Below are 130,042 nucleotides of genomic sequence, written 5' to 3' on the forward strand. Positions count from 1 at the left end.
AGGTCGCATTTTGCCTCCCCCCACTGCATGGCTACCCCCTCAACCCTCCCCCCTCCCCGTGGCTAACAGCGGGGAACATTTCTGTTCAGCCACAGGCAAACAGCCCAGAAGGAACGGGCACCTCTGAGTGTCCCCTGAAGAAAAGCACCCTATTTCAACCAGGTGACCATGAATGATATCTCACTCTCCTGAGGATAACACAGAGAGATAAAGAACGGATGTTGTTTGAACGCTAGCAAACATACACTGCAATGCTTTGTTGTGCAATGATTCCTGACTACGTGTTACTGACCTGGAGTGGTAAAGTGTCCTACCATGGAAGACGCAATAAGGCTGCCCTCCCCAGAAACCTTTTGCAAAGGCTTTGGGAGTACATCCAGGAGAGCTGCGAATGCCAGGGCAAATTAATCCTTTCATATGCTTGCTTTTAAACCATGTATAGTATTTTAAAAGGTACACTCACCAGAGGTCCCTTCTCCGCATGGCAGGTCCAGAAGGCAGCCTTGGGTGGGTTCAGGGGGTACTGGCTCCAGGTCCAGGGTGAGAAACAGTTCCTGGCTGTCGGGAAAACCGGTTTCTCCACTTGCTTGCTGTGAGCTATCTACAACCTCCTCCTCACCATCATCTTCTTTGTCCCCAAAACCTGCTTCTGTGTTGCCTCCATCTCCATTGAAGGAGTCAAACAACACGGCTGGGGTAGTGGTGGCTGAACCCCCTAAAATGGCATGCAGCTCATCATAGAAGCGGCATGTTTGGGGCTCTGACCCCGAGCGGCCATTCACCTCTCTGGTTTTCTGGTAGGCTTGCCTCAGCTCCTTAAGTTTCACGTGGCAGTGCTTTGGGTCCCTGTTATGGCCTCTGTCCTTCATGCCCTGGGAGATTTTGACAAAGGTTTTGGCATTTCGAAAACTGGAATGGAGTTCTGATAGCACGGATTCCTCTCCCCATACAGCGATCAGATCCCGTACCTCCCGTTCAGTCCATGCTGGAGCTCTTTTGCAATTCTGGGACTCCATCATGGTCACCTCTGCTGATGAGCTCTGCATGGTCACCTGCAGCTTGCCACACTGGCCAAACAGGAAATGAGATTCAAAAGTTCGCGGTTCTTTTCCTGTCTACCTGGCCAGTGCATCTGAGTTGAGAGTGCTGTCCAGAGCGGTCACAATGGAGCACTCTGGGATAGCTCCCGGAGGCCAATACCATTGAATTGTGTCCACAGTACCCCAGATTCGACCCGGCAAGGCCAATTTAAGCGCTAATCCACTTGTCATGGATGGAGTAAGGAAATCAATTTTAAGAGCCCTTTAAGTAAAAAAAAAGGGCTTCATCGTGTGGACGGGTGCAGGTTTACATCGATTTAACGCTGCTAAATTCGACCTAAAGTCATAGTGTAGACCAGGGCTCAGGCTCAACAGAGTTAAGTTGACATAAGGCAGCTTATGTCAAGCTAATAATGTGGCATCTACACTAGAGTGTCTTTCCCGCTGATGTCATTTGCTGACTACGTTGACTTAAAATGCCACCTCCATGAGAGGCGTCCTGCTTAAGTTGATGTAGTTATGTCGACACAGCACCACTGTAGACACTGCGTTGCTTATGTCAACTGAAGTGGCCTCCAGGAGGTATCCCACAATGCCCCACTGTGACTGCTCTGGTCACCAATTTGAACTCTGCTGCCCAGCAGCCAGGTACACAGGAATAAGCCCCTCCCCTGTTTGAAGGACTGCAATTTTTTTGAATTTCCATTTCCTGTTTGCTCAGCGTGGAGCGCTCACCTGGCAACTGCCCAGCTGAGCATGCCAGCTACAGGCTCCAAACATGTCCAGCCTGGAGTACAGAGGAGGTGGTGGATCTCCTGGGCCTGTGGGAGAAGAGGCACAGGTCTGATCAAGCTGTAGAACTGTGGACATCTAGAAGTAGATTGCTCGGGGCATGGGGGAGAAGGGCTACAAGAGGGACCCGCAGCAGTGCTGCATGAACATCAGGGAGTTGCGGCAGGGATACCAGAAGGCAAGGGAGGCAAGCAGTCACTGCAGACATGCTGCTTTTACAAGGAGCTGCATGCTATCCTCTGCAGTAACACCCCCTTCCCCAAGAGTCCCGGGGATCTATCAGAGGAGTTGGAATCAGAGGCCGCTGCAGGCAACCCTGGAGAGGAAGTTTTGGACAAGGAAGAGGAGGATGAGAATGGGGGACAGGTGAGTGGGGGAATCCATTGTTGTGGCAAGCCAGGAGCTGTTTGTAACCACAGAGCAGTCCATCCAGTTGCAGCACTCCAGCACGGGCGAGCGTGGTGTGGGGCAAGGAACCTCCGGTAAGTATGCAGTTTGCATTGGTATTGCAGGGACACATCTCATTTACTGTTTTTTTTTATTTGTGTTACAAGAGTTAGCCACTGTACCTCAGCTGATTATTTCACTATCTGCTTCTCATTCAGATGATCACATAATTAGTCTCTTACTCTTTAACCAATAACTTCAGCTATAACTTTAATTTTTATTGGTAACAATAACATATTCAAAGATCACAAATTCTTGTCATATATGTTAGTTTTGTTTTAATCTCCATTGCTAACGACTGAACCCTTGGGTCAAGTTGTGGTTTGTCCCAACGCAGGTGCCTCCCACTTCTGTGAGTTCATATATCTCTGGATCTTCTGCCATGTGTGCTGGTGGAAGGGGTCTCCTAGGTGGGAATGTTTGCATCATGAGGAAAAACACCTCTCTCTTCTTTCCACACTTTTTAATCTTTAAAAGTAGGAGGAGGTAGAGGAGAAGTGGTATTAATGCACAAAACACAAGAGAAAACTGACGTCTGGTCTACACTTAAGACATTTATCAGTATAACTACGTTACTCAGGGGTGTGAAAGATCCACACCGGTGAGCAACATACATACACCACCCTGTGTAGATGGCGCTACATCAGCGGGAGCGCTTCTCCTGCCAACGTAGCCACCGCCGCTTGCGGGGGCTGGACTAATCAAGTCCGACGGGAGAGATCTCTCTCCTTGGCAGAGTGCATCTGTAATAACAATGCTAGACCAGCACAGCTACATCAGTGCAGCTGCGCCAACATCAGCTTTATTGTGTAGCCGTTGCGTCAGACACAAAACCAGAGAATCAGGACTCAGCATGCGAGTATCCTGTGGTCTGAAATTGGAGCCCAACACATTCATTGCCTGACTGGTCACCATCATTTCTACAGCCTGAAAGTCCTTGTTACCCACTCAGGCAGCCAGTTTGGGCTCCATGGGGAAGGAATGTCCTATGAAGGACTCTCTGTCTTTGCCTCATGAAACTTTGGATTGAAATAGCAAAGGGCAATTCTTCCCAATCTAACCATGGCATCCTTTGGGATTGTAATCCGTGCTACTGAACTAGGGAGTGGTATTCCAAAAACAGTTTTACCTGGGCCATAGTTCACCACAGCTTCCTTTTCTGGGGTGAAAACCAACAACTATGTGCCTACTATTTCTACTCAAGTTCTTGCCAAATCCTTGGTCTTGGTTAGGGTAAATTTGCACTTCTCCAGTGGAGAATTCTTTACCAAACCTTGCAGAATGTCAGCAGTGTAAGTGAGGAACAGGTTCCCCAAACATGCCCAGTTTAGTTCTTTAATTTGATGGCACTAGTCTAAATTAGAAACTAGATATGGGTCTGGGTCAGACTCACTGTAAGCTACCAGAGATGGAGTTTCTATTTGAAAATAGTTATTCCCTGCAGTATCTCACATTCAATACTGAATTTATTTTAAACACATTTGATACACCTACAAAAAAGTCATATCTGTTTCTCCGCATCTGTATCATTAAGAGTAGCATTTCACAGATTATAGGATTAGCTAGGGGATATCTTCAGGAGTAATTTCCTGTAGGGCCAGGATCACAGATTCTTTGGGAAACAAAAACATGGACATTTTGCCTCATCACAAGTCACTTACTGTGGATCATCTGAGACAATATTGACCTAAACAACTGAACAACACTGTGATTGCAGGCAGTTACTTTGGTTTTTAGTAGCACAGTGTAGGGCATGCTGTTGGTCACCATTTCTGAGTGGAGGTTTAAAAACACTACTGTTTCTTTGTTAGCATGTCCAGTAGATTGGAGAGTCCTCTCCTGTTGACTGAACTGCATTTGAACTTTCTCCATGTCAAGAAGAAAGGCAAGGAGCAACTAAAATGCAATTAAGACATGATGACATTAGCAAATGATCATTTGTCTCAAAGTCCTCACAAAATCTGAGGTACATTCTGTGAACCAAAATTAATATCCAGTTCTATGACCAAACAGCCTTCAGGAAAGATGGAAAATCCAGATCAGAGAGAGGTACAAGATACTTTAATTTTCAGGTGAAGTGAAATTCCAAAGCAGGTTACTTCTGATGGCTGAGAATCAGGACAAGAGATTCTCCCATCCCATTCTCCACTGGTCCATTTAAACCTGATTCATTGAGCGCTGTCTCATTCTTAAATTGTGTTATTTACAAATGTTTTTAGCACCATCATAATGGAGTGGGGGTCGGGGTGACCCACAGCCAACCTTCCTATAAGTGGCTTTGTCAATAAATGGAAACTGGGATGAAAATGATCTGAATGATCACACTGTGTTTGGGACCCATTTGAATTCCCCTTCTGTATCTGTGATACTTTCATCTCCTGCCCCCCATGAGTCTGATTTAAATCAAAGGTTTCAGAGTAGCAGCTGTGTTTGTCTGTATTCGCAAAAAGAAAAGGAGGACTTGTGGCACCTTAGAGACTAACCAATTTATTTGAGCATAAGCTTCGTGAGCTACAGCTCACTTCATCTGATGCATAAAGTGGAAAGTACAGTGAGGAGATTTTATATACACACAGACCATGAAAAAAAATACATTTTAAGGAGAGTGATCACTTAAGATGAGCTATTACCAGCAGGAGAGTGGGGTGGGGGGAAAGAAAACCTTTTGAAGTGATAATCAAGGTGGGCCATTTCCAGCACATTTCCAGGAGTTAACAAGAATGTCTGAGGAACAGTCGGGGGGGGGGGGGGCGGAGGAATAAACAAGGGGAAATAGTTTCACTTAGTATAATGACTCAACCACTCCCAGTCTCTATTCAAGCCTAAGTTAATTGTATCCAATTTGCAAATTAATTCCAATTCAGCAGTCTCTTGTTGGAGTCTGTTTTTGAAGTTTTTTTGTTGAAGGATAGTCACTTTGAGGTCAGAAATCGAGTGACCAGAGAGATTGAAGTGTTCTCTGACTGGTTTATGAATGTTATAATTCTTGACATCTGATTTGTGTCCATTTATTCTTTTACGTAGAGACTGTCCAGTTTGACCAATGTACATGGCAGAGGGGCATTGCTGGCACATGATGGCATATATCACATTGGTAGATGTGCAGGTGAATGAGTCTCTGATCGTGTGGCTGATGTGATTAGGCCCTATGATGGTGTCTCCTGAATAGATATGTGGGCACAGTTGGCAACGGGCTTTGTTGCAAGGATAGGTTCCTGGGTTAGTGGTTCTGTTGTGTGGTGTGTGGTTGCTGGTGAGTATTTGCTTCAGGTTGGGGGGCTGTCTGTAGGCAAGGCCTGGCCTGTCTCCCAAGATTTGTGAGAGTGATGGGTCATCCTTCAGGATAGGTTGTAGATCCTTGATAATGCGTTGGAGAGGTTTTAGTTGGGGGCTGAAGGTGATGGTTAGGTGGGTTCTGTTATTTTCTTTGTTGGGCCTGTCCTGTAGTAGGTGACTTCTGGGTACTCTTCTGGCTCTATCAATCTGTTTCTTCACTTCAGCAGGTGGGTAATGTAGTTGTAAGAATGCTTGAAAGAGATCTTGTAGGTGTTTGTCTCTGTCTGAGGGGTTGGAGCAAATGTGGTTGTATCGCAGAGCTTGGCTGTAGACAATGGATCGTGTGGTGTGGTCAGGGTGAAAGCTGGAGGCATGTAGGTAGGAATAGTGGTCAGTAAGTTTCTGGTATAGGGTGGTGGTTATGTGACCATCTCTTATTAGCATTGTAGTGTCCAGGAAGTGGATCTCTTGTGTGGACTGGACCAGGCTGAGGTTGATGGTGGGATGGAAATTGTTGAAATCATGGTGGAATTCCTCAAGGGCTTCTTTTCCATGGGTCCAGATGATGAAGATGTCATCAATATAGCGCAAGTAGAGTAGGGGTGTTAGGGGACGAGAGCTGAGGAAGCGTTGTTCTAAGTCAGCCATAAAAATGTTGGCATACTGTGGGGCCATGCGGCTACCCATAGCAGTGCCGCTGATCTGAAGGTATACATTGTCCCCAAATGTAAAATAGTTATGGGTGAGGACAAAATCACAAAGTTCAGCCACCAGGTTTGCCGTGACATTATCGGGGATAGTGTTCTTGACGGCTTGTAGTCCATCTTTGTGTGGAATGTTGGCGTAGAGGGCTTCTACATCCATAGTGGCCAGGATGGTGTTTTCAGGAAGATCACCAAGGGATTGTAGTTTCCTCAGGAAGTCAGTGGTGTCTCGAAGATAGCTGGGAGTGCTGGTAGCGTAGGGCCTGAGGAGGGAGTCTACACAGCCAGACAATCCTGCTGTCAGGGTGCCAATGCCTGAGATGATGGGGTACTCAGGATTTCCAGGTTTATAGATCTTGGATAGTAGATAGAATACCCCAGGTTGGGGTTCCAGGGGTGTGTCTGTGCGGATTTGTTCTTGTGCTTTTTCAGGGAGTTTCTTGAGCAAATGCTGTAGTTTCTTTTGGTAACCCTCAGTGGGATCAGAGGGTAATGGCTTGTAGAAAGTGGTGTTGAAGAACTGCCGAGCAGCTTCTTGTTCATATTCTGACCTATTCAAGATGATGACAGCACCTCCTTTGTCAGCCTTTTTGATTATGATGTCAGAGCTGTTTCTGAGGCTGTGGATGGCGTTGTGTTCTGCATGACTGAGGTTATGGGGCAAGTGATGCTGCTTTTCCACAATTTCAGCCTGTGCACGTCAGCGGAAGCACTCTATGTAGAAGTCCAATCTGTTGTTTCGACCTTCAGGAGGAGTCCACCTAGAATCCTTCTTTTTGTAGTGTTGGTAGGAAGGTCTCTGTGGGTTAGTATGTTGTTCAGAGGTGTGTTGGAAATATTCCTTGAGTCGGAGATGTCGAAAATAGGATTCTAGGATACAGAACTGTATCATGTTCGTGGGGGTGGAGGGGCAGAAGGAGAGGCCCTGAGATAGGACAGCTTCTTCTGCTGGGTTAACAGTATAGTTGGATAGATTAACAATATTGCTGGGTGGGTTAAGGGAACCATTGCTGTGGCCCCTTGTGGCATGTAGTAGTTTAGATAATTTAATGTCCTTTTTCTTTTGTAGAGAAGCAAAGTGTGTGTTGTAAATGGCTTGTCTAGTTTTAGTAAAGTCCAGCCATGAGGAAGTTTTTGTTGAAGGTTGTTTTTTTATGAGAGTATCCATTTTTGAGAGCTCATTCTTAATCTTTCCCTGTTTGCTGTAGAGGATGTTGATCAGGTGATTCCGCAGTTTCTTTGAGAGTGTGTGGCACAAGCTGTCAGCATAGTCTGTGTGGTATGTAGATTGTAATGGATTTTTTACCTTCAGTCCTTTTGGTATGATGTCCATCTGTTTGCATTTGGAAAGGAAGATGATGTCTGTCTGTATCTGTACAAGTTTTTTCATGAAGTTGATAGATTTCCACTCCATACGGCTAAATGCAATGCCTTGCATAATGACAGGTTTCAGAGTAGCAGCCGTGTTAGTCTGTATTCACAAAAAGAAAAGGAGGACTTGTGGCACCTTAGAGACTAACCAATTTATTTGAGCATAAGCTTTCATGAGCTACAGCTCACTTCATTGGATGCATAAAGTGGAAAGTACAGTGAGGAGATTTTATATACACACAGACCATGAAAAAATATACATTGTAGGGAGAGTGATCACTTAAGATGAGCTATTACCAGCAGGAGAGTGGGGTGGGGGGAGAGAAAACCTTTTGAAGTGATAATCAAGGTGGGCCATTTCCAGCACATTTCCAGGAGTTAACAAGAACGTCTGAGGAACAGTCGGGGGGGGGGGGGGGAGGGAGGAATAAAGAAGGGGAAATAGTTTCACTTAGTATAATGACTCAACCACTCCCAGTCTCTATTCAAGCCTAAGTTAATTGTGTCCAATTTCCAAATTGTAAGTACTCCTTTTCTTTTTATTTAAATCAAACAAATCAAAGCAGCATTCCCAAGCACAGAGAGCTGAAAATACTGCATTACCTGATTTTTGGAGAGGTGGAGGGGTAGAATAAGAAGAAGATAAAATGTGCATGGCTCAGAGTGAAGGTAACAGTTCTGGGGCGATGGGGAAGCAGGGACTCCCTCTGAGTCACCCTTTATCCTTCCACTGTCATAGAGGTTGAAATGACACTTGTGTGTGTGTGTGCCCATGTTTCTGCTCTTCATTATATTCAAATATATTTTAAATGAGAATAACGGTACAAAGAATAACTGCTGTTTTGCGCAACACAAGGCCACTTGAGAACAACTGCAACTGAGACAATCTGTCCCCAGAAGGGAACTTGGTGACTCTAAGAGTAACTTTGCAGTGGGAGGAACAGTATAATTGAGATGCTCCAGGTCAGTTTAGACTAAGAAAAGTGATGGAGTTTAGGGCAGGTCATGAGGAAACATGCTAGATATCTCTGGCCACTATACATGGGCTACTTGTTTACTGAAAGAATTGTTGTGTATTTACATCATGATCGCTAAATCTTGCTAACTCCACAGTGATGAGGCCCAGGTAGATTCTATCCCAATGTAGCTACATAAGGTCACCCCTATCTCCTCCACCTGGGGCTGATACACATTTCTGGTAAAGGACACACACTTCCATGACTCATAGGACAATGGAGATGATATAAAGGACCACAGAATCCACCCCATAGAAGGATGAGTGGCAAAAGGCAAAAGTGGGCAACTCACCTGGGAGAGTTGAAAGATGATGGTGAAGCAAATCGTGCAAACAGCCTTAAAGGTCACAGTGGCAATTAGCAAAAGTATTAACTAAAAAAAAAAAAATCTTTCGACATCCCTAGACAAGGTTTTTATGGTGTTTGTCTCCCTTATGGATTCTCTGATGATAGATAAGGGCGGAGCTCCGAGTGAAGTTTTTCCCACACTCAGCACATACATAGGGTCTCTCTCCTGTGTGAAGTCTCTTATGTGTAATAAGGGCTGAGCTCTGAGTGAAGCTTTTCCCGCATTCAGAGCATTCATAGGGTCTCTCCCCGGTGTGGATTCTCTGATGTTTAAGAAGGGCTGAACAGTCAGTGAAGTTTTTCCCACACTCACAACATTCATAGGGTCGCTCTCCCGTGTGGATTCTCTGATGTGTAATAAGGGCTGAGCTCTGCGTGAAGCCTTTCCCACACTCACAGCATTCATAAGGGCTTTCCCCAGTGTGGATTCTCTGATGTGTAGTAAGGTCTGAGCTCTGAGTGAAGCTTTTCCCACACTCACAGCACTCATAGGGCCTCTCTCCTGTGTGGATTCTCTGATGGGTAGTAAGGTCTGAGCTCTGAGTAAAGCTTTTCCCGCACTCGCAGCACTCATAGGGTCTCTCCTTTGTGTGGATTCTCTGATGTTTAATAAGGGCTGAGCTGTCAGTGAAGTTTTTCCCACACTCACAACATTCATACGGTTTTTCCCCAGTGTGAAGTCTCTGATGTGTAATAAGGGCAGAGCTTTGAGTGAAACTTTTCCCACACTCACAGCATTTATAGTGTCTTTCCCCAGTGTGGATTCTCTTATGTGTAATAAGGGCTGAGCTCTGAGTGAAGCTTTTCCCACACTCATAGCATCCATAAGGTCTCTCCCCAGTGTGGATTCTCTGATGTTTAATAAGGGTTGAGCTGTCAGGGAAGTTTTTCCCACACTCATGGCATTTGTATGGTCTCTCTCCTCTGTGTATTCGCTGATGTCTAATAAGGGCTGAGGTCTGATTGAAGCTTTTCCCACACTCACAGCACTCATGGGGTCTCTCTTTTGTGTGGATTATCTCATGTCTAATAAGGCCTGAGCGGTAATTGAAGTTTTTCCCACACTCACTGCATGTATTTTTTCTCTTCCCCTTGAGGATTCTCTGCTGACTGGTGATTTCCTTGAGGTCCTTTTGAGTTCCCTGACAATTAATGGATTTACCAACTTTCTTCTGTGGTTTGTTTCCCTGCTGCCTCTCTGGCCTGTGCTGCCTGTCACAGGCTTTACCCTGCTCATGGCTCCTGGACACATTCCCTTTGGACCTTCGTGATGATGCTCCACGTGCTTCCACTTGCTCAGCATCTTTCTGCTGAGGACTCTGCTCCTCGTTCTTACCCATTATCCCATCACCTGCTGGCATAAAGAGAGAAACCTCAGGCAGAGGGATGGAGACGGGGACAGCAAACCAAAGTAAGTGTTGGAGAGATGGAAAATAAAAATCAGGAGCTGAATTTCCCCAAACACTTTCCCCAGAGTGGGGAGGAGGGGATCAATTCTGCCTCCACATTCCATCCAAACACTCAGTGGGATCAATTCTTCCTCCACATTCCACCCAGACACTCAGTGGGATGGGGGGGAAGCTACACCCTGGTGTCAGTCCGGGTGGGTAGGAAGCCATAAGTGAGATCTGCCCTGAGGTTCTGGCACCTGCTGGGGACAACCCTGAACTCAGAGAACTCCTAAGGTGTTTGTAGAGTATCACAGCTTTGGCCACTGACAGTGTTTGAATTAGTTTAATAATTCCTCACCTGTGAAGGCACTTCTCAGCATCTCTCTTTCCTCAGATCCCTGGAGATCTCGGACCCATGACTCTTTTCCTCGTTCCAGCTGGGACATCATGTCAGCTTTGGAAATTGCAAACCCTGCTGAAAAGAAATAAAACATAGCCTCTCTGGGACTGTCCCCTTTCATGTAGGCTCAGAGTCCTCCCAGGGCAAGCCCAACAGCTCCAGGCCTTTGGGTGGCAGCACCCGTTTTTCTCATCGTGGCTCTCCAGTGAGTCCAAATGATTTCAGACTCCTGGTGGTGACTTCACCTCTTTAGAAGGTGATGAAACCAGTAGGCATTTTCAGCAAAACCTGACAGTTTTTTTCAAAACGAGCTGGCATTTATTAGACAACTAGAATACAGGATTGAAGGGAGGGCCATCCTTAGGATTTATGGTGCCCTAGGTGGGATTATTAAACTGGTGCCCCATGCCCAATTTACTCTTAGCAACACAAACATAAGCTTACAGTATTGGAAAACTTGCCACATGCACTTCATTAAAAACAGTTTAACGTAATTAAGCACACTGTAATGCTGACGGACTATACTTGCACTCAAGAAGTAGTACTATAGAAAAAATTCTGATTTAATGACAGAATGATGCAAATAATATAATTTTTTTAAATTTGTCAACATCTTACTGGAAATTTCTATGAAGAGGTATTGAAACAAGGAATTGTTTTTAATTAAAAACAATCTTTCTGGCCTTTTTGGCTGCAAAATCAGTAATAATGCCATCATATGACAAAGACAAAGTGATGTCTCGTTCTATTGCAAGAATAGCAAGACCAGTCAAGCGTTCCTGACTCATTTAGAACTGAGATAGTTTTTAATGAGCTTTAGTTTTGAGAAAGTCAGTTCTCCTGATGCTACTGTTACAGGAATTGTCAGTAGAATGCGAGTGGCAATGTACACATTAGGATATATGTCAACAAGTTTGCTGGTATGAATAAACTGTACAATGTGGGTGGGAGGGATAGCTCAGTGGTTTGAGCATTGGCCTGCTAAACCCAGGGTTGTGAGTTCAATCCTTGAGGGGGCCATTTAGGGATCTGGGGCAAAAATTGGGGATTGGTCCTGCTTCGAGCAGGGGGTTGGACTAGATGACCTCCTGAGGTCCCTTCCAACCCTGATATTCTATGATTCTATGTCCACCGCTGATTTTGCATGTGGCAACATTGATGACAATGTACTCAATTCTTTGTACAGGTCAAGTCCATTTAAATCAAAACTATCACTGTGCTTCAGGAGGCTCTCTAGGTTCTTGCACTTTGTAATTTGCTGCTCTTATTTTCCTATTTCATTGAATTTAGTTATGTCATACAAAAATCCAAACTGTTCATGGTGTACTTGTAAGGTATTGAACCTTTCATCAACAGCAGATATTGCTTTATCCATCACAACATTAAAAACTTCAACCTCAAATTTCTTTTCTGGATCATCTATGGGCTCATCTGCTCCTTCATATTCCACTTGCCGTTTTTCCCTTGAAACTTGTGTCACATTCAGACATGGAAGTTTTGATTCTGCATCGAGGGAACTGTGCAAGCTCTCTTGCTGTAACCTGTGCTTCTTTGAGTCCATTTTATCTGTATTTCACTAAAAAGTCTTGTGTGTTGTTTAGTAAGGTAAGTGTTGAATCAAGCTGCATCATTGGACTCTACATTATTTTGCTTACACTTGCGATTTTAACAAGAATGTCATACCAGATTACAACAGATGTTAGAAACTTGAAGCTGGATATTTCAGAGGCCAATGACTGTGTTTCACTTTTAGCTTTTGGATCTCTGGCTTCTTCCGAAATAGCAACCAGTGCTTCGTAAACTTCCTCAGATTGATATCTCAACGTTTTTGCATTCTGCTTTCCCAGCATGTCTCAGATAGAGGGTTAATGGTAATACCATTGACATGTGCTTTGAATATTTGTCATCATTGAGTGGAAGTTGAAAAGAGCACATAAATGTGTTGCAGCAAACCAAAAAAAGAAATAGCTTCTACAGAAAACTTGGCCATATCACACAAAATCAAATTAAGGCTGTGGCGTGCACACAGAACAAAAAAGGCTTGTGGATTTTCTGCCAGCAATCTAGCTTGCATGCCAGAAATGCTTCCTCTCATATTGGCACCATTATCATAGCCTTGTCCTCTAATATTCATTACAGACAATCCCATTCATTTTAGTTCATCAAGGAGAGCTTGAAGAAGTCCAAAACCTGTCGTGTCCTCTACTTCTAAAAATTTGGTAAACGGTTCCTTAACTAAAAAGAAAAGGAGTCCTTGTGGCACCTTAGAGACTAGCAAATTTATATGAACATAAGCTTTCGTTAGCTACAGCTCACTTCATCGGATGCATTAACTGTAATCTGTGCTGAATCACTAATGTGACAAATCTCACTAGTAGACAAATCTCACTACTAACGACATCTGTTCTTGATGACTTATGTCCAGAGTGTAATCTAGAATTATGGCAAAATATTTTGCCAAAGTAATCAATGAAACAATTTTGTCTTTCACTTTATCACACATTAGCATGATCATAGAATCATAGAATATCAGGGTTGGAAGGGACCCCTGAAGGTCATCTAGTCCAACCCCCTGCTCGAAGCAGGACCAATTCCCAGTTAAATCATCCCAGACAGGGCTTTGTCAAGCCTGACCTTAAAAACCTCTAAGGAAGGAGATTCTACCACCTCCCTAGGTAACACATTCCAGTGTTTCACCACCCTCTTAGTGAAAAAGTTTTTCCTAATATCCAATCTAAACCTCCCCCACTGCAACTTGAGACCATTACTCCTCGTTCTGTCATCTGCTACCATTGAGAACAGTCTAGAGCCATCCTCTTTGGAACCCCCTTTCAGATAGTTGAAAGCAGCTATGAAATCCCCCCTCATTCTTCTCTTCTGCAGACTAAACAATCCCAGGTCCCTCAGCCTCTCCTCATAAGTCATGTGTTCCAGACCCCTAATCATTTTTGTTGCCCGTCGCTGGACTCTCTCCAATTTATCCACATCCTTCTTGTAGTGTGGGGCCCAAAACTGGACACAGTACTCCAGATGAGGCCTCACCAATGTTGAATAGAGGGGAACGATCACGTCCCTCGATCTGCTCGCTATGCCCCTACTTATACATCCCAAAATGCCATTGGCCTTCTTGGCAACAAGGGCACACTGCTGACTCATATCCAGCTTCTCATCCACTGTCACCCCTAGGTCCTTTTCCGCAGAACTGCTGCCTAGCCATTCGGTCCCTAGTCTGTAGCGGTGCATTGGATTCTTCCATCCTAAGTGCAGGACCCTGCACTTATCCTTATTGAACCTCATCAGATTTCTTTTGGCCCAATCCTCCAATTTGTCTAGGTCCTTCTGTATCCTATCCCTCCCCTCCAGTGTATCTACCACTCCTCCCAGTTTAGTATCATCCGCAAATTTGCTGAGAGTGCAATCCACACCATCCTCCAGGTCATTTATGAAGATATTGAAGAAAACCGGCCCCAGGACCGACCCTTGAGGCACTCCACTTGACACCGGCTGCCAACTAGACATGGAGCCATTGATCACTACCCGTTGAGCCCGACAATCTAGCCAGCTTTCTACCCACCTTATAGTGCATTCATCCAGCCCATACTTCTTTAACTTGCTGACAAGAATACTGTGGGAGACCGTGTCAAAAGCTTTGCTAAAGTCAAGAAACAATACATCCACTGCTTTCCCTTCATCCACAGAACCAGTAATCTCATCATAAAAGGCGATTAGATTAGTCAGGCATGACCTTCCCTTGGTGAATCCATGCTGGCTGTTCCTGATCACTTTCCTCTCATGCAAGTGCATCAGGATTGATTCTTTGAGGACCTGCTCCATGATTTTTCCAGGGACTGAGGTGAGGCTGACTGGCCTGTAGTTCCCAGGATCCTCCTTCTTCCCTTTTTTAAAGATTGGCACTACATTAGCCTTTTTCCAGTCATCCGGGATTTCCCCGGTTCGCCACGAGTTTTCAAAGATAATGGCCAATGGCTCTGCAATCACAGCCGCCAATTCCTTCAGCACTCTCAGATGCAACTTGTCCGGCCCCATGGACTTGTGCACGTCCAGCTTTTCTAAATAGTCCCTAACCACCTCTATCTCCACAGAGGGCTGGCCATCTCTTCCCCATTTTGTGATGCCCAGCGCAGCAGTCTGGGAGCTGACCTTGTTAGTGAAGACAGAGGCAAAAAAAGCATTGAGTACATTAGCTTTTTCCACATCCTCCGTCACTAGGTTGTCTCCTTCATTCAGTAAGGGGCCCACACTTTCCTTGGCTTTCTTCTTGTTGCCAACATACCTGAAGAAACCCTTCTTGTTACTCTTGACATCTCTCGCTAGCTGCAGCTCCAGGTGCGATCAGTTCATTTTGAATTCTTGGTCCCAAATAGTGGTCGTGTATTTCATTTTCAGTCACTTTTTGGAGATGTTCACTCATCACTGTGTCAAATTTTTCCAGCAGTTGTACAAGGTCCCCAAAATTGTCATTTTGGGGCTGGAATAATTTCTCAACGCTTCCTCTAAAAGTAAGATTGTTTGTTGATAGATATTCAACAATAAATCATAGACGTTCAAGAGCACGATGCCAATGCTATTTCTTGGACTCCAGCAATCTTTGATTTAGGGCATCAAGAGTTGTCTGATTTTTTAACCTTACACTCAGATCACACCACTTGTGCATACTTTCAATGTGGTGTTGTGCGTTTTCATGTTGCAGTAACGTGTGACTAAGATTTTTCCAATCATTAATACCCATGGTTGCGATCTTAAAATAGTAACTATTGAAAATCTTTCATGGGAAACAAAATGCAGCATCCTTGCATTTAGAGTACACAAGCCACCATCTGTTGACAATTTCACCATTAGAAAGTCTTTTGTAGTAATTGTTTTCTGTGAATTTCCTACCTCTAATGTCTTTAGGATATTCAAGACCTTTTATTCTCACAAGGCCTTTCTCAAGTATAATGGCATGTAATTCGTTGTTTAAAGATTGCGGCCATGCGCCAATGTCATCTATATCCCATGCTAATACAGTTTCAACTGTTGTAATTTCTTGTTTTGTGTCTTCATCTGTTTCAAATGCTTGTTCTGTGTGTTGTTGCATTTCTTGAGCTTCGTCTGCATAAAAATTTTCTTTGGCAGTTACCTGATGATCTTGATCAACTTCATTGTTTTCATGACATACAAACTTAAGTATAGAACCCTTCTGTGCTTGTACAGCTAATCCTATTTCATCTTTCCGTTTTCTTTTTTATGACCCCGAAAGTTGTTTTCGATACGACATAACTTTTTTAAAGAAATAACTGTTTAAATTATTGTCAGATTATCAGAAATATTATTTAAAATAACTAATATAGGATAGCGGTGAGCCTGTGACCTTGAGTTAGTGTGAAGACACTCACAAGGTGCTCCACCCTCACTGAGACACGGTAGAGTTGGAAACCCATGTCATTTTTACAAAGCCACTTTTTAGTTTTAAATGTACAGTGGGCGTCAGTCTGAATGTTAGTTACAACTCTGTATCCACCTTATACTGTAACTAGATCAATGGCATTATCCAGTTTAATAAGCTGGGTTTCCAAGCACTGAGAAAATATAACCCTAGTTTTATTCCTAGGTAAAGCACAAAGTGACCAAAATGAAGTCAGCACAGAACCATCGCATCTAGGTGAAGGCAGCACAGAAATGCTACCGGAGCCCCCTATTGTGCCTCGTCTTTGTTTGGAAAGACATTCGCAATAGCAGCACACTTGGGGCACCGGCCAGAAATACATGATCCATCCCCGCCTCTACAGTTCCATCGAAACTGGACATTTTCCCAGCTCTAGCATGATCTGCTGCGTGGGTTCTTCACAAGGACGTGTCCCCGGCCTTTTAAACTCACATTAACCGTGTATTTACTTTATGAAAGTTGAACAAACATTGCGAAAACGTAAGACATTGGCTGCCCAACCTCTGGGCTGGCAAAAGCTATCCTGACTCCCTGGGAAAAAATCAAGAGAATCTTGGTACAACATATGGTCACTCTATACACTAGTCAGGAGATGAGCATATTACTAAAAGAAAAGGAGGACTTGTGGCACCTTAGAGACTAACCAATTTATTTGAGCATAAACTTTCATGAGCTACAGCTCACTTCATTGGATGCATAAAGATTTCTCCTCACTGTATTTTCCACTGAATACATCCTCAAATAAATTGGTTAGTTTCTAAGGTGCCACAAGTCCTCCTTTTCTTTTTGCGAATACAGACTAACACGGCTGCTGCTCTGAAACCGAGCATATTCCAGTTGTTGGAGGGCTCTATTTAGCAGTAGCAGGGCTATAAGAAAGCCAGTCAGCATTGTTTGTTTCTCTGATGAAAACTGGCCCACTCCCTGCCCCAAACCAAACTTGTCACAAATGATTGTCAACAACTTAATTTTCTGTTTTTGGCTAAGATAGTGATTTAAAAAAAATATTGAAATTGGGTTCAGGATTGTTAGCAAGCATTTTTGGCAAAGTTGTTAAATGACAATCTAAATGGCAACACAGTACTGCTTTCATGCTTGGCTCCGACAGCTGCAGTAGAGGAGGAGATAGGTGGAAAGCTGCAGGACCCCATAATCCACCTCTTGGGGTGCAGAGTGGCCACAGCAGCAGCAAGCCCTCAGGTCTGATCACGTGCCAATTGGCGCCACCACCAGCCCAACGGACCATGGTGAAGTTAGCCCAGCTTCTGATCTCAGGAACGGGGCACCCATGGAGCCACAGCAGCTCATCCTGCCCTGCACAGCTCCCCCCGGATGAGCTGGATCGCTGCCAGCCTGGGGAGAGACGCACCCCCCAGCTAGGGTGACCAGATGTCCTGATTTTATAGGGCCAGTCCCGATATTTGGGGCTCTTTCTTGTATAGGCACCAATTACCCCCCACCTAGGGTGACCAGACAGCAAGTGTGAGAAATCAGGACTGGGGTGGGTGGGTAATAGGAGCCTATATAAGAAAAAGACCCCAAAATTGGGATTGTCCCTATAAAAGTGGGACATCTGGTCACCCTATCCCAACCCCCTGTCCTGATTGTTCACACATGCTATCTGGTCGCCCTCTCCCTAGCCCAGCCAGCTGTGTGTGACCATGTTCCAGTCCAGCCCTTGCTGGGTGGGCTGGCTGCTGAGAAAGGGAGAGAAAGTGAGTCACTTTCAGTTTCACTTCCTCCGCACGCAGCCAGCCAGCTCCCCCGAGAAGTTTTACCCAACGAAGCCCTGCCAGAGGGGAGAGGGGAGAGCGGGGTGCTCCGGGGGGAGGAGACGGGGGAGAGAGGGGTGCTCCGTGGGGGGGAGAATGCACGTTGGGGGGGCAACAAAGGATACGGCTGGAGCCACCCAGCTTGCCTCACCTCATGCCGGGGGAGAGAGTCACACTCACAGGTGAGTTCCTTCGCCCACCCCTTCCCAGAGACCCCAGGAGCCCGTCCCTTCCCTCAGACTGTGATGCAGGCAGCACATTCGGCTCTCTCCAGGACCCAACCCTGCTCTTCCATGCTCCACTGCTTCCCGTCTGTCCCAGCTCCTGGCTGAGTGGTGCCCCAGACATACAGGTGCCCTACGCAGCTGCCTGTGGCTAAGGATGGCCGTGATTGAAGGATCCTCAGGTTAGCCTGATAAAGCAAAACTTAACTTTAAGTTCATGTCGGCAAAGTCATCTGCCCAGCTTTTCCAAAAACTCCTCAATTGCATCTCTGTTTCTTTCTCCCTGGGCAGTAGCAAACTTAAAGCACAGCCTGTTTATAGCCCAGTCCCTCTGTCCCAAGTTGCAGTCCTGCTGTGTTCCCATGGTCTGTTTCCTTTGGCTCACAGTCATTACAGTGTCCAGTCTGTCTGTCTTCCATTGTTTCTCCAGGGCACTCTTGTCCTATGTGGACAATTCCTGACAGAGTACCCATGCCAAACGAGACGGACCTACCTTTCTCCAATAGCCATTACTTCCCCTGTCGCACGGAAGGAATTAACTTCTTCACACTCAGTGGGTAACAAAGCAAAATGTGAGGGGAAGCTGAGTCATACATATTTTTTAAGAAAGAAAGAATGAAAGAAAGAGGGCATAAATGATCAAAGCAAAGGGCTAGGATAATGGATCACAAAATCATAAAATATAGGACTGGAAAGGACCTCAAGAGGTTATCAAGTCCATCCCCCTGCCCTGAGACAGGATCAAACATAAGTATACCATTCATGACAGGTGTTTATCTAATGTGTTGTTAAAAACCTCCAATGAGGGGGATTCCACAACCTCTCTTGGTAACCTATTCCAGAACTTACCTATTCTGATAGTTAGAAACTGTCTCCTAATATCCAATCTAAATTTCCTTTGCTGCAGATCAAGCCAATCACTTCTTCTCTGACCATCAGTGAACATGGAAAACAATTGATCTCCACCCTCTTTGTAACAGCCCTCTTCTTATCTGAAGACTGTTCTCAGGTCCCCCCCCCTTCAGTCTTTTGTCAACACTAAACTTGCCCAATTCCTTCAACCTTTCCTCAAAGGTCATGACTGAGGATAAGGAGGTAGTTTTTTACTTCTGAATGTAGATGAGCAGAGCAAGGTTGCATTTGTCAAGGCCAGAGAAAAGGATTTTGCAGTAACTGAGGCTACGTCTACACTTGAAACTTCAAAGTGTAGGTGTGGTCACACGCAAAAGCTGGGAAAGAACTCTCCCAGAGCTCCTGGTAATCAATCTCCATGAAGGGAATAGATCCAAGCGCTCGGAGCCTGTCCACAGTAGTGCTTTAATGTGCTCAAATTTGCTGCAAGTTAGAGCGCTATAAAATGTAAGTGTAGACAAGCCCTTAGAAAGGAGATGATGAGAGCCCAAAGAAGAGTTTTAGCTCTGTGGATGCATAGGAAAGGCTGTTGTCAAGCTGTCTGGAGTGGCTCGCAGATGTGGTGTTACAAACCAGTGCACAAACCCCAAACAGGTTGTTTGCGGGATGACATGATAGAGGCAGCAGGTTTAAAAAAAAAAAAAAAGGAAGTATTTCTTCACACAATGCACAGTCAACCTGTGGAACTCCTTGCCAGAGGGTGGTGTGAAGGCCAGAACTATAACAGGGATCAAAAAAGAACTAGAGAACTTCATGGAGGTTAGGTCCATCAATGGCTATTAGCCAGGATGGGCAGGGATGGTGCCCCTAGCCTCTGTTTGCCAGAGACTGGGAGAGAGTGACAGGGAATGGATCACTTGATGATTACTTGTTCTGTTCAATCCCTCTTAAGCACCTGGCACTGGCCACTGTCGGAAGACAGTACACTGGGCTAGATGGACCTTTGGTCTGACCCAGTATGGCCGTTCTTATCTTCTTATGTTCTATAATTAGATGTCACCAACTGGCTATCAAGTGTGTACTCCTCAAGCACTGTGATAGATGGTCCTTTACACTAAAAATCACAACAATACTCTTGTGATGTTATCTGATTAAAATATGACCATATAGACCATTATTGCAACCACTATTATTTACAACAAATCTTGTACAAAATGTGGCATGTAAGAAGTCTATGGAAAGGTTATGATTTGCTGATTATGATCATGCTATCTGCATGCATGCATCATTTTTGTATTTTAAGTTATAAGTATTGGCTCTATACCTGGATTTCAAATGTTTGCTTCTCTGGTAACAGAATATCAGGGTTGGAAGGGACCTCAGGAGGTCATCTAGTCCAACCCCCTGCTCATAGGAGGACCAATCCCCAATTTTTGCCCCAGATCCCTAAGTGGCCCCCTCAAGGATTGAGCTCACAACTTTTGGTTTGACAGGCCAATACTCAAACCACCGAGCTATCCCTCCATGCTCCGACAAGGTAGTTAGCCAGCACATCTTGGAGGGACTCTTCAATTGAGTGGCCCATCTAAAGAACATTTAACTGACAATGAATCATGGGAGATGTCTATTACACTTAATGAAATTTCCTACTCTGACTAGGCAAAATGCATGGACATGGGATTTGTCCATGTGACTCTAATCACCATCTTGTTATTGTACTTTTCCACGGTAAGAACAGTGGGTTCTCTCTGCATGGCAGAATCATAGAATATCAGGGTTGGAAGGGACCTCAGGAGGTCATCTAGTCCAACCCCCTGCTCAAAGCAGGACCAACCCCCAATTTTTGCCCCAGATCCCTAAATGGCCCCCTCAAGGATTGAGCTCACAACCCTGGGTTTAGCAGGCCAATGCTCAAACCACTGAGCTATCCCTTCCCCCCCGCCCCCCCTAAGATATAAAAGGCCTTGGAAAGTCCTCTATTTTGCCTCTATCCTGCTCAAGCCTCTTTTCTGCTCTAGCTTCTGAACTATGGACTTATATGAATGGGAGCATTCTAACCAATGGACTGAGGACCTAATCTAACCAATGATTGGGATGCAATCAGAGATATATCAAGTCAGCAGTTTATTCCATCACTGCTACAAGCCTGAACCAATAACTTTGTAATTATTGTATGTATTTGATTCCTTTATAGAATTTTAACTCTCACTTTTCTTTTTCTTTCTTTCTTTCTTTCTTTCTTCTATGAATAAACCTTTAGATTTTAGATACTAAAGGATTGGCATCAGTGTGATTTTTGGGTAAGATTGGAGTTATATATTGACCTGGGTGTGTGGCTGGTCCTTTGGAATCAGAAGAACCTTTTATTTAAAGAGATTGGTTTTAAAGACCCACTCATCTCTAAGCCTAGTGTTTTCAGTGGTAATACAAGGACTGGAATGCCTAAGAAAACTGCTTTTATGACTTCTTGTTAGGTAGTGTGGTGAAACAGAAGTTTACTTTTGTTTCTGGTTTTATATATCCTATTGAGGGTTAGCCACCAGTCTTGGTGTGTATCTGCCTTATTTCTCAGCAGTTCGTCCTGTGTTTGGCATTCTCAGTTGTGGCCCACTGAGGCACGGTTACAATTCTGGTTACTCCCAGTCCCATAGGACCAGTCACTTTCCCTCTGTCGATTGTACCTTAGACCTCTCATCAATGACAATGATTGTAGCCAATCCTATATTAAACTAACTAAAGATGTATTAACTGATAAATAACTGGAAATAAGAAAGCTCTTTATAAGGTTAACGCAGGTAAATGTAACACACACAAATGAGTTACACAGTCTTAGTTTTCAAAAGGTAATAGATGCTGCTGAAGTATCCAAGCTCTGTATCTCATTTAGGGCTAACCCAAGCTAAGCAGTTTGGGGCCCCCTTGCTTAAGTTTAGAAATCTTGCCCTCTCCAAGTTGCATAGTGATTTTTATTCTTTTCCCCCTGAGTTCATACTGTGATGGGACTGAGGTTTTGTGAATGTCCCCTCTTCATTTGGTGGGAGGGGACAAGGAGCAATCAACAAAGTCTTTTCTTTGCTGATGTTCCACCATGGTTTGCCTCATGTCTCTAGGCCTTCTTTGCTGGGCAGGCAATGACATCTCTTGTGGTAAACCAGTAGTTCACATTTGGTAATGCTGCTTTCCTGACTGTGTGTGTTTCCAATTTCATAACAAACACTTTTATAGTTACAAAGCAAACACTTAGCTATCACCTTATAGCATGGGATACAGAGATAATAAGTGAGATTAATGCATGCAGCAACTCACAAGGATTTCGTAAAGTCTAAAAACTAAATGCATCTTTATAAATCTAACACCTATTTTAACAATGCTAACACACAGGTGAGCCCGACTGGTTTCCATCTATGCATTTGACAGTGTTCAGTGAGGCCTAGGAGACATATAGCCTGGATGGGAGGACCCAGAGAGATCTGTGTCAAAGAAGTAGTCCAATTCACGGGCCTGAGTGATGCTGTCTGCAGTGATAGAGAAAGAAGACGGGGGCGGGGGGGTGGTTTGGGGGAAATATTAAGAGCTGTTTTAGACAGTTTAGCTATTAAGCTTGAGTTGAAGGATAGACATCCTTGAGGAGATGTCAGAGAGCCAAGCTGAGATTTCAGTTTGGACAGGAGGCAGGTCTGGAGCAGAGACGTAGACCTGTGAGTCATGAGCATAGACCTGGTAGTTCAATTTGTGTTTGCAGATGAGATTGTGCAGAGGAAGAAGAGAGGGGGACCAAGGTCAGAGTCCTGTGGAACCCAAATGGAAACTTGGAGTGAGGAGGAGGAGAACTCTTCACACAACACACGAATGGAGTGATTACAGAAGGAAGAGAATATGTCCCATGGACCTCTTGATGACAGCTGACCCAGGCCAGAAGGATGCCTAATGTTTCACAGGAATCCAGGTACATAACATATTACCTCACCAAAGGTTGGCATGTAAGGTCTCTACTGAGACCAGTAGTCCACTGGTTCTCATAATCATTGAGAAATGTATGTAAAGAGGACATTTAAGTAGTTATGTATCTATACTGGAAATTATGTTCATAAGGCCTCATACAGGTTCCTTTCAAGCAGCAGGTAACAGACCTTTCTCTTTCTGTCTGGCCACGTGCATACCGGGCACTGTACATCATACAACGGAGGCCTGTTTGTACACGCCACCAAACGCTACTTGAAGAGATTATGAAATCTTCAAGAGAGGAAAATTTACAGGGAAAAACAAAGAGCAGGATCATGTTATGAGTGAAGACAATAACATGTCGGGGGACAATTGGGGGTGCAGAGATACACCCTGCATCTTCAGCCACGGAGGTAAACTGACAATGTGACTTGTCCCATGAATGGAAGATCACAATCAACCCTATAAACTGCTGGAAGACCTTCACAGAAGCATTGGTCTATGACATATGCAAGGATCTAGTTATGTAAGCCTCGGTTCTAGGATGACTGTTTTGATTTTACTTGATGTGTAACCATTTGTTTCCCATACTTCTGATTGCTATTACTTGAATTGATACATTGTTAAATAAACTTTTTTACTTATGTTCCCTATAAACACATCTGAGTGATGTGTGTTAAGCGGCGCGGCGATCGAAGGCGGAACTGGTAAACTGGGGTGCACTGCTTCTTTGGGGGCAGTGAATCTGTGAATGTCCAGTGGAACGGGGGCTGGATGCTCCAGGGAGACTCTTGGGGGGCTCAGAGGTTGGAGTGTGTTGATCGCTGGCCTGTTGAGAGAAAACAGGTCCTGCCCTGGCTAAGAGGGGGCCTGGGTTGCCTGTGGCTGGTGGAGTCATGCAGCTGACACTCACACTGAAGGTGAGGTCCCTCACCACTCTGGGTACCCCTCAGGCAACACCACGGAAGAGAACCAGGAGAGGACATCATTTCAAGACGAGGAGTCTGGTCGGGGCGTCACAAGGGCCTGACAGGCCGAGGAGGATGAAGGTGGAGTACTGAGTGTTGGCTCGAGACAAGTCATTAAAGACTTTAGTAGCAGTGAATCTCTGCCTCCCTGAAACCTTCCCTTCCCGCTCCCATGAGACCCTTCCTGCTCCCTAGAGGAACAGCTCTCCAATCCCTTCCCTTCCCGCCCCCCCTCCCACTACCCAATGTTTCCCAGTTCCACATAATCCGGCTCTTCCACCCAACCCTCCCCCTCCTACAGCAACAGTGCTGGGCCCTCCACACTATTTTCCCCGTTCCCGCTCTCCCACTCCCTCTGCCTACCCCAATACCTCTCCTCAGGAACTTCTGTCCTTGACTCCCTCCCTCCTCTTCCATCGACTGCATCCAGCCCTCCCTGATTCCCTCTAGTCCTAATCCTCCACGCTGCCCTCCCCCGTCTCCCACTGCTCTCAGCCCTCTGGAGTGCCATGTCAAGAACCAGGGCATGAGCAGGGCTGTCCAGTGTTTAGAGCCATAAGTGGTCAGGCTTGAGGGATGATGCCAAAGTTGGTAACCAGAGGCTAGAACCAGGCACCAGACAGCAGGATGAGGAGGCAGGGACCAGGAATAAGATGTGGTCTGTCTCAGCAACTGGTCACAGATCTGCCTTGTTGCACAGGTGATATCCCGGTACGATCCCCAGGCTTAAATAGTAGGTCTGGGTCATATCAGAGGTCATGGGAGGGGCTGCTGGTCATCTCTAGTGTGGGCAGCGCTTCCTGCAGTGATTGGGAATGGACCACAGGGGATGGATCACTTGGTGATTCCCTGTTCTGTTCATTCCGTCTGGAGCACCTGGCCTTGGCCACTGTCGGAAGACAGGACACTGGGCTAGACGGACCTTTGGTCTGACCCTATAGGACGGTTCTTTTGTTCATGTCTCCCAGGATGTGCATTGACAGGGGCTCTGCCAAGGCTATCTGGTGCTGGCACAGGAGTGCCACCCCCTGGGACTCCGCAGACCCACATTTGTATTCCAGTAATTTTCACGCATCACCTTTTCCCAAGGATTTCTGAATAGCACTCGTACTGTCTCCTATCAGATGGGCCCCCCGACTGTCACACCCTCCATGCAATTGGGAAGTTATTACAGCCGAGCACCATCTCTACCATTGTTAAGATTCAGCATTATTTTCTGTTTAAAGAGCAACTATTGTAATTACTCTAAAATCCACGTTTGCTCGGAATCTCTTGAAATTTGCTGCTCATCATAGGGGTGAAGAGCAGATCTAGTGGTCCAAATATGGGGTGATTTTATTCGATGGAGAGGTTCCTGAGATGCAGCCCTCCCTAAAAGCAGCTTTTGACACAATCACCTGGGTCTTATAACTATTTTTTCACACAGCTGGGGCTGAAACAGAGGTTCTAATTGTCCCCCATCTGATCTCAGTCACTTGGCATTTCTCAGCTACTGAAGGGCTGCCACTGCCTCTTTGGGGAAGCAACACTGAAAAAGTTAACTGCAGAGTTTGGAATTTCAGATTGGCATGAGCAAAAGTGAGGAGCCAAAAGAGATTGAAATGCGCATGATGTGCACATGAAATGCAGCCAGACTAAGGCTCCTGGTAACAGCCAGAGGGTTTCCAGTAATCTCCTTTCACAGTAATTGTTTGGCACAAGAGAACATGCTGTGGCCATTGGAGTTGAGCGACACCCATGCATTTCAGTTTGATCCCTACCACTGATACATTTGTACATAATGTGTTGTGCATTTTTCTTGCACTCAGCAGGAGTTCCTCTTGGAAGTTTTGCCCTCTGATACCAAAATTTCTGGGTTCAGAGCAATATTTTAAAGTGCTCTAAAATCCGTGTAGACCCGGACCTGGTGTGCTCTTAAATGCTTTGCCAGGATAACTCTGCTGGTTCGAGGTGTGAAAAATCACTCCCCCTTACTGACATAGTTATGCTAGCAAAAGCTCTAGTGTAGACAGAGCTAGAGTAGCAAAAAGTCTATTCAAGAAAATTAAATGCCCATGAACTACACTAATGCAGAGCTAACGTTGCCCAGGGCTGACTCATGTCCTACCAGCATCTGGTCCGTGGCTAAACTTATATTTCTGAAAACTCGGAAAAGAAGAGTTAAAGTATACTCCACCCATACAACGCACCGAGAACTCTGCCCCCTCCTGAACCCTGGAGCGGGCAATGGCTCCTGGTAACAATTCAATAAGGGTGGTCCAAGGGTTAACAAACTACTCCAGGAAGTGGAGGATTCTCCATCTCTTGAAGTCTTCAGGTCAAGACTGGATGCCTTTGTGGAAGATGATTTAGTCAAACACAAGGTATTCAACTCAATACAGCAGTAACTGGATGAAATTCTGTGGCCTGTGTTATACGGGAGGTGAGACTAGATGACCTAATAGTCCCTCCTGGCCTGAATCTATAATACATACAAGGAAGGGCTAAGAGAACATGCCATTGTTTGTGTTCCACAGACGGGAATCCCAGCATTTCTCTGCATGCCCTCCAGCTGTGTGCACTGGGTCAGCTGTAGCTGTAATTGGATGATAGAGGGATTAGTTGGAGCAGCTGGGCAGAGCTGTGGTATGCAAAGAGGTGCGTGTGAAACTTGAGGGACCAAGTCTGCCTCATTTCCGTGATGAGTGTTTTGGATTGTGTCAGTGACGTTGCACAAGGGTACATTATTATCATGGGGATTGTCAGCAGTCTGGTGGCGTACATGCTAGTGAACTGCAGGGCTCAGTGAGGGGAAAGTGAAGGCAATGCCTCAGAAGGAACCGTCAGGGTGAGGGTAAAGGGGTGGTAACCTTTTGCAATTCTGAGATGGTCTGTGTGGATAAGACTCAGTGTTTGAGTATCAGCCAGGTGTAGGTAGCTTCTGTTTGCTATGCCAGAGCTAAACCCAGATTTTACCTTATGAAAGAGAAGATATTAGACTTAATACACAGCCACCTCCTCGAAGGTCACCAGCCCCTGAAAGAGCAAGAGTCCAACACTCAGGACCTGCTGCCCCACTCACAGCCCCACTATTCGTGGGGGAGAGGAGACAATCAAATGGGAGCTCTGGGAGGCTCACAATCAGCAGAGTCCTATCCCCACACTGCTGAGAGCAGCCAGGAGGCATCAGGGTGAGGGGACAAAGATCCCAGCAGATCCATCACACTCCTACTAGCCACAGACTGATACAGGGACAGCCCCTTGGTAGGAATCCCAGCCCCTTCCCCATTGCCAGCAGCTGGATGTGATGGGATGAGTCATCTCCCTTAAGCTCCTCTGGTGGGTGCCCCCTTTCATATGTCATAACAGCCTCTGACTGGTAGGTCCATGCTCCAGCACTGGGGGTCTGGAAAGTTTTCACAAACCAGTCCAGAGGATTTGTTTCGTGTTAGACGCATTATGGAATTTCTATCCCCAGACCTTGTGAAATGTTGGGCAGTCTCCTGGATAAACCGTACTGAATTAAGTTGCACCCTAGCAAATTAAGTTTAATATCTTTGGGGTTTATTATAGTAAAAATGCAATTGTTTATGTGCTTTTGTAAGATGGCGAGTAACTTTTCTAGAAAAGTTTCAGAGTAGCAGCTGTGTTAGTCTGTATTCGCAAAAAGAAAAGTGGGTGCCACAAGTCCTCCTTTTCTTTTTTCTAGAAAAGGTGACTAATGTAATCCTTGGGGAAATTTTAGGAACTTCAAAGGACTTTTTGAAAGCATGTAAACTGTTAGGCCTGGTCTACACTAAAAAGTGAGGTCGACCCCCTTACGTCTCTTGAGGCTATGAAAAATCCACACCCTTGCGCGACAGTTAAGCTGACCCCCATCCCCAGTGTAGACAGTGTGAGATCAGTGAAAGAAATCTTCCCTCAATCTAGCTACTGCCCCTCAGGGAGTTGGATTACCACCACCACCGCTGCGAGAATCAGGACAGGTACCATAGTAGTGTCTGCACCGAAGTGCTACAGAGGTTCTGCTGTAGCATCTTGGATGTGGACAAGCCCCAGCTTGAGTAGGTTTCCCAGGAAATACTGGAGGCAATGGTCACAAATGACCCACTACTAAATGCATCCTTTTGAAGAGGTGCCTTGGGCAGAAACCCATTGTCTCACTGATTACCTCTTCATGGTCTCTTTAAAGGCCCAAACTGGATAAACAAGTGTCTCACAGATTCATGAATGTTCTTGTTCTCAGTATGAACTTGAAAACCCATGTGCGAGATCTGAAGGACTGTCACAGCCCATGCTGGAGTTGACGTATTCTCTAACGCGCTTATTATTAGCCATGTGCAGACTCTTTTAGTGTGTTTCTTACGATTTCTCTGTAATGCTTTCAACCTGAAGAATAAATATGCTTGCTTAGAAACTGACCATTCAAAATTAATCTCTGAAGAGAAAGCAAGTGTAACCCACACACCTCCAGGGTGTGGTGGTGTCTTATCTACTGGAACCGAGACCACTTAGAGAGAGAGTTAAATGAATCTGCTCACAGGCAGCTGGCTTTTAGCTCATGTCGTAGAGGCTCAAGCACTAAGCTCCAGAGGTTCCTAGTTCAACCCCGCCCAGCAAAGAGTGGGGAGGAAAGTCTCTCCTGTTTACGAGCAAGCAGCTGGATCTCACCCTCACACAGCTGCCAGTCACGGAGGCAGGCGCACTCAGCTTCAGCCAGCAGAGGAAACAAGGCCCGCTACAAGGGGGAGAGTGCAGAGAAAGAAAGGGAGGAAGACAGGTCTGGGATAACAAGGTGATGAAAGCCCTGCACCAGGCTGCCTCTAAGAAAACAGCCAAGACACTACAAGCCCAAAAATTCCTGGACCAGAGAGGAAATACAGGGGCGGTTGCCCTGAAGTGTGATAGGTCTGTTTCTAGAATCTAGGTCCCATGTTAAACACATCCCAGTAGATTTGTCACACCTTGTCCCCCTCCCTTTCTCTACCCTGGGTATTTCCTGCCCCCTCCCACCTCCTGAGCATCCTCTGCAGAAGCTATAACCTCCTATGGATTTATTCCCCCGCTCTCTCCAGCAGAAACCCATCAGCAATTCCCTGATAATTTCTACCTGAACTGGCTCCGCTGTTCCCACCAAACATGTCCATGATTCTGTGCTGAGAAAACACTTGGTTGCTTTGTTACAGCGCAGACCTGGCCTCTCCCACCAAGACATTTTAAACCCCTGCCCAGTAACAAAATCTCTGAACAAAATGCTACAAAAGAGCAGACCCAAAGGAGTCACTTTGGGGGATTCCCCCTGATGTCCCCAGGGCAGAATGTCCCCCTCCCCCTTCCCCTTCCCCCCAAGCAGCAGGAAGGGGGAGCCAGAAACTGGCTTTTCCTCACCTTGTCCATGGAAAAGTGATTCTGCCCAGGGATGCTGCAATAAGTGTGTCTGGGCAGGTTAGAGATCTGGGAAACTCCTTCCCTACTTATCTCTCCCACTGCCCCTTTCAAACTCTGTCCTCCTTCCCCGGTCCCCTCTCCCTCTCCTTCCTGTTGAGAGGGTCCCATTTCCAGGTCGTTTGCTCTCCCATGACTGGTACGCTCCTGCAATTGCTAATGGGAGGGGAGATTCTGTCTGTGCAGAGTCACTTTCATTCCCCTCTGCAGCACTTTCCCTAAGGCCTGTCTCAATTACCTGGAGTCTCTGGCTCAGGCGTTGACATTGGCAGAGTGTAGGGGTGTCTTAGGGGGCTAGCAACAGCTGGAGAAAGTCCTCACCTCAGCTAGGAACACAGGAAGCTGTAATGAAGGCATGACAAAGTGGGATTTTTTTGTAATATTTGTGTGAACCAAATGTGTGCCTCAGTTTCCCTTATGTCTTGCACTGCTACTTACTTGGGGGGAAAGGATGAAGTTTCCTTTTGGGGCAGATTAAGAGTAATAAGCGTCTGGATGGAATGAAGAGTCATTAAGGAACTGGTTGAAACTGACCCAAGTCAACAAGGCGGGGCAGAGAGACAATGCAAGCTCATGGATTTCCTCACCTCACAGCTGGGAAGATGAGCAAAGACCCCAGCTTGAGAACAGCAGATTGAGAGGTGGGGGGTGACTCTGTGACAGAAGGTCACTCTCCATTCCCACACAGATCCTGTTGGGGGAGAAGCAGCTGCTCAGCCCGGGGTCCGGTATAACAATGAAAGCACCTCCTCAAAGGGCCAGATGTGGATCTCATTCACTCCCATGCTAATCTGGAGTCACTCCTGGTCCTTCTGTGCAGTGATTCTGGATCAACACTGGTCTCAGTGAGACAAGAAACCTGGCTCAGGAAGGAGGAGACCAAAATCCCTTTAAACAGATGGAGGGTGGGGGTTAACCCCTCTTTCCCCTTTCCCTCCATCCCTCTTGATCCCCAGGATAAGGACTCGGGTTTCCCTCCAAAGTTCATGAAGTTTGTCATGCAGGAGAGAAGCAAAATCTGTGGTGATTTCATATCAGTGTTTGATAACTTTCTAGCCATTTATCGCCAACCTCTGCTGGCCATTCACACAGGCAGAGGGAGCCCTGGGTGATGCTTCTTTAACAGAATAGAGGGCATGGAAGGACAACACATTTTAGACATTTCCATGCCCTGGTCACTGACACATAATGGCCACCATGGCTCCACCCCAGAGACGGCTGCATCTTGGTGCTGGGGGAAGCAAACGCTGATGGAGAACATTTGTCATGGGGTTTGGGGATCCTTCTGGTGAAAATGGTGAGGGGTTAACACCATAGCAAGGAGATTCTCAGCCCCTCTGGGCACCGCCTGGGGCAGCAAGGAGCCAGTCACATGCAGAGCAGCCCCCGGAGGGGAATGAACCCCTTGTCCTGTGCCATCTGGGGACAGAGGCGGATTGGGGTTTGTGGGGCCCTGGGCTAGAACAAGTAGGGGCCCCTCCTCACCCCTTCCACCTGCAGTCCTCCCTGCCCCCCTACCCCAGCACTCCTGCTGGGGAAATGGGGTTGGGATGCCCATTTTTACAGGGGAGGGGGGCCTAATTGTCCAGGGCCCCTGGGCACAGGCCCCATTGGACCAGTGGCTAAACCGCCACTGTCTGGGGAAAAGGAAAGGGTCCAGCCAACTGTCCTGTTAGCAAGTGGGAGCCACTAATCACAGGTCTCTGGCTTTGATGTGTATTAAACATGAGGTAAGCCTCCTTCATCAGCAAACATTTTAAAGGAAACAAACAGGAAATCAGAAGATTCTCCCATGAAGGGAAAGTTGATCATTGCAGAATTTAACCCCCTGCAGCCTCAAGTAAGGGGAAAGACTCAGGGCTACAGGTTCCCTCCAAAAAAGCAGAAGTTGACACAATTAAAAAAGGAGAACCCCCGCAAATGCAAACGAATCAAACACGGATAATTACACAGAAAAATGAACAACCTGTGATCTGAGATCGATGTTCTGTAATGCAAGAGAGAAGGGTGGAAATCTGAGGGATTTTGGATCCATTTTCACAAATTAGAAAGGAAAATGGAAACGTGTGGAGGTTTCTATATCAGTAGTCTATGATCGAGAAAGAGGTAAAATCTGCGTGAATTTCTTATCAATATTTGATAAATAGAGAGAAAAGGGCAACATTTGCAAGGATTGTATATCACTGTCCAAGAATCTGAGAAAAGGGGAATAGCTGAGGAAATTGTAGCTGTGAAATAGTGTGGTAGCCAGGGAAAATTTTCAGGGCATATGAAATTAGTAATAGGTAGAGAAAAAGTGGGACAAAATTTTAAGGATTTTATAGGGCTGTCAATTAATCACAATTAACTCAAACCAAATTAGCTGGATTTAAAAAATTAATTGCGATTAATCGCAGTTGTAAGTGCACTGTTAAACAATAATAGAATACCAGTTTAAATTTGTTATAAATATTTGTGGATTTTTTCTACATTTTCAAATATATTGATTTCAGTTACAAAGTGGACAGTGCTCACTTTACATTATTATTTTGATTGCAAATATTTGCACTGTAATAAAGATAAACAAAAGAAATAGTATTTTTCAATTCACCTCATACATGTACTGTCCTGCAATCTATTTGTGATGAAAGTGCAGCTTACAAATGTAGAATGTTTTGTTTTAAGTAACTGCACTCAAAAATAAAACAATGTAAAACTTTAGAGCCTCCAAGTCCACTCAGTCCTACTTCTTGTTCAGCCAATCGCTAAGACATTTTACATTATTTTTTACATTTATGAGGTCCTACCTGTAATTCCCCACCCTGCAATGCACTTTCACCAGAAAGAAATTTCACTACAGTATCTGCATGAGACAAATTGAAAAATACTATTTATTTTGCTTCTTTATTACAGTACAAATATTTGTAATAAAAACAATAATATAAAGTGAGCCCTGTGCACTTTGTAGTCTGTGTAGTAATTGAAACCAATAGTTTTGAAAATATAAAAAACAGCCAAAAATATTTAAACAAAGGGTATTCTATTATTGTTAACAGCGCGACTAAAACAGTGATTAATCGTTATTTTTCAGTTGTACAATTAATCACAATTTTTTTAAATCATTCAACCACCCTATATTTTATATCAGTCTTTGGGAATTGGGGAGAAAATGGGTCAAAACTTAAATATTTGATTAAAAGAGAGGAAAAACACCAAGATCTGGGGGATTCTAGTCATTAGCTAGAGGGGAAAATTGGTAAGGTTTGAAGGGATCACATAGGCATGGTTAATAAACTACCATCACCCGACCACCTCCCACCATTCAGCAGAGCAACCTTTTTAAAGCTGCTTTAAGCTGGGAAGGAGCCAGCAGGGGATGGACAAGTAATTGGCAAGTAATAGCTGGGGAGGACTTGCGTGGGGCAGTTGTGGGTGGAGGCGGCGGCAGCTGGGCTGGCTAATAATTGGGGAGAAAACGAGGAAGAACTGGAGAGACTTTTATGGATGTTTGAGAGGAGAGGGTCCTGTTCTTCCCCCTGCAGGGATGCTCTGCCTGCACAGAGGTCGTCCAATCTCCAGCCTGTCACACTGTCTTTCCCCTCCCTGACACCTTCACCTCCAGACACACAAAGGGCAACCCCCCACTGGGGCCCGATTTCTTTCCCCACATTTTGCCTCTCTGGGGCAGATCCTGGCCGGAGCTTGGAGGCAGCCTGAGGGTGGGAGTTTCCTTTGCAGCTAAGATCCCTCCCCGCAAATTCATTAGCGCCAAGGGAGCAGATCTGCAGAAGCTGTGAGAGCTCAGGATCCCTCTGTGCTCAGAGTCACTTTCCTGCCCGTGCCCAGTTCCCCCCCCCCAAGGGTCTCTCTCAGTTACCTGGAGTCTCCGGCTCAGGCTTGGTGTCTGCAGAGCCCAGGGTTGCCCTATGGGCTGGCTCCAGCTGGAGAAACTTCCCCCCACTTCAGCTGGAGACACAAGAAGCTTGAATGCTGGTCTCTCCCCAGCTGGGGAATCAACAGCTGCTCCTGCTGGGCTTCCAGTCACAACGGAGGCAGAGCAGCAGCTTGTAACAATACCTGGTCTCGGTTCTTTGTTCTCCCCAGTTCCTCCTCGCTCCTCCCTGCTCCCAGCTGCTCCAGCCCCTTCCTGTGTGTGTCCTGCAAACACTAACCCGCGCTGCAGCAGCGATCACTGGGGCAAGGCAGGGCTTTCTCCGGCCGCAGCCAGCCCCCCTCTCTGCTCACTACCCATGTGTCTGTGACTCGCCAGAGCCGCTGTATTTACTGAAACACTCACACACACGCTCTGGCACCTGGCTAGCCCTTTCAGAAGCCGATCTAGCTGGGGGAGAGGGATCACCGCTGGCTGGGAAGAGGAAAGTGACCAAAGTCTCCCAGCCTGAGAGGGAGAGAGAGACTGAAAGGGGCAGAAGGAGAAATAAGTGGGCAGAGCAGTTCCCAACTTCCCCATCATTTCACCTGTGGGCAGATTCCTAATCAGCTGTGTGCAAATATCCCCAGTGTGGAGCAAAGCACAGATCCCCCAAGTTATGCCCAGGATGCCTCAGTTCAAGGATTCCCTGCTATCTTCCATCCCCAAAATGCAGCCAGGATCCCCAGACTTGAGAGGAAGGGGTAAGCAGCTGGGGGTGGACGGTGCCTGCAAACTTTAGTGCCCAGAGATGTAATGGTATTGCAGCTCAATTAAGCGTGAATAAGTGCAAAGAAATGCACATTGGAAAACATAATCCCAACTATACATATAAAACGATGGGGTCTAAATAAGCTGTGACCACTCAAGAGAGAAATCTTGGAGTCATTGTGGATAGTTCTCTGAAAACATCCACTCAATGTGCAGCGGCAGTCAAAAAAAAAAGGGGGAACAGAATGTGGGAAATCTTAAAGAAAGGGATAGATAAGACAGAAAATATCATACTGCCTCTATATAAATCCATGGAGCACCCACACCTTGAATATTCTGTGCAGATGTGATCGTCCCATCTCAAAAGAGATATATTGGAATTGGAAAAGGTACAGAAAAGGGCAGCAAAAATTATTAGGGGTATGGAACGGTTGCTGTATGAGGAGAGATTAATAAGATTGGGACTGTTCAGCTTGGAAAAGAGACAACTAAGGGGGGATATAATAGAGGTCTATAAAATCATGACGGGCTTGGAGAAAGTAAATAAGGAAGTGTTATTTGCCCCTTCTCATAACACAAGAACTAGGGGTCACCAAATGAAATGAATAGGCAGCAGGTTTAAAACAAACAAAGGGAAGTAATTCTTCACACAATGCACAGTCAACCTGTGGAACTCCTTGCCAGGGGATGTTGTTGTGAAGACCAAGACTAGAACAGGGTTCAAAAAAGAACTAGATAAGTTCATGGAGGACAGGTCCATGAATGGCTATTAGCCAGGATGGGCAAGGATGGTGTCCGTAGCCTCTGTTTGCCAGAAGCTGGGAGTGGGTGACAGGGGATCACCTGATGATTCCCTGTTCTGTTCATTCCCTCTGGGGCACCTGGCATTGGCCACTGTCGGAAGACAGGGTACTGGGCTTGATGAACCTTTGGTCGGACCGCTCTTATGTTCTCCGTCATGTGTCACTAGCCATAGACATGGATCATAGAGTATCAGGGTTGGAAGGGACCTCAGGAGATCATCTAGTCCAACCCCCTGCTCAAAGCAGGACCAATCCCCAATTTTTGCCCCAGATCCCTAAATGGCCCCCTCAAGGATTGAACTCACAATCCTGGGTTTAGCAGGCCAATGCTCAAACCCCTGAGCTATCCCTCTCCCACAAAACAACTGTTACACAGAATGGCCCCCTCAAGGATTGAACTCAAAACCCTGGGTTTAGCAGGCCAATGCTTAACCCAGTGCTCATCCCACTGAGCTCTCCCTCCCCCTCCTACAGGCTTCCTCTCTACCAGCTGAGCTATGGAACTAATGCAGCAAGTGTCTCTCAGTGCAGGTATGTTTTTGAACACAGGTCACTCAGTAGCATTGGTTATTGTCCCTAAACAAATTATTTCCCCATTATCCCTGCACTGGTTGCCGAATTGGCAGAGCCACTCTCAAGCCAGTCTGAGTGTGCGTGTGGATCTTAGCAGCAGTTTGGAAATGGGGATGTTAATTAGGAATCTCTGCCCAGTCTTAACGCTGGTGTCGTCCCTGCTGCTCCCTCACTCATGCAAGAATCTTCAGTGACTTTTCGAAAAGGGAAGGAAAACTGGCTCACCGACTGCGATGAGTTTTTCTTTACAATGGGACGTAGAAAGAAAGCAACTCAAGACATGGTTCTACAGAGATTTGAACTCAGATCACTGGATTCAAAGTCCAAAGTGCTGCCCGTTACACCACAGAACCAGGAATAATGGGAAAAATGTATCAGTGTCCTAATCTGAAGGTGCACAGTTTGGCCCTCAGAGAGGACAGGTTTTGTTCTGATCATGAATATAAAAACATAAGAATGGCCATACTGGGTCACACTAAAGGTCCATCTAGCCTGGTGTCCTGTCTTCTGACAGTGGCCAATGCCAGGTGCCCCAGAGGGTGTGAACAGAACCATGATCATCAAGTGATCCATCCCCTGTCGCCCATTCCCAGCTTCTGGCAAACAGAGGCTAGGGACAGCATCCCCGCCCATCCTGGCTAATAGCCATTGATAGACCTGTCCTCCATGAATTTATCATGTTCTTTTTTGAACCCTGTTCTAGTCTTGGCCTTCACAACGTCCTCTGGCAAAGAGTCCCACAGGTTGACCGTGTGTTGTGTGAAGAAACACTTCCCTTTGTTTGAATTAAAAAGATGTTTTGTCAAAACATGTTTTGAACACAACAATGACTAAAAAGTGCCCTTCCCCTCACCAGTCCCCAGCTTTTCTCTAACAAATGTATTGAGAGAGGTTTTTGAAATGAAGGTTAACAGTTAATTAGCACATTATGATTAAGGTTGGGAGTTTGTCACGGAGGTCAAAGTTTGGATTTGGGTGTGGGAGGGGGCAGGGGCAGGGAACAGGGTGAGGCAGGCTCTGGGTGGCGCTTACCTTGAGGGCGTGACATTCCCCTTGCTCAGCTGCTAGGCAGAGGAGTGGCCAGGCAGCTGTGCACCCTGCCTCCACCCAGAGCGCTGACTTTGCAGCTCCCATTGGCCAGGAACTGCGGCCAATGGGAGCTGCGGGAGCGGTGCCTGCAGGCAGAGGCAGTGTGCAGAGCTGCCTGGCCATGCGTCCGCCTAGCAGCTGAGCGAGGGGATGTTGCCCCTTCTGGGGAGCCCCCGAGGTAAGCAGCACCCAGAGCCTGCCTCACCCTGTTCCGTGCCCCAACTCCCTGTCCCCTCCCCCACCCAATCTTTCCTGCTGCTGGGGAAGAGGGGGAGGTGTGGAGCCAGGTAGGAAGCCTGCTGGCCCCACCAATCCCCCTCCCCTCCCCCAGCACCAGCGGGGGTCCCAGGCCATGTGTTGTCCCCCCCCAAGCAGCCGGGCCACCCTCCCCCAGCACCCATAGGGCCCCCGGGAAGCCCCCCCTCCAAGTTTTATTCTTTGGTATTTTTAGTAAAAGTCATGGACAGGTCAGGGGCCGTGAATTTTTTTTTTTACTGCCCATGACCTGTCCCTGATGTTTACTAAAAATACCCATGATGAAAATGTAGCCTTAATTATAATTAAAGGAAAGCAAATGACCTGGGGTTCTAAACTTCAGTATTTTTGTCCCCAGCGCTGTCATTTTTGTTACACCCTCCGTTTCTATTCCTCTCTCTTTCCCCTTCTCTGATAATGAGCAACCGTAAGAGAAGAAGAGGTTAAAACCTGTGCTAGGGGGCGGCTAGGTTTGGATGACGAATTTAAAACCATCACAGCACCCTCCAGTGTGACACTGACATGATCAGATTCTGACCTTCCATTGACACTTCACCAACAACCGTTTCCCTGAAGTACGTTGCTGATTATTTCAATGGCTCCGACACCGACACCTGCTGCCCCATCCGGCTGGTTCATTGCGCTGTTTGGAACCTGCACCTAAAATCACCCCCTTCTTGGGTGCAAGATTCAAAACTGCCCAAGGAAACCCCATTGGGTTTCAAGTGCAACATGGGCAGGGAGGCGAGGGGACAGCACAGGGGTATCTGAGCTCCTCCTTTGTCACAGGGAGTGGGGTCTCGTGGGCTAGAGCGGGGGGGCTGAGTCAGGACTCCTGGGTTTTAGTTCTCTGGGAGAAGAGTGGGGTTTAGCGCTCAGCACAGGGAGAAGGGGAGCCAAAGACAAAACACCTCCCCTTTCACATCAATACACATTCAATAATCACATGGCTTCTCAATCCTTAGGTTCTGGAGCCATGGTGTGGCTATTTCATGTCACTTCTTATTGTTAAAAGTTTTGGGTACTTTGCACAGAAACGTTATTTCCTTGGGAGTGTTTGAGGAGTGGAAGCTGCATTGATTTAATTTAAAAAAAAGAAAAAGAAAAAGAAAAAAAGAAAGATTAAAACATTTCCCAGACAGCTCGGTCCCAACCTTCCTCCCTCGCTGCTGCCAGTGAAGTTTAGTTCTGCCCCACAGCCCCGATAAGTGCTTGGTGCACGTCCGGGGTTTGATCTGAAGTGAATGTAGGGGTGACTCTGATCACCTGGACTAGAAAAATTCAGACACAATTCTAAGCTTCTTCGTTTTCAGTTTAAACCCATTTTAACTGAAAAATTCCTGGGTTCTACAAAAAGTGTGGTTCATTTTTTTCTGATTTTCACCCTGCTTTTGTATAATTTAATTATGTAAAAAATAACTTGTTTTATTAGGAAAATACAATACATTGTGTGAGATATATGTATTACGATAATACATGAGTCTGTGTGTATATGCAAAGCCTCCTGTTGAAGAAAGGCTCTGAATAAGTCTAGAACAGGGCCACATCTGGGTGAGGAAACTGTATGTAGGGCCATGAATGTAAGGCTGGGGAAGGGGGTTGGGGTGCGGGGTGTGGGAGGGAGTGCAGTGTGCAGGAAGGGGCTCAGAGCAAGGGGTTGGAGTGCAGGAGGGGTGCGGCAAGAGGCTCAGGGTGGGGGTTGGGTTGTAGGAGGGGATGCAGAGTGTAGGAAGGGGCTCAGGGCAGGGGGTTCGAGTGCAGGAGGGGGTGCAGAGTGTGGGAAAGTGCTCAGGGCAGGGAGTTGGGGCGCAGGATGGGGTGCAGGGCGCAGGAGGGGGTTCAGGGCAGGGCATTGGGGTGCAGGGAGGGCTGCAGAGTGCAAGAGGGGGCTCAGAGCAGGGGGTTGGGATGCGGAGTGCAGGAGGGTTCAGGGTGTGGGCTCTGCCCTGGAACTGCTCCGGGATGGCAGCGGTGCGCAGCAGGGCTAAGGCAGGCTCCCTGCCTGCCCTGGCCCCGCACCACTCCTGGAAATGGCCGGCACTATGTCCCTGTGGCCCCTGGGGGAGGGGGAGAAGAGGGCTTTGCGCACTGCCCTCACCTGCAGGTACCTTCCCCAAAGCTCCCATTGGCCGCGGTTCCCCATTCCCAGCCAATGGGAACTGCAGGGTAGGGGGGGGGAGGCGAGTGCATCTGCAGGCAAGAGCAGCTTGCGGCACCCTCTGCTCTCCCATCCCCCAGGGGCTGCAGGGACGTGGTGCTCTTGCCTGCAGGCACCGTCCCCCGCTTCCAGGAGCGGTGCAGGGCCAGGACAGGCAGGGAGCCTGCCTTAGCCCTGTTGCATCACTGGGCTGACAATCCTGCAGGCTGGATCCAAAGCCCTGATGGGCCGGATTTGGCCGGCGGGCTGTAGTTTGCCCACCCCAGTCTAGAAGATACACACAATAAACAAACAGGCATGCATGCCAGCTCTGAAGTGGTGCACCTCTGCACATTTCAAGCTGTTAGCAACAGGAGAAAAGGATGAAGCTGAGTGTATGCGCTGCAAATGGTGTGGCCCAGTTATTAAATGTCAATATGTATAGCCTAATAGTTGTAAGTCTGCAACAGTAACCTGTTCATTCAAACGAAAAGTTTTATTTGGGGATTAGAGAGAGATTGTTTTCTTAAACTCATTTTGTTTTGAGTTCTGTTTTAGTTCTGCAGCAAACCACATCAATGAATGGAATTCAAAGCATTCATCTACTAAATACTTTTTCCCCTGTCTTTCCATCCACCAAAATAAACCCCGATAATTACCCAGAAACATTATTAATAGTTGTTTGCACTGATTTTCACCTGTTTTTGTGGTGGTGGTAATAAACACTAATCAATTCCCAGGAAAAATTAAATAAAATAGAACCTGAAATGAAGGACCCTAACAACACTATGTGTGGTGAAGGAGATACAGATGTGTTGTTTGACTGTTTTTCTCATTTAAAATGTACTTGATCATTTCCATGGCAAAAATATTTGTACAAGACCATGAAAAAAGGAAGACACCATGAAAATACCCAAGGGAGAGAGGGGGTTTCTGAGGGGCGGGGTAGAGATGGAGATTTTCATGAAATGGGGAGAGGCCAAAGTAGGGCCTTTCCCTGAAGCAAAGCAGGAGTTTTTTGTGCAGTTTCATTTTAACCAGAGCCCCCATCCTGTAGCCCCTACTGACACCTGCCCCCCAACATGTGACCTAGAGCCACTGGTGAGTCCTGAGACAGCCCCACTAGTCTGGCCCTCCTCCCCAGTGTGAAAACTGCAGATCCCCCAGCGCTCCCTCTCCTAGGGGTCTGTTGAAAGGCAGCGACCTGCTTGATAAGATAGCGGTGAGTATCCCTGCTCCTGCTACAGAAGACCAGAGTTTGATTTCCCCGTCCCCCTGGAAGGCTGACTGTCTGACACACTTGGAAGTTTCATGCTAATTCAGACTCACCTGCTGATCAGCCTGGGGCTTGCTTTCAATGCTGCAAGTGATTTGAATCCTTGAGAGGAGAACTAGGGTGACCAGATGTCCTGATTTTATAGGGAAAGTTCTGATTTTGGGGTCTTTTTCTTGTATAGGCTCCTATTACCCCCCACTCCATCCCGGTTTTTCACACTTGCTGTCTGGTCACCTTAAGCAGAACCCAGAATTCCAGCTTCTTTGTCTCATTGCGACATGATGCAACCAAGTCTGTTGCTGTCCAGTTTGTGGTGAATCTCTTTCTGTTTTCTTCATTGTTCCTGGGGATGGGAGTTTTCCCATTCATCACGTATCTTGATGGGAGGGGAAAGGGAGAGAGAAGAGGTATTTTTTTTTTTTCGGTTTCTTTCTCTCTCGTCACTTTCTGTTCTTTCCTTCCCATCCAGGAGCACCCCTTTCATTTCAGATGGTGGAGTGACCCGCTCCCCCTTCCCCGTTCTCAGCATTCAGGAGCCTTTGGAGCAGAAAAATTTGAGGGGCGGGGGGAGCAGGAGGTGTGAATTGTTGGCAGGAAGGAGTCCTAGCAGCTTTTCTGAGAAATGACTCGCCCGTCTCTAGAGTCTCTCCTGTGGGCTCTGAGAAGCAGGATGGGGCCTGTATGGTAAAGTTCATGCAACATTCCCCTTTCATCTCAGCCCTGGGATGTCGCCAGTAGCTGCTGTCCCCTGGTGGCAGCAAAGGAAGTTTCCACCCACCCAGGAGACCCCAGCCTGGAACTAAAGTCAGCTTCAGGCTTCTCCTCTCTCCCTTCTTGGAATCAAGCTCATGTTTTTTACCAAGAGTTAAAGCAGCCCGAACCCCCAGAGTCTGGAGCAATGTCACAAGTTTGCATTCTCTCCATGGAAGACAATTTGTTAAATCCCAGATGAGTGGAGTGAAATCAGTTCTCAGCCTGAGTCCTTTGCTCTTAACCCTGAGGATATTGTCCCACCATGGGGCCATTTCCCGCCTCTCTTTCCTACAGAAGCACAATTTTCTTTGCACAGACACAGGAACAGCAAGATCTTTCTCTGTCCCTTGTGCAAAGCAGGGTGTCAAATTCCATGGAACCTTCCTCTTCTGCGATGGAAACAATGGACAAGCAGGGGGCCCTGGGCACCTCCAGCCCTGGCCGTGAGATGTTCCCTCCCCTCTTTCTTTATGCTGCTACAGGTATTTCATGGAATGTCTGGGATGGGGGAAAAGCTGAGTTCACTCCCTGCTGAGGGAAAAAAGGACCCTCAAAATCTCAGGCCCTCAGGGAAACCCCAACCCCTGCTCCCAGGATCACTGAGGTGCTGGGGATTTCAGTAGGAAAGCGACTGTCTGAATTGTCAAGGTGGGGAATGAATAACCATCTACAACTAGATCCACCTCATTAACCACTGACACAGGCTGATCATGCTGCAGATAGATGGGAATCCGGGAGTGAGTCTTTGCTGTAGAGCCATGGAAACAGCGACCCAATTGCACTGCAGTGAATGTGCTGGGGAAAGCTGGACTTTACAGGCAAGTGGAAATAGCAGATCCTGGAAACACCTGGAGCTCCCCACACCACTTCTGCCACCATGGTCAGGTGTTGAGCTGCTCACTGAGCCCCCCACCTCCATGACCTTCCAGCAGGGGATTGCAGCACCCTCCCCCCGCCAATGCAGGGGAGAGGGCTGAGTGTATCTCTGCCCCTGAGTCCAGGGCAGGCCCTCTCTCTCCCCCACACATTGAATCTGGCTGTGCTGCAAAGTGCCCCCTAAGAACCAGCAACCTCCAGGAGAGCAGATTTGGCCCTCAGAGCAGGGACTCAGGTTTCAGAGTAAGGGACTCAGGTTTCAGAGCAGGGACTGTGTCCCTCATGCTGCTTTTAGGCTCCCAGACGCTCTGGAAATGGGGCAGGGGGGCTCTGAGTGTAACCCATAGCAGCTGTACCCCATCTGGGGATGTAGCTCAGTGGTAGAGCGCATGCTTTGCATGTATGAGGCCCTGGGTTCAATCCCCAGCATCTCCAAGTTCTCTTTTCACCCGGCTGCTTTGCTCATGCCCAGCAGGGATGTGGCCCACCAGTCTGCTTGCACGAGTTTCAATCCTGCTCCGTGAGGGGCAAATGCCAATTGCATGGAAGGTCTGGGGGGGTTTCTGCTTCGAAGTCACCTTGGTACTTTTAAGATTCCCACCTGCTGTGCTGTTTGGGTCAATGGTGGATGAGAAGGGAGAATCCTCCAGCACTGGAGGGAAAGGTCCCATCTGCCCAGACTGAGGGGCAAGGAAACGGAGGGGCAGTCAGTGCTCAGAGAGGAGAGACGTCAGTGATTTACACCCACCAGGGGATGCTGTCCTTTTGAGGCGAGTGCAGCTGGCTTTGATGGTGCTGACGATGGATAGAAAAAAGTCTGGAGTCAATGACAGATGAGACCATAGAAGGGAAAGGGGAAGGGCAGCTCCATAGAATGTCCTGGGTGCTCAGATGCCCTGGCCTGTCCAAGAGAGAGAAAAGAGACAGAGGGACCCAGCCCCACTACAGTGATCCTATGGACAAGAACCTTTTTGGGAGTGGGGAGAAGGTTTCCTCTGGACAAAGGGAAGCTGAAATCCCCCAGTGTCCTGGAATTTAAGCAATGCAAGCTTCAAACCCTGCACTGGTGTGGGCTGAGGTGCATCAGCAGAAGGTTGGGTTGGACAGGGGCGGCAGGTTTGTATAATTTTTGGTGGTGCCCAGAATGAGATCAAGTCCTGCCCCCACCCCCCACACCTGCCTAAGGCTCTGGGAGAGAGTTTGGGTGTGGGGTCTGGGCTCATGCAGGGGGTTGGGGTGCAGGAGGAGGTGTGGGGGGCATGCTCTTGGAGAGAGTTTGGGTGTGAGGTCTGAACTGGGGCAGGGGATTGGGGGTGCGGGAGTGGGTGAAGGGTGCGGCGTTTACCTTGGGCATCTCCCAAAAGCAACCCACACCCCGCTCTGGCAGCAGCTCTCAAGCAGGAGGGCTGGTGGCATCTCTGCACACCGCTGCCCGCAGACTCCACCCCCGCAGCTCCCATTGCCACAGTTGGCAGAGTTGGCGCTCGGGGTGGGGGCAGTGTGTGGAGACCCCCCTGCCTCAGGGGCCACAGGGACGTGCCAGCTGCTTTCGAGAGTGGCACGCCACGCGGAGTGAGAGTGGGCAGGAAGCCGCCTTAGCCCCCTTGTACTGCCGGTGATGGTGGTGGGGGTCCCAGGGCCTTTAAATTGCCCGGGGAGGCAGGTGGGAGCAGGGGGGGGAGGACACTCCCAAGGGCCTAACATTTCTTTGCACAACGATAAATCTTGGAACAAGATAGAAATGAAATAGCGGCAGAACCTAAGAAATTAAGAGCCTCCTGATTCTTCTGTGTGCATTGACTCCAAACGGGAGCTGTAATTTGACTCACTTTGTGGCTGCAGCCGGTAAAATATCAGGACAAAGTCATCCCAGTGATTGTAACACTGGGTTTGAGGAGGCTTTGGTCTTATTAAAATGTAATTGGCATGTTATACTTGTGTTTTTAAAAGTGGCTTCCCCAAGCAATCCCAAGTTGTTCTTCCCACAGCTGGCTGATGGTGGGCAGCAGGGGATCTCTCCGATCTGCGGGGGAATCTCTCTGGGCCCCACTGTTAGTTCTCCATCCTTTCTCCCCCTAACCACGCACCCCTCCCTTCCCCATTATCAATGTTTTAGAGTGACCCCTCCCTCCCTTTATGGGATACAGACTCTCTGTGACAGAGACTGACTGGGGCTCCTCTCTGCAGGGCCCCAGTGGGGAAGGAAAGAGACAGGGGTTGGGAGAAGACCGGTAGAAGGAGTCAAATGGGGCTAAACCAGAATAGAGGAGATTTTCTTCCTGTTAAAATGTACTGGATTCTCATGGCTGAAAAGCCACGTCTTTAGTTAGGTTTGAAGCATCTGCCTTTCAATTACCAGGCAAAGGTGTGAACCACAGAGACTGGTAACGGCCTACTTCCCAACGCTGTCTAAGAAGCCCCCGCAATGGTGCAGCTGGTTAGTGCAAAGGGGACTGCTGCTGGGGTTATGAGTTAGAGCCTTACCTGGAACTCTGGTTTCTATTACACATATAACTTCCCCCCCCCACTTGCTTTGCACAATTCACATAGAAAGTGCCATCCTAGGGTAATGAGAGTAAGTTCTAAACTGTGGAAGAGGGTCCCTGGCTTGGGAACACCCCCTGTCCCATACTGCCATCATTTCTGGTAGATTGTTCGCTGGTAGGGAGAATTGATTTATTTGCTACTGAGAAAGCTGCCAGGACAGGCCTCTGGGCACCAGATCTCCTTGCTTCTTCCAGCACACCCCTTGGCTTCTTCTCTGCCCCAGTCACTGCTGTAGGAGGGTCCTATATGCACTGAACCTAAAGCTTTCCCAAGGCTTCTTAGTGCAGTTGGCAGCATGTCAGTCTCATAATCTGAAGGTCCTGAGTTCAAGCCTCAGAGAAGGCAACTCTTCCTGCTTCAGCTTCTCTAAAGGAAATCAGAGAAAAGAAACTATAGGAGAGTGGTTTCTAGACACACACACAGGCTTTTCCAAGGCATTAACTTTTCCTTCTCTATGGAGTTTGTATTCTCCATAGAGCAAAATAAAAAACACCAAACACGCAAGTCTAAGCCTAAAACAGTATGAAACTCAATACAGATAGAAAAGGAGGACTTGGGGCACCTTAGAGACTAACCAATTTATTTGAGCATAAGCTTTCATGAGCTACAGCTCACTTCATCGGATGCACTGTATGCATCCGATGAAGTGAGCTGTAGCTCACGAAAGCTTATGCTCAAATAAAGTGGTTAGTCGCTAAGGTGCCACAAGTACTCCTTTTCTTTTTGCGAATACAGACTAACACGGCTGTTACTCTGAAACCTGTCAATACAGATAAAATCTCACCCTCAGAGATCTTCCAATAAACTTCTTTCACAGACTAGACTTATTTCTTGTCTGGGCCCAATCTTTTCCCCTGGTATAGTCCTTGTTCCAGCTCAGGTGGTAGCTAGGGGATTTCTCATGACTGCAGCCACCTTTGTTCTGATCCACCCCCTTATATAGCTTTGGCACAAGGCAGGAATCTTTTGTCTCTCTCCTGGGGAAAAGCCCCAGGTTTAAGAGGGATTCCTGTACCAGGTGACATGGTCATATGTCCTGTGAGACCCCAAGCCTTCATTCTTCCAGGCCTGACTCACAGGAAGGCTTGCAAGTAGACAGAGCCATCTACAATAAATTGTCCTGGTTAATGGGAGCCATCAAGATTCCAAGCCACCATTAATGGCCCACACTTTGCATAATTACAACAGGACCTCAGAGTTATATTTCATATTTCTAGTTTCAGATACAAGAATGATACATTCATACAGATAGGATGAAAACACACAGTAGATTATAAGCTTTGTAATGATACCTTACAAGAGACCCTTTGCAGGAAGCATATTCCAATTACATAATATTCACACTCATTAGCATATTTTCATAAAATCATATGGAATGCAATGTCACAGCAGGGAAAGGGTTTCACTGTGGCACCTGGGAGCAGTTGAGTTTCATGTTCAGGTTTTGGTATGAATTCCTCCAGGTTTCTCGTAACCACACAGGGACCTTAGTGGGTGCTCTTGATACAGGAATGGCCCAGATACGATAAAGTGATGAGGATTGCATTTTCCTTTTATTTTTGTATTTCCAGTAACATTTCTGTTTGCAATTTCGTTTTGCTTTGTATAACTGTGTTTTCTCCTGGATCTGATATTTAACTAAAAAAAGAATAAGGCCTCAGGGCGCTGGATGGAGAAAGCAAGCAGCCTGGGGCTAGGACTGCTAAGAGAGCGAGAGTAACAGGTTTTCTGTATTGTTTCCAGCCCTCTTTCTCTTGACCCAAAGTTGCCTCTTTTGAGTGTGAGCCTGGCTAGCTCAGTTGGTAAAGCTGACTCAGATTTTTAATTTGAGGGTCCAGCATTCAAGTCCCTGGTCAGGCAGAGGACACTTTCCCCCTCTGATGTCCGCCAAGAACTTCAAAAGCCATCTCTTGAGGACCCTCCTTGACTTTACTTTTTCCTTTTCAGGACTTGGGCTTTCCTAGGAAGGACCCTTTACAGCCTGGGACTGAAGGTGCAACTTCCTCACATGCCCACTGGCCTCACAGTCTGGAGGAAGAAAGGCCTCTGGGCCTGCAGCAAAGCGCTGCATGCTGACTTGTTGAGGAAATGCAGGGCTGGCCAGTGAGGCATGTTCCCACAGGGTCCTCCCTGCCAGAAAAAACTGTCCCCATAGAAAGAAAAGGAGTACTTATGGCACCTTAGAGACTAACCAATTTATTTGAGCATGAGCTTTCGTGAGCTACAGCTCACTTCATCGGATGCGTACCGTGGAAACTGCAGCAGACTTTATATACACACAGAGAATATGAAACAATACCTCCTCCCACCCCACTGTCCTGCTGGTAATAGCTTATCTAAAGTGATCATCAAGTTGGGCCATTTCCAGCACAAATCCAGGTTTTCTCACCCTCCACCCCCCCGCACAAATTCACTCTCCTGCTGGTGATAGCCCATCCAAAGTGTAGAGAGTTGTCACTTTGGATGGGCTATCACCAGCAGGAGAGTGAATTTGTGGGGGGGGGGTGGAGGGTGAGAAAACCTGGATTTGTGCTGGAAATGGCCCAACTTGATGATCACTTTAGATAAGCTATTACCAGCAGGACAGTGGGGTGGGAGGAGGTATTGTTTCATATTCTCTGTGTGTATATAAAGTCTGCTGCAGTTTCCACGGTATGCATCCGATGAAGTGATCTGTAGCTCACGAAAGCTCATGCTCAAATAAATTGGTTAGTCTCTAAGGTGCCACAAGTACTCCTTTTCTTTTTGCGAATACAGACTAACACGGCTGTTACTCTGAAACCTGTCCCCATAGAGTCCTCCCTGTCAGAAGTCAACAGAGTTTGAGGGATCCCCTGCTGGTCCCATGTTGTAAGGGCCAGCACTCAGGGCTTTGAATCCTACAATCCAAGTTCAAATCTCAGTGGGACCTTGGGGCCCTTTGGTTACCAGCTAACCCTACCGGGGTTTCCAAAGCTTTATCTTGCTCTCTCAAATGACACGGGAGTCTGTCTTTTGCCTGCTCACTGTTGTGACTTGAACACAAGAGGGGATGTTTGAGCCAGAAGGCTGGAGGTACCTGGAGTCCTGTAGATAGGGATGCGAGTTGCATTTCCTCTCAGTCCTGAAGCTGGGCTGCAAGCCTGATCTAGGAGGCAGCCCTATTCGTTGACCTACTGTCAACCTAAGTCACCTGGGTGGCATTGGTGTTCCCCAGGAATGCTGAAGGGAGGGCCTAAGGGAGGGAGGCTTAATATTCCTCCCTGTCAGTCAGGGCAGAAGAGGAGGGCTGCAAGAGTGGGCAGGCTGATGAGCTGGGCCTTCCAGCATTTGATCAGGAATGAGATACGGCCGTATTTTTTTCAAACCCACTGGGTGCAGCACCGGGTATGGGGTGGCCAATGGTGGCGGAAGTGGGAGGCGATTAGGAGGGCCTCCCTCTCTCTCTAGTGTTCATCCACTCCCACCTTACCTCCTACGGGCTTTTCAGTGGATGGCTAGGTGGAAGGTGCTTGCAGGATGGCTTCATCCACAACAGTGGCTGCCCTCACAGCAGCGGCAGGCACAGTGAGGTCCCCCTTTGGCTTGGTCCGAATGAAGGTCAATGTACCACTGGGTGAAACAGGCTGATTTTAGGGAGCTTCCTCTGAAGGTGAGCAACTGTCCCCAGAACTTACTGACAGGAGCTTTAAAGTATTTGCAAATGTGCATGGCTGGCATGTGCAAAGCAAAGGCTGCCCAGGGGCGCTGTGTCAGGCTATGGCGCCACTTGAGACTATGGACCACTTTCTGGTGGCTTGTTTTTTACCCAGCAGGTCCTGGCTCCACGAGGGGCAACTTGCCCACTGGCCTTGCAACCTGGAGGCAAAAGATCTTGTGCTCTTATGAAAAGCACTGGGGGGTTGTTGTGTCTCTTAGATAACGGCAGACACTGTGCATGGAAGCGGGAGCCGGGTCTCTCTGCCTCCATCTTTAAGTGAATTTGCTGACTTGCGTTTCCTTTCTGAGGCATGATGTGTGGAGTGTTTGGCACTTTTGCCCCTCGAGTGCTCTCTCCTGCAGCAGTGCAAAGCGCGCTCTACCCAGAGCTGGAAAGAAATCCACCTTCGGTGTTTGCTGCTCACCCAGGGCCTGCTTTTCTCAGAGGGAGCAGATTGTAGGCCCAGGCTCAGATCCCCGCCCCCACCCCCAATCTGGTTACTGCTGCAGCTGTTGGGGCTAGTTCCTGTAGCGGGAGGCATGTGAGAGCTGTGGTACTGGAGTGGTGTTGAAGGAGCATGTATCTGCAGTGCCTGGGGGTACTCCATGCCTTTCCCAGACAGCAGGTGTTTGTGTGTAGCCAGTTTCTGGGAAGCTCGGGTGAAGCTCAGTGTTGGGGCCTGAATTTTCATTCCACTAAGGGGAGGATCTTTACCTTTAGATCCCTTCAAACAAGATCCACAACCTCAGCTGGCCCTTACCAGGGTGAGCCAGATGAGGGCCCTGGCTATGCCTGGATAGGACATTAAATGCCTAGCAAGTTCCACCTACTCATATATACCCCTCCCCCCCCCTTCAGTGATCCCTCCCCTGGCTACATGGCCCTCACACACACACACTCCCCAAAAGCCTGCCTGGGGCACAAGAACTTCATCAAGGGCTGACAACAGGGTTTTTTTTTCTTTACTAGTTTTTGCTAATTCCCTCTTAAAAGCTCTTTGAACTATTTGCATCACGTGGTCTCTCGGGTCCCCTAGGTAGGTTGCCCGTTTTTCTCTTTTGTAGCTCACCATTCTTTGGGATTAATCCTCTGCTCCATTCTATCAACAACTTTATTCTGCATGTTGTGGGAGCATCTGTCCCTCCTATCAGGAATGTCATTAGCTTCAGGGGACAGGCGTGACCTAAACTAGCTCCATTGAAATAAAATTACTTCGCCCTTATCTCCACTCGGATTTCCCATGGCCTTAGCTAGCTTGATGTAAAACCACAACTATTCCTGCAGAAGAGACATAGCATGTGTATAGTGGCGGGGGGGGGGCGGGGTCTAGAAGGTTTACTCAGAATCTCACCAGTGCTCCATCAGTTTTCCTTGTCTAAACAACCCTGGAGCATCTCATTTCTACTGTTGCTTCCACTGCAAAGTGATTGTTAGAATCACCAAGTCACCTTTGGGCACTGATTCCCTCATTCCCATTTGTTCTCACATTCATAGATTATCAGGGTTGGAAGGGACCTCAGGAGGTCATCTAGTCCAACCCCCTGCTCAAAGCAGGACCAATCCCCAATTTTTGCCCCAGATCCCTAAACGGCCCCCTCAGGGACTGAACTCACAACCCTGGGTTTAACAGGCCAATGCTCAAACCTCTGAGCTATCCCTCCCCATTTGCATTGCCATGGATTGTGCTGAATATCAGCTATTTTTTGCGCCATTTTCTTACTTACAATATATTTGATTATAGCAGATTCCTTGACACTCAAAGACAATTGGGTGTGTGGGAGGGATTCCCCCCTTTCCCATCATCCCAGCAGTGTTTCCTTCTGTCTCAGCTGTGCAGAGTTTATCTTCTTCACATTCTATACCTCCACTTCCCATAGTTTCCCAAGACACAGTGTTCTGAGCTCTCCATGCTTGGGAATCATGGTTTGATTTCTTTGATCCTACATCAGACTCATTAGGTTTGGAGGTGAGTCACAGACCTAGAAGGAGAATGTTTAATTGGATCTAAAACCATGTGATCATTCTTTGTTTAAACCCCATATTTCATCTATAGGCAAAGCCACCTCCTGTCTTTTTCCTTTTGAGTTGGGATTGTTTTTGGATGGGAAGGCTGTTTTGATGGATGTTTTTTCACATTATGATGATGCTAAAACTTCCTAAATCACATGACTCAGTAATTGTCAGATAGCGTGGAGTGAAGCAGGTTTCAAAGGATGAGAGGAGAAGATGATGGGAGAATCTGTTGTCCTGATTCTGAGTCATCAGGTGTATCCTGCTCTGGAATTTAACTTTCTGTGAAACCAAAAGGTTCTTACCCCTCGGTGAGAGGTGGGTTTTTCTCTCTCTCCTGAAGGCCGTTTTGTTACATAAATGGACATTAGTTTTGTTTGACAGAATGCAACAGATTTCCTGGGGAATTTGAGCCAAATGGTAAAATAGACTTTATTTTTTTTCTTTTTCCTTTTGCTATTTTCCCACCCTGCCATGATGACATGGAGAAAGTCCAAGTGCAGTTCAGTCAACAAGAGAGAATACTCCAAGTTATTGGACATGCTAACAAAGGAATAGTAGCGTGGTTAAATCTCTGCTCTGACATTGTGATCTCCAGCAGACTCCAAACTGTGCAACTAACTGAAGAAAGTTCAGATGATCACAGTGGTGTTCAATTGTTCAGGTCAATATTGTCTCAGACGATCCATGGAGAGAATTACAAAGTAAGAGGCATGGAAGGGTGCAAAATCCCCTTGTATTTGGTTCTCAAACTGGTTGTGTCCCAGGCCCTACTGGAGGTTACTCCTGAAGATCTCACCTGGCTAACCTTGTGAATTAGGAAATGTTGTCCCGAACTACGCAGATCTGGAGGAAAGAGAAGTGGTGCTTTGCTGAACTCACCCTTTCTAGTTGCTGCAATTGTGTATAAAACGAAATCAGTGTTGAATGTGAGACAGCTGCAGAAAAATAACTTTTTTCTCATAGAAACCCCATCTCTGGTAACTCAGTGAGACTCGGATACAGGGCTGTAATCTGGTTCCTAATTTAGATCAATGACACCATCTTGAAGAAATAAACTGGGCATGTTTGAGAGGCCATTCTTCACTACAATTACCCAGATTTTGGGTGGTCTGGTAAAGGATTCTACCACGGAGAAGTGTAAATTTACCCTGACCAAGGCAAAGGATTTGCAAGAACTCAGGTAGAAATAACAGGCACGCACTTGTTCATTTTCACCACAGAGAAGAAGCTGGGGTGCACTATGACCCAGGTCAAACTCTTTTTGGAACACCACGGCTGCTACTCTGAAAACTGCCTAGTACAGTGGCACTGATTACAGCCCCAAAGGACGCCAGGGTTAGATTGGGAACAATTGTCCTCTACCATTGAGATCCAAAGTTCCATGAGGCAAAGTGAGAAATGGTTGATGCCTTCAGAGGACGTTCCTTCCCCATGGATCCCAGTCTGGCTGCCTGGTCGGACAACAAGGACTTTTGTGCTGCGGAAGGGATGGTAACCAATGAAGGAATGAATGGGTCAGGCACAGAATTCAGACTGCAACATTTACAAATCTTGTGTCCTGATTCTATGCTTTTGTCTCTTAATTTTGCTCCTATGTCTTATCCATTTTGACCTCTTCCCCTCCACCTCCTGCTATTTTGGAAGATTACAAAGTGTGAAAAAAAGTACAGGCTGTAATTGCAAACCTGCCCTCCTAGGAGACCCTTTCTACCAACATTTATGGCAGAAGACCCAGAGATAAATGAACTATCAGAAGTGGAATGAATCTATATTGGGGTAAACTGTAAGGCTCACTTGGTCTCAACTGGGATTTCAAAGGAAACTAACACATATCATAGAATCATAGAAGATCAGGGTTGGAAGGTACCTCAGGAGGTCATCTAGTCCAACCCCTTGCTCAAAGCAGGACCAATCCCCAAGTAAATCATCCCAGCCAGGGCTTTGTCAAGCCTGACCTTAAAAACCTCTAAGGAAGGAGATTCCACCATCTCCCCAGGTAACCCATTCCAGTGCTTCACCACCCTCCTAGTGAAAAAGTTTTTCCTAATGTCTAACCTAAACCTCCCCCACTGCAACTTGAGACCATTGCTCCTTGTTCTGTCACCTGCCACCACTAAGAATAGCCTAGACCCATCCTCTTTGGAACCCCCTTTCAGGTAGTTCAAAGCAGCTATCAAATCCACCCTCACTCTTCTCTTCTGCAGACTAAATAAGCCCAGTTCCCTCAGCCTGTCCTTGTAAGTCATGTGCTCCAGCCCCCTAATAATTTTTGTTGCCCTCAGATGGATGTTTTCCAATTTTTCCACATCCTTCTTGTAGTGTGGGGCCCAAAACTGGAGACAGTACTCCAGATGACGCCTCACCAATACCGAATAGGGGGGAATGATCACGTCCCTCGATCTGCTGGCAATGTTCCTACTTATACAGATCAAAATGCCATGAGTCTTCTTGGCAACAAGGGCACACTGTTGACTCATCTCCAGCTTCTCATCCACTGTAACCCCTAGGTCCTTTTTGGCGGAACTGCTGCCGAGCCACTCAGTCCCTAGTCTGTAGCGGTGCATGGGATTCTTCCACCCTAAATTCAGGACTCTGCACTTGTCCTTGTTGAACCTCATCAGATTTCTTTTGGCCCAATCCTCTAATTTGTTTAGGTCCTCTGTATCCTATCCCTACCCTCCAGCGTATCTACCACTCCTCCCAGTTTAGTGTCCTCTGCAAACTTGCTGAGGGTGCAATCCACACCATCCTCCAGATCATTTATGAAGATATTGAACAAAACTGGCCCCAGTGCCGACCCTTGGGGCACTCCTCTTGATACCGGCTGTCAACTAGGTAGTGTCTGTGGGAGGGGAAATAAAAAAGCCCCTCTGCCCCCCCCATTGCAAACCCTGGGTCTCAGTCCCACTGGGGTAACTGTAACCCCCTGTGCCAGGTTTTGACCTCTGTCAGCGCCTCACCCCGAGCTTCTCTCCTGCTCCTCCCCACCAGCCCTGATTTTGCCTTTAGCCCCTCTCCTAATCCTGCCTCCAGCTGCTTGACCCCCCGACCAGTCAATTTCCGGCCCCTGCTCAGATCCTGGGCACCCCCCTGCTCCCATTCGCCCCTTGGCCCCTTAAGGGCAGGGGGAAGGGCAGTGGCTTCAGCACATGAACTGAGCATGCTCAGGACACCGTAAGTCGCACACTCCTATGGGGGGCAGTTTACTGCGCTACACCGGCCCCCGGCCCCGCCCCCGGGGCTCGCTCCGGTACCTGGAGGCTGCAGCTCCGCAGCGGGGCGGGCAGGGCCCGGGCGGAAACGGGGGCCGTGAATGAAGGTCTCCCCGACAGAGACCCTTCCGCGCAGCCGCGAGCGCTCTCTGTCTCTGCGCATGCCCGGCTCTCCCCCGCACGATTTGCGCATGCCCAGAGCCGGGACACACAAAACGCTCCAACGGCGCCGCAGGAGCCAGACAGAGCCGCAGCGCCCCGCAGCCCTTCTAGTCCTCGGCCCCCTCCAAACGTCACTTCCGCTCCTGGGAGAGTCAGGAACTACATCTCCCAGCCTGCCCCGGGGGGCGCTTCCTCCCTCTCCAGCCCAGGTAAGGGAGGGCCCCGGGGTCAGCCTGACTCTCCCCGAGTCTCTCATCCCCTCCCACCCCCGCAGACGCCCCCGACCCACGCCCCCCCCCCCCACCCGGCGCCTTTCAGACCCGCGCGCCCGGAGCCCCCCGGCGCCTTCCCGCTTCTCGGGCGACCTCTCCCGCCCCTCGGCCCGGCCGCTGCGCTGCGGGGGGAGCCGGGGAGCGCGGGCCGGGGCTGCTCGCTGGGCGGCCGGAGCCTCAGCCCCGGGGTCTCCGGCCCGGCTGCTCCCCGGCGCCCGGGCAGCGCCCCTAGGACCGGCCCCGCCCCGGGTCCCCCCGCCCCGCCCCCCTTGGCCAGCGCCGGGGCCCCCGAGGCGGCGACCGGCCCGGCGGCCGGGGAGACCCGCCCAGCGGCTGGCCCTGGGGCTGGGGGTCTCCTGCCTGAGGGGCGCGTCCCGGGGGTCGGGCAGCGGGTCACGGTCACTTGCGCCCCCGCGTGTCCCAGCGCCCGGGCTCCGCGCCTGGCCGGGGAGCGGCCCCGGAGCGTGACCCGCCCGTCCCCGGCCGCAGAGCCCTGCGAGCGAGCCCGGGCCGGGGCCGCGCTGGTGCTTCCCCCGGAGCCTGGTGCACCCCAGGCCGGGGGCTGGAGGAGCCGATGGCCCCGGGAGCCCAGCCCAGCCCCCCGGCCGCCCCGGCTTCCCGCCGCGCCCCGGGGGCCAGCTCGGCTTTGCTCCCCTCGCCTCAGACAGCCCGGCTCCGCCTCGCGGGGTCCCCCCTGCTGCCGGGGTCCCCCCTGCTGCCACGGCCCCGGGCAGGAGTCCGAGAGGGGCCGTCTCCTGCGGGGCCCAAGCAGCACGGGGCTGTGACGGGTCGGTGCGGAGGGAGCAGTTCCTGCCCCTTCCTCCCGTCTGCTTTTCAGAGTTTGCCCCATTTTCTCTCTCATTCTCCATTGTTCATGTAACAGTCTCAGATCTGGGAAGTTTGACCTGCAGCGAATTTTATTTCTGTGGGAAATTATCCTGAATCATTCCCCAAATGAGAAGGGGCTTAATGGGTGCAGCTTGCCGAGCCCTGAGACCCAGCTGCCTCTGGGGTGGGATGGGGTGGCCATTCTGTGCCAGCACCAAAGCAAGGAAGGGGGGACAGAAGGAGGGAAGAAAATCCACGGGAGACTGTCCAGTCCAGCCCAAGGTTACACAGTCCTGGCTACTGCTGCCCCCAACTGCCCAACATAGCTCCCCCCAAGCCGCCAGTCACCTGCCTGCCCCTGCTGCTGCCTCCTCCCCACTGCCAGGGAGTTTTCCTGCTCCATACTCCCCTCACCTACCCTCTTAAAGTACCTCCCCAAAGGGCTCCCTGCTGCCCATGTGAATGGTGTGTGTGTGGAGGGGAATTATTAATGTCTGTTTAATGAACTTCCATATACAATCCCCTCAAAGTGTCCAACTACTCTCACTTAACAGAAAATCTCTTCAGATCCGGGTGCTTTTCTCTCATTATCAAATATTTCTTTTTAGACCTATTTCTTCCCCAGTTCTCCAAGATAGATCTAAAATATCCTGTGTGCAGTGCTGTAGTAGCCATGGTGGTCCCACGATATTGGAGGCTGCCCCCTTGCTTTATATACAGATGTTCCGTGTTATTCTCCATCCCATTCCTTATGAATCTGCACGTGTTAGCTTTTTTGCTGGCAGCTGTGCATTGAGTGGAGCTTTTCATTGATCTGTATACAGCAACATGCAGATCCCTTTCTTGAGTTATGTAGCCGATAATATGTTCTGCTGATGCCACTAGGTGTAATGCATGTTCATAGGGGTTTCTCTCCTACTAATGTTGGGGTGCCCTTCTCCTGTAGGTTAGTGTATTAATGATCTCATCTTGGGGTCAAATGTGTCAATTCGTTGCTCCTGTGGTCAGACATCTGCGGCTGTTCTGTTGAAAAGCCGGTGTTAGCTCATGTTCCTCTGGTTGGCTGATGTCTTTACGGACGAAATTCCCGCTTAGATACTCTGTTTCCAGTTCTCCAAATCTTAGGGGTGACTGTTAGGCCATTTGTCTGTGTCAAAGTTCATAGGCCTCAAGCCTTATGCTAACTGTTCAAACCAATATCGTACAGGATACAGGCCTGTAGGTTCCTGGCATTACTGCTGCATAAAATAAATGCTAAAGCTGGATCTAGGGGCTACATTTGATAAATGATAGTTTGAAACATTTGAAAAATGATAGTTAATTTACCCCACAAAGTGTATAAGTAGCTGCAGTTTTTTCTCTCCAATGTGCATTGTTTTGCATTTAGAAAGAGAAGGTGGGTGAGGTAATATCTTTTATTGGACCCACTTCACTTGGTGAGAGAGACAAATCTTTGAGCTACACACAGATCTCTTCTTTAGGAGAGTGGCCTAAAAAATTGTCGTCCTTTCTCTCTAGCTATCTATTTCTAATTTAATATTCCCTGAGATTTTTTCCATGTCTTACTAATAATAAAATAGTAACATAAAATATCCTCAGATTTTGACGTTTTCTCCAATTTTTGAATATATTTAGAAAAGTTTTGCAGATATTTCCTATTTTCTCTCAATTGTCAAATAACAATATGAAATTCACTCTAATTGTACCTCTTTACCTACTATTGACGATCGATATAAAATCCCTCACATTTTTCTGCTTTCCTTTCTAGTTTGTGAAAATCAATCAAAAATTCTCCAGATTTCTACCCTTTTCTTTTTAATGACTTAACATGGATATCAGCTGCCAGATTTTTGTCTTTTTCCATGTAATTATCAAATATCTGTTAAAAGGGATCTTGCGTTTGGAGACGTTCCCATGTTTAGTTGCAGCAAGTTCTCCTGTTTTGGAGGAAATTTGTTGCCTTAGTCATTCTCCACCCTGCCGGTTGCAGGGAGTTAAAGGGTCAACTTTCTCCTCTCATTTGAGACTCATTTCTTTCCCCCTTTATCTTCATTAAAATTTTTGCTGATGAAAGTGACTTGCCCCATATTTAATACACATCGAAGCCAGAGTGTCTCCCAGCTGCTCACAGGACAGTTGGCTGGACCCTTTTCTTTTCCTCAGGGGGCACAGGATGAGGGCTCAGTTTGTGCCTATCTCCTTGCTGCCCAGGCTGTAGCCAGGGTGGCTGAGAACCTCCATGCTACTGTATTAGCCCCTCAATTTCCCCTCACCATGTTCATCGGCAGTATTCCAAACCCCCATGATGAACGGTCTCCATGGTGTAATAAAATGACCAAACATTTCCTCAGAATAGAATCATAGAACTGTAGAGCTGGAATGACCCATGAGAGGTCGTCTAGTCCAGCCCCCAACACTGAGGTGTTTGTCCAACCTGTCCTTAAATGATGGTGATTCCACAACCTCCCTTGGTAACCTATTCCAGTACTGAACTAGCCTTCGTCACAACTGAGTCACAAGGCTGGCTCAGATTCAATTTGTGATCTACTATAACCCCCAGATCCTTTTGAGTAGTACTGCCCCCTAGCCAGTTAGTCCCCCGTTTGTAGTTGTGTTTTGGATTTTCCTTCCCTAAAATGTAGTACTTTGCAGGGTGGATAAAAATCAATAATTTTTTTTAAATATTGGATTTTTTTATTTAAATCAGATTTTTTTTGATAAAATGCTTTTTGAGGAAAAAACCATCTAAAATAGATAAATTATAGCTCAAAGATATCTTGTCATGGAATAGGGATTATAAATTTTAATTCTATAGTATGAAACAATATATTCATGTAATGTTTAAGAAAAGTTTTGTAAATGAGTTCCAATAGTTTATGGATTAGGGACCCAATCTTATGGGGTTCCAGGGGCTTCTGTATCGGTTATTGAGGTTAATCTTTCTATCTACCCAATAGGGCTCGGTGCTCAGTTTAGAAGATGCCATCAGAGATAGTTAGTTTTGCAATTCTCAAACTCTGGATTTGTGTCTCCAGAGATAACATGCTTGTTAACAGCAAAAATGTTTTAAAATAAATAATATATAGAGGTGAGAAATAACAGACCTCAACCTTATTGTACCTCTGCAAATTTGTGTACACAGAGTCAATCCGTTACCTCTCTCTAAAAGTGCAAAGTTTCAAAAAGTTCAATGAATAGAAGATTGTTGGAGGCGGAATTGATCTGGACAAGGAGAAGAAGTCTGGAGATAAATGTGAGAAGGGAGGGACAGGCAGTAGAAACAAAAGTGAAACTGTTTGAGCAGCATATTCCAGAAGTCTTGAGGTCTTTCTGACTGTAGCCTTCATTGATTTGAGATCGACCATACCATTCTCTCACTAGAAGGGAAAACCTATAATGGCAACAGGCCGTAAAGGAGACCCAGTTTGGGAATATTTTAATGAAGTTCCTCTGTCTGTGGGTAAGACAGGCATGGGTGCAAAATGCAAACAGTGCAACAAAGAAATGCAAGGCCTAGTTGCCCGAATGAAACAACAACGCAGCTTCCTCCTGAGAAGGAACACTTCTCATGATGAAGATGTCATAGGATCTTGGCTATCTTGAGAACCCCTTCGTGCATGGGCAGGGTGGGCGTAGAGGTCAAGAAGACATTGAAGAGGGTGTCCCCTCCTGCTCTGCCATCTCCTGCACTTCCAGCCCCAAGGTCTCGGCCACGTGCTGAAGTAGGGCTTGATGCTCACTAAAGTTATCCAGTGGGCTAGCCCTCGAAGGTCCTGCGACCGCTTTGTCTGGGCTGGGGGAGGTCCCGGGGTGTTGACTGCCATGGGGATGGAGGCAAAAGGGTGGGCACAGATTGTGTCTGTGACCAACAAGAAGGACAAACAAGGTCACACCTCCTTTTCTCCCAAATAAGTCGAGCCTTTTGGCCTCTTTGTTCTTGGGAGTCAAGTTTATTCTACCACCAGCTACAATATTGGGTGGCAAACCCTCAGGCCCTGTTGGGCAGATATAACGTTAACCTCTGGGACGGTCTCAAAAAGTTCCAGGAATCTTTCCCACAAAGTGTAGCCCAAGAGTTTGGCACCCTGGTGGAGGAGGGTACCGCGGTGGCCAGATGCTCCCTGTAGATGGCATGGGATGCGGTGGACTCGGCAGCTCGAGTGGTCGCATCAGTGGTTGTTATGCAGCTCCTGGCTCCAAACAGCGGGCTTCTCCCAGGAGATGCAGGCTTCAATTCAAGACCCACCCCTTCGACAGGGTTGGTCTTTTCTCCTAGCAGATGGACATCAGGCTGCATGGGTTGAAGGACACTAGAGCTACCCTTTCCTTGTTGGGCATGCATACGCCACAGTCTGCTAGAAAGTACTTCCGGCTGCCCCAGCCGCCAAGACTCTGGCAGCCCCATCAGGGCTCTGCAATACAAAGGGATGCTAGTTTTAGTTGTTGAAGGCCTTCTTCCTCCTGCTTGCTTGTGCAACCTGAACCTGCCAAACATCTAGGGGGGCCAAAAATGCTCATTTTGAGGGTGCGCCTGAGAGCAACACCCCAGTCAGCCACCTGGATCCTTCCTGCCTTTTCCTCAACCGCCTCTCTCCCTACCGTTAGGCCTGGTTGCAGGTTACCTTGGACTGCTGGGTCCTGAACGTAATGGCTCAGGGCTATACCCTGCAATTTTTGGCTGCCCCTCCCTCCCACGTCCCTGTCCCTTTTCAGGGACCCTTCTCACTAGAAACTCCTCATTCAGGAGGTTGAAAAGCTTGGACTTGGGGGCTGTGGAGGAAGTTCCTTGGGAAATGTAAGGAAGAGGATTCTGCTCCTGCTACTTCCTAATCCTGAAGGTCAAAGGGGGCCTAAGACCCATCCTAGACCTGACTCGCCTCAACAAGTCTTTCAAGAAGTTGAAGTTTCACATGGTCTCTCTGGCCTCCATCATCCCTTCCCTGGATCCAGGAGACTGGTATGCAACTCTCGACTTAAAGGATGCTTACTTTGATGTCTACATATTCCTGGGACACAGGTGTTTCCTGTGTTTCATGGTGGCCGGGTGCCACTTCCAGTTCACAGCGCTGCCCTTTGTCCTGTCCTTGGCTCCCAGAGTGTTCACAAAATGTGTGACGCCAGTGGCAGCTTACCTGACAGTTCGAGGAGTCCAGATCTTCCTGTATCTCGACGACTAGCTCATCAAGGACAGGTATCTGGGGCAGGTGCGAAGGAGCCTCGATCTGGTATGCTCCACCTACAGTGACCTGGGTCTGCTAATAAACACAGAAAAGTTCACGTTGATGCCAGTCCAATGCATAGAAGTTATTGGAGCGGTTCTTGACGACTCACAAGCTAGGGCCTGCTTTCCAGAGGTGCATTTTTGGGCCATGTTGGACCTGATTTCCCACGTAAAGAGCCACCTGCTCATCACAGCCCACACATGCCTGCAACTGATGGGCCACATGGCCGCGTACATGTATATGGTCAGCCATGCTCGACTGCATCTGCAGCCTCTGCAAGCATGGCTGGCCTCGGTCTATAACCCCAGCAGGCACGCCCTGAATCGAGTGGTCACGGTGCCGAGCCATGACCTCTCATCCCTGGACTGGTGGGTGAATACGAAGTCAGTTCTGCAAGGAGTTCCCTTGATGATCCCATCCCTGTCGCTCACCCTGGTCTCGGACGTGCAGGTCCTGATGGACAATACCACCACAATGTATTACATCAACAAGCAGGGTGGTGCCAGGTCTTCGGCCCTTTGTTGGGAGGTGCTCAACCTCTGGGACTTTTGTGTGCAGCATGCCATTCATCTGGTAGCCACCCTCCTGCCTGGAACCAAGAACGACCTGGCAGATCACCTCAGCAGGACCTTCTCGTCTCACCACGAATGGTCAATCTATCTGGAGGTGAACAACCTAATCCCCCACAGGTGGACCTGTTTGCATTCAGGAAGAACAGAAAGTGCCGTGTGTTCTGTTCACAGCAGGGAAGGGACAAAAGTTCCCTGTGAGTCGCCTTCTTGATTCAGTGGTCAGGAGCGCTGATGTATGTCTTCACGCTTGTGCCTTAAATCCACAAGGTCCTGCTAAAGATGAGGCAAGACAAAGCAAATGTCATCCTCATACTCCCCGCATGGCCTCGTCAACACTGGTTTGGCATGCTGTTGAGTCTTTCAGTGGCCACCCTGCTGCAACTGCCTCTTTTTTGCTGGATCTGTAGTCCCAGAACCACACCAATCTGCTGCATCTGTACCTGGTGATGCTTCACCTGACAGCTTGGCTTCTGCGTGGCTAAGTAGGGACAAATGTCAGTGCTCCGAGGGTGTCCAGCAGGAAACCCTCCACTTTGCCACGTAGGTAGCCACAGTGAAAGCGGTTCATGTGTTGGGCCTCTGATTGACACATTTGTGCTGAAGAGGCCCTGCTGCAGCACATCCTGGACCTTTGCTGCACCTTAAGATCCAGGGCCTGTCGCTATCTTTCTTCAGGATACACCTGGTGGGCATTTCGTCATTCCACCCTCTGTTTCAAGGTAGGACCTGGGGATTACAGTGTCTGAGAAGCTGAATAAGAGTCAGAAGTGTGCCCTTGTTGCCAAGAAGGCTAATGGCATATTGGGCTGCTTTAGTAGGAGTATTGCCAGCAGATTGAGGGAAGTAATTATTCCCCTCTATTCGGCACTGGTGAAGCCACATCTGGAGTATTGCATCCAGTTCCCCCCCCCCCCCAACTACAGAAAGGATGTGGACAAATTGGAGAGAGTCCAGCGGAGGGCAACGAGAAAGATTGGGGGGCTGGGGCACATGACTTACAAGGAGAGGCTGAGGGAACTGGGATTGTTTAGTCTGCAGAAGACAGAGTGAGGGGGGATTTGATAGCAGCCTTCAACTACCTGGAGGGGGGTTCCAAAGAGGATGGAGCTCAGCTGTTCCTAGTGATGACAGAACAAGGAGCAATGGTCTCTAGTTGCAGTGAGGGAGGTCTAGGTTGGATATTTGGAAACACTATTTCACTAAAAGGGTGGTGAAGCACTGGAATGGGTTACCTTGGCAGGTGGTGGAATCTCCATCCTTAAAGGTTTTTAAGGCCTGGCTTGACAAAGCCCTGGCTGGGATGACTTAGTTGCTGTTGGACTAGATGACCTCCTGAAGTCTTTTCCAACCCTTTTTTTTAAAAAAAAAAAAAAAAAAAAAAAGGATGGTCTTCGCCCATTCCATGACAGCGTGCAGTTCTTGAAAGGTCTGGAGCGCCTCTACCCTCATGTCTGCGACCTGGTCTCCCCTTGGGACCTGAATCTTGTGCTGTCAAGGCTCATGGGTCCCCGCTTTGAACCCTTTGCTTCCTGCTCCCTCCTGTTTCTCTCCTTGAAGGTCTCCTTGGTCGCTATAACTTTGGCCCGTAGAGTGTCTGTCTGACATCAGGACGCTCACATTGGAGCTGCCTTATATGGTCTTCCATAAGGACAAGGTTCAGCTGCGTCTCCACCCATCTTTTCTACCCAAGCTTGTCTCCCAGTTTCATACTGGTCAAGACATATACTTACTGGCTTTTTGTTCAAAGCCTCATGCGATGGATGAGGAATGCAGGCTGCATACCCTGGACGTCAGATGGGTGCTGGCCTTCTATATAGCTAGAACGAAGCTGTTCTGAAAGTCAATGCAGTTGTTCATTGCTGTCGCAGACAGGATCGAGGGTTGCCCAGTGTCTGCCCAGAGAATCTTGTCTTCGATCATGGCCTGCATCCACTATCTTATGAACTGGCGAAAATGCCCCTGACGACTATCATGATGGCTCGTTCCACTAAGGTGCAGCCATCATCAGAAGCCTTCCTGGTGTAGGTGCTGATCCAAGAAATGTGTCTGGCTGCAACCTGGTGAGATAATGCAATGTTTATTGGGGATCGTTTCCAATCAAGCATATTCCAAAGCCCTTCACACCAGTCAGGTGTATCTCTATACGCCCATAGAGTCTGTTCCCCAGTGTCCCATTCCCAGCTCTGACGTGGCAGAGCCTTGCCTGCGTCTCTGTTCCCGTTTTCTCCCCCCTTTAACAAACATGATTCCAATTTCCCTTCCCCCCCCATTTAACACCAGTTTATATAGTAATGTTCTCAGCTATACCTTAACCAGTCATTTTACTGAAATTTAACTAACCAATCCTAACCTATTGTAACATAATTCACTAACCAATTATATCCCACTACCCTAATTAACTTACTCCTACCATAATTAATTGTACAGCAGCCAGAAACAATTAGAGAACCAGACAGATTAACAATAGAAAAGTGGGGGCCATAAAGATAAAACAGTAGAGAAATGAGGGTTTCACAACCATTGATAAGTGATTTCTTGCCAGATAGGATGCTATCAAATTAAGTTTTCTTTAACTATCTTAAGATCTGTTTTTTTAACTAGTGGTGATGGGCACTATTAGGACAGGATCGTCTTCCTAACAGCCCGATACCACCTTATTTCAGTGTGACTGGTTTCGGATGTGACAATGTGACCGTACGCTTCCCGGCTTATGGCTGCCCCTGCGGCTTAGCCAAAGGCCTCAGCCTAAGAACAAGGCCTCAGACCATCCTAGTGAGAAGGCCCATACACAGGCGGACTGTGATTTTGATTCTTTGTTTTTATACTCCTGTAACTAGCTGAGTGATAAAAATACAGTTAAGTTCTTAAAGTATAGGCTTTACAGGCAGTTTTGAATATCTATATTCTAATAGTGGGTTCTACCCCTTCCCCCCATTCTGTGTCTGTCTTGTCTATTTAGATTGTAAATTCTTCAGGGCACAGGCCATCTTCTATTCTGTGTTTGTACTCTGCTCAGCACAGTGGGGACCCCCTAGTTAGTTAGGTACTAAGATAATGAATATGATTTATAATAACAACTTTCCTGTCACTGTGAGCCAAGGAAGCAGGCATTGGGATGTTACTATTTAAAAATAAGCTGGGGTTAAAACCATGAAATATTCCTTGTGACAAGTATCCAACACTTTCGACTGACCTCCCTTGTTTTCTTTGCCTTGAGTAGGGTTTCCAGTTTCCAAACCTGATGTGAACTCGCAGCTGGAACGAGGGGGAGAGCCGTGGGTCCCAGACCTCCAGGGCTCTGACAAAGAAGTGCTCTCAAGAGCTGCCTGCACAGGTAGGGAATTGGTTAAACCAATTCAAAAACTGTTTGGGAATGCAGGAAATATTTGAGATGCGCTACAAAGACCTTGTGAGCTCTCCAAGTTCAGGATTGTTCCCTGCAGATGTGGAATCATTAGGCAGATGTCACTCATTGCTTCCCACCTATTCTGACTGACAACTGGCAGTAGGTCCCTCCCCGATCTCACTTTTCCCTGAGTGTTCTGGTGAGATGCGGAGCAAAACTGATCCCTTCCTCTCTCCTATGGGGAAGGGTTTGGGAAAAATCCTCCCCTGATAGGTTTGATCTCTCCCGCACATATTTTGGTTTGTTCATCCCTTCTACCATTCCTGTCTCTGAGATTTCCTTTCTTTCTGGCGCAGGGAGTGACCTATGTTTGGATTCTCTCTGTCTCCCATCAGGTGATGGGATGGTGAGTGAGAATGAGGAGGAGAAACTCCAGCAGGAATATCCTGAGCAAGTAGAACCACATGGGACGTTATCAGGAAGATCCAAAGGAAATGTTTCCGGGAGTTGTGCACGCCCAGAAAAAGCAAAAGCATGTGAGATGCAGCAGAGGCCAGAGGAAAACTTGAGTAGCCACTCAGACCTTATTACACGCGAGAGCATCAACTTGGAAGAGACAAGCTACATATGCCATGCGTGTGGGAAAATCTTCAATGGGAGCTCAGACCTTTTCACACATCAGAGAATCCACAGAGGAGAGAGACCCTACATGTGCTCTGAATGTGGGAAAAGCTTCAGTCGGAGCTCTGCCCTTATCACACACTGTAGAATCCACACAGGAGAAACGCCCTACATATGTACTGAGTGTGGGAAACACTTCAGTTGGAGCTCAAACCTTATCAAACATCAGAGAATCCACACAGGTGAGAAACCTTATGGATGCTCTGAGTGTGGAAAACGGTTCACTGATAGTTCAACCCTCATCTCACATCAGCGAATCCACACAGGAGAGACGCCCTATACGTGCTCTGAGTGTGGGAAAACCTTCAATCAGAGCTCAAACCTTAATAGACATCAGAAAATCCACACGGGAGAGACACCTTTCACGTGCTCTGAGTGCGGGAAAAGCTTCAGTTATAGCTCAAACCTTATCATACATCAGAGAATCCATACAGGAGAGATGCCCTACACATGCTCTGAATGTGGGAAAAGCTTCAATCGGAGCTCAAACCTTATCACACATTGTAGAATCCACACAGGAGAGACGCCCTACACATGCTCTGAGTGTGGGAAAAGCTTTAATCAGCACTCTCACCTTATCAGACATCGTAGAATCCACACAGGAGAGACACCCTACGTGTGCTCTGAGTGTGGGAAACGCTTCAGTCGGAGCTCACACCTTATCACGCATCGGAGAATCCATACAGGAGAGATGCCCTACACATGCTCTGAATGTGGGAAAAGCTTCAATCACAGCTCAAACCTTATTAGACATCAGAAAATCCATATGAGAGAGAACTGTAATAAATGCCTGGGCTAGGGCTGGCCAAAGTTTTTTTTTTTTTTTTTAAATCACATTTGCTAATTCGCACTTAGTGATCTTTGCACCATCTTCACTGTGGTCTCTCAGCTCCCCCCGAGGAGTTGCCTGCTTCTGCCTTTTGCACCTCACCCTTCTTTGTGATCTTTTCTATCAACTCCTTTCCTTTTGAGTCGTAGGAGTGTGTCTCCAGCCAGGAATGTTCGTCAGCTCCAGGTGGGAGAGAGAGTTTGGAGCCCAACATGCTACACTGAGGCAAAAATTACCTGTGCCCTACATCCCCTAGGACTGTACATGGCGTTGGCTGCTCAAGTTAGTGATCTTGGTGTAAAAAGACAATTATAGTTGTAGAGCAGATACAGCCCAGGTGCAGTGATTGGCATTAGCTTTCCCCTTGACGTGACCTAAACTTCATCACTTTTCCGCGTCTAAACAAACCCTGAGCATCCCAGTTATACTGTTCCCCCATTTCAAAGCAATTGTTAGTCATCAAGTTCTCCCTTCAGGAAGAAATTCTTTCATTCCCAGTTGCTCTGATGTTGCTTCAGGTTGTGTTGGAGAGCAGATATTTTTACCACCATTTTCCTCACTTAAAATATATTTTAACTATAACAAAGAGCAGGAACAGGGCAGGGATAAGGAAAAATGTAATTTCCCCTCTGTAACAACAGAAGAAGATAGGGTAAGTCAGAGGGATTCCCTTATTCACAATACCAATCCCCCTGTTGTTCAATTGGTTAGGTCAATATTTTTTCTAAAGGGCTGGGAGGAGGATTCCATAGTAAATGACTTGGGACTAAGCAAAATACCCATGCATTTGGCTCCCAAAGCAGTTGTGGCCCAGGCCCTGCAGGAGATGGCTCCTGAAGATAGCTCCTTCCTAATCAGGTGCATGTTGCCTATTATTTGGGAAATGCAATCCCTAGCTAGATAGAGATGGGGAAAAAATGGAAGTAATGTTTCTGTTCAGCTCACCCCTGGGAGATGCTGCAAATGTGTAGAAAATGAAATCCATGTTGAATGTGATAGAGCTGCAGAAAGATACCTATTTTTAATAGATTCCTGACTTTTGGTGTCTTACAGGATTCTAAGCCGCACCTGAATTTAATCCCTAATTTAAATCTGTGCCACCAGATTAAAGAAATAAAAGGGCATATTTGGGGGAGTTATACCTCACTACCACAACTGGTATGTTGTACGGTTGGTGAAGAATTCTACGCCAGAGAAGTGTAAAATTACTCCAAGTAAGGTCAAAGATTTGACAAGAACTCAAGTAGAAATGGCAGGTACGCGTGGTTGATTTTCACCCCAGAGATGGAAGCTGTGATGACCTTTGGCCCAGGTAAAGTATTTTTAGAAGGCTAGTTAAGTGCCATTGATCATGGTCCTAAAGGATGCCATGATTAAATTGGGAACAGCTGTCTTTTATCATTTGGATCCAAAGGTTCGCGAAGCACAGAGAGAAACAGCTGATTCCTTCAGAGCCGTTCCATGCCTTTGGGTCCCAATCTGACTGCCTTGTTGGACAAGAAGCATTTCCATGCTGGGCAAATGATGGTAGCCAATGGGGGAGTGTATCAGATTCCAAATTCAGACTGCAGGCTACATGAATGCTGAGTCCTGACTCTGGGGTTTGGTCTCTTAGTTTTGCTCTTAATCTAGTGCATTTGTATCATTTCACGTCCTGCTACTGTGAAAGATTAGAAAGTGTGAAAATAGAGCAAAGGTGGTTTTTCTCATGATGCAGCCTTCCCAAATAGTGTGAGACCCGGGGAGACATGAACTCACAAAAATGGAAGGCTCCTAGATTATTGTAGAATGTGACTTCACACAAAGCTCACTGGGTGGAAATGGGAATTAAGAGAAAACTGCCCTATAGGTTTATGTTTTGTAATCTTTGAATAAGTTGTTACCAGTGACAAATTAAACATGAAGTTAATTAGTGTAATGTAAGAGGCTGATTATGTGATAACTTTGTGTTACAATATAATTCAGCTTTTCTTCTAGTTCTCTCCCTGCACCCTCCTACTACATAGGAAATGGTAGCTAATCCTGGAATTAAAGCCTCACTCCAAAGGAATTAGAGTGGGGGAATATGTGAGTGAAATAGTATTTACGAGAATAGAGATCCAGGATAGACTGTAATTAATTCTATTTAAAATGGAATTTATTTTAATAAATTTTAAAATAAATCTTCCATTAAAAGAGGAAATTACTTGAGACAAGATGTGAACCTTTTATCCAGTGAGAGAGTAACAGCCACAGACTTCCCCAGGTCTCTTGTTTGCAAAGCAAAGATGTCACATCAGGCAGGAGATATCAAAATCTAAAATGGTGATGGTAGCTTTCCTGGTTTTTTGTTTTTGTTTGATTTTTAATTTAATTATTTTGTTTTAGCAACCAGGCCCCTTTTCCTTTAGAGCACAACGCTTTAACTCTCAGGCCTGGCTCTGGAAACCTCCTCAGAACTGGCCTTGTGTTTCTTTCATGTTTAATATCTTTGGGGTTCACACATCCACACTACATGCGGTTCACAGCAACAGATACTTTGAGAAACCTACTGCGTTAAGCGGACCTTTTCCAAACTGACATTGGACCAAAGTCTGCCTCAATTCAGCTGGATTGGGACACATCTGTATCAAAGGAATGGTTCACACCTGATTTGCCCAGGGACCTCGGGGGAGGTGTGGTAAAATAGGATAAGTAGGAGTCAACAACAATAAAGATAAGGGTGAAAGACCCTCACCTTGCAGGTCAACAAACCTGTTCTGTTCATTCCCTCTGATGCATCTGGCACTGGTCACTCTCCAGCAGCACACTGGGCTCCATGGACCATTGGTCTGACCCAGTATGACCAGTCTTGCGTTCTTATGTTAAGTAAGTCCTCTACGGCCTTGTCTACGCTGGCAAGTTTCTGCACAGGAAAGGAGCTTTCTGCAGTGTAACTTCGGAGTTCTACAAACTGCCAAGCCACTTAGTGCTCAGAAACTGTGCAGTTGCAGCACTGTAAAAAAAGCCACCCTGACGAGCGGCGTAGAGCTGTCTGCGCCAGGGCTACACCGCCGCGGGGCCAGTGTAGACACCCTGGTGGATTGCAGTGCTGCAATTGGCCTCCGGGAGGTGTCCCACAATCCCTGTTCTCGCCTCTCTGGTCATCAGTTTGAACTCTACTGCCCTGCCCTCAGGTGACCGACCATGAACCCCACCCTTAAATTCCTTGGGAATTTTGAAAGTCCCCTTCCTGTTTGCTCAGTGACTCATGCAATGGTGTCAGCACATCTTTCCAGGTGACCATGCCTGCTCCGTGCACCAGGTGATCCTCCGCTTGGAGCAACGCCGAGCTGCTGAACCTCATCACCGTTTGGGGAGTGGAGGCTGTCCAGTCCCAGCTGTGCTGCAGCCATAGGAATTATGATAACAGACAGATTTCATGATGCACGAGAGAAAGGGGCCATGTCTGGGACACACTGCATTGCAGGGTCAAAGTGAAGGAGCTGTGGAACGCCTACCACAAAGCACAGGAGACAACCCCCTCCCCCGGTGCTGCGCCCAAAAGCTCCCAGTTCTACAAAGAGCTGGATGCGATATGTGGTGGTGACCCCACCTCCACTGCGAAGGCCACTGTGGATACTTCGGTGGCTCACATGCTAATAGAGAGTGGACCGAGCCAGGAGGAGGAAATCTTGGACGAGGATGTGGAGGGGGAGGGGGACCCTGAGGCAGAGGATGACTCGGAGGTCAGAGATGCATGCAGTCAGGACTTCTTCTCTACCCCAGAGGAGGCTAGCAAGTCACAGCTGTCAGAGCTTGGTGAAGCACAAACAGGAGAGGAGGCCTCTGGTAAGTGGCTTTGATTTTGGGAATCGCTGAAGTGAGTTGTTGGGGGCAGGAGGGTTGCAGAAAGCAGGCTTGTGTCTGTATGATGTGCATACCACCACATGCCTAATCTGAGCAGTGGAATAGGGTGTTGATTGACTCTCTCGCTTCACAGGAATCTGCCCCAGATATCTCCATGAAACCCTAAGAGATAGGGGAAAGCCGATTGCTGCAGAGGAGCACTCGGATCGGACAGAGACTTCTCTTAGAGGAGAGTCTAGTGATAGAGATTTTCTAGGTTTTAGTCAGGAGGAGAGGATGGAAGAGGATAAAGTATGGGCCAGATCAGACTAGAAACATTCTTATAGAAAAGAATCTGACACATCAATAAAGGGCAGACAAATAAACAGTGACAAGTCTTTAAAGTGCTTGTACACAAATGCTAGAAGTCTAAATAATAAGATGAGTGAACTAGAGTGCCTCGTGTTAAAGGAGGATATTGATATAATAGGCATCACAGAAGCCTGGAAGAGTGAGGACAATCAATAGGACACAATCATTCCAGGGTACAAAATATATCGGAAGGACAGAACAGGTCATGGGGGGGGGAGGGGGGAGTGGCACTATATGTGAAAGAAAATGTAGAATCAAATGAAGTAAAAATCTTAAATGAATCCACACGTTCTATGGAATCTCTATGGATAGTAATTCCATGCTCTAATAAGAATATAACAGAAGGGATCTATTATCGACCACCTGACCAGGACAGTGATGGTGATTATGAAATGCTAAGGGTGATTAGAGAGGCTACTAAAATAAAGAACTCAATAATAGTGGGGGATTTCAATTATCCCATATTGACTGGGTACATGTCACCTCAGGACAAAACGCAGAGACAAAATTTCTTGATACTTTAAATGACTGCTTCTTGAACCAGCTGGTACAGGAACCCACAAGGGGAGAGGCAACTCTCAATTTAGTCCTGAGTGGAGTGCAGGATGTGGTCCAAGAGGTAACTATAACAGGACCGCTTGGAAATAGTGACCATAATATAATAACATTTAACATTCCTGTGGTGGGAAGAACACCTCAGCAGCCCAACACTGTGGCATTTAATTTCAGAAAGGGGAACTATGCAAAAATGAGGAGGTTAGTTAAACAGAAATTAAAAGGCACAGTGACTAGAGTGAAATCCCTGCAAGCTGCATGGACACTTTTCAAAGACACCATAATAGAGGCCCAACTTAAATGTATATCCCCAATTAAAAAACACAGTAAAAGAATTTAAAAAGAGCCACCTTGGCTTAACAACCATGTAAAAGAAACAGTGAGAGATAAAAAGCCATCTTTTAAAAAGTGGAAGTCAAATCCTAGTGATGTAAATAAAAAGGAGCATAAACACTGCCAAATTAAGTGGGATGTATAAGTAGGGGCATTGCCAGCAGATTGAGGGACGTGATCATTCCCCTCTATTCGACATTGGTGAGGCCTCATCTGGAGTACTGTGTCCAGTTTTGGGTCCCGCACTACAAGAAGGATGTGGAAAAATTGGAGAGAGTCCAGCAGAGGGCAACAAAAATCATAAAATCATAGAATATCAGGGTTGGAAGGGACCCCAGAAGGTCATCTAGTCCAACCCCCTGCTCAAAGCAGGACCAATTCCCAGTTAAATCATCACATGATGATTAAATGATTAGGGGACTGGAACACATGACTTATGAGGAGAGGCTGAGGGAATTAGGATTGTTTAGTCTACAGAAGAGAAAGATGAGGGGAGATTTGATAGCTGCTTTCAACTACCTGAAAGGTGGTTCCAAAGAGGATGGATCTAGACTATTCTCAGTGGTAGCAGATGACAGGACAAGGAGTAATGGTCTCAAGTTGCAGTGGGGGAGATTTAGGTTGGATATTAGGAAAAACTTTTTCACTAGGAGGGTGGTGAAACACTGGAATGCATTACCTAGGGAGGTGGTGGAATCTCCTTCCTTAGAAGTTTTTAAGGTCAGGCTTGACAAAGCCCTGGCTGGGATGATTTAATTGGGGATCGGTCCTGCTTTGAGCAGGGGGTTGGACTAGATGACCTCCTGAGGTCCCTTCCAGCCCTGATATTCTATGATTCTAAGTGTAAAAATGTAATAAAAAAAGCCAAAAAGGTAAGAACAAAATGTTTTTTTTTTTAGTACATCAGAAGCAGGAAGCCTGCTAAACAACCAGTGGGGCCCTTGGACGATCAAGGTACAAAAGGAGCACTTAAAGACGATAAAGTCATGGCGGAGAAACTAAATGAATTCTTTGCTTCAGTCTTCACGGCTGAGGATCTTAGGGAGATTCCCAAACCTGAACCGTCCTTTGTAGGTGACAAATCTGAGGCATTTTCACAGATTGAAGTGTCGTTAGAGGAGGTTTTGGAATTAATTGATCAACTTAACAGTATCAAGTCACCGGGACCAGATGATATTCACCCAAGAGTTCTGAAAGAACTCAATTGTGAAATTGCAAAACTATTAACAATTGTAACTTGTCTTTTAAATCAGCTTCTGTACCCAATTAGTGGAAGATAGCTAATGTAATGTCAATATTTAAAAGGGGTTCTAGAGGTGCTCCTGGAAATTACAGACCGGTAAGTCTAACATCAGTACCAGGAAAATTAGTTGAAACAATAGTAAAGAATAAAATTGTCAGACACATAGAAGAACATAAATTGTTGGGCAAAATTCAACATGGTTTCTGTAAAAGGAGATCATGTCTTACTAATCTATTAGAGTTCTTTGAAGGGAGCAACAAACATGTGGACAGGGGGGATCCAGTGGACATAGTGTATTTAGATTTCCAGAAAGCCTTTGAGAAGGTCCCTCACCAAAGGTTCTTATGTAAATTAAGTTGTCATGGGATAAGAGGGAAGATCCTTTCATGGATTGAGAACTGATTAAAAGACAGGGAGCAAAGGATAGGAATAAATGGTAAATTTTCAGAATGGAGAGGGGTAACTGGTGGTGTTCCCTAAGGGTCAGTCCAAGGACCAATCCTATTCAACTTATTCATAAATGATCTGGAGAAAGGGGTAAACAGTGAGGTGGCAAAGTTTGCAGATGATACTAAACTGCTCAGGATAGTTAAGACCAAAGCAGCCTGCGAAGAACTTCAAAAAGATCTCACAAAACTAGGTGACTGGGCAACAAAATGGCAAATGAAATTTAATGTGGATAAATGTAAAGTAATGCACTTTGGAAAAAATACCCCCAACTATACATACAGTATGATGGGGGCTAATTTAGCTACAACTAGTCAGGAAAGAGATCTTGGAGTCATCGTGGATAGTTCTCTGAAGATGTCCTTGCAGTGCGCAGCGGCAGTCAAAAAAGTGAACAGGATGTTAGGAATCATTAAAAAGGGGATTGAGAATAAGAAGGAGAATATCTTATTGCCCTTATATAAATCCATGGTATGCCCGCATCTTGAATACTGCTTACAGATGTGGTCTCCTCATCTCAAAAAAGATATACTGGCATTAGAAAAGGTTCAGAGAAGGGCAACTAAAATGATTAGGGGTTTGGAACAGGTCCCATATGAGGAGAAATTAAAGAGGCTAGGAGTTTTCAGCTTGGAAAAGAGGAGACTGGGGAGGATATGATAGAGGTCTATAAAATCATGAGTGGTGTGGAGAAAGTGAATAAGGAAAAGTTATTTACTTGTTCCCATAATATAAGAACTGGGGGCCACCGAGTGAAATTAATGGGCAGCAGTTTTAAAACAAATAAAAGGAAGTTCTTCAGACAGTCCACAGTTAACCTGTGGAATTCCTTGCCTGAGGAGGTTGTGAAGGCTAGGACTATAACAGGGTTTAAAAGAGAACTGGATAAATTCATGGAGGTTAAGTCCATTAATGGCTATTAGCCAGGATGGGTAAGAAATGGTGTCCCTAGCCTCTCTTTGTCAGAGGGTGGAGATGGATGGCAGGAGAGAGATCACTAGATCATTACCTGTTAGGTTCACTCCCTCTGGGACACCTGGCATTGGCCACTGTCAGTAGACAGGATCCTGGGCTGGATGGACCTTTGGTCTGACCCAGTATGGCTATTCTTATGTTCTTATGTACTGGGCAATCTGCTGCTGCAGGTTCTTTGGCAGAGCTGCTTTGTTTCTTGCCCCATTAAGGGTAACTTTCCCGCGCCACTCTGCCGTCACCGAGGGAGGGGTGGAGACCATTGCTGCACACAGGCGAGCCGCATAAGGGTCAGGGCGGATGCTGCAGTCTTGGAGAAGACCCTCCCTTGATTCCCTGCTCACCCTCAGCAGCAAGATATCTTCCATTATGAAAATAGCCTGTGGAAAATGTGAGCACATGAATGATTATAAGGCCCCTCCTACAGTGCGGTCTCTCCCCAAGAGCCACGTTCCCAGTGTACAGTATGGTCCTGGAACAGTGATTTCCCCTGCCCCTGCTGTTACCATTTTGGGGGTCTTGTGGTTCATGTGTGCTTGTCTGCGGACAGCCAGTTAGTGATAGGTATGTGCATAGTGGCTGTGTTTTAAATCATTCCATCAGTGGTCTGTGTGTTGCAGACAAGACTGCTTCTGTAAAATGTTGCATTTTGGCTTCACAGATATGACCTTAGGAGCCCAGCCTCCCTCTTTGTTATTGGCAGCTGAATGGCTGTGCAGAATTAGAAAGCGGCCATGAAGAACTTAAGAGAGCTTTCTGTGTGATGTCAAGATGCACTCCACGGCCGAAAAACAAGAATTGAAGGAGTGGCAGAACAGCGAGAAGGGGGACTGAAAGGAGAACGCTGTGCACCAGATCGAAGCCACAGGGTGGTTCTTAAACGTTATGGAGTGCCATTTGGACATGCTCCAGGTGCTACTTGCACTGCAATCCAAGTAGCTCTGCGCCTGCCCTCCCCTGCAGCCACTGTCGCAAAACTCTTTTCCATGCACCCCCTGACACTGTCAACACACTCTTATCAACCTCCTGGCTCCAGTCTGTACCCGCTGCATTCCACTCCTGCCCCATCACAGTCCAGCCCTGCAGACTCCCAGTACCCACTACACTCAACACCTGTCTCTCGGCAGTTTATTATTGCTGAAGTACAGTACCCACTGCAATGTACTCCAATGAGTAAGATTGCATGTGATACCTGGACATACACAAATCTTTAACTGTCCTAGGACCTCACCTCCTCATGGGACCCTCCCTTCCCCCATCCCCCACAGTGTTGATGTGGTTTTTGTTTGTTTGTCTCTCTCTTCCAGTGGTTGCTTTTTAATAAAAGAATAGTTTTGGTTTGAAAGCCATCTTCATTCCATTAATTGAAAGCAAACAGAGCCCTGCAAAGCAACAGGCAATTTTCTTAAAGCTTCATAGTGCATTGTCTGCACCAATCACCTCCTAGTATTACAAGCACTGCATTCCTGTGCATAGCAACAAATATTCATGGCTTTCGGCTTCAAATTGCTGCCTCAAGGCATCCACTGCTCCCCTCTAATAGTGCTGATCTCTGGCTGTTCATCTTCAGCCTCCAGGCACTGAGCTTCAGTGGTCCAGCCCTGAGTGAAGCTTTCACCCTTCCCTTCACAAATATTATGGAGAGTACAGTATGCAGCAATAAGCATAGGAATATTGTCATTGGCCAGGTCCAGCCTTCCATATAGGCAGCGCTAGTGGGCCTTTAATTGGGCAAAAGCAAACTCAACAATCATTCTGCACTTGCTCAACCTGTTGTTGAACTGCTCCTTGCTGCTGTCAAGGTGCCCTGTGTATGGCTTCATAAGCCACAGCATTAAAGGGTAGGCGGGGTCTCCCTGTGTTAATGTCTGTGAAATGCCCACAGTGATCCATAAGTTCCTGGAGAACCATAGATAAATACCCCTTGTGATTAATATACTTGGTAGTTAGGTGGTCTGGTGCCAGAATTGGAATATGTGTGCCATTTATCACCCTCCAGAGTTAGGGAACCCCATTTGTGCAAAGACATCCACAATGTCATGCACGTTGCCCAGAATCACCATCTTTCTGAGCAGGATGCAATTAATGCCCTGCACACTTTTCTGTCAACACACATCCAGCGGTCGACTTTCCTACTTCGAACTGGTTAACAACTGACTGGTAGCAATCTGGAGTAGCTAGCTTCCACTGTGCAATTGCTACGCACTTCCCCAACGACAGGGCAGCTCTCATTCTCGTGTCCTTATGCTGCAGGGCTGTGGTGAGCTCCTCACACAGTCCCATGAATGTGGCTTTCCTCATCTGAAAGCTCTGCAGCCACTGCTTGTCATCTCAGATGTGCATGATGATGTGATCCCACCACTTAGTGCTTGTTTCCTGAGCCCAAAAGTGGCATTCCACTGTGGTCAGCACCTCCATGAATGCCATAAGGAATCTCGTGTCATAGCTACTATGTGTGGCGAGATCAATATCGAACTCCTCTTGCCTTTGTAGTTTAAGGAATAACTCCACTGCCGTTCATGATGTGTAAGTAAGAGTGAGCAGCATATTGGTCAACAGCGCGGGATCCATTCCTGCTGCCCGAAGAGGCAGAGCGCACAGTACACCAACCATTGAAAGATAGCACCAAATGCGGACGGAAGCACAGGGATTTCTGGGATGCGAAGCAATGCATCACAGGGCATTGGGACAGGACCCAGGATGCCCCGTGACCCCCTCCACCTTCCCACAACTCTTAGTGACAGAAGAGGAAGAGATGCTCAGTGGGATTCTGGGTGCACCACTGCAAATACCGCAGCAAGTGCCGCAAGTGTGAACACACTATTGTGCAGGCAGCTGACAGTGTGAACACACAACAGTGGTTTCCCTTCAGCGCTCTCTGAGCAGCACTGTAACTCCTGGTGCTGTAACTCTGCCAGTGTAGACATAGCCTCAGAGAGACAGGCTGCCAGGATCCCAGGACTGATCCCCTCTGGGGAATGAAGCACAATGTTGACAGGCTATGCAGCCTTCACTCGTCTCCTGTACCTGTAAACCCTGCTAGCCCAACGTGCTGGACCATCTGTGTCATTACCTGGTTCCTAAACTGCAGCTACAGTTCCTGCTCCAGGTGAATCCAAAGACCGAGAGGTGCAGAGATCCAACCCCTTATAATCTTGTTCCTTTTTCTATTTTTTGTCTGTTTCTTTTTATGAACTTGGAGACACCCTATTAGATTGGAGTGTAACAGTGCCGCTCAGTGGGTGTGAGTGTGTGAACACATCTGAAATCTACAAAGGGAAGATACTAGGAAGAACAGTTCCCCAAATTTTAAAACTCTGCCTAGGAAATGACTGAATGCACGCTCCTCACCCTCCTACACCCCCAAACCCTGTCCCAGCCCGGAGCCTGCACCCAGCACCCAAACTCCATCCCAGAGCCTGCAGCCCCACCCCTTTACCACACACCCCCTGCTGCTCCCAAACTCCCTCCCAGAGCCTGCACCCCTCACCCTCTCCTGCACCCCTGCCCCAGCCTGGAGCCTGCACCCAGTTGTTAGGGGGCTTATTCCTTCACCCACTTACTTCCCTGGTCCTTCTCGCATGAACAGAGAGCAACAATACCCGAAGTCCAAAGGTGCAAACAATTTTATGTTTATTGGGGTGAACTTCCAGCAAGCATGATTCCAGTTTCCTTCCTTAGTGTCCCCCTTCCCGGCTCTGACCCCACAGAGGCTTACCTGTGTCCCTGTTCCCATTAGATTCTGTTTGTTTAAATGGCTGAGAAAATAAGCTGTGCTGAATGGAATGGATATCCCTGTCTGTGTGTCTTTTTGTAACTTAAGGTTTTGCCTAGAGGGATTCTCTATGTATTGAATCTAATTACCCTGTAAGGTATTTACCATCCTGATTTTACAGAGGTGATTCTTTTACTTTTTCTTCTATTAAAATTCTTCTTTTAAGAACCTGATTGCTTTTTCATTGTTCTTAAGATCCAAGGGTTTGGGTCTGTGGTCACCTATGCAAATTGGTGAGGATTTTTTAACAAACCTTCCCCAGGAAAGGGGGTATAGGGTTTGGGAGGATTTTGGGGGGAAAGACGTTTCCACGCGGGATCTTTCCCAGTTATATATCTGTTAGACACTTGGTGGTGGCAGCAATAAAGTCCAAGGGAAAAAGGAAAATAGTTTGTACCCTGGGGAAGTTTTAACTTAAGCTGGTAAAAATAAGCTTAGGAGGTTTTCATGCAGGTCCTCACATCTGTACCCTAGAGTTCAGAGCGGGGAAGGAACCTTGACAAACACAGATCGCTGTTCCTTGTAACTTTCAGATGCATTCAAATGACAGCTGTTTAAAGGGAATGTGCTTCTAGTTCATGATCAGCAGCAGAATCTCTGTAAGGTTACCAACCATAGAGCTGGTTGTGTCTGCATGTAAGTAATTGTAGAGTTAGTGTAGTACCAGATAGTTAATTGCACAGTCTTATGTCTCTAGCCTCCCTTTCTGGTCTCATTGATCACTTGGGTAGAAACAGCAAGGGTTTGGTGGTTTTGTTTTTTTTCTTTTCTCCCTTCATTTTTTCCTAAGGAATGTGTGATCTTGAGCATGTTATTTTAAGATCCCTGTGGGTCAGGATAATACCATCTCCTTGAAGTAGGTGAGGAAGTGGTCTGTTTGTATAACCTAAAATGAAGGAGCTTTTGTCAAGCAGTTTTGCCTTTAAATATATGGGGATTAAAAATAGTAAATTCCACAGCCAGACACCAGCATCATACAAACTTTTAAGTTACTGTGCATAAAATCAGCTATTCTTGATCAATTAATTACAGAAGAAACAAACTCTTAGGAAGTAGCTGTAATTTGTCCCCAAACCTTTTTTTGTTCTCATATGCTATCAGAGATTCTCTTCGAGGGCAGAGTTACCGTTATCTGGGCATGTACCATCGCTCTTTATTCCCTGTTTTTCCAAGTTTAAGGTTTACTGAGCTTGATGTCCTGGAAGGGTAAGAGATATTCACAGTCAAAGTTAACTCTGTGTGAACAAAGGTTTTTGTTAATGACAAATAATTTAACTAATCCCTCATTGCGGTAATTCCACTGACTTCAATGTACTCTCCCCATTTCTAGTTCCCAAAAAATAAGCAAATTAAAACAACCTTGAGAACTAAAAAGCTGTGAGAAAGTGGAACTTTTAGTAGCTCAAATAATTCACTTTCTTCTGTGTCTTGTGCATGTGTAAAAGGCACAGCACATTAATTTATAAGCGCATCTTTCTTAACTTCTTTAACTATCATAGAGTACATTAACTATATCAAGTGGGTTGTTCAATGCAGTGAGGTTTTCATATTATTTAAATAAACACAACTCACTGAATCATAGAATCATAGAATATCAGGGTTGGAAGGGACCTCAGGAGGTCATCTAGTCCAACCCCCTGCTCAAAAGCAGGACCCATCCCCAATTAAATCATCCCAGCCAGGGCTTTGTCAAGCCTGACCTTAAAAACTTCTAAGGAAGGAGATTCCACCACCTCCCTAGGCAACGCATTCCAGTGTTTCACCACCCTCCTAGTGAAAAAGTTTTTCCTAATATCCAACCTAAACCTCCCCCCACTGCAACTGGCCAGAAACTTGTTTATTTCATGCTCTGAAGTGTGTTGGTAGCTCAAATTAAATAGGTTTATTTTCTCTTTGTGTGTGTGAGGTACAACACATTAATTTAGTGGTGCTGAAAATGTTCCCTTCTCCCTCCAGAACTGCCTCGGAATCACCTTCCCTTTGTAGATTAATCTGCTCCTGCGTCTCTATGAGAAAAATATGATTTCTATGAAAAAACCCCAATTTTTTAATTAAAAAGGGACTGAGACAGAATGGCCACATGATGGTGACACGTCAGGAATGCAAAGCAACAGGCTCCTGGTTTGCACATTGATGGTGACAAGGGATTGAACTCGACTCCTCTCTTTTCACAGACACATTTGTTTAATTCTCTGAGGCCAAACATAAGTTTAAATGAATTTCCAGGGCGATGAAAGGGGACTTTGGGATTGATTTCACTTGTCCACCAATGCAGCATTTAGTGGTATAAATAGCACCATGGGCTGGATGGAGAATGGAGACACCCTGAGCTGCCTGGTAGCAAACCCTGGCTTCCCAGCTGCAATTGGACATGCTGCACATCTGCAGTGATGGTGTAAATAGCCCAGCATGGCCCCTGTGGGGTTTTGTGCATGGCACAGTGGTTCTGGTAGAAATGCTGATGCCATTAATGGCTGCACAGTGCTATGGCATGATACCCACATACACTAAGGCAACAGGGGGCTCATTCCACCCCCAGCTGTGATGCAGGGAGAACAGGAGTTAGTTTCACATGCCTCTTTTCAGGCTGTAATCTGGGGCACCCTGCTCTGTGGGGGGATCCTCGCAGCTTAGACTCAGGGCTGGAACAGTCCCCTGATTTCGGTGGTGGGCGCATGGTTCCCGACACTCAGATGTCTCAGACAATCTGTCTCCCCCAAAGCCTCAGGCCCAGGGAAGGCTCCTGCACTGCCTCAACTCCTTTCACACTCTCTAGAGAGGAGCAGCAGTCAGGGTTAGGGTTAAGTTGTGGGTCTCTAGGTGAGTGGCAGAAGCTTTGGGAGCTGAGAATTTGCCCGAGACCTCAGGGACACAGTGTGAGGTAGGCATCTAAATGGAACAGAACAGGGTTTACTTGGCTACCCGACAGAGGTCAATTCTGTTTTATAGAAAGACATTGGAAAATATGAGCAGAGGAGACAAAAGAATGCAGCGCAAAGCACCCCTGGGAGTTGGCCCCATGATTATGTGTTTTCAAGGTAGGTGTGTTAGTCAGCTCAGCCATGACACTTGCCTCAAGATGTACATTGCAACGGCACTACTTGAAGCTCCATGACAACAGTTACAAATTCCAGAGCGGAGATGTTCTCCGTTTCCTGCAAGACCTGCAGACATCGAGCTGTCTGGTTGTCTCTGCACAGAAAGCCAAGCTGAGCTGACAGAGAGCTTTTCGGGGGCTCATCTCCCACTGGCAGCTGTGATCATATAGTGATTAGTATTCTACATTATGGTCGCAGTAACCTTTTCATCAGCTCCAGATGTGTAGTTTGCTGCTTTCCAAGACTTAGCCACAAGTCTTAGCTTAGCTCTCTCTGTCTTGAATAAGCACTTACAAGGATTGCCCAGGAAGCTCTTTTCTGTTTATGAGAAAAAGATACAAAAAAGAGAGCCCAACAGACAAGCTAGGTTCAGCAAGGATGAACTGGCAGAGCAAGCGAGGATCTCCTGGGTAGCAGGAAGGCTCCTAAGTCAGCTTTTTCCAAGGGCCACTCTATAGAGGCCTTTCAATAGCCACTGCAGACGTTCACTGAGAAAGAGAGAGAGAGATTCCAAAACCAAGTTCTCCATTGTCAGCAGATATCAAACTGTTAGGAACTCTGTGCATAGAGTGTCCATGCTTGTAGAAAATGTCTTTGGAAGAGACCTTTCTGTCACCTGCCATCATCATAGAGTGTGTAGTACTCTGCATTGTGGCTTCAAGAGTTGCGGATGAAAGTTGAGTTATGGTGACCTTTTCCTTGTCTCCATGGTTGTCAGGTGCCTCCTTCTGACATTTATCAGAATAAATAACCAGGTGGCCAGGATTTTTATTCCTAAGCAAAGGCGATCTTCTTCAAAAGATCAACCAAAAGGTGGGAAGAGCAGACACATTCCAAAAGGAACCACTAGGTCTTGCGTCCCTAATCTCCTCTTTACTCGGCAGCTTTCTGGGACTTTTGTCCTAGCTGCTTCATTTTTCATCAATGCCAATCAGAAGGAAAGTGAAAGGACAGTAACTTTCCATTACCTGCAAGTTCTGCACTGATCATGCTATCACAATCTCCCGGTGCAGACATCCCCAGCAAATCACAAGGAAATACAGCACAGGCTTTCATGTCGTATCAATTGCGGTTGAAGCAAATGCCTTGCCAATGCTCTTCAGAGCAGCCTTTTCCTCAGCTCTAGGCTTGTGATTTGATTTCCAATGTTCCTCTGCAAATTAGACTTTTCTTTGATGAGCAATTGCTTGGATTACTGATGGAGGTCTCATGTTCCCCAAAAAGACATAGGAAAGGAGAACAAATGCATACAGCAAAACACCACTGGGAGTTGAACCCAGGATCACTTGTTTAGTAGGCAGGTGCTTTAGGCAGCTAAGCCGTGGTACCTACCTGAAGATGCTGTTTGCAACTGCTCCACTTAAGTGTCGAAGACAACAGCTGCACATTCCAAAGTACAGACGTTCCCCATTTCTCTGAAGACCAGCAGACCTTGAGGTGTCTGGGTCTCTGTGCACAGAAAGCCACAGCTGCACTAACAGAGGGCTTTTAAGATGCCTTAGAGGACTTATTCCTTCACTCTCTCACTTCCCTCGTCCTTCTCGCATGAATAGAGAGCAACAATACCCAAAGTCCGAAGGTGAAAATAATTCGATGTTTGTTGGGGTGAACTTCCAGCAAGCTTAAATACAAGTTTCTTTTTCCTTATTTTCGAATCCCAACTTACTTCCTGTTTTCCCCTAATTTATATAGTAATATTCTCAGCTATACTTTAACCAATCATTTTACTGAAATCTATTTATAACCAATCCTAACCTATTGTAACATAATTCTCTAACCAATTATATCCCACTACCCTAATTCACTTACCCCTACCAAAATTAATTAGACAGCAGACAGAAACAATTAGAGAACCAGACAGATTAACAATAGAAAAGTGGGGGCCATAAAGATAAAACAATAGAGAAACAAGGGTTTCACAACCACAACCATTGAGAAGTGATTTCTTGCCAGACAGAATGCTATCAAACTAAGTTTTCTATAACCATCTTTCTCAGGAGGCGATAGGCATTATCAGGACAGGACTGTATTCCTAACAGCCCAATAGCACCTGATTTCAATGTGACTAGTTTGGAATGGGAGGATGTGACCGGTCGCTTCTCAGCTTATGGCTGCCTCTGCTGCTTAGCCAAAGGCCTTAGCCTAAGAACAGGGCCTCAGACTGTCACAGTAAGAGAAGGCCCTTACACTGGCAGACAGTGATTTTGATTCTTTCTTTTATACCTCAATAACTAGCCAAGTGATAAACATGTTGGATCATATTAAAGAAGTTCTGTATTAAAATCAGAAATGAGTTTGATTCCCCATAGTTTAAATTCCAGGGTATTACTAATTAAGAGGTCTGTTGGTTTTTGGTACTGTTTCTCTCCCTCTATGTGTGAAACTTGCAAGCTGCTAATTGTGTTAGTACATTCTAAGACAGAGTCTGTTCTCAAAGCAATTCACACAGAGAGAGACTCAAAGCAATACTCTGTAACAACAGAAACAGCACCCAGAGACTCCCCGTCCTTTTGTTGTATTAACAATTGTGATTAAAATAGAGATAGAGGATGTATGTGGATGGATGCTTGGTGTGGATAATAACTCAATGATCAGGGAGGTGCCAGCCTAAGAATCCAGTGTCCATCGGCTGAAAAAGGCGTCAAGTGGAAATAACCAGAGGGCCCCCGGAGGGCAGACTGGAATCCGCCCAACAGCCTCAAGAATGGGAGAACCAAAGAGCAAGATAACATCTAGCAGCACGGAGCTGTCAGGAATATGCTATCTGCTGATTGATTCAGCAACAGCATGATGAAGCAATTCCCATAGGCTGGCATAAGAAGAAACTCCTATAAAAATGGACTCTAGAAAGTGAGAACTTTGGGATGTCTGATTCTGCAAACCAACTTCCAGGAACATCAGATGAGCATCTGACAAGGCCCTGCTCCCTCCTCACGTCCAGGCCACCTGGCCAATGGCTTGGCATGAGCAACTCTAAGGCTGGTAACGATGATAACAACCTTGCAGAACCTGTGTGTGTGTGTTTGTAGGAATGAATGTGTGAATAAATATGAGATTGAATGGAATGTTATAGCTATAACTAACTGCTTACTATGATTCTTTCTGTATTCACAATAAATGTGGTATTTTGCCTTTTCCTCTTTAATAAGATCCTGCTGGTTTTTAATTTATTGCTGGTTTTTAATTTATTGGTATAACAAACATATGCCTAAATTATTAAAGTACAGGCCTTTATAGACAGGCCTGAATATCTATATCCTAACACTCCACCCCCTTTTTTTTCCTTTTGGGATCCTCCTGCCCAGGTACCCCTGGAAAAGCATAGGACATATGGTGACACACTTCCTGATAGGGCCAGGCATCAAGATGTCGATATTCCATCTGTCCCACTGCCCCTTGTGTAGTTCCGTACTCTGCACCTTCTCTCGTACGGGCATACTACACCTATTCCAATTAGTGTTCCAGACTTTCCAGTATAGTAGGCCTGAGAAGGTTGGGTCCGGGTTGTCTAGTACTCTGAGGGGGAGGGCTTACTACACTACTTATAGGTTATCATTAGTGGCTGTTCTCTAGGGGATTATGCCCCCCTTGGTTGTTTCCATATGCAACATAACACAAATACTGTTAACAATACACCAGCTGCTATGATAATCCACAGGAACACAGAAAGTCCTGACCACTGCAGTATGGTCCAACATCCTGGCCACCACCAAAAACACTGCTTCTCCTCCCTTGAGAGGGTTAAAATTTTGTCAGCACCAGCCTGTAGTGTGTATTGTAAGTGTGTCCAACTGTTGGTGCTTGCAGGAAGTTGCTCTTGTAATCTTTGTGTACTTTTGTCCATATTGTGTGTCCATTGAATATCCACAGTGAAATTTGGTATTGTCCAAACCAATTCAACTACTTGGTACGACATGGGGTAGTAGGTGCTAGTTCGATTGTTTACAACGATTAAGTCCACTGATCCACTGGTGCACCATAGTCCAGGTGGCAGTGTATAGAAGTTCATAATTTGGTCATAGAGTGGAAGGATTTTGTCTCCTAGTGTTATATTGCAGGATTGCATCCATTCCCAACAGAATACACTGTACCCCATATACATTACCCCTAAATGCCCCCCTTTGCAATAGGCCATTGATCCTGCTCCTCCATAGTCATAGGAGAGGGGCACATCCATATTCCTCCTCTGGATATACAACTGCTTAATGTGATGACAGTCCAATTTACCCCATTCCACCCCCCCACACCTATTTCCTTGTGGCTCCCAACGCGCTCCCCCTTCCCTAGTTACTCCCATAGGGTACAAGGGGACCACCTTATTTGCATTTCCTTCCCAGGGTATCATAGTAACCATTACACAAGAACTGTTCCCACAGGTTGGGGATGTTATTTTCAATTATGGGCTAGCCTCCCAATTTAGTACTGAAGGCCATTGTTCTGACCAAGCATCTCTCATAATATCCATTAACATTATTAACTGAGCATTCTGAATACCTACACACACTTCTCCCCATGTTACTCTTCTGAAGCCAACCTCCACCCATATCACCAGGTCCCCTACCCAATGAGTTAACTGCAAGTCTTCCTCTAAGGTGGCACAAGTCCTTCTGTTCTTTTTGCGGATACAGACTAATACGGCTGCTACTCTGAAATCTACCTCTCTGCTATCCTCCACCCTGTGGCCGCTGCTGTGCCATTAATTCATTAATTTGTTGTTGAAATCTCACATGTTGGCTTACTAATTGCTTGGTTACCCATTCATCACATAGATTCCATGTGCCCAGCATAATGTTCCCAGCTGCCCACAATCCCCTTTTCCAACGACGATTCCAGGTGTGTCCCCTCACCCACCAATTGAATTGTTGTTTCAATCCTTTGATGTACATACTACAATTAGGATGAATTTGATCCACCCACCATGCCTTGGGGCATCCCACCCCTGGAATAGAGTGAAAGGACAAGTTAAACAGTGCTGGCTGCACCCACTCCCACAATGGCTCCCACACATTTGCTCGTCAGGAAATATTCTCGGCTCCAGGCTGTGGCCACTTTAAATTTGCATTCTTCCAACTTGGCATCCATATCAACTGTAGGGTTACAATATCTGTAAAATAGTTAACTCATCATACCCCCAGCATCACAAAGGGGATTTTATGCCCAATGTAATATTTAACAATCACACCCTCTGGATTATCTTCCATGGAAGTACCATTGGGGTTACATATGGTAACATCACACCCTAAATGTGGGGCCCTATTTTCCCAAGAGGGTTCATTTGCTCCAGGAGACCAGAGGGTTATATTCTTTGGACCCTCTGTAATAAACCACCATAGCTGGGTAACTGTGTTTTCCACTATCATTAATCATGGCAGCACCCAGGGAGTACCATGCAATATTTCCTGATTAATTTGATATTCTCCTCCGGGTTGGGATTCCCCCATCTAATCCATAAACCATATACTGACACTGCCAAATTCCTGTTGGAGTATTAGTGGTACATCTTTCTATGGGGAGATTCTCATAGTCTTCATTAGCTTTATTACCACAGGTTGCATGTGTAGCCATCCATGTGTTTCCTCCTTTTGACACTTCACATTGTGGGATCCGAATAGAATTTGTAAATGTGACAATTGTGATTAGCACTAGGAATTGTTCCATCCAGAGCCAGGGGATTTTTATCCTTTTCTCCTTTTTGAATTAACCTGTAATATACACATAACAAAATTTACACGTCCCCTTTCCCAATCCCCTGTTTGTACCTTTTTATTTGAGTGCAGTGAGCCCACTCTCACCCTCCATTCTCTGTACTCAATAGTAGCAGACTGGGGCTGAATTGGTCAAGGACAAGATAGGGGCCCTTCCATTTAGGAGCCGGGAATGGATGGTGTTGACCTGGAATCTTGTACATCACTAGATCTCTCACCGTGAGTAGATCACGCTCCTTGGGAAGGTCATACCATGTTTTGACTCTTGCTGCTCCTTGTTTGTCTCGCCAGGCCACTGCCTGCAGTACCTGTTTTACATGGTCAGTTAGAGTTAAAATCCATTCTTGTGTTAAGCCGTGTGTAGTGACTTCCCCAGGTGCTGGGGTAAGTAGATTTTCCCACCGTTCCATGAGCCTTCCCATGAGAGCCTCATATGGAGAAAATCCTATGCCCTTTGATTCTCAGGCCCTTATTCTCATTAAGACAAAGGGCAGTAACTGTGACCAGTTTTTTCCTCCCATTTCCACTCCCTTTCTTAGCTCACTTTTAATGGTGCAGTTCATGCGTTCCCCCTGCCCCGCAGCCTGTGCGTGTTAAGCAATATGGAACAAGTGTGTGATTCCAGTGAGGGCTGATAGCTCCCCTAACAGATCGGACTGGAAAGCAGCTCCTTGGTCTGAGTCAATCACCTTTGGGACCCCCCAGCAAGTGAATACCTCAGGGATTGGTCCTGCTTTGAGCAGGGGGTTGGACTAGATGACCTCCTGAGGTCCCTTCCAACCCTGGAATTCTATGATTCTATGAATACCTCTTTTATCACTATTTCAGCAGTTACCCAGGCAGTTTGATACTTTGTGGGGAAAGCTTCCACCCGGCTGCTGAAAGCATCCACTACCACCAACATGAATTGATTTTTCCTTTGATCTGGTGGTAGGGGTCCTGTGTAGTCACTTTGTATTCTTTCCCATGGTCCCCTTGGGGCTTGTCTCATTAATTCTCCCCTTAGCACCGTGTGAGGTGGTGGGTTGTGCCTGGCACAGTCCAAACAATGTTCCAGATGTGATTTTTAATCAGCTGCCTTTCCTGGCCTCCAGCACAACCTTTTTAAAGTTCCCAGTGCCTCCTCACACCCGGGGTGTCCCCCTGCCAAGCTCCCATGCACCCAGCTTAAGAAAGCCATCCAGCTTCCTTGAGGGCACAGCATGACTGGTCCATCAGACCAAATCCCTTCCATTAGTTCCACCTCTGGCACATGCCAGTCCCCAACTTTCATGCTGCCTTCCAGCCCTGGGTCAGATTCTTGCAACTCTTGAATTCGCCCTCCCCGATCTGTACCCACCCGACTTCCTGTTATCACTGCTACAGGCACTCTCTCTTCTGGCCCCCAGGGCCACGGGGGTGCCTCTGTTGCAGCCCGCTTGGCCTCTACATCGGCCAGATTATTGCCTTTGCTTAGGGGTCCTGTTTTCTTGGGTGCCTTTACCTTTACCACACTGATCCGCGTAAAACAATGACTGAGCACCTCCACTCACTTCCACCAGGTAGCATGCTTGATTGTGGAGCCGTCTGTTGCCCTGAAATGATTATCTGCCCACCATCTCAGCATTAATGTGACCCCACAAAATACTTAATATGAATCTACCACCACCCAACATTCTGCCTCAAATTTGGGATCCGCTTCTGTCAAGGTTCCTTCCCCACTCTGAACTCTAGGGTACAGATGTGGGGACCTGCATGAAAGACCCCCGAAGCTTATTCTTACCAGCTTAGGTTAAACGCTGCCACCACCAAAGTGTTACACAAAGAACAGGGAAAGAGCCCACTTGGAAACGTCTCCCCCCCAAAAAAATATCCCCCTGAGCACTACACCCCCTTTCCTGGGGAAGGCTTGATAAAAATCCTCACCACTTTGCATAGGTGACCACATATCCAAACCCTTGTGTCAAGGTTCCTTCCCCACTCTGAACTCTAGGGTACAGATGTGGGGACCTGCATGAAAACCTCCTAAGTTTACTTTTACCAGCTTAGGTTAAAACTTCCCCAAGGTACACATTATTTTACCCTTTGCCCTTGGATTTCCACTGCCATCACCAAACTTTATCTGGGTTCCTGAAAAAACAGAGTTTGGAAACGTCTTTCCCCCCAAAATCCTCCCAACCCTTGCATCCCACTTCCTGAGGAAGGTTTGGTAAAAATCCTCACCAATTTGCATAGGTGACCACAGACCCAAACCCTTGGATCTTAGGGCAATGAAAAAGCAATCAGGTTCTTAAAAGAGAATTTTAATTAAAGAAAAAGTGAAAGAATCACCTCTGTAAAATCAGGATGGTAAATACCTTACAGGGTAATTAGATTCAAAACATAGAGAATCCCTCTAGGCAAAACCTTAAGTTACAAAAAGACACAAAAACAGGAATATACATTCCATTCAGCACAGCTTATTTTATCAGCCATTTAAATAAAACAGAATCTAACGCATATCTCACTAGATTGCTTACTGACTCTTTACAGGAGTTCTGACCTGCATTCCTGCCCTGGTCCCGGCTAAAGCATCACACAGACAGAGAGAACCCTTTGTTTCCCCCCCACCCCCTCCAGCTTTGAAAGTATCTTGTCTCCTCATTGGTCATTTTAATCAGGTGCCAGCGAGGTTATCTTAGCTTCTTAACCCTTTACAGGTGAAAGGGTTTTTCCTCTGGCCAGGAGGGATTTAAAGGTGTTTACCCTTCCCTTTATATTTATGACGGCTTCATTTAAAGCTGTTAGCAAGGCTGCCTCCTGAGCTGACCTTGCTTCTAGTGAGAAACCAATGGTGCTGGCTGTCTCATTGCCTCTGATTCCCACAACAGCTAAGACTGCAGTTTTCCGTCCCCCCTGATACCTACAACTTCCATCCAAAAACCATACCAGTGTCCCCTCCTTTACCTGATTGGGGTTAGCTGCCCAAAACGCCAGAAGTTGGGTTTTATCTGGATTTGCTTCACAGTGGTGTGGGGTGCCAGCCAGATGTAATCTGGCTACCCAGAAAATGGGTTCCTTTAACACTTCTGCTTTAATGTTTTCTGTTTGTAGAGCCAGCAACCATTTGGCAATACACTGCCCACTCACTGGTCCCTGTAAGATAGTATGCATGTTTAATAGCCACAGGGGTCATGATGAGATCAGACTATTACTTTCTGCATTCCTGTAAGGTATTTGAATTTCCCTACCCCCCCAGTAGGTGCACAAGAACACCTTTTCACACCATCTATATTTCAGTTCCACAACACTCAAAAGTCGAGAGGCAAAGGCCACAGGTCGGCCCTTTGCTCCATACTCCTGTGTTAACGCACAACCAACGGTAGTGTCCGATACCAAAGGGTACAGATAAAAGAATTTCTCCCCATCTGGGGAGGCCAGCACTGGAGCACTGGCCAGGTTTTCCTTTAGCACTCTCACTGCCTCAGTGCACTCTTCTGACCACTCCCAAGTTGAGGCTCGGGTTAGGTCAAATAGATGCTGGGCTATTTCTGCATAACTGGCCACAAAATCCTTGCAAAATCCAGTTAGACCCAGAAAACTTTGCAAGCTTTTAACATCAGTAGGCAGTGGCAGGGACTGGATCAACTGCACTCATCCCTTATCAATTTCCCTTCCCATCTGGGACACTTCCACTCCTAAGTAGGTTACTCTTGTCTGTCCCATCTGAGCCTTTTCCCCATTGACCTTCAACCCTGCTCTTGCCAAAGCTTGCAGGACTTGCTTGGTTAGTTTCCTGTCTTCTTCCTCTGTCCCTGACATTAGCAACAGGTCGTCTACATATTGTATGCACCTTGCTGAATCCACCCCCTCCAGAGCCTGTCTCATGTATCTGTGAAAAATTGCAGGGGAGTCCCAATATCCCTGGGGTAGGACTGTCCAGCAGAATTGTCTGCCCTCCCATGTGAATGCAGTTTTATACTGACACGAGGTAGCTAGTGGCAGAGACCAAAACCCATTCGCTATGTCCAAAACTGAAAATTCAAAATTGGGGTCCCATACGGGCTACATTTCAGGGTATGCTGCCACACTGAGGCTGGTGAATTGGCCAGAGCATTTAGTGCCCTGTAAGCAACAGTGAGGCACCAGGTACCATTTGGCTTTCTCATGGGCCACACAGCAGCATTACAAGGGGATGCAACTGCTCTGATCAGTCCCCTCTGTTCCAATTCCTCAATCGTTGCCCCCACCTCTGCCAACATCTCTCGAGGAATAGGGTACTGTTTCTGTGGGGGAGGGTCCCCTCCCTCCAGCAGTACCTCCATGCGGCCCCTACCACAATCCAGGTTATCCTTTGCCCACACAGGGATGTGTTCCCGCCCTGCCGGGGATGGTGGGAAGGCATGTGAGGCTTTAATGGTCATAGTGGCTATCCCCATGGAAATGGTATAGCCCTGACCGTCCTGCATCTGCCCCAGTAAACACACCCAATTGGCTAAATCCAGTACAAGTCCCAGCTTGTGTAAATCTCCTGCCCCCAACAGATTAAGCACATCATTACAACCCCACATAATCTCCCCTTCCCTCCAGATTCCTTTATCTGTCCCTGCCTCAGGGTTAACTGTGTCTCCCCTCCCGTTGCCCCTACAATTGTCACAGTCCCTTCTGAGGGCCTCCCCTGCCCCCATGTGGTTAAACTGATGGCTGCTCCAGTGTCTATCAAAAAATCCCTCATGAGACTCCCTTCGATCACCCCCTGCAGCATGGGGCGACCAGATGCATCCCATCCTAAACTGAGAACATGGACAGGAGGCCTCCCAGGGCACCCCTAAGTCGCAGCTCCCACCTCTGTCTCTCCTACTGTTTCACAGGGGGGCCGGGGTCCTGGCACCGAAGACATTCCTGTCTTCAAGCAAAATTGTGTGTCTGGCATTTCCGGCAGTCCCTCCCCTGGCCTCCAGGGCCACTTTCCCCCTGATCTGGTAAGATCCTGGGTAGTCAGCTTAGCCTGCAGTCTCTGGATCTGTGGCTCTATAGCTGCCTGCTCATCCCCGATTACCACGCCCCCCAAAGCCACCACCTCTCCCTGTACATCCTCTCCTCTGGGCTGACCCACCGCTTTCCACCTTGTGCTGATCCCCTGCAGTAACACATGGACTGGCTCTGCCCCCAATACATCTGCCTGTTCCAAAAATTGGGGTAGCTGATTGGGAGCAAGTTCAGGGTGCTGCAACCTTAAATGCTCCACGAACTGTGGATCGCTCAGCTCCAAACATTTATCCAGCAATCTCACACCCCCACCAGGTCCCAGCGTCCCTGCCTGGGGCATCACCCATGGACTGTCCAGGGGATCCATGCAGCACTGTGCCCATGCCTGTATGTGATTCAGTGTATCCTGCCCTGTTTCCCCAGAGATTTGCTTCACCTTATTCATCCCCGCAGTACGAGAGTACACCCCAAACAACTGTTTTGTCACCTGTCTGAGGATTAGAAATGGGTGTGCCACTCCTGCCAGTCCTGGTCCTCACGAGTTAGACCCTTCTTCTCCCTGCCCACCTCCACTAGCCACAGCACAAACTGATCTCAATCATTCCAGGGTACCTTTCCCAAACGGCCCAGTACTGCCTCCCGGTCCTCCAGGGACCAGGTCCGGATTTCTGCCTGTTCTACTTGTGGGGCATGGTCCCCCACCCCGCAACCAGGGCCTCTATTCCTATCTCCTGCAGTTCCTCCTGTGTAGCCTCTCTTGTAGGGACTGTAACTGTGGATTGCTGGCTTACAATGTCCACTGGCAGTGGTGGATGCAGTGTTTTTTCAGGGTAGGATGGCAGAGGTGTCTCCTTCAGTTCCATTTGTGGGGTGGATGGTTTGGGGTCCCCAAGTCCATTGCCCCCATGTTTACATTGATACAATTCCTCCTGTAAGTCTCCTACTCTTCCCAGCAGTTCATCCCTCTCTCGCCGGATTGCCTCACAAGACTCCTCTGTCCGTGCAGCATCTCGTGCCTTCAAATCAGCTCTCTCTACCACTAACATGGATTTTTCTGTTAAAACCCATTGCTAATCCACAATAACCTCCAAATCCTTAATGTGTTGGAGGAGATCGGCTTCCCCTTTTACCCAGTATGCCATGCCAGCACACAAACCTTGTAATACCATTCCCTATTTCCTACACTCCTTTCCCTTGGGGTCTCCCAAAACCTCCCCTGTCATAAATATAAAGGGAAGGGTAAACCCCTTTGAAATCCCTCCTGGCCAGGGGAAAGCTCCTCTCACCTGTAAAGGGTTAAGAAGCTAAAGGTAACCTCGCTGGCACCTGACCAAAATGACCAATGAGGAGACAAGATACTTTCAAAAGCTGGGAGGAGGGAGAGAAACAAAGGGTCTGTGTCTGTCTGTATGCTGGGTCTTTGCCGGGGATAGACCAGGAATGGAGTCTTAGAACTTTTAGTAAGTAATCTAGCTAGGTATGTGTTAGATTATGATTTCTTTAAATGGCTGAGAAAAGAATTGTGCTGAATAGAATAACTATTTCTGTCTGTGTATCTTTTTTGTAACTTAAGGTTTTGCCTAGAGGGGTTCTCTATGTTTTTGAATCTAATTACCCTGTAAGATATCTACCATCCTGATTTTACAGGGGGGATTTCTTTATTTCTATTTACTTCTATTTTTTATTAAAAGTCTTCTTGTAAAAAACTGAATGCTTTTTCATTGTTCTCAGATCCAAGGGTTTGGGTCTGTGGTCACCTATGCAAATTGGTGAGGCTTTTTATCCAACATTTCCCAGGAAAGGGGGGGTGCAAGTGTTGGGAGGATTGTTCATTGTTCTTAAGATCCAAGGGTCTGGGTCTGTAGTCACCTAGGCAAATTGGTGAGGCTTTTTACCAAACCTTGTCCAGGAAGTGGGGTGCAAGGTTTTGGGAAGTATTTGGGGGGGAAGGACGCGTCCAAACAGCTCTTCCCCAGTAACCAGTATTAGTTTGGTGGTGGTAGCGGCCAGTCCAAGGACAACGGGTGGAATATTTTGTACCTTGGGGAAGTTTTGACCTAAGCTGGTAAAGATAAGCTTAGGAGGTTTTTCATGCAGGTCCCCACATCTGTACCCTAGAGTTCAGAGTGGGGGAGGAACCTTGACATCCCCTATCTCCTTTTCAAACTCATCCCAGCTCTACCCCTGCACCTGGTATGGGCCCTGATTGTTCCTTATCCATTTGTTCAAAAAATCCATTACCCCAGCTTGCCAGAACCAGCAACTACCAACACGAGAGTTCGACATACCCCCTCCAAGCAGCTGCATGGATTATTGGGGATGGGGACTTACAGGCTGCCACTCACCTATCCGATGCGATGCATCCGAGTCATGGCACCAAGATGTTAGAGGGCTTATTCCTTCACCCTCTCACTTTTCTGGTCCTTCTCGCATAAACAGAGAGCAACAATACCCAAAGTCTGAAGGTGCAAACAATTCAAAGTTTATTGGGGTGAACTTCCAGCAAGCTTAAATACAAGTTCCTTTTTCCTTATTTTCGAATCCCAACTTACTTCCTGTTTGCCCCTAATTTATAAAGTAATATTCTCAGCTATACCTTAACCAATCATTTTACTGAAATTTACCTAACAAATCCTAACATCTAACATAATTCTCAAACCATTTATAATCCGACTACCTTAATTAATTTATACCTACCAAAATTAATTAGACAGCAGACAGAAACAATTAGAGAACCAGACAGATTAACAATAGAAAACTGGGGGCCATAAAGATAAAACAATAGAGAAATGAGGGTTTCACAACCACAACCATTGAGAAGTGATTTCTTGCCAGACAGGATGCTATAAAACTAAGTTTTCGTTAACCATCTTTATCTGGTGGTGATCGGCATTATCAGGGACAGGACTGTATTCCTAACTGCCCAATACCACCTTATTTCAATGTGACTAGTTTGGAATGTGAGGATGTGACCATATGCTTCCCAGCTTATGGCTGCCTCTAGTGCTCAGCCAAAGGCCTTAGCTTAAGAACAGGGCCTCAGTCTGTTACAGTGAGAGAAGGCCCTTACACAGGCAGACAGTGATTTTGATTCTTTTATACCTCTATAACTAGCTAAATTATAAACATATACCTAAATTCTAAAAGTATAAGCCTTTACGGGGAGGCCTGCATACCTATATCCTAACAGTCAGGACTCAGCATTCATGTATCCTGCAGTCTGAACTTGGAATCTGATACATTCCCTCATTGGCTACCATCATTTGCGCAGCATGGAAGTGCTTCTTGTCCAACAAGGCAGCCAGACTGGGACCCATAGGCATGGAATGGCTCTGAAGGAATCAGCTGTTTCTCTATGTGCTTCATGAACCTTTGGATCCAAATGGTAAAGGACATTGTTACCAATTTAATCATGGCATCCTTTAGGACCATGATCAATAGTACTTAACTAGGGAGCAGCGTTCTAAAACTAGTTTACCTGGGCCACAGGTCACCATAGCTTCCATTTCTGGGGTGAAAATCAACCATGCGTACCTGCAATTTCTACCTGAGTTCTTGTCAAATCATTGACCTTACTTGGAATAATTTTACACTTCTCTGTTGTAGAATTCTTCACCAACCACACAACATATCAGTAGTGATAGTGAGTATAACTCCCCCAAATATGCCCTTTTATTTCTTTAATCTGGTGGCACAGGTTTAAATTAGGGACTAAATTCAGGTGTGGCTTAGAATCCCTGTAAGACACCAAACGTCAGGTATCTATTAAAAATAGGTCTCTTTCTGCAGCTCTATCACATTCTACATGGATTTCATTTTCTACACATTTGCAGCATTTCCCAGGGGAGAGCTGAACAGAAATGTCACTTCCATTTTCCCCATCTCTACCTAGCTAGGGATTGCATTTCCCAAATAGGCATCATGCATCTGATTAGAAAGGAGATATCTTCAGCAGCGACCTCCTCCAGGGCCTGGGTCACAACTGCTTTGGGAGCCAAATGCATGGGTATTTTGCTTATTTACAAGGGAATCCTCTACCCAGCCCTTTAGAAAAAATATTGACCGAACCAACTGAACAACAGGGGGATTGGGATGGTGAATAAGGGAATCCCTCTGCCTTATCCTATCTTCTTCTGTTGTTACAGAGGGTGAAATGACAGTTTTCCCTATCCCTGCCCTGTTCCTGCTCTTTGTTATAGTTCAATATATTTTAAGTGAGGAAAATGGTGGTAAAAATATCTGCTCTCCAACACAACCTGAAGCAACATCAGAGCAACTGGGAATGAAAGAATTTGTTCCTGAAGGGGAAACTTGATGTTTGCTTTGAAATGGGGGAACAGTAGAACCGTGATGCTCAGGGTTTGTTTAGACAAGGAAAAGAGATGGAGTTTAGGTCAGGTCAAGGGGAAAGCTAGTGCCAACCACTGCACAAGGGCTGCATCTGCACTACAACTATAATTGTCTTTTTACACCAAGATCACTCACTTGAGCTGCCAAAACGCCATGTACAGTCCTAGTGGATGTAGGGCACAGGTAGTTTTTTGCCTCAGTGTAGCTTGTTGGGATCAAACCTCTCTCCCCCATCTGGAGCTGATGAACATTGCTGGCTGGAGGGACACACACTCTTATGTCTCAAATGGAAAGGAGTTGATAGAAAAGATCACAGGACTGACCCCAAAGAAGGGTGAGCTGCAAAAGGCAGAAGCAGGCAACTCATCTGGGGGAGCTGAGAGACCACGGTGAAGATGGCAGAAAGATCACTATATGGGAATTAACAAATGTGAATTAAAAAAAAAAATTTGGCCGGCCTTAGTCAAGGCATTTATTACAGTTCTCTCCCATGTGGTGTTTCTGATGTTTAATAAGCCTTGAGCTCTGATTGAAGCTTTTCCCACACTCAGAGCATGTGTAGAGCCTCTCTCCTGAGTGGACTTGCCTATGTCTGATAAGGTGTGAGCTCCAATTGAAGCATTTCCCACACTCAGAGCACACATAAGGTTTCTCACCTGTGTGAATTGTCCTATGTGTGATAAGGTGTGAGCTCCGATTAAAGCGTTTCCCACACTCAGAGCATCCATAAGGTTTCTCACCCGTGTGGATTCTCTGATGTGTGATCAGGGCAGAGCTTCGATTGAAGCTTTTCCCGCACTCAGAGCATGTGTAGGGCATCTCTCCAGTGTGGATTCTCTGATGTGTGCTAAGGGTAGAGCTCTGACTGAAGCTTTTCCCGCACTCAGAACACGTGTAGGGTTTCTCTCCTGTGTGGATTCTACGATGTATGCTAAGGTGTGCATAACAACTAAAACTTTTCCCACACTCAGAGCACACGTAGGGTGTATCTCCTGTGTGGATTCTCTGATGTATGATAAGGTTTGAGCTCTGATTGAAGCTTTTCCCACACTCAAAGCATGTGTAAGGCCTCTCTCCACTGTGGATTCTCTGATGTGAGACAAGGTTTGAGCTCTGATTGAAGCTTTTCCCACACTCAGAGCATGTGTAGGGTCTCTCTCCACTGTGGATTCTCTGATGTGTGATAAGCCTTGAGCTCCGATTGAAGCTTTTCCCGCACTCAGAGCATGTATAGGGTCTCTCTCCACTGTGGATTCTCTGATGTGCGGTAAGCCTTGAGCTCTGATTGAAGCTTTTCCCACACTCAGAGCATGTGTAGGGCATCTCTCCAGTGTGGATTCTCTGATGTGCGATAAGCCTTGAGCTCTGATTGAAGCTTTTCCCGCACGCAGAGCACATGTAGGGTTTCTCTCCTGTGTGGATTCTACGATGTATGCTAAGGTGCGAGTGACAACTAAAGCTTTTCCCACACTGAGAGCACATGTAGGGTGTATCTCCTGTGTGCATTCTCTGATGTGTGAAAAGGTTCGAGCTCTGAGAGAAGCTTTTCCCGCACTCAGAGCACGTGTAGGGTTTCTCTCCTGTGTGGATTCTCTGATGTGTGATAAGGTGTGAGGGCCAACTAAAGCTTTTACCACACTCAGCGCAGGTGTAGGGTCTCTCTCCTGTGTGGATTCTCTGATGTTTCACAAGGGCAGAACTCCCATCAAAGCTTTTCCCGCACTCATGGCATGTGTAGCATGTCTCTTCCAAGTTGATTCTCTTGCGTGTAACAAGATCTGAGTGGCTACTGAAGTTTTCCTCTGGCCTTTGCTGACTCTCACAGGCTTTTGCTTTTTCTTGGTGTGCACAATTCCAGGAATCATTCCCTTTGGATCTTCCTGATAACATTCCATGGGATTCTACTTCCTCAGCATCTTCCTGCTGGGGTGTCTCCTCGTTCTCACTCACCATCCCAATGCCTGATGGGAGACAGAGAGAATCCAGACACAGATCACTCCCTGCACTGGACAGAAGGAAATCTCAGAGAGAAGAATGGGAAAAGGGATGAACAAACGAAAATATGTGTGGGACAGATCAAACCTATGAGGAGAGGATTTTCCCCAAACCCTTCCACATAGGAGAGAGAGGAAGGGATCAGTTCTGGGTCCGCATCTCACCAGAACTCTCATGGGAAAGCGAGACTGGGGAGGGACCTGCTGCCAGTTGTCAGTCAGGGTAGGTGGGAAGCCATGAGTGACATCTGCCTAATGATTCCACATCTGCAGGGAACAATCCTGAACTTGGAGAGCTCACAAGGTCTTTGTAGTGCATCCCAAATGTTTCCTGTATTCACAGACAGTTTTTGAGTTGATTTAACCAATTCCTCACCTGTGCACGCAGCTCTCAGGAGCACTTCTTTCTCAGAGCAGTGGAGGCCTGGGACCCATGGGTCTTTCCCTTCTTCCAGCTGCAAAATCTGATCAGGTTTGGAAACTGGAAAACCTGCTCAAAGCAAAGAAAACAAGGGAGGTTAGTGGAACTTGTGGGATACTTGTCACAAGGAATATTTCATGGTTTTAACCCGAGCTCATTTTTAAGTAAGGCCATCTTCCTTGGCCTCATTTTAAGGCCATCTTCCTTGGCTCAAAGTGTCAGGAGAATTATTGGTTTCAGAGCAGCAGCCGTGTTAGTATGTATCCGCAAAAAGAAAACGAGGACTTGTGGCACCTTAGAGACTCACAAATTTATTATTATTATAAATCATATTCATTACCTTAGTGCCTAAGGACCAACTTAACAGTCGGTTGTGCTTGGCACAGTACAAACCCAGAATAGTAGATGGCCCATTCCAGGAAGAATTTACCATCTAAATAGAAAAGGCAGACACAGAATGGGGGAAGGGGTAGAACCTACCAGCAGAGTGAACTATGTGAAGGCAGAGTGACAGATCTGATGAACACAAGCATACATCTTGAGACTATTGTACTTTATTTATGACTAGGGCCAGTGTTTTCTGGAAATTACTGCTATTACTGCATTTTTTTCCCAGACATTACTCTTCATTTCTGGAATCACCCTTCATCTCCAGAATTGCTGAACAGAGGGTGGGGGCATGCAAGGTCACAACCCCCCAGATTTCTGCCTGGAGACACCTGACTCCCACCCCCCGGGGCAGAGGGCAGAGGCTGCGGGCTGGCTGCTGTTGAGACTTGCTGCCAATTTCTTCCATCCTCATACAAGTCTAGGCTCAGCAAAACCACAGTGAAGTTTCCCCTGGGCAGGCGGGGCACTTCGCAGTGGGATGCCTGGCTCCCTAATCATACTGTGGAGTGGACGGCACTCGCACCTCCTCTTGGTTGTGTCCACAGCACTTCTCCCCTGCTCATCTCCCCTGCACATATCTGGTTCATGCCCCACCTCCCCAGCACACAGCTTGCTCTAGGCTCTCTATGCCCAGTGTCTGGGCCCCCCTTCCCCCATACAGCTGGCTCCTGCTGCCTCCCCCAAATGCACTTTCATGCTGTAAAGGATTATATATTGCTCATGTTTATCAATTACTCTGTTTTCATTGTCAGCAAACACTGGCCCTAGCTAAGACTGCTATCTCTATATTTGAGCTGGTCCTTGAAAGCATGAATACTTCACAGACTATGATGCTGAGATGGGTCAGATGATACTGGGATGGGCTCAGGGATGGGTTTCTGTTCAAGCTGGTGTCACTAAGGCGTGATGAATACCCCATCTCAAGGTTAGTTATGCAGATCTCCAGCTTTTGAAGCTTTGCCCTATGCAGAAAGGGGCAGTGACGGATTTAACCTCTTTCAGGAGACTGAAGAGACAGACTGACTTTTTGGGGAGAAACAGCTGTGTTTGAGCTGACTGAGGGGTGTCTTTTTGGGCTACAAACTGACATGACCTGATAACCAAGAGGTAACCCTTTAAGAAAGGTTTTAATACACTTTGGAACCGATCAGGGATTCCCAAGAGAACTGTTGAGGGGGTAATGGTAAATACGCATTTAGATGCTTTTCTTCTTTTATATCTTTTCCCCATAAAGCTTAACCTCTGGCCCACTGTCATGGATCCGTAGGATCTGTGCAATATCCTGGCCTTTAAACAGTCCTTGGGAGGTGCCCCTTGAGTGCACTAGACCCCCAAGGGGTCCCACTCTTCCATAAGGATAGACCATATAGCTTGAACACCTGAGACTGAGGGCATGTCTACACTTACCTCTGGAGCGACCAATCCAGCGGGGGTCGATTTATTGCATCTCGTGAAGACACAATAAATCAAACACCAAATGCTCTCCAGTTGACTCCGGTACTCCACCGGCATGAGAAGTGTAGGCAGAGTCGATGGGGGAGTGGCAGCAGTTGACTTACCGCAGCGAAGACACTGCGGTAAGTAGCTCTAAGTACATTGACTTCAGCTATGCTATTTTCATAGCTGAAGGTGTGTAACTCAGACTGATTTAGCTTCCCCCAGCATAGACCAGGCCTGAGCCTTTTTAAGGGGCTTATTCCTTCACTCACTTACTTCCCTGATCCTTCCTGCATGAACAGAGAGCAATAATACCCGAAGTCCAAAGGTGCAAACAATTCAATGTTGATTGGGGTGAACTTCCAGCAAGCATGATTCCAGTTTCCTTCCTTAGTGTCGCCCTTCCCAGCTCTGACACCACAAAGCCTTATAGCTGTGTCCCTGTTCCCATTCCTGCCCTTAGCCAAACATGGACTATAAGGTGGATAGAAAGTTGGCTAGATTGTCAGGCTCAATGGGTAGTGATCAACGGCTCCATGTCTAGTTGGCAGCCGGTGTCAAGCGGAGTGCCCCAACGGTCGCTCCTCGGGCCGGTTTTGTTCAATATCTTCATTAATGATCTGGAGGGGATTGGGCCAAAAGAAATCTGAGGAGGTTCAACAAGGACAAGTGCAGAGTCCTGCACTTAGGACGGAAGAATCCCATGCACCGCTACAGACTAGGGACCGAATGGCTAGGCAGCAGTTCTGCAGAAAAGGACCTAAGGGTTACAGTGGACAAGAAGCTGGATATGAGTCAACAGTGTGCCCTTGTTGCCAAGAAGGCCAATGGCATTTTGGGCTGTATAAGCAGGGGCATTGCCAGGAGATCGAGGGATGTGACCATTCCCCTCTATTCGACATTGGTGAGGCATCATCTGGAGTACTGTGTCCAGTTTTGGGCCCCACACTACAAGAAGGATGTGGAAAAATGGGAAAGAGTCCAGCGGAGGGCAACAAAAATGATTAGGGGACTGGAACACATGACTTATGAGGAGAGGCTGAGAGAACTAGGATTGTTTAGTCTGCGGAAGAGAAGAATCATAGAATCATAGAATATCAGGGTTGGAAGGGACCCCAGAAGGTCATCTAGTCCAACCCCCTGCTCGAAGCAGGACCAATTCCCAGTTAAATCATCCCAGCCAGGGCTTTGTCAAGCCTGACCTTAAAAACCTCTAAGGAAGGAGATTCTACCACCTCCCTAGGTAACACATTCCAGTGTTTCACCACCCTCCTAGTGAAAAAGTTTTTCCTAATATCCAATCTAAACCTCCCCCACTGCAACTTGAGACCATTACTCCTTGTCCTGTCATCTGCTACCATTGAGAACAGTCTAGAGCCATCCTCTTTGGAACCCCCTTTCAGGTAGTTGAAAGCAGCTATCAAATCCCCCCTCATTCTTCTCTTCTGCAGACTAAACAATCCCAGCTCCCTCAGCCTCTCCTCATAAGTCATGTGTTCTAGACCCCTAATCATTTTTGTTGCCCTTCGCTGGACTCTCTCCAATTTATCCACATCCTTCTTGTAGTGTGGGGTCCAAAACTGGACACAGTACTCCAGATGAGGCCTCACCAATGTCGAATAGAGGGGGACGATCACGTCCCTCGATCTGCTCGCTATGCCCCTACTTATACATCCCAAAATGCCATTGGCCTTCTTGGCAACAAGGGCACACTGCTGACTCATATCCAGCTTCTCATCCACTGTCACCCCTAGGTCCTTTTCCACAGAACTGCTGCCTAGCCATTCGGCCCCTAGTCTGTAGCGGTGCATTGGATTCTTCCGTCCTAAGTGCAGGACCCTGCACTTATCCTTATTGAACCTCATCAGATTTCTTTTGGCCCAATCCTCCAATTTGTCTAGGTCCTTCTGTATCCTATCCCTCCCCTCCAGCGTATCTACCACTCCTCCCAGTTTAGTAGAATGAGGGGGGATTTGATAGCTGTTTTGAACTACCTGAAAGGGGGTCCCAAAGAGGATGGATCTAGACTGTTCTCAGTGGTAGCAGATGACAGAACAAGGAGTAATGGTCTCAAGTTGAAGTGGGGGAGGTTTAGGTTGGATATTAGGAAAAACTATTTCACTAGGAGGGTGGTGAAGCACTGGAATGGGTTACCTCGGGAGGTGGTGAAATCTCCCTCCTTAGCGGTTTTTAAGGCCCAGCTTGACAAAACCCTGGCTGGGATGATTTAGTTAGGGATTGGTCCTGCTTTGAGCAGGGGGTTGGACTAGACACCTCCTGAGGTCCCTTCCAACCCTGATAGTCTATGATTCTATGATTCCAATTTCCCCCCCCACACACACACACTTCCTGATTGACTGCAGACTATACAGTAAAACTTGAATTCTGCTTAGCTATACCTTAACCAATCGTTTTCCTGAAATTTAACTAAGCAATCCTAAGATATTGTAACATGACTATTTAACCAATTATATCCCACCACCTTAATTAGTTTACACCCAGCAAAATTAATTATACAGCAGACAGAATCAATCACAGAACTAGACAGAGATGATACAGACAAACAATAGGGAAATGGGGACTACAGTGATAGAACAAACACAGAAATGAGGATTTCACATCCCAGCTATTGATAAGTGAGTTCTTGCCAGACAGGATGCTATCAAACCAAGTTTCCTTTTAAATCTTCTAGGCACTTCCCTTTCTCCGGAGGCGATAGGCATTATCAGGACAGGATTGTATTCCTAACAGCCCAATAGCACCTTATTTCAATGTGACTAGTTTGGAATGTGGGGATGTGACCGTTGGCTTCCCAGCTTATGGCTGCCTCTGCTGCTTAGCCAAAGGCCTTAGCCTAAGAACAGGGCCTCAGACTGTCACAGTAAGAGAAGGCCCTTACACCGGCAGACCATGATTTTGATTCTTTCTTTTATACCTCTATAACTAGCCAAGTGATAAGAATACACCTACATTCTTAGAGTACAGGCCTTTACAGACAGGCCTGAATATCTATATCCTAACAAGCCTCTGGGTTCAACACTCCTATTTCAACCTGTGAGCTCTGCCAGCAGCTCAAGCTGAACTACACTCCTCTTCAGAGACTGTTCCTCATTCATGCTTCAATGCACCTCAGCAAGTTTTTGCTGTGACACTGGGCAGACTTTTAAAACATAGCAGGGTTTATTTGTCAACTGAAACACAGCATTGGAAATTCCTTAGATTAGGACAGAGAAGCAAAGAAGACAATATAGTCCAGACTGGCCAATGCCCTTGAGCCATGCTGCTGTAGAAAACAGTTTAAGTTCCTTTCACTGTGCCTGTCGAGGCAGAGCACTGGCTTTGCCTCGGGGGGTCCTGCGCTTCCAGGCGGTTAGGGTTTGCCTCAGAGGTTTGCTGTGACCCTCAATGTAGCCTCTCTCCCGCCCAGAGGCACCCTTCATCATCAGCCAGTCAACGGGTTTGGTGTAAGAACCCTCTCTAGTCCCTGCCTTCCTTCTCAGGGAGCATTTGCGCAGAGAGGGATTGGGAGGAGGTTCAGTCACACTGTGAAGCACAGTGACCTTATTCCAATACAGACCTAGCCCTCTCCCACGGGGTGTAACCCTCTGAGACAGGGTGAAACCCTCCCAGTAACAGAGTCTCTCTGTTACACTTATCAAGTTTGTGGATGATACCAAGCTGGGAGGGGTTGCAAGGGCTTTGGAGGATAGGATTAAAATTTAAAATGATCTGGACAAACTGGAGAAATGGTCTGAAGTCAACAGGATGAAATTCAATATGGACAAATGCAAAGTACTCCACTTAGGAAGGAACAATCAGTTGCACACATACAAAACGGGAAATGACTGCCTAGGAAGGAGTACTGTGGAGGTCATAGTGCATCACAAGCTAAATATAAGTCAACAGTGTAACGCTGTTGCAAAAAAAGCAAACATCATTCTGGGATGTACTAGCAGGAGTATTGTAAGCAAGACATGAGAAGTAATTCTTCCACTCTACTCTGTGCTGATTAAGCCTCAACTGGAGTATTGTGTCCAGTTCTGGGTGCCACATTTCAGAAAAGATGTGGACAAATTGGCAAAAGTCCAGAGAAGAGCAACAAAAATAGTTAAAGGTCTAGAAAACATGACCTATGAGGGAAGACTGAGAAAACTGGGTTTCTTTAGTCTGGAGAAGAGAAAACCGAGAGGGGACATGATCACAGTTTTCAAGTACATAAAAGGTTGTTACAAAGAGGAGGGAGAAAAATTGTTCTTCTTAACCTCTGAGAACAGGACAAGAAGGAATGGGCTTAAATTACAGCAACGGCAGTTTAGGTTGGACTTTAGGAAAAACTTCCTGTCAGTGGTTAGGCACTGGAATAAATTTCCTAGGGAGGTTGTGGAATCTCCATCATTGGGTATTTTTAAGAGCAGGCGGGACAAACACCTCTCCCGGATGGTCTAGATAATACTTAGTCCTGCCTTGAGTGCAGGGCACTGGACTAGATAACATCTCGAGGTCCCTTCCAGTTCTGTGATTCTATGAACCAAAGGCCAGAGAAGAGCAGAATCAAAGTTGTCACTGTGGGATTCTCCTTGTCATTTTCCCCAAGGCAGCTGTCTTAGGTTTATAAAGTTGTTTGATGCTCCAGCCTTTATACAGTCTCTCCTGGGAGTGCCCCCTTTCATGGGCTGGGCCTAGTTTTAGCTTTTGTCAAGGGGGCTCTGAGACTGGGCCTTCTTGCCTCAGCACATCGTATCTCTTTCTGTGGCTCCCCAGTAAGTCCAAATGAGTAGATACTCCCGATACAGACAGGAATGCATCCGATGAAGTGAGCTGTAGCTCACGAAAGCTTATGCTCAAATAAATTGGTTAGTCTCTAAGGTGCCACTAATACTCCTTTTCTTTTTGCAAATACAGACTAACACGGCTGCTACTCTGAAACTGATACAGACTGTGAACATAAGAACGGCCCACTGCATCAGACCAATGGTCCATCTAGCTCAGTGGCCAATGCCAGGTGCTTCAGAGGGAATGAACAGAACAGATAATCGTCAAGTGATCCATTCCCTGTCGCCCATTCCCAGCTTCTGGCAAACAGAGGCACCATCCCTGCCCATCCTGCCTGTGACACTGGCAGATGGGGTGTTAGCTCTTGCAAACGCCCCCATGTCTTAATTGAACATGGACAAACACAGAGCTGGAATCAGTCTGGCTCACCTGTGTTAGTATTGTTAAAACTGGTTTGAGAATTATAAGAATGTTTTTAGACTTTATTGAATGTTTGTGAGTTGCTGCCTGGGTTAATATCTGACTCGCTGCATTGTGAGCCTCTGTGGCTCTGTAAATCACCAGACAGGAGAGAGACTTTACCTATGTGAAGTGCTGATTGGCAACAAAATGCATTACACCCTGCCTGGCAGGAAAGGTCCATCAACACCAGACAGACTATTCCGGGATGTTAAAGAAGGCAAAAGACTGTTGTTGTGCTCTTGACTTTCCATTAGCTGAGTTTGCAGCTCAGAGCACATGGCAGGAAGGGGATTAAAAAACCCCATACTGAAGGAACGGATTATCTGTTTGCTGCTTGGACTCTGGGGGGCAAAGTTTCGAGACATAAGCAAGAGATCCCCAGCTGCTTAGCCTGGGTTAGTCCTAAAGAATACATAGATCTTGCTTATTATAGAAGCTTCTATTACCTTTTGAAATTTAACTCATCTGCATCTTTTTGATTACCTGCTTTAACTTTGTAAACAACTCGTTTCCTTTTAAATAAATAATACAGGTTATTACAGGATTGGCTACTAATCTTGAGATCTAAGATTTAATTGACTTTAAGTGCCTCGTCCTTTGGGACTGGCAGTAACCTGAATGTTGCTGTGATTCAAGGTGTAAGGCACTGATTCTCAACCAGGGGACTGGGGACCTCTGTGGGGCCACAAGCAGGTTTCAGCAGGGTTGCCAAGGAAGGCCAGCATTAGACTCGCCGGGACCCAGGGCAGAAAGTTGAAGTCCCAGTGCATGGGGCTGAAGTCTGGGGCACTGAGCCCTATCACCCAGAGCTGAAGCCAAAGCCTAAGCAATGTATGGGGCCCCAGGCACTTGCCCTGCTTGCGGCCGCCTAACACCAGCTCTGGCTTTTATATGCAGAAAGCCAGTTATTGTGGCCCACGGGGGCTGTGGAGTTTTTATAGCATGTTGGGGGACCCTCAGAAACAAAAAGGGTGAGAACCCCTGGTGGAAGGGACCATCTGTCACAAAGGTGAGCTCACCTGCGTGGCGAGATCTATGGGATGACTCAAGGGGACCATCTGTGATTCCATGTTAATGCTGTTACAGTGCCCGAAGCGTTTACACTTCATATTTGGTTGGTGAAATCTACATGTAGATCTCACAACCAATTTGGGGTTTGGGCCCTGCTTCTTACCAGTCTGCCTGAGGCTGGAGCTCATGCTCTCGAGTCACTGAAGACAGAGTTACAGAGACTTACAGGCACAACGCCACCTGCAGAAATGTGCAGGAATGCAGAGCAGGCTTCACAGTGGCACAGTGTGGGCCAAATGGTCTCCTCGAGTGCACTTCGGCATCCCGACAACCTTCTAGGAGGGTCAAGGCTGCCACTCTTTCAGTGATGATGGATCTCCAGCATAGCATCACCCACACCCCATAACCTCCCTCATCTCCTGAGACAGAGGTGAGTGACAGAGGGTGCACAATGGATCCTGGGGGGGTAGGGAAAGGGATAACAAAACACACCTTCTGCGGGTCACTCCTCAGGAAGTGAAGGTGACAGGCATTGTGATTGTAGTAAAGGGGAGAGGAGGGAGTAGGAGCAGAAGGGAGCAGTACCCTCAAAGGCAATGCTGCCAATGGGTCGCCCCACCACATCAGGCATGGGGCTGATAGGGGGCCATTCCCTGGGCCTGGGTGCCTGTGAAGGGCTACATAAACCCCATGCTGGCATAGAGGAGGTTAAATTGCTGCTTTAGTCTGGACTGGCCCAGCCCCTCCACACCTGCAAAACATATGGGACAGAAGCTGAAAGAGCTGGGGATCCTAAAGAAAAGCACCACTGAGAACCACCTCTTCAAGGTACTTTAATTCTCTTCACCCTGGCATCCCCAAACCAGTTCTGGTCCTTATCTTCTTGCAGGAAAGACAATCTGTATGGCAATCCATGCACAAGCCCTGGCGACCTGGGTTCAGGGCTCACTTCAGTATATGGCTATCTCATGTTGTTACAGCCCCGACAGGAACATGTCCAGTAAAAATGTGAAGCAAGGGGAGGCAATGCCTGTTTCTCTCAGCAGGTAGCAGCACAGCCAGATCAGACTGCATCAGCAGTTCTCAAGAAATGTAAAGGGGATGGGGTGGGGAACAGGAGGGGGGATTAGATGCTTTCATTCCTTCTTACAATGAGATCCGTAGGTGGGGGAGGAGATTAGGGTGGTGTAGTGGTAGGGTGACCAGATGTCCTGTTTTTAAAGGGACAGTCCCGTATTTAAGTCTCCCTGCAGGTGTCCCGACTTTTCCTTAAAAATGGGCAAATAGTCCAGCATTTTCTGTCTTTCTTCCCCCCACCCCCCAGAGTACTGGTGGGTCCTGCTGCTGGCCAGATCTCTGCTCGCCGGCCACCAGCCGGCACTGGCTGCGCACTGCGGTGGCCGGTTTGTGCGGGCAGGTGCCAGGCGGCAGCCGGTTACATCTCACCTCTTCTGATCACCCATCAACCCTGTAAGTGCTCCCCTCTTGCTGTTCTCTCCCTGCTTTGCCCCTCTTCCTCGCCCCCCCCAGACCTGCTGCTCCTCCATATCCCCACTAGTGGGGCGCATACAGCTCCCAATGCTGTGCAGACAACCAGCCCCTGGTCAGAGTACTAAGCTCACCAACACCAGGCCCCTTCCTCTTCAGCCCGGGGCGCTGGCCAGGAGGAGCTGAGCCCTGCACTTGCCAAAGCCCTGCACAGTGTTGGCATGGGAAGCACCTCTGCCCCTCAGCTAAGCTCTGGAATGGGGGGCGGGGGAGAAGTGATTTCCAGCCTGTTCATGCCCTGAACCTGCAGGCTCCGCCGCAGCCCCTTAGGCAGGGGCTTAGCACCCTCTTCACTCGCCTCCTCCCACACTGCCCTGGCTCCTGACCCCAGGGAGCATGGGGCTGCTCTGTCCCCATGGCACCCTCCTCTGCTGAGCCACCTCTCTGGCCGGGTTCGCTGAACCCCCAGCAGTCAAGTTCCCAGGTGCACAAGGCATGCTTAGGGCTCAACCGCTTCCTGCCTGTGCTGGAGCTGGGGTGGGGAGGACAGGAGGCCGCTGGGTTATGTCAGTGCGGTGGCCAGCAGGAGCCTGGAGGCGTTAACTGCCTTTCCGCACTGTGTGGGCGAGAGGGGACAAGCTGCTTCCAGACACAGACAGGTGCGGGGAAGAGTTGAGCTCTGCAAAGGCACAGACCAGGTCATCCTCTGCGGCTGGGAGCAGCTCCTGTCCCTTCCCTCCCGCAGTGTGCCGAAAGGCTGCTGCTGGCCACATTCTGCTGTGAGCCTTGGCAGAAATCTGGGGAAGGTAGGGTATGTGACCCTGCGTGTCCCCTCACTTGTTGCCTCGGGAAGATGTGGTGCCGGGTACCAGGAGAGGCGGGTCAGTCCCAGGGGCCCAGCCAGGCATGGAGGGTGGAGAGCCCTGGTCAGGGAGGGTGGGGTTGGTCGGTCACCCCCCACATGAGGAAGTTATACAGGAGTGGGGGGGGGAAGAGTGTCACCCCTCCCTGTGTGAACCCTAAAGCCTCAAAGATAAGAAGGTAAATAAAAAGAATCCAATTACGCAGAATTTTTTTTAACGGGGGCTCAGTCAGCTTGATGTTAATTTGAACGTTTGTACTGCATAGTTCTGATTGATAGCCACTAAACTCGCTTGAATATGAGTAATTTTACTAGGTGTCCGGTATTCAGCATAGGTCAATATGGGCACCCAATGCAGTGGGGTTAAGCATTGTAGGGAGGGATGAAGTGAAACCTGTACAGCATTCTAAGCCCAGTTCTTAGAGAACATTTTATCCACATCACAAAAGCACTGCACTGTTTGCTGCAAATTGCTGGCCCTGTTGATGAGAGGGGTCCAGGCCTGGAGTATTCAAGGGTTGGAGGTCAGAGCAGAACTATATTGGCAGAGCTGTTTGAGGGGGCCTAAGACTGAAGTATGTGGTGTGTGCAGGCCAGGAGTGAAGAGATTTGGCTACTCTATTGATCCAGCTGGGAAGCTGTCTGCTGTAGGCTTGGCTCAAGCCAGCGATCATCATTTGTTTCCATGAGCACCCAGTTCCCCCGCAGGCTAACATGAAATGGAGGAAAGCCCCCAGTGATCCATTGGGCATGAGACTGATGAGCACAGTCCTTATGACACGCACAAGCCATCCTGTTCCTATACATCCCACCCTTCCTCTCTTTTCTTCATAACAACAGTCTTCAGATATGTAAAACGTTGTTATAAAGAAGAGGGTGATAAATTCTTCTTTAACCACTGAGGAGAGGACAGGACAGAAAGACCTTAAATTGAAGCAGGGGAGATTCAGGTTCGACATTAAAAAAACCTTCCTATCTGTAAGGATATCTAAGCACTGGAACAAATTATGAAGGGAGGTTGTGAAATCTCTGTCACTGGAGGTTTTTAAGAACAGGTTAGACCAGGGGTCGGCAACCTATGGCATGCATGCCAATTTTTGACGGCACGCTGCTGTCTGCCAGACTCCGGCGGACAGCAGCATGCCATTAAAAGCCCGGCCCGGCCCGCTCTTCCCCGCCCCCCCATGCACCGCTCTCTCCTTGCAGGGCAGGCAAGCTTCCCCCTCCCCCAGCCTTTCCCCCCAGCATGCTGGGTTCCTGCCCCTCCTCCTCTCCCTCCCTGCCGTGGCCCTTGGACGCGCTCTGCTCCAGGGAGCTTGCAGAAGGGGGTGGAATTGGCATATCCCCTCCAGTCCCCTGTCATGAGCTGCTCAGCGTAGGGGGCTCGGAGCACCCCCACAACCCCAGCCCACACCCCCTTCCCTGAACCCTCCTCCAGGGGCCGAATGGCTCAGCAGCAGTTCTGCGGAAAAGGACCTACGGGTGACAGCGGACGAGAAGCTGGATATGAGTCAGCAGTGTGCCCTTGTTGCCAAGAAGGCCAATGGCATTTTGGGATGTATAAGTAGGCGCATAGCGAGCAGATCGAGGGACGTGATCGTTCCCCTCTATTAGACATTGGTGAGGCCTCATCTGGAGTACTGTGTCCAGTTTTGGGCCCCACACTACAAGAAGGACGTGGATAAATTGGAGAGAGTCCAGCGAAGGGCAACAAAAATGATTAGGGGTCTGGAACACATGACTTATGAGGAGAGGCTGAGGGAGCTGGGATTGTTTAGTCTACGGAAGAGAAGAATGAGGGGGGATTTGATAGCTACTTTCAACTACCTGAAAGGGGGTTCCAAAGAGGATGGCTCTAGACTGTTCTCAATGGTAGCAGATGACAGAACGAGGAGTAATGGTCTCAAGTTGCAGTGGGGGAGGTTTAGATTGGATATTAGGAAAAACTTTTTCACAAAGAGGGTGGTGAAACACTGGAATGTGTTACCTAGGGAGGTGGTAGAATCTTCTTCTTTAGAGGTTTTTAAGGTCAGGCTTGACAAAGCCCTGGCTGGGATGATTTAACTGGGAATTGGTCCTGCTTCGAGCAGGGGGTTGGACTAGATGACACTTCTGGGGTCCCTTCCAACCCTGATATTCTATGATTCTATGATTCCTCACACATCCCCAGCCCCCTGCCCTGAACCCTCCACACCCCCCAGCACTCTGCTCTCACCCCAGCACCTCAACACACCCCCAGCCCTCTGCCCTGACCCCTGAACCCTCCTCACACACACCCAGCCCTCTGCCCTCACCCCAGCACCTCAACACACCCCCAGCCCTCTGCCCTGACTCCTGAGCCCTCCTCACACACCCCCAGCCCTCTGCCCTGAACCCTCCACACCCCCCAGCACTTTGCCCTGACCCCTGCACCCCCTCACACACTCCCAGCCCCGTGCCCTGACCCCTGTCCCGCTCCCCAAACCCCAGCCCTGACTTTGGCACCCCCCACACATACCCAGCCCCCTGCCCTGACTCCTGCACACTCCTCACACACCCCAGCCCCCTGCCCTGACTCCTGCACCCCCACACATACCCAGCCCCCCCACACACCATGCCCTGACTCTTGCACCCTCCACATCCCCACCCCACCCCTCGCACCAAATGGGAGCTCCTGCACAACCCCCCGCCCACACACACATTCCCACCTGCACCCCTCGCACCAAATGGGAGCTGTCCGGGTAAGCACTCCACACCCAAACCTCCTGCCCCAACCCTGAGCCCCCTCCCTCATTCTAACTCCTGGCCAGACCCTACACCCCAACCCCCAGCCTGATCCTTCACCCCCAGCCCTGTTCTCAGCATACTCCCACCCTCAGCTCAGTGCAGAGAGAGGAGAATGGCTAGAACCAGGGAGAAGGTAGGTACCCACTCTATGTGGACAGGGCCACGACCCCGGGCCGGCGGCGAGCTGGGAGGGGCTGACGGCCGGGGCCCTGGCCGGCAGGGGACGGAGGACGGAGCCCCGGACCGACAGCGGGCTGGGTGGGAGCAGGCTGGGCCTCTCGGCCCGCTGCTGGTCTGGGGTCCCGGCCTCTGACCCCGCTCAGCCCACTGCCGGTCTGGGGTTCTGGCTGCCAGCCCCTTGCCGGACGGGGTCCTGGCTGCGGGTCCCACTTAGCCCGCTGCCGGCCTGGGTGAACGGAACCCTGGGCCAGCAGCGGGCTGGCGGTGTAAGATGAGCATTTTAATTTAATTTTAAATGAAGCTTCTTAAACGTTTTGAAAACCCTTGTTACGTGTGACAATAGTTTAGTTATATAATATATAGACTTAGAGAGAGACAGTCTAAAAAACGTTAAAATGTATTTTTGGCACGCGAAATCTTAAATTAAAGTGAATAAACGAAGACTCGGCACACCACTTCTGAAAGGTTGCCAACCCCTGGGTTAGACAAACACCTGTCAGGGATGGCCTATAATAGAAAATACTTAGTCCTGCCTCAGTGCCGGGGACTGGACTAGATGACCTATTGAGGTCCCTTCCAGCCCTACATTTCTATGATTCTATGATTCTGTCAGGACTGGAGCAGGAGTTAACAGGAGAGACCTACTCTACTCCAAGGGGGGAAACACTGGGAAGGGAACAGTTTGTGGAGCATCTCCAGCCCCAAGGTGAGGGCTGGCAGCATTCAGGGCTCTGGCCTTCACTGAGGGAGGGTGGGGATCTCCGGAGCTCAAAGGGGGAGCAGGCTGAAACTTGCGCTGAGACCCAGTAAACTCAGAACGTGACTGAGATGCTCCCAGGGCTCCCAGAAGTAAGAGAGGCCCATATCCTGATGGGATCTGTCCACAGTTCCCCCATCCCCCCACACACACTTTCTTTTCTTTCATTCCTTTATTTACTCTTGTTTGCTGACAGTCAGTTCTTTTGCGGTTTCACCTGGTACCCAAGAGAGGAAGAAAGTGCCCTGAGGTCTCAGCCAGAGGATGGAGCCCTGATGCACTAGAAGGACATGCCCCTGTAGCACCCCTGGGGCAGGGGGCAATTGGACTCTCTGCACCCCAGAAGGCCTGAGGCCCAGCACTTTGGCATCAGTTTGATGGGCTGGATGGCCTCTCACTGGGGGCTGGCAGAAGCCTGGCACATGGAGTAGATACGGGGTGTCCTGGGGAGCAGGAAGCAGGACAGCATCCCAGACAGCACACCAAGAAGGGAAATGGAGAGGGACGAGGGGGCACTGCAGTGAACTCAGCCCCCGTCCTGAAGGCCATTGGCAGAAAGTTGTTCTCTCCCTGGCCTACGGGGGTCAGACAGTGACACAGAGATCCCTTGGCAAAGGGTCACTTGGTCTTTGCCAGCAGCTCTCACCTGAGACCTGACAAACCCATCACACCAAACATCTCTTGGGAGGGTATTTATCCATAGGGGAGAGCATGTGAGGCTGTAACAAAGGCTGGGTCACTGGAAGAGGGGGAGTCCAGGGCGTCTGTCCCAGGACTGCCAAGCTGGACTTGGCTGAAAGTCACTGATTTTTGTGATAGCAAGCTCTGTTCTACGCTGTGTTCCTGTCGCCTAATAAACCTTTTACCGGCTGGCTGAGAGTCAGGTCTGACTGCAGAGTTGGGGTGTAGGGCCCTCTGGCTTCCCCAGGAGCCCCGTCCGGGCGGACTCGCTGCAGGAAGCACACACTGTGGAAAGGGATGCTGAATGCTCTGAGGTCAGACCCAGGAAGGTCGAAGCTGTGGAAGCTTCTGCCCTGGAAACAGTATGCTCAGAGAGAGGAGGCTCCCCCAGAGTCCTGACTGGCTTCATACAGAGTAGTTCCAGAGGACTGACCCAGTGACTCCGTGACAGAGGCATCTACAAAAAGCTCGTAACTGGTCAAGACTCACAATGACTGAGAGATCAACGAATGGGGCGTATGTAAGGAACAAAGCATTTATATTGAAAATCAACTTTATGGACTTGGAATGGAAATCAATCACCAAGAGGTAATGGGCCCCAGAATTGGCCCATCCACCCAAGAGGGAGTCATCACCAATGTTCCCTCTAATTTGTTCCATCCATGTGCGGAATGAATTTTGTTATGTGCTCCACCAATATTGAGGTAATGTGTGGATGTGAGCCACCAGTTCAAACAAAAATCCTAGATATAAATATATTTTTAAACAGTTCATAGGTATGGAAGAAGAAGAAAGAATATTAAAACAAGGGACAAAATGTGGCCTACTGAAAACAGCTATAGAAATAAAACACAGTCATGGGCATTAAGCAAAAGCATAAAAAACATGCACCAGAGGCCCAATTTAATAACCTCCTCCTACCATAGACCACAAAATCTTCAGGGAAAGCTGCTCTCAAAAAATGAAGCATCTGCCAAAACACTAGCATGCTACCGACTTTTGCAGTTCACAAAACTATCTCTCTTGCATGCATATTATCTGCACACACAGCCCAGCTTTAAGATGCTAAACAAATTTATGAGTCAACTAGAAATCATAGAATCATAGAATCATAGAATATCAGGGTTGGAAGGGACCCCTGAAGGTCATCTAGTCCAACCCCCTGCTCGAAGCAGGACCAATTCCCAGTTAAATTATGCATAAATAGTCATGCTCTCATCGCAAATATTAATACAATATTTTCTGATACTGGAAAGGAGAGTAAAAGGTATTCACTCAGGCTTATACCATCTGTGGGATGTCAATTCTTAATTTGATGAATACATCACACACTGAGAACAGTAAAAAGAAGTAATAAAGCAACACAGACAGCAAACAAAACCACAAACAAACAAGTGACAACACTGAAAATATGAAGGGAAGTAAAACATCAACTGGCTGGTGATGGGTATTTTAAATGAGTGTCCAGGACCCACGCTGTGCAAGTGCAACAGAGCCCTGCAGAAACAGGCAAAGTTCTCCTGTCTTCACATTGTGTGTGTGTCACCAACTCAAAAACTGAAGAGTAGAAGCCCTGAAGCACACTGAAGCAGGGATCTGTCGGCAAACTCCAAAGCCATGTGTCAAAGAGCTTGCAATAAGGTCTTCATCCTACAAAACTCCTAACACCACACCTAGTGCTTCCTACTTCTGAGTCAATGGGAGTACTCTGAAGATCCGGAACTATACCAGATAGCAAAGATCTGGCCTTAATGGTTTCCAATACCTCTCCCCAAACAAATTCTAAAACGTAATGCAAATAACTTTTCTGGAATCCAACTCTAATTGAAGGACCAAACAAATAAACAGCACCCATTGTCAAGTTCTTCCAGTTTTAACTATTTACCATGTATCGATTAGTAAACATAGGATTTTTTTAAAAAATCATTAAGATCACAGTTTTCAGATACCTACAACACTCCAAAAGAATTATGTTGTTAAAAGAATCCTTGTCTTTCTTACCTTAAGCCATTAACACCCATGTAAACTTTGTTTGAAATGTAACCATGCCAATGTCATGAGCTAGGCCTAGCCACATGCTTTTGCGCCAATATTCATTCACTAAAGCCCCAATCCTGCAAACGCCTATGCATGGATGCCCTCCAGAGGCATAACTGTTTGCAGGATCAGTATCTAAGAGAGAGTAAATAGCAAGAAACCAGCTTCTTAAAGCCACAACAATCAAAATAAAATCACAGATGTATTTCTTTTAACCTTGGATTGCTGTAATTTATCATCAGATCACTACAACAGAAAGATCAAAGTGTTTTTTCAGTTTGTTCAGTGTGTGGACTTGACAGCAGTTTAGAGCCTGATCCTGCACTTATGAAGACCTCACTGCAACCTAATCTGCAGTCTGCACTCTTTAAAAATACTCATATAACCTCCTCAGAACTCTAGGAAGAGGAGAGATTAATTACACATATCTACAAAAGCAGCCCAAATGCTTTACAATAAAAAAAGCACCAACATAAGTCAGATTCTGCATTAAGATCTGCTAATGCAGAATCCCTCAGCACTCTTTACCTCTCTGCTCTGGATCTGTCTCCCTCCAGTCAAATTAAATCTTTTCCCAGTCTTTCTAACATCTCCTAGCAGATGTCCACCAGCTGTCAACAGAAACTCAACATCGCCAAAAGCAAGGTCTTAATCTTTCCCTGCTAATACTAGGTGAAAAATATTTTGGTTTAGAACCGCAGAGGATTCACTCTTTTGTGTTTGCTCTATAATTCTAAACAGTGGAAAATAGCGGGGGTGCCACATTATTCCTTCCCCATCAGATTATTCCTGGGATATTTCAGATCTTGTAATTATACCAATAATCAGGTGGTAATTAATACCAGCTCCTCACCCCAGACTCATAGTTACCTTAACAACAAGTAAAGGAAAGATGTGCTTGGATTGACCTTGCTCTGATGCATTAATCGGACAATGGAGTTTCCCCAGCACCCCACCTCCCATGTAGCCACATCCCCCGCATGCTCCAAAATGCTAGCAACCCGCCCAAAATCTTGGCACCCCAAACCCCCGTGCAGCCTGCTCCCCCAGCCCAGCCTGGGGCTGGGGAAGCCTCCTGTCTCTCCCTGGCACCGGCAGCCCAACCGGGGCTGCTGAGAGTCCAAATCTCTCCTCTCCCTGCCACTGCAGCCCGGCTGGAAGTTGGGACACCTTAAACTCCCAACCCCCACATCACCTCACTCACCCCCTATTCCCCCCACCTACCCCTATTTCCCCCATCACCTCACCTTCTTCCGCATCCTCTCCACGGTCCAGAAGGCACCTAATTAGTGGAGCCACATTTGTGCAGCTCCACTTATTAGGTATGCAGCCCTTCATTCCCATGTGCGCGGCCGCCCAGGTGCAGACTTTAGAGGGAACTATGGTCGTCACTCCTCCCTAGTCAGCTGGTAAGGTAACGCAACGCTCAAGAGACCAGCCTTGCTCTCTCCCAAACTATCAATGGAAAACCATCGGGGCACCACCAAACACCTGAAACCGGGCTGGGCAGGGGAAGATGGTGAAGCTGAAGGTAACAAAAATTTAATCATCTGAAATCCAAAATATGAATAATTTAAAGGCACATGTTACACGTGTATGGGGTGGAAGGGCAGGCCAGAGTGTATAGGGGAGGGGGCCTGTTTGGAGGAGGGGCAGAGCTAGGGCATGGCTGGAGCAGGGAGCCCATCTGGAAGAAGCAGTGAGGGCCCAGCTCAGTGTGCAGCTCAGGCTACATCACCAAGGTGGCATGCGCCATACCTTACACTGCTGCCTGTAATACATGTGTGAAGTAGCCTAGGACAGGAGACAGCTACTGGCTCCTACAGAGCTAAGAGAGGGCTGGAGGCGATGGACAAGAAGGGGAGGCCGAGCTAGAACTGGTGGCAGCAGGAGGAGGTGGCAGAGAGAGAGACACATTTGAAACCATGACTGTTATTCCCATTCCACCTTAACAAAAGGTATGGGGGAGGAGGCGGGGAGAGCAGCACTTCAGAATCACCCAGCACCTATGTGGAGAGAGCACTGGACAGAGACTATTCCTGGCTGCCACAGGCCTGCTGGGTGACCTTGGGTAAGTCATTGCACTTCTCTGTGCATCTGATTGCAAACTTGTGTGAAACCCACAACTGCCTATAGGGTTGCTAACTCCTCCAGTCAACATTGCTCTGCGCAAAAAGCTAGGAAATTCACTAACAAAAAAACTTAATGAATGCAGGATTTAAAGTTGCCCAGAGCTGTTTGGTGCCCCTCCAAAAGAGAGATCAGCAAAACTCAAACTTGTAATAATCAGGAAATGCAGAGATAAGGTACTCACCAATGTAACCCTAAATCTGAGTGACGTGAACAATGACCCAATACTCCCAAAACACACCTATGCAAACCCAACCATTGCTGTTAGGGCCTATCACTAAAGTACGAGGGAAAACAACAACCATGGCTCAGAATCAAGCCCCTAATCTATGCTAAGATGGAATTTGGTTTTAGGTGAGCTGCGCTGTACAGGCCTGGGCCCATGAAACCCCGCTGGAGCTCTCACTGAGCATGCACAGTAACAGCTGCTGAAACTGGAAAAACGCTAGTGTAGTGCCCATCTTTAAAAAAGGGAAAAGAGAGGATCTGGGGAACTGCAGGCCAGTCAGCCTCACCTCAGTCCCCGGAAAAATCATGGAGCAGGTCGTCAAGGAATCAATTCTGAAGCACTTAGAGGAGATGAAAGTGATCAGGAACAGTCAGCATGGATTCACCAAGGGAAGGTCATGCCTGACTAATCTAATCGCCTTCTATGATGAGATAACTGGCTCTGTGGATGAGGGGAAAGAAGTGGATGTGTTATTCCCTGACTTTAGCAAAGCTTTTCATACGGTCTCCCACAGTATTCTTGCCAGCAAGTTAAAGAAGCATGGGCTGGATGAATGCACTATAAGGTGGATGGAAAGCTGGCTAGATCGTCAGGCTCAATGGGTAGAGATGAGTGGCTCCATGTCTAGTTGGCAGCCGGTATCAAGTGGAGTGCCCCAAGGGTCAGTCCTGGGACTGGTTTTGTTCAATATCTTCATAAATGATCTGGAGGATGGTGTGGATTGAAAACTCTCAGCAAGTTTGCAGATGACACTAAACTGGGAGGAGAGGTAGATACGCTGGAGGGTAGGGATAGGATACAGAGGGACCTAGACAAATTGGAGGATTGGGCCAAAAGAAATCTGATGAGGTTCAACAAGCTCAAGTGCAGAGTCCTGCACTTAGGACAGAAGAATCCCATGCACCGCTACAGACTAGAGACCGAATGGCTAGGCAGCAATTCTGCAGAAAAGGACCTAGGGGTGACAGTGGACAAGAAGCTGGATATGAGTCAACAGTGTGCCCTGGTTGCCAAGAAGGCCAATGGCATTTTGGGCTGTATAAGTAGAGGCATTGATAGCAGATCAAGATGCGTGATCATTCCCCTCTGTTCAACATTGGTGAGACCTCATCTGGAGTACGGTGTCCAATTTTGGGCCCCACACTAGAAGAAGGAGTGGAAAAATTGGAAAGAGTCCAGCGGAGGGCAACAAAAATGATTAGGGGACTGAAACACATGACTCATGAGGAGAGGCTGAGGGAACTGGGATTGTTTAGTCTGCCGAAGAGAAGACTGAGGAGGGATTTGATAGCTGCTTTCAACTACCTGAAAGGGGGTTCCAAAGAGGATGGATCTAGACTGTTCTCAGTGGTAGAAGATGACAGGACAAGGAGTAATGGTCTCAAGTTGCAGTGTGGGAGGTTTAGGTTGGATATAAGGAAAACTTTTTCACTCGGAGGGTGGTGAAACACTAGAATGCGTTACCTAGGGAGGTGGTGGAATCTCCTTCCTTAGATATTTTTAAGGTCAGGCTTGACAAAGCCCTGGCTGGGATGATTTAGTTGGGGATTGGTCCTGCTTTGAGCAGGGGGTTGGACTAGATGACCTCCTGAGGTCCCCTCCAACCCTGATATTCTATGGTTCTCTGATCAGAAGGTGACACTCTGACACATGAGCAGAGACACAAGGGGGAGGGTGGAAGATGAGGTAACATGGAGGTTACCAGGGTTGAACATGGCCCTACAGAGTGTGGTGAGAAAACTCCCTCTCAGCCTCTCCTCTCTTCCACCTCCCAGAGTCAGTAACTCTGATAAATCGTTCCCTGAAATCTAAATACCCCCAGTACGTGAGACAGTGATTAAAGCAGGTGCTTTAGGGACTGCAGCGCCAACCCCCTGCCTGGACAAGGGGGATGAAAAACTGCAGTAGAAAGGGGTTAGGCTGGGAGAGGGCACAGCTGATGTGGGACTGGGAGCTGAATTGACCAGGAAGCCAGAACTCATGGGGCGTTGGGACAAGAAGTCAACAGGACTGGGTAGAGGCACTTCTGTGTATTTTCCCCAGTAACCATTCTACCATTTACTTAATTTAGAAACTTTTCATTCACAATTAAACACATTGGAGCTAAGCTGTGTTGATGCATTTCCACTTACAGTGGTACAGGTTTAACTAGGTGCTTAATCAGATGCTTATGCAACACAAATCAGTCAATAATTAGTGGGCTTTCATGAATTAACTTGACTGTGCGCTGTGCATTGCTTTTAAAAAAAGATGGTGTGAGCAAGTGTCAAAATTTCAGGCATTAAGAAACGGAAATTAGTGTCAGTTCATTTCTCATGCGTTTATCTCATAATTTTAATTTCAGTATAGAATCAGTATTAATACCATGTTGTTTTAATAGCATTAGGGTTTACATGTATAATGTTCGCAAGATTTCATTGGATATTGACCTTTTATTTTGACATTACTAAATACAATCTAGCATACCACTCCTGAAAGACTGCAAGCCCTGGCCGGTGGCATGCTCCCTAGACAGCAAAGACGTGATAAGCCCTTTCGCCCTAAAAAGTGCTTTTGGCTCTTTGACATTGCTTTATCCATCCTACCAGAAAATGCTATAAGTAACCAGGTACTTACAGCATAGAATCATAGAATATCAGGGTTGGAAGGGACCTCAGGAGGTCATCTAGTCCAACCCCCTGCTCAAAGCAGGACCAATCCCCAATTAAATCATCCCAGCCAGGGCTTTGTCAAGCCTGACCTTAAAAACTTCTAAGGAAGGAGATTCTACCACCTCCCTAGGTAACCCATTCCAGTGTTTTACCACCCTCCTAGTAAAAAAGTTTTTCCTAATATCCAACCTAAACCTCCCCCACTGCAACTTGACACCATTACGCCTTGTCCTGTCATCTTCTACCACTGAGAATAGTCTAGAACCATCCTCTTTGGAACCACCTCTCAGTTAGTTGAAAGCAGCTATCAAATCCCCCCTCATTCTTCTCTTCTGCAGACTAAACAATCCCAGCTCCCTCAGCCTCTCCTCATAAGTCATCCGTTCCAGACCCCTAATCATTTTTGTTGCCCTTCGCTGAACTCTCTCCAATTTATCCACATCCTTCTTGTAGTGTAGGGCCCAAAACTGGACACAGTACTCTAGATGAGGCCTCACCAATGTCGAATAGAGGGGAACGATCACGTCCCTCGATCTGCTCGCTATGCCCCTACTTATACATCCCAAAATGCCATTGGCCTTCTTGGCAACAAGGGCACACTGCTGGCTCATATCCAGCTTCTCATCCACTGTCACCCCTAGGTCCTTTTCCGCAGAACTGCTGCTGAGCCATTCGGTCCCTAGTCTGTAGCTGTGGATCTCAGCCCCCCCTTTCCCTCCCCGCCCCTCGGGGGGCCCCGGCCCTTCTCTCCCCCCCCCTCCGGCCATGTCCGGGCTGCGCCGACATTTTCCCTCCGCCCCTTTCCCCAGGTCTCCCCCCCCGCCCGGCCGCCCCCGCCCGCAAGGACCCCGAGGGTCTGGTCCCCACCACCCCGCCGGACAGTGGGGCAGAGTCACCGCCCGGCCCCGGGGCTCGCTCCGGTACCTGGAGGCTGCAGCTCCGCGAGGGGGCGGGCGGAGCCCGGGGCTGCCGGATCCTAAAGCCGGGGGGACCCCACGTGCCCGGCGCCCTGGGAAATGCAGCCTGTGTGAGGTCAACCCCACCGCCGCCCGATGTGCGCGTGCGCATGCGCAGAGCCGGGAAGCACGACGGGGTAGAGACAAGCGCTCCAGCGGCACGAATCCCTCCTCCGCCTCCGGGAGAGGCTCCAACGGCCCCGCACGAGCCAAGCAGAGCCACAGCGCCGCGCGCGTTTGGAGCCCGCCTCTTTAGCCCCTCCGCCGGACGTCACTTCCGCTGCCGGGAGAGTCAGGAACTACATCTCCCAGCGTGCCCCGGGGGGCGCTTCCGTCCTCCTTAGAGCAGGTTAGGGAGGGTCCCAGAGTCAGCCTGACTCTCCCCAAGTCTCTCATCCCCTCCCCCCCGCGCAGACGCCCCCGACCGACGCCCCTCCCCCACCCGGCGCCTTTCAGACCCACGCGCCCCGAGCCCCCCGGCGCCTTCCCGCTTCTCGGGCGACCTCTCCCGCCCCTCGGCCCGGCCGCTGCGCTGCCGGGGGAGCCGGGGAGCGCGGCCGGGGCTGCTCGCTGGGCGGCCGGAGCCTCAGCCCCGGGGCCTCCGGCCCGGCTGCTCCCCGGGGCCCGGGCAGCGCCCCTAGGACCGGCCCCGCCCCCCTTGGCCAGCGCCGGGGCCCCCGAGGCGGCGACCGGCCCGGCGGCCGGGGAGACCCGCCCAGCGGCTGGCCCTGGGGCTGGGGGTCTCCTGCCCGAGGGGCGCGTCCCGGGGGTCGGGCAGCGGGTCACGGTCACTTGCGCCCCCGCGTGTCCCAGCGCCCGGGCTCCGCGCCTGGCCGGGGAGCGGCCCCGGAGCGTGACCCGCCCGTCCCCGGCCGCAGAGCCCTGCGAGCGAGCCCGGGCCGGGGCCGCGCTGGTGCTTCCCCCGGAGCCTGGTGCACCCCAGGCCGGGGGCTGGAGGAGCCGATGGCCCCGGGAGCCCAGCCCCCCGGCCGCCCCGGCTTCCCGCCGCGCCCCGGGGGCCGGCTCGGCTTTGCTCCCCTCGCCTCAGACAGCCCGGCTCCGCCTCGCGGGGTCCCCCCTGCTGCCGGGGTCCCCCCTGCTGCCACGGCCCCGGGCAGGAGTCCGAGAGGGGCCGTCTCCTGCGGGGCCCAAGCAGCACGGGGCTGTGACGGGTCGGTGCGGAGGGAGCAGTTCCTGCCCCTTCCTCCCGTCTGCTTTTCAGAGTTTGCCCCATTTTCTCTCTCATTCTCCAGTGTTCATGTAACAGTCTCAGATCTGGGAAGTTTGACCTGCAGCAAATTTTATTTCTGTGGGAAATTGTCCTGAATCATTCACCAAATGAGAAGGGGCTTAATGGGTGCAGCTTGCCGAGCCCTGAGACCCAGCTGCCTCTGGGGTGGGATGGGGTGGCCATTCTGTGCCAGCACCAAAGCAAGGAAGGGGGGGACAGAAGGAGGGAAGAAAACCCACGGGAGACTGTCCAGCCCAAGGTTACACAGTCCTGGCTACTGCTGCCCCCAACTGCCCAACACAGCTCCCCCCAGCCGCCAGTCACCTGCCTGCCCCTGCTGCTGCCTCCTCCCCACTGCCAGGGAGTTTTCCTGCTCCATACTCCCCTCACCTACCCTCTTAAAGTACCTCCCCAAAGGGCTCCCTGCTGCCCATGTGAATGGTGTGTGTGTGGAGGGGAATTATTAATGTCTGTTTAATGAACTTCCATATACAATCCCCTCAAAGTGTCCAACTACTCTCACTTAACAGAAAATCTCTTCAGATCCGGGTGCTTTTCTCTCATTTTCAAATATTTCTTTTTAGACCTATTTCTTCCCCAGTTCTCCAAGATAGATCTAAAATATCCTGTGTGCAGTGCTGTAGTAGTCATGGTGGTCCCACGATATTGGAGGCTGCCCCCTTGATTTATATACAGATGTTCCGTGTTATTCTCCATCCCATTCCTTATGAACCTGCACGTGTTAGCTTTTTTGCTGGCAGCTGTGCATTGAGTGGAGCTTTTCATTGATCTGTATACAGCAACATGCAGATCCCTTTCTTGAGTTATGTAGCCGATAATATGTTCTGCTGATGTTGTACCAATAAAATAAAAACCAGCAGGATCTTATTAAAGGGAAAAAGGCAAAATACCACATTTATTGTGAATACAGAAAGAATCCTAGTAAGCAGTTAGTTATAGTTATAACATTCCATTCAATCTCATGTTTATTCACACATTCATTCATACACACACACACACACAGGTTCTGCAAGGTTGTTATCATAGTTACCAGCCTTAGAGTTGCTCATGCCAAGCCACTGGCCAGGTGGCCTGGACATGAGGAGGGAGCAGGGTCTTGTCAGATGCTCATCTGATGCTCCTGGAAGTTGGTTTGCAGAATCAGACCCCCCAAAGTTCTCATTTTTTAGAGTCTATTTTTATAGGAATTTCTTCCTATGCCAGTCTATGGGAATTGCTGCTTCATGCTGTTGCTGAATCAATCAGCAGATAGCACATTCCTGACGGCTCCAAGATGTTATCTTGTTCTTTGGTTCTCCCATTTCTTGAGGCTGTTGGGTGGATTCCAGTCTGCCCTCCGGGGGGTCCTCTGGTTATTTCCACTTGACGCCTTCTTCAGCCGATGGACACTGGATTCTTAGGCTGGCACCTCCCTGATCATTCAGTTATTATCCACACCAAGCATCCATCCACATACATCCTCTATCTCTATTTTAATCACAATTGTTAATACAACAAAAGGGTGGGGAGTCTCTGGGTGCTGTTTCTGTTGTTAGAGTATTGCTTTGAGTCTCTCTCTCTGTGAATTGCTTTGAGAATAGACTCTGTCTTAGAATGTACTAACACAATTAGCAGCTTGCAAGTTTCACACATACAGGGAGAGAAACAGTACCAAAAACCAAGAGACCTCTTAATTAGTAATACCCTGGAATTTAAACTCTGGGGAATCAAACTCATTTGTGATTTTAATACAGAACTTCTTTAATATGATCCAACATAATCCCCCTTTTGACACTAAGATTTATAATCGTCAGTGTCACTTTCTATGTAGCCTATTCAAGAGAAGGTACTGTGAGGCAATTTGAGTTTGTGATTCCAATTCATGCCACATACATGATCCTAGTGATGTATCTTTACTACAAGGTTCTGGGGCAACAGGCAAGGTGAGGCACACCCACTTTTGAGGAGTCCATTCGGTACAACCTCTAGTGTCCAATAGCTTCCCTCCCTCCCCAGCCCACTGGCTCAAGGTCCAGGGTAGCCAGAAGGATCCCATGTGTAATATGGGGAGTGGGTTAACCTTCAATACCTTTGCCTCCAGGGACTGTTGGTGTGAAATTTTGACAACAATTTCTCCCATTAACAAGTCTGGTTTACAATACTGGAAACATATTGCATCCACTCATATTGATAAGTGTCAAACAATGATCTCTTTCTTTTTTAACAAATGCATCAAACCCTTAATATTTCCCAATATGACCCAGAACATTTTGTGTTCCAAAGTAGCTAGTGCAAGTATCTGCATTTCAGTGCATCCCATAGCTATGGCTGTGTAGTTTCCTATTTCTAATATTTTTTTTTTTCTTATGGATAAGCCATGTGGTAGTATTAAGCCATTACTAAAGATTCCATCGGCCTTTTAGGTTACCAAGACCAATTTGGCATGTACTTGTTTTTGTATCAGGCTGTCCTGTAGCTGGGACAGAAAGCTTAATTTATTTTTAAGTTCCTGCAGGTCTTCAGTATTTTTTTTTTTTAAACACACAACAGTGCTAGCAACAAGACAAAACACAAGACAAAACATAGAACACAGAACACAATTTCTATTGTGACAGTAGATTCATGGTATTGGTTGCTTTTCAGCTGGCATCAGCTTTTCCTGATTTTCTGAAAGACAAAAAGAACATGTTTCTACCCCTTTTGGGGTGGCAGATTATTGCTTAAAATCTTTCTTTTACAAATACCCTTGCTGATTGCAGGCAAAACAGAGAAATTGCCCCCACATTTTCCTGTTTTTGTTCTATAGGCAGGCCAGGTTTCAATGGCTTTTATCTTTTAAGGGTTACGGGGAAATTATCCCACTGTTTAGTCATTAAATCCCTGAGTTTTCCTTCTTATACAGCAGACCAAGTTTATAATGTTTTTCCTGCTGTGTTAAGCTTTAAGTTTTATTTACAGGTAATAACTGAGAAGCATCATTACCATACGACCTTAAAGGATTTTTCCAAAAATCATACACACTATACGTTGTTACAGGGATACTTATTATCATTAAATTTATTAAAATTATCTTGTTATCCCATGCCTTTTATTTAGACAATTTGTTTGCTGACCAGGTATGTCCTTTATCTGCAGCTCCTTTGTGCTGCTAGTTCTTTCCTTCCTTTATCATTTAGGTAATTTGCATTTTCACAGACGCTTCCTGCTTTTGGATTTAAAGCCATCAGCAGCTCAGAGACTCTATCTTAAAAGGGACACAATCAACTTTCACCAGAGTTTTGATTACTTTTAACTTCTGCTTCCAAAACACACAGCAATCTGAAAAAGAAAACCCAACCTATTGTGGCTCCCTTTGGAGCCCTAATAGCATTTTAATTAAGTAGCATGGTATGTTTGCATTTCTTTTGCCCCTTCTACAGTATACCCTGCACATGTTCTGGGGCAAATGCATATTCCTTCCATAGTTTAACTTCTATAACATTATCCAGATCCATTTTTACATAAGGTGTCACTATTTTTTTTTTGCTTACAGAGTTTTCATGTACCTTTGTCAAAGTGACAGTCTGATTACTCAGAGCCATTTTAAGACTCAGTGTTTCTAACATTGCTTCTTTTTGTTTTGTGCACCTCACCCCTGCTGTTGCTTCAGAGAGGCACTGTCTTTTTTTTAATTCTTTTTTTTACTACAACTCTCATCTGCTATTTTGTTACAAAAACAAACAAACAAAAAACAAACAAAAAGAATCCAAATTTTTGTTTATATTCTCCTGATTTTGACTGCCCTGCTGCAGCCACAACTTAAAAACATTTTAAATTTTGTAAAGCATTGAGTTACCTTTTAAGGGTTAAATGCCAAATCCCAAAGCCAAACAACACTAATTACCTGTGTCTAGCAAAAAGGTCTGTCAGTTTTGCAACTTTGAATTAAAGAGTCAAATGGATTTTTAGTGGCATTATTTAAAACAAAAACAAAACTAACTGGTCCTTAGAACTTTACATATTTACACACACACAGACAGATACATACACGTTTAACTGCTTAATTCCCTCCAGCCTCTGCAGAATTAACTTTTTCACTCTTTTTGTATTCCTGGAGTGCCTCTTTCACTATTTTCAGCTGGCTTTGGGTATTTGTAACCAGCACCTTCCAATTGTCTGCTCCCTTTTCCGTTTGTGCCTTTTCCTCTTTACATGAGGACAAGCGGAGGGAAGAATCCTTACATGCCTCCCACAACAACCAAATTGCTGCTGCATCTCTTTTGGCAGCACTAGAAGGTTTGTATATGAGGATATACTGAGCCAATCTATCCTCTAGGTCCGAAATAGTGCAGACATCAGCTAGGGCTTGTTTAGTCCAAGGACTGTGCCCAAATTTTTGAAGGATTTGTTTAAAAGGTGTAATTTCTTTAACAAAAGGTGAGATTGGAGTTCCTTCTGACTCCATTCTTCCCTCTGGTACTGGCTTACCCTGTTTTCTTTTAAACATCTTAACATGGATATTTCAATCTCTTTGTCACTGCTGGTATTACTTAGCAAGTGACACAGCCTAGATTCTGAAATCATAGCTTAATGTATGCGTTTTTCCCCTGCTACCTTCCCGGAGGCCAGCAGGTCCCCTGCTACCTTCTCGGAGGCCAGCAGGTCCGGTTAACCTATTTCTCCCTGCTACCTTCTCGGAGGCCAGCAGGTCCGGTTAACCTGTTCTTTCCTGCTACCTTCTCGGAGGCCAGCAGGTCCCCTGCTACCTTCCCAGAGGCCAGCAGGTCCAGTTAACCTATTTCTCCCTGCTACCTTCTCGGAGGCCAGCAGGTCCGGTTAACCTGTTCTTCCCTGCTACCTTCTCGGAGGCCAGCAGGTCCGGTTAACCTGTTCTTCCCTGCTACCTTCTCGGAGGCCAGCAGGTCCGGTTAACCTGTTCTTCCCTGCTACCTTCCCGGAGGCCAGCAGGTCCGGTTAACCTGTTCTTCCCTGCTACCTTCCCGGAGGCCAGCAGGTCTAGTTTAATCTGTTTTCCCTGCTACCTTCTCGGAGGCCAGCAGGTCCCCTGCTACCTTCTCGGAGGCCAGCAGGTCTGGTTTAATCTGTTTTTCCTGCTACCTTCTCGGAGGCCAGCAGGTCCCCTGCTACCTTCTCGGAGGCCAGCAGGTCTGGTTTAATCTGTTTTTCCTGCTACCTTCTCGGAGGCCAGCAGGTCCCCTGCTACCTTCTCGGAGGCCAGCAGGTCTGGTTTAATCTGTTTTTCCTGCTACCTTCTCGGAGGCCAGCAGGTCTGGTTTAACCTAATAGAAATGCCTAGCTCACTAGAGCTGGCGGTGTGCACACCAATATTTACAATAACTGAGGTTTTTTACCAATATTCCCCCTTTCACAATTCTCCACCAAAATGTTGTACCAATAAAATAAAAACCAGCAGGATCTTATTAAAGGGAAAAAGGCAAAATACCACATTTATTGTGAATACAGAAAGAATCCTAGTAAGCAGTTAGTTATAGTTATAACATTCCATTCAATCTCATATTTATTCACACATTCATTCATACACACACACACACACACACACACACACAGGTTCTGCAAGGTTGTTATCATAGTTACCAGCCTTAGAGTTGCTCATGCCAAGCCACTGGCCAGGTGGCCTGGACATGAGGAGGGAGCAGGGTCTTGTCAGATGCTCATCTGATGCTCCTGGAAGTTGGTTTGCAGAATCAGACCCCCCAAAGTTCTCATTTTTTAGAGTCTATTTTTATAGGAATTTCTTCCTATGCCAGTCTATGGGAATTGCTGCTTCATGCTGTTGCTGAATCAATCAGCAGATAGCACATTCCTGACGGCTCCAAGATGTTATCTTGTTCTTTGGTTCTCCCATTCTTGAGGCTGTTGGGTGGATTCCAGTCTGCCCTCCGGGGGGTCCTCTGGTTATTTCCACTTGACGCCTTCTTCAGCTGATGGACACTGGATTCTTAGGCTGGCACCTCCCTGATCATTCAGTTATTATCCACACCAAGCATCCATCCACATACATCCTCTATCTCTATTTTAATCACAATTGTTAATACAACAAAAGGGTGGGGAGTCTCTGGGTGCTGTTTCTGTTGTTAGAGTATTGCTTTGAGTCTCTCTCTCTGTGAATTGCTTTGAGAATAGACTCTGTCTTAGAATGTACTAACACAATTAGCAGCTTGCAAGTTTCACACATACAGGGAGAGAAACAGTACCAAAAACCAAGAGACCTCTTAATTAGTAATACCCTGGAATTTAAACTCTGGGGAATCAAACTCATTTGTGATTTTAATACAGAACTTCTTTAATATGATCCAACACTGATGCCACTAGGTGTAATGCATGTTCATAGGGGTTTCTCTCCTACTAATGTTGGGGTGCCCTTCTCCTGTAGGTTAGTGTATTAATGATCTCATCTTGGGGTCAAATGTGTCAATTCGTTGCTCCTGTGGTCCGACATCTGCGGCTGTTCTGTTGAAAAGCCGGTGTTAGCTCATGTTCCTCTGGTTGGCTGATGTCTTTACGGACGAAATTCCTGCTTAGATACTCTGTTTCCAGTTCTCCAAATCTTAGGGGTGACTGTTGGGCCATTTGTCTGTGTCAAAGTTCATAGGCCTCAAGCCTTATGCTAACTGTTCAAACCAATATCGTACAGGATACAGGCCTGTAGGTTCCTGGCATTACTGCTGCATAAAATAAATGCTAAAGCTGGATCTAGGGGCTACATTTGATAAATGATAGTTTGAAACATTTGAAAAATGATAGTTAATTTACCCCACAAAGTGTATAAGTAGCTGCAGTTTTTTCTCTCCAATGTGCATTGTTTTGCATTTAGAAAGACAAGGTGGGTGAGGTAATATCTTTTATTGGACCCACTTCACTTGGTGAGAGAGACAAATCTTTGAGCTACACACAGATCTCTTCTTTAGGAGAGTGGCCTAAAAAATTGTCGTCCTTTCTCTCTAGCTATCTATTTCTAATTTAATATTCCCTGAGATTTTTTCCATGTCTTACTAATAATAAAATAGTAACATAAAATATCCTCAGATTTTGACGTTTTCTCCAATTTTTGAATATATTTAGAAAAGTTTTGCAGATATTTCCTATTTTCTCTCAATTGTCAAATAACAATATGAAATTCACTCTAATTGTACCTCTTTACCTACTATTGACGATCGATATAAAATCCCTCACATTTTTCTGCTTTCCTTTCTAGTTTGTGAAAATCAATCAAAAATTCTCCAGATTTCTACCCTTTTCTTTTTAATGACTTAACATGGATATCAGCTGCCAGATTTTTGTCTTTTTCCATGTAATTATCAAATATCTGTTAAAAGGGATCTTGCGTTTGGACACGTTCCCATGTTTAGTTGCAGCAAGTTCTCCTGTTTTGGAGGAAATTTGTTGCCTTAGTCATTCTCCATCCTGCCGGTTGCAGGGAGTTAAAGGGTCAACTTTCTCCTCTCATTTGAGACTCATTTCTTTCCCCCTTTATCTTCATTAAAATTTTTGCTGATGAAAGTGACTTGCCCCATATTTAATACACATCGAAGCCAGAGTGTCTCCCAGCTGCTCACAGGACAGTTGGCTGGACCCTTTTCTTTTCCTCAGGGGGCACAGGATGAGGGCTCAGTTTGTGCCTATCTCCTTGCTGCCCAGGCTGTACCCAGAGTGGCTGAGAACCTCCATGCTACTGTATTAGCCCCTCAATTTCCCCTCACCATGTTCACCGGCAGTATTCCAAACCCCCATGATGAATGGTCTCCATGGTGTAATAAAATGACCAAACATTTCCTCAGAATAGAATCATAGAACTGTAGAGCTGGAATGACCCATGAGAGGTCGTCTAGTCCAGCCCCCAACACTGAGGTGTTTGTCCAACCTGTCCTTAAAAACCTCCAGTGATGGTGATTCCACAACCTCCCTTGGTAACCTATTCCAGTACTGAACTAGCCTTCGTCACAACTGAGTCACAAGGCTGGCTCAGATTCAATTTGTGATCTACTATAACCCCCAGATCCTTTTGAGTAGTACTGCCCCCTAGCCAGTTAGTCCCCCATTTGTAGTTGTGTTTTGGATTTTCCTTCCCTAAAATGTAGTACTTTGCAGGGTGGATAAAAATCAATAATTTTTTTTAAATTTAAATCAGATTTTTTTTGATAAAATGCTTTTTGAGGAAAAAACCATCTAAAATAGATAAATTATAGCTCAAAGATATCTTGTCATGGAATAGGGATTATAAATTTTAATTCTATAGTATGAAACAATATATTCATGTAATGTTTAAGAAAAGTTTTGTAAATGAGTTCCAATAGTTTATGGATTAGGGACCCAATCTTATGGGGTTCCAGGGGCTTCTGTATCGGTTATTGAGGTTAATCTTTCTATCTACCCAATAGGGCTCGGTACTCAGTTTAGAAGATGCCATCAGAGATAGTTAGTTTTGCAATTCTCAAACTCTGGATTTGTGTCTCCAGAGATAACATGCTTGTTAACAGCAAAAATGTTTTAAAATAAATAATATATAGAGGTGAGAAATAACAGACCTCAACCTTATTGTACCTCTGCAAATTTGTGTACACAGAGTCAATCCGTTACCTCTCTCTAAAAGTGCAAAGTTTCAAAAAGTTCAATGAATAGAAGATTGTTGGAGGCGGAATTGATCTGGACAAGGAGAAGAAGTCTGGAGATAAATGTGAGAAGGGAGGGACAGGCAGTAGAAACAAAAGTGAAACTGTTTGAGCAGCATATTCCAGAAGTCTTGAGGTCTTTCTGACTGTAGCCTTCATTGATTTGAGATCGACCATACCATTCTCTCACTAG

The 130,042-nt window shown here is 47.2% G+C and overlaps 3 protein-coding genes and 3 non-coding genes across 9 annotated transcripts; 3 read left to right on the forward strand and 3 right to left on the reverse strand.

Annotated features, from left to right (window-relative positions):
* Positions 1-9,047: 9,047 nt before the first annotated feature.
* LOC144258212 (uncharacterized) lies at positions 9,048-10,906 on the reverse strand. Its single transcript, XM_077806616.1, has 2 exons — positions 10,744-10,906; positions 9,048-10,345 (listed from the first exon to the last, which is right to left on the reverse strand). Exons 1-2 carry the CDS (start codon positions 10,904-10,906, stop codon positions 9,048-9,050), a joined length of 1,461 nt encoding a protein of 486 aa, XP_077662742.1.
* A 24,785-nt stretch (positions 10,907-35,691) lies between these two features.
* On the reverse strand, positions 35,692-35,763 carry TRNAQ-UUG (transfer RNA glutamine (anticodon UUG)). Its single transcript has one exon. It is a non-coding gene; the product is annotated as a tRNA-Gln (tRNA).
* Positions 35,764-42,159: 6,396 nt separating this feature from the next.
* TRNAA-UGC (transfer RNA alanine (anticodon UGC)) lies at positions 42,160-42,231 on the forward strand. The gene has a single exon. It is a non-coding gene; the product is annotated as a tRNA-Ala (tRNA).
* A 2,384-nt stretch (positions 42,232-44,615) lies between these two features.
* On the forward strand, positions 44,616-44,688 carry TRNAM-CAU (transfer RNA methionine (anticodon CAU)). Its single transcript has one exon. It is a non-coding gene; the product is annotated as a tRNA-Met (tRNA).
* An 8,905-nt stretch (positions 44,689-53,593) lies between these two features.
* On the forward strand, positions 53,594-76,528 carry LOC144258316 (uncharacterized). The gene is made up of 4 exons (XM_077806800.1): positions 53,594-53,618; positions 63,524-63,637; positions 64,045-68,969; positions 73,550-76,528. The coding sequence occupies exon 3, from the start codon at positions 64,053-64,055 to the stop codon at positions 65,127-65,129; it is 1,077 nt and encodes a 358-aa protein (XP_077662926.1). The 5' UTR covers positions 53,594-53,618; positions 63,524-63,637; positions 64,045-64,052; the 3' UTR covers positions 65,130-68,969; positions 73,550-76,528.
* LOC144258287 (uncharacterized) lies at positions 76,500-120,191 on the reverse strand. 4 transcript variants are annotated; one of them, XR_013344654.1, is made up of 7 exons: positions 119,957-120,191; positions 97,134-97,247; positions 93,590-96,724; positions 92,759-92,872; positions 88,392-88,580; positions 85,305-85,463; positions 76,500-77,861 (listed from the first exon to the last, which is right to left on the reverse strand). XR_013344654.1 is itself a non-coding variant. In XM_077806747.1 (3 exons), the coding sequence occupies exons 1-3, from the start codon at positions 120,098-120,100 to the stop codon at positions 95,223-95,225; spliced, it is 1,641 nt and encodes a 546-aa protein (XP_077662873.1). In that variant the 5' UTR covers positions 120,101-120,151; the 3' UTR covers positions 92,874-95,222. The 4 variants fall into 4 exon arrangements, 1 of the variants encoding a protein (XP_077662873.1); XR_013344655.1 differs by lacking the exon at positions 119,957-120,191 and adding an exon at positions 116,668-116,762; XR_013344656.1 differs by lacking the exon at positions 119,957-120,191 and adding an exon at positions 98,976-99,154.
* Positions 120,192-130,042: the final 9,851 nt, after the last annotated feature.

Source organism: Eretmochelys imbricata, chromosome 28 (genome assembly GCF_965152235.1).
Source record: "Eretmochelys imbricata isolate rEreImb1 chromosome 28, rEreImb1.hap1, whole genome shotgun sequence".
NCBI lineage: Eukaryota > Metazoa > Chordata > Testudines > Cheloniidae > Eretmochelys > Eretmochelys imbricata.

Coding starts and splice junctions, on each gene's coding strand:
- LOC144258316 (XM_077806800.1), top strand. CDS start 64,053: ATGGTGAGTGAGAATGAGGAGGAGAAACTCCAGCAGGAATATCCTGAG.
- LOC144258212 (XM_077806616.1), bottom strand. CDS start 10,906: ATGAAAGGGGACAGTCCCAGAGAGGCTATGTTTTATTTCTTTTCAGCA. Junction 10,346..10,743: donor GCTGAGAAGTGCCTTCACAG/GTGAGGAATTAT, acceptor TTATGCCAGCAG/GTGATGGGATAATGGGTAAG.
- LOC144258287 (XM_077806747.1), bottom strand. CDS start 120,100: ATGCGCACGCGCACATCGGGCGGCG. Junction 97,248..120,075: donor CACGCGCACATCGGGCGGCG/GTGGGGTTGACC, acceptor TGCTTTGAGCAG/GTTTTCCAGTTTCCAAACCT. Junction 96,725..97,133: donor CCTGAGAGCTGCGTGCACAG/GTGAGGAATTGG, acceptor GTCTCCCATCAG/GCATTGGGATGGTGAGTGAG.